Genomic DNA, 140,537 nt, shown 5'->3' with positions numbered 1-140,537 from the left:
GAACATGTCAGATTCAATGCCTTCATGCAACTTTGTTGATTGCTTTGTAACCTCGGGATATTGTATGTGTGGCGTATAGATTTGGGTAGGAATGAGTTTTGGGGATATGTTAGGATCAGCAGGTTCTATTTCCTCCATTGTGCATGAGTCAAACCTTAATGGCTCTTCAATCTCAATATATCTCAGCATGTTATTAGAGCTCTCCACGCATTCTAATGTACTAGTATCCCAACTGTCCTTTGAACTTTGTGGCATATTAGGTTGTTGAGTACCTGCCCATTTAAAACTAGGATGTTTTTTTTTTCAAATTTGGAGTGTAGAAATCAAAAGTGGGATCGTTCCAATGCCAATGCGAGTCATTCCTCATATTAATATACTCCTTCACATAGTCTGGAAAATATTTCCTCTCAGGGCATTGCAAAATTTCATGGGTATTTGAACAACAAAGAGCACAAATTGTAGGTTTAAATCTATAGAAACCCTGCTTTGCGAATGAGACCCATAAAAATGGTCTTTCTAGTGGTGGTAGGTCCCAGCCCACCATTGCCGCTGAAGAATCCCATAAAGGTTGTGGTCCTGCTGGTGATGGCAGTTCCTACACCATTGTTGCAGTCTTCTCAAAATTAACAAATTGTAACCTACAAAATAAAATTAGCAATTAAACAAAAAAAATATACAATAATAATCAACAAAAAATATGGTAAACACAAATTATTTAAAACAATCCCCGGCAACAGCGTCAATTTCTTGATAGAGATTTTTACTGCCTACAAAAGTAGGAATAAAAACACTTAAAAATACTTGCAAGGGTATAATGTTATCGTAGTATAGCAACTCAAGCAAAGTCATTCTTCATAGGGATTAAATGAATAATTTATGTAAATATCAAATCTTAATTAATTATTTGAAAACAAAGTTTGGAAGAGGTTGATCGTATGAACTAAAATATTAAAAATGAATTTTATTAAAAGCAATTAAATAAATTGACAAATTAAAGAAAGCAAAAGAAAATAGTTGTGAAAATAAATTTGAGCACTAGGTTCCTCCATCACCTTAACAATCGTACGAGTTCTTCCAATTATTTATCACTTACACATGCATATTTGAAGGTTAGGTTTTCCTAAAGTATGCCCTACTTGGAACCTCCAACATAGAACGTATATCTAACATCCAACCCGTTCGTGGTGTCCAGATCGAATGTGAACATGTAAGACTCATTAAGTTTTGTGAAATCCTTTTGAAAAAAACTATATAACTCTTAAGACGTGTCGTCCATCCTAAGAAGTTACACATATTAACCACAAGAAACCTTAGTCAATTCCAGGGATAGCCCTCCACCAAAATTGCATCAAATTACTTTTCTAAATATCCTAATGGTGGTCAATCATCAAGACAATTAGATAGTTTAAACTGGTGATTAATAATTCAAAACTTGCATGCATAATATCATAAGCAAATTGATAAAAAAAACAACATATTCTTGCTAAGGTTCATGGCCTCACCCTAGCAAACGAAACTAGTTATTAGCAATCATAAAAAAAAATATTATTAAGAACATAGATAGAAAATACCTTGAAAATAAACTTGAATCGTCAAAAGCTTCAAAGTTGTGTGTCCCTAAATTTTATGCGTTAGCCCCTTCTTTTTAACCCTAATGGCTAAAAACCCTTATTTATACTACTACAAAATAAAATCCTTACTAGAAAAGGTCTTTTAAAACCTAGGAAACATAATAGAATAATAAAACAGAAAATAAAAGGTTTCCTATTTAAATTGAAATTCGGACTTATCAGAAAATCAGACTTTTGACCAACCAAATCAACTCCGACTTGGTCCTAAAAGGTCTCATTTGAAAGCTGAAGACGTCCCCTACAAATCCTCAGAAGAAATCTTCCTCAAGATATACCATCTTGACCTTCAAAATACCCAAAACGTCCAAAAACATCAATCTGGGAAAGCTGCGTGCTGGACTTTTATTTGTTCACCACGGTCAAACGGCTTGGTAGAAAATCTGGAATTTTGATACAACTATCTTGAAACACTCACAACATCCTCCAATTGGAATCACTCCAAAATTCATCCGTTTAATCATTTTTTGCTCCAGAAGAAGTCGAATGTCCTACTTTGAAAATACATAACAAAATATCAAAATTCTACTAAAATAACTGATAAACTAATACTAAGAATGGGGTAAAATATATGATATAATATCAACTCATCACCTCGCTCAAGGAGAAAGGTGTCGAAACCAATTTTCTTGACCAGACTAAATCGATGGATATACCTAATCCAGTGTTAGATTTATCAGGGCAATTGAACACAACCCACCTAGGTGTCTCATACTTCATTTTGGAAAGAGGGAATAAAGTGTATCAGTACGATTGAATCATTTTTGTTTGATGTACTCCTATTGTTCTGAACTTGTAGTTTAAGGCTTGCATTTCAATTCAATAAAAGTGGCATTTTAACTGTGATTCCCTTACTCAAAGAGCATGGATAAAAACTATGGTTATTCTCAAAACAAGAGCAATGGCAGAGATATTTGTCTTGCAGACAACGTAACCACATATACAATAAGCTTGATGCTTACAAAAGTAAAGGTAACAACAATCTCATGGAAAGCCTAGATCATGTCACCAAATGGAACAATATTGTCCATACAAAATCTGTTGTGCACTACTCAATCTACTCGAAATTTGTTGAATTTTGAAGACATACGGTTAAATGGATACCACATTGAAACGAAAGGTGCAGAAAATGTGGAATATCTATGCATTACATCCAATGATTCCCAGAAGCGTACATTGGAGAAGTTGCGTGGTTTATCGAGTGGATTGTATTATACATATATAAAGACAATTGAAGCACATATTGTCATGAACCAGAAGTTCATTGATTCAAAAATTTACATGATTTGGCATGATAGTCTGGGTCATCCATGATCCACCATGATGCGTAGGATCATTACTAACTCTAATGGACATCCATTACTGAGCAGACATATTGCTATCTCAAATGATAACCCTTGCAAGACTTGTTCTCAAGGGAAGTTGGTAATTAGACCATTACAACTAAAGATTGATGTTGAATCCCCATCATTTTTGCAAAGAATTCAGAGGGACATTTGTGGGCCTATTCAACCACCTTGTGGACCATTTCGATATTTTATGGTTTTGGTTGATGCATCTACCTGATGGTCACATGTTTGCCTCTTGTCTACTCAAAATATAGCTTTTGCGAGACTTCTTTCTTAGATAATTAAGTTGCGAGCACAGCTCCCAGATTACCCTATCAAGTCAATCCGGCTTAATAACGCTAGTGAATTTATGTCTCAAACCTTTGATGATTACTGCATGACACTAGGCATTAATGTTGAACAGCCTATTCCTCATGTCATACCCAAAGTGGTTTAGCAGAAGCATTTATCAAAAGGCTTCAATTAATAGCTCGCACTCTGCTCATGAAAACAAAATTGCCAGTCTCTGCATGGGGACATACTATCTTACATGCTGCATCATTAGTTCGATTGAGACCTATAGCCAACCATCAATATTGATCAATACAACTCGTGTTTGGGCATCAGCTAAACATTTCACATTTACGAGTTTTTGGTTGTGCTATTTATATGCTTATTGCACCGCCACAACGCACTAAAATGGGACCTCAACACATACTGGGAATTTATGTGGGTTTTGATTCACCATCTATCAATAGATATTTGGAACCCTTGACAGGTGATATGTTTACAACTCATTTTGCGGATTGTGACTTTGATAAGATAGTTTTCCTATCTTTAGGGGGAGAAAAGACCGTTCCAAAAGAACGGCAAGAACTGACATGGGTTGTACCTACCTTATCTCATTTTGATCCATGAAGCACTCAATGTGAAAATGAAGTGAAAAGGATAAAGTATTGCTAATCAAATGCCAAATGCATTTAATGATGCTTCGAAAGTGACAAAATTACATATACTAGCGGCAAATGCACATGCAAGAATTGATGCTCTCGTTGGGCGTCCAAGAGGGAGTGTTGTAAAATTGTGAGGATGAATGAATGCCGATAGTGAAGGAGACTTGGGAATATTAGGGAATAGTAGGGAATAATTTTTGTGTGGTGCTTTCAAAAGTGTAATCATTTTGTCTGTTTGGTTAGTCACGAGTGTTGCTTTATATAAAGAGCATTCTATGTGATCAGAATACACACAACACTGCGAAAGAAAAGAACTGAAAGCAATAATATCAGTATCCATCCGTTCCTCTTTTTACCTGCAATTATTTTGTGTTACGAAACTAAATAGTATGATATTCTGCACCCATTTCCCTCCTGTCCTTAGCAAAAGTTATCTCTCTAAGTTTTGCCTATTTATAACATTGCAATCAATTTGGTAATTAATCAATTAATTTGGTGATTAATCCTAATTTGAAAAGAATAATTGGGAGTTACCTTATGGGTGAGGATTTGATGAGGAGGGATGAGAGGGTTTTGAATAAATATCATTTTGATCACCTTTGACCTTGATTGAGCCATTATTGTCCGTTGCATGTGCGTGGGAATTCCATTGTGCCTCAAGGGTATTTTGTCTTTTTAACCCAAAAGTCCATGTGTTGCCTCCATAATTTTTTTGATTATTTTTGGCTCTACAAATGCCCCCACAACTGTTGGGTTGCTCGCAGGAAGGGCAGTAGGTGTAGAGATCTTCTTTTGTTTTTGGAAACATAGGATAGTTTCCTATTTTGATGTAGATTCCCTCTTTAATTAGAAATTAGATCCTTCTAGGAAAGGGAAATAAATTACTTCTAAAGTCTATTTAAGTTTACCTTAAGTAGATGATTAAATCAACTTTAGAGAGCAATTCATTCTACCCTACAAAATAGAGAAAGCTAGAGGATATTTGTTCCCCCTCCCCTAGCAATCTACTACACTTGCATGTGCAAAGGACCGTCATTCGTTTCTTTATTCGTCTTCAAGCCGCACCAAGTAAGAAAAATTAATTTTTCCTTGTCTTCGTGATTTTTTGGGAGCCTTGAGGCTTGAAATTTGGCTCGACAGGGGTCAATAAGGTATGAAAAACGGCTTAGAGAGGACATGACACTATTGTTGTGGGTAGCATAGTGCGTCGGTGGCTCGGGTTGGGCCGAGGGCTAGCAACGCCAACCTAGGGCTTTGGTGTATGGCTGGCTTGGGCCAGGATGTTGGGCAATGGGGCGCTAGATTGGGCCTAATACGGGCCAAGTTGGTGATGTGCCGAGGAAGCGCAGACCTATTTTTAATTTTTTAAATTTTTTTGCAGGGCTCAGGCCCGTGTTGTTATAGGAGGAAGGGAGGCTCAAGCCTCATTCCTAGGTTGGATGGCTGGGCTTTAGCCTAGGCTCGGGTGCATGCGTAGGTGTTGGCCCAAGGCTTAGGCCAGTTCGCCTTGGCCTTGGGCTCGTGTGGTTTGAAGTGACACGACTTGGGCCATCTAGTTTTGGGCTAGGCCTTGGAATGTACTGGGCTCACGATGGCCTTGGGCCCGCGATGTCTGGGTTGCTGCTCTTACAGTAGCAACCTGATTCTAGGCTTGCTCAATTTAGGTTGCGCTAGGCTCCTTTGTGGTATGAGCATGGGCTCGTTGCTGCAAGATGGCATGAGCCTAAGCTTGCGGCTGCAAGGTGAGGCTTCCACTTTACGCTCGGATCTAGCCGTGAGCTACCACAGTGGCTGCTGCCATAGTGGCTGCCATCGACATAGCCATAGTGGTGCCCCATGGGGGTGGTACAACTCCACTCATCGCTGCGTTAAGCCTCGTAGATCGTCGTGGTCAAAATCCTTAAACGTAGGAAGTTCCGTTCGTCGTGGTTTCCGAATTTCTTGTCATTGTACTTTTCTTTTATGTTTATTCAAAGAATTTTTATATGAAAAGTTCTAGGAATAAGAACATACGAAAAATCTATGAATGAACAAAAAATGAGAAACCTTGAATGCAATTCTTTGAGCATGTGAATCAAACTCTCAATGAAAACACCAATTTATGGATGCAAATTTCCGCCTTCTTCTCCTTTGATGAAAATGCACCTACAAAAATAATAACACCTAAGATCAAGGCCAAGAGTCTCACGCGCCCATGATGAATAGGGGGCTTTGGCCAAAGATTCTCCAATGCCAAAGTTAGAATTTGAGAGAGAAAGTGTTTAGAGAATTTTAGGAAGAAAATGAACTTAGGTTTTTTGAGAAATGTGGGGCTATATATAGCGGTGTGGCCTACCCTATTTGGAGAAATAGGGACCGGCCACTTATGATGGAATTTTGGCTCTAATTGCAAGATATTATGTCAAATAATATCTTGCAATCAATTTGGTACTTAATCAATTAATTTGGTGATTAATCCCAATTTAAAAAGAATAATTGGGAGTTACCTTTTGGGTGAAGATTTGATAAGGAGGGATGAGAGGCTTTTGAATAAATACCATTTTGATCACCATTGACCTTGATTGAGCCGTTATTGTTCGTTGCATGAGCGTGGGAATCCCCGTGTGCCTTAAGGGTAATTTTGTCTTTTTAACTTAAAAGTTCACGTGTCACCTCTATAATTTTCTTAATTATTTTTGGCTCCACAGTAATGAAAACACTTTTACCACTATTTCACTCGCTATAAATAACGAGATAGGATTCATCGAATTCTCTTTGTGAGGATTTTGGGAATCCTTTAATTCTGTTCTTTCATCATACATCGTGCAGTCGGAAATCATTTTAAATTATATTATTTAAAATTGAACACAAACAGTACTTAACGAAAACTGATCGCACAATATACGATAAACAGACTATGATTAAAGGATTCCCAAAATCCTCACAAAAAAGATCCGATGAGGATCCAATCTCATAAATAACATAGCACACAACTTCTTCGACTCACGCTATACAATTAAAAAACTGGTTCACCTTCGTCAAATTAGGAATAAAATGTCATCATCTCTAGCTCATACCTCAAAAATAATTCCTAGTGATGTTAATTGACGTTCAGCTAAATTATCCTCCTAGCTTTTTGGGAGATTATTTTTATGGATGATTTTAAGAAAAGAGTTTGAACTAAGTTTATTTTAACAAAATATCATGGTATAACTTTGTTGAGTGAAAAAATTGAATATTAATGTAAAATCCTTAAATTTTAATAAAAATAACAAAAGAACTTAAATTTTAATGAAAATGACACAATTGTAATATAAAAATATTTAAAAAAAAAACAATCTACGCACAGGACCTGTGCGTCCATCATAGACACTATTTATGAAACTGAACAGTACTACACTATTTATGAAACTTAATGGTACTACACTATTTATGAAACTTAACGGTACTAGACTATTTATGAAATTGAATGATACTATACTATTTATTGGTTCAGTTTCATAAATAGTGCCTAATCCTTGGTCTACTTTCATAAATAGTGCATGACTCCAGTTTCATAAATAGTGTATAGTAATTGGTACATTTTCATAAATAGTTTCTTTTTCTTGGTCCAGTTTCATAAATAGTGCATAGTTGTTTGTCCACTTTCATAAATAGTGTATAGTCTAGTTTCATAAATAGTTTCTACCTATCGGTTTATTTTTAGAAATAATGCCTAATTCTTGGTTTCATTTCATAAATAGTGTTTACTTATTGGTCAAGTTTCATAAATAGTGTCTACTTATTTGTCTATATTCATAAATAGTGTCCACTTATAACCACTTTTGTTGGTGCCTCAACAAAACCCAAGTATGATCATGATTGAATTTTTTTTGGTAAGAGACGTGTATGTTTGAGTAACTGTTTTGTTGTCTACTTGTAGCGTGGTAAAGTAATAGATATGGAATGGAACAATACTTGGCTGTTGAACTTTTATCCAATTAAATTTGAATACATGTTCAAATAATTAAAATTGTAAACGCAAATTGAATACGTGATCAAATCTGATTGGATGAAAGCAGGAATGGCTGCTGAATTTTCAGCAGCCAAGTATTGTTCATAGATATGACGTGTTTAATGTGAATATTTTAATAGGATTGATTGCAATGGTCAAATCAATCAATAATCATTTGTAATAAATTTTTTAAAACAACAGAAAATTAATAAAAACCATTTAATAATTAATTAAATTTATTCGTAACTGCTGTTAAATTTAGTAGCAAGGGTGAGAAATGACAATCCAATCTATGTCATGCCATATCAGATATAATTTTTCTATTGGAAAACATTACTGAAGTACTTTTTTTTTTTTTTTTAAATTACAATATTTCATTCTTTGATAAAAGTGCATTACAAATACACATCATGAAGAGCTCAACCCCAAAAGGATCCTTGCAAACTAGATCTAAAAATATTACAATAAATCATCATTAATCGCAAAACAATAAATAGACTTCAAGCACTCATCTGAACACTTTGGAAACCACACAATTATACAGATTAATAAAAGTGTTAAACTTCGTGTTACATAGGGGTTATGTGAGAACAAAAACTCACACCATGAATTGAGATAAGGAGTATGATGCCATGAGTTGATCGCATCACCTAATCACCGCCACAATTTTAGAACATCAAATGGAGTAGATCCAGCAAGTCAAATAATACCACCCTTCACACATAGATCCAAAAGAGGTAGCACACCAAACCGAAAATTAAAATCAAGCACTCTTCTATAGAGAGCAATCCAACTAGCAAGCTCTCCTACAAAGAAAAAATAAACCAAATTCTAGGACCATTCCTTGAGAAATCAAATCAAATGAAGTGCCGCTTGTGGCTTTTATTCTTTTGTATGTGAGGAATAAGGAAAAGAAAGAGAAGAAGCATTTATAAGTCGCGGCATAAGGATTGAGAGACTCTCTCCCAGCACCGACACGCACATACAGAGAGGGAGAGAGAAGCCGAGAGCAAGGTGGAAGATTGGAGATTTAAGCTTTGCCATGGAAGTGAGCCGAGATTGGAATTTAGATTGTTTCTTTCTATGCTTTTGAATTCAATTATTTTGTATTTTAATATCATCTGAACTAAATTTCTATTGCTAGATCTAAAGATGTAGCTTAGCCACGTATACTTGAAGTTTACAGTTATATAAATCTTCTATTATGTATTTCATATTGAGTGTTCGAATCTATTCTTAATGCTTGCATTTAATTGGCTATTAGGTTGAGATCGAAAGAAATATTAACAACTTCGAGGCTTGCAGTAATTGCAATACCCCCTAAAAATTGAACTTCACCCATGCTTTTGTGTTTGGACTTTGGACTTTAGTCTACATTTGAGATACAACAATGGATTGTATGAAGTTGAAGCATTGAAATATTTAGAGTCTGGCCAACTATTTATATATGGGAAATTTTTTGAAATGTTATATGAACTTGTATACATATTTCAATTTATCATATAAACTAAAATTTTAAGCACTGTCATACCAACTTTGAGAAATCATCAATTTGTTATCTCACCCTAACTCCGTTAAGTTTTTCATCCAAAAGAATCATGTGCGAGACTTGTGTTCAATGTTATTTATGTCATTTTAAGATCTTGTCACTAATTCTTTACTTGTCTTTAGTAAAACTCTTAAATTTTGTGTTAAAGGGTATTCATGTGGATAGTTGTGTTCGAGCAGCGCATATTCATCTACAATTCTATTTATGGCACCAAATCTCAGCCCATTTCTCATATTACAGAGCCTATACAAAATTCGATTTCGTAACATGTTAAACTGAACACACCCACTTTTGTATCTTAGCATATTTTGAGCAAACATGAGAGAATGCAATGCCTAATCATTTCATTGTTACCATATCAAAAATATTGTTCCATTGTTTGGTTATGTTCAAAATCAAAAAACACCAAATGTACTTGAGGAAGGTTTGCTTAAAGTTCACGACATTATCTTCATCCAAAAAAAAAAAAAAAAATTGACTAACAAAAAGTCTAAATTTCCAAATAATTTCCTTCAAATTCTACGATTTTCAGGTGGCTTTCTTGAATTGTGCACTTGTGAAATCTCCGTTCCTAGATTTCACTGTTATGATCTACGTATTTGTATTATTGATAGTTTGTAATATTTTTTTAGAATTTATATTAATTTATTTGAATTTAGATTTCACTAACTAGTTACAAAGTTTGAAGTTTGGAAATTAATTATTTACTATCCGTAGACCTTTCAAGGTCACAATGTATATTTTTGAATAAAGCTCGATCTCACGAATGCGTAGGCACAGACCGTTCATGAAAACAGAGTTATAATGAAAGAGTTATTAACATTTAAAATAGGGACATTGTTGTAATTTTGGCCCTCATCTAGAAGGCTCCAGATTTTTTAGAGCAATCTGATTAAGCCACGTCGACGGTTGTGATGAAGAGTGGAGGAGAGAAAGGAGAGAGATGGACAGAAGAAAAGAGAAAAAAGAGGGAGTTTGGGCGAATGAGGAGGGGGAAAAGAGGAAATGATGAATGAGGGCAAATGAGAAAGGAGGGAAAGGAAGGAGAGGGGGAACCAGCCAAACCCCTGACCCATTTTTGACCCGCAAAGCATCAATTATGACCCGGCCATATCTCCTCCCGTTTTGGGTGATATTGGTGTCCATGGAAATGTCTCAACAAGCTCAACATCTTGGTGTTGTTAGAGTTCCCATTTTATCACCCATTTTCCAGGTTGAAGCCACAAAGAGCTGAGGGTTTTCCGGTGAATTTTCTCCTTTTCTGGTGACTTTGAATACTATTGCCTTCAATCCACACCATGAATAGACTTACATCAACCCCACGAACAAAGCCCAAGCAGTGGTGCAGGCGTTGGAGCTCGTTTGGAGGTCAAATCGAAGTGCACCCTTTTATAGGGTTTCCAGTGAATCGAGGAAGATTTGAGGTGTTTCTTTGCTGAATTGGACTTTGGACCAGGTATGAAAGTTGTTCCTCTCATTGAACTCTACTTGCTTGTAAAATTTGGTAAATTTTAGAGTTAGTCAAAAAATCTCGCGGCGGAACGTGCAGTGACGCATGGCTAAGGGGCCAACAACGCTATTTTATGCTAAATTGAGGTCCTAATTTCATATGTGATATTCACTTGAGGTAATTTGATTGTTTGAACCCATTTTCATTAGAGAAAGTCACTTGATTATTGTATGAATCGACGATTCGACCGTTGGATTGTTACCAAACTTTAATGCATTATAGAACGTAATATTTGAGTATGTTAGAAACTGACAGATTGGGAATCTGACATAAGGATCTTCCCTTATTAGATTTCTAAGTTTGTAAAACTAATTGTTCACCGAAATTTTAGCTTGTTGTTTTAGAAGCCAAATGTGGACCTTAGGAAGTTAACGGATCTGAAATCCAATGTACAAATCTTCCTGATCGAATTATGTAGGATTGTGGACCCTACCTTTGCCCGAGAGTTGACTTTGATTAATATGTCTCGAAACGTTCTAAATACTAAAATTAGTACTACGGGAGACTTAAGTAAAGTCTAGCGGGCCTACATTAGTTAGAGAGTGACTTGAATATATGTGATATGGATATTACCTTGATTTCTTATATTGGTATCATTTGTGAATATGACTTGGTTTTATAATGTGATTTCTATTGAAATGTGATTTTATATATTTAGCCGTAGACCTATGTTTATTAAACATGATTTGGCTTGTGTACTGATGATGATTATGATATGTGATTTGACGTGCATATTTGAAATGTGGTTGATTTGCATAGATGGTATGATATGATGAAATGTGAGGGCTAGTAGTGGGCCGTTAACCCATTGCCATGGGGTTTGTTGCTTCAAAACTTGTTTCATATCCCATTTTACTATTTCATTTCTCACTTCGTTGAACGTTCTAATTTTAGTACTTGTACTTTGTTTCATTTCGATAAGCCTTTTGTAAATTGAGCACTTGATTCATGTTTTGTTTCTTCGAGCTGTTGTTATGTTACTTGGCCCTCCGTTCGGTTCCGTTGACTGATCCGGAACTGGAGCTCCACTAGGGTTCTGTTGAGTGGTCTGGTTCCCTGCTCTGTTTGGATTTCATTGAGTGGTCCGGAACCCCTCGTGATCTGCGATTCCGTTGAGTGGTCTGGAATCGTATCTTGCCTTGGATTCCTTTGCGTGGTTTGGAACCCGATGTTGTTGGATTTGGTTGAGTGGTATGATATCCTATTTTTCAAAGATATAGGCTTTGGTTGAACTGTGTCGCTCTATCCCTGCATTTCAGTGTTTTGCATGTGTTATTGATGATGTGATTGTGGAATGATGTTGGTTGTGATTGTTGCCATTATGATTAGACTTGTTGATCAATATGGTTAGAGAATATGATTGTGCTTCGTTATTTATTCTTTGAAATATTGCATGATATGCATTGTGGTATATTGTTGAGACATAATGATTTATGTGATGAATGTTTGAATGTCGTGAAAGGTTAACTATGAATGGCTTGATTCCTGGTTAGGGTACGTAGGCAGTCTAATGGGACGTTAGATGTAGCCATAATTGTACAAAAAATTACTACGCAATTAGAGGCATGAGTTGTGCTTGGTACATATATCCCAAAGGCGGGGCATGTTAGATATACAGGTATTTGGTGACGCCACGTGTTGAACCTGGACGCATGTCGGGATCAGGGCGTGACAGCACTGACTAGCCTCTTGCATTTTGTTTCACTCTAACCCTTTTAGAAACCTACAAACAATATTAAAAAAAAAAAAAATTAACAAATAGCATTGGGTTATTAAAGCACACACAAGAAAGGGACAAAGACATAGGTCAAAAGAACTTACATAATTACATTAGAGGCAGATAGTTCTTGTCCCTGATTTGGTGAAGTTTCACTTCCCATATTTCCCCCCGTGGCATGCAACAAAATGACCAATAAAAGAGTTACACATACATCCGCCTATGAATACAAGATTAAAATTTCAAAATATCAAAGTTTTCAACGAGCACATCATTGCTTGTGTTTGCCCACTTTCAGTAGTTGGTGAGTTATGGCCAATTTCATTTGTCCCACAAGTTTGTCCCCTCCCAGCTTCTCCATAGCCTATCAGTTGATAATCCCCAATTTATAACAACCATATGTGACTAAAAATGAAACCATTAAGCTACTTTTACCTGCGAAGCTTGTTGTTGCATCTTGCCGCATGTTGTACGATTATGACCTTTCTTGCCGCACATTCCACAAGTGACCTTGCTGAAGCATTATTTAGGCAATTTGTTTAAGGTTGATGGTGGTTGTGGCTCATCTTGCTCTCTTGCCCTCACCTTTCTTGGCCTACCAGCTTGCTTATGATACTTTGGAGGTGCAATGGGTTGGTGATTCGTAGGTGGCCAAAATTCTTGACGAGGCATGGCATGGATATAATGAGTGTAGGCTCTCAAGTATGCTACTTTCTTGGAACAAGAATGAATATACTTGTATGGATCGTCTTCCCTTCTATAAATTTCAGCAATTCCATGAGCACAAGGAATTCCAGTGAGATCCCACCTCCTACATGTACATGTGTGTTTTACTAAATCAACCACATATTGAGCTCCGCTCATATGCTTCACTTGGTACTCCTTATCACCAGACAACCAAGCAATACATGAACCACTTTCTAATTTATTTTTTTTCAACCATTTTATATATTCTAGGGCCAACCTCATTTTTCCACTTAACTGCTGCTTCTCTCATTCTTGCCATTCTGACCATTAGACATGTCGTAATCCTCTACACCATAGTTAATATTGGTTTATCCCATGCTCCCAAAGGCTCACATAGATTATTCAACAAGATATCACACTTAGATGATGTCCTATATTCTTGAGCCATCTTCAAACACACAATGTTAGAACAATATTAGAAAATATGAAAATAATAAAAGAATTTCAATGAAAGTAATCATAGAGAAAATGACAATACCAATTATATATGAGATTAATAAAAACCAGTGAGAAAGTTAGAAATACTAACAAACTTGGAACATAATACCGAAGACATTGATTGACGAAGTGATGCATACTACATCTTTTAGATGGCGCCATTTAAAAGGTCCATACTCAATGTGGTGCCACTTTGTATAAGATGGCATCCACTTAATGACAAGACGGTTTAATACAAACGGTTAAAGCATTTTTCATTCAAATATTGAATTAAATATTATAACTAATAGTATTATAATATATAAATTCCAACAATTCCCTACATAAATGAAAAATTAGGAAGAATTTGAGAGTACAAGCGAACAAGAGATGCATCGGGAAAGATGTCTTTTGGACTTGAACCTTAGTGAATACTTATCGGATTTACTTGGTGACGCAGTTGATCTGGAAGATCTTGAATTGTTCACCGCACCAATAAACCGAGAGAATAAGTAACATACAGCTCTTATCCTAATATATTACGGTTCATACGGTTGTGTTCATTATGGTCCTGAACAAATCCCGAATTCATAAGAGTTTTAGAGAATTTAGCCATCTCATACTCATAGAAGCGACCCACTTCTACTCTCACATAGATGACCACTGATTAAGAATAGTTTGCTCTATTCCTCTTATTTATAAGATATCACTGTCATTAAATATAAATATACATCCTAAAACTTCTGCAGACAACACACTTCTTCCATCATAGGAATGAGGCATATAGTGTGTTAACTTCTTTGAATCATGCCCAACCAGTTTGCCTATTGAACTTAGACTATGGGATCTCCAATCAACTAAGTTAGGTTTCTGCCCAGCTGATTCATTAGTTGTGTTGGCTTTAGCTTCATTCCCCTCGATGATTGACTTACTCTCTAGTCAAACCTTTAATATTTGGTACCATTTAGGTTGACTATCTTTAACACAATCTATTTTATGAAATTATATTTCATACGAGAGTAGTTGTTTAGAATGTCAAGTCCTCAACTGTACATGTTGGGACTTTAGTAAGTAATTTGCTAACACTTGGGCATACTCCCCCACGTTTAAGGTATTTGTAAGAAGGTCTCTAACTCTTCATACCTTAAAGTTACTCATTATCAGAGATAACTCCTTTTTATTCTCTCTTTTTTTATAAACAAATTACTCTTTACAATTTGGATATTGTGTTTAGGCCTTACTCGGCTAAATTATCACAAAGTACATTTCTGTAGCCTTAAGGTTGTATTCAATTCCATTATAGATTATACCTTTGGATATCCACCTATATGTACTTTGACTTTAAATTATTAAAATTCAATTAGCCAGCATCATTGAATTCATAACATATCCGCTCATATTCCTTGCTTAATAAACAACATCATGTCTAATTTAATTTTGTGAAATGGCCCACACATTTTCAGTGTATCGTCTTTTCCTTTCCAAAATACCCCCACACTTTCAGTATATAATTTCTCTCAAAGGAATGTCCTTTGGTTTTATCAATGACTAACATGTCTTATGAGCAAAACTCTGTTCTTCTTTTTTTCTTTTCTTTTTTTCGTCACATTTAATTATTAATAGTTGAACAAGACATAAAGAAGACTAAATCTTCCTCCATCATCCTCGTGAAATCCAATTATCCCAAATGACTTGGTTGGTTAATTTCTTTCACCAAATCTTTTGCCCGAATGTAATAAAACCATGTACATGTGGTTTGTAAACAAGGCATAGAGCAATCTGCTTTACAGACAATCTGGTTAGACCTTCCAATTATATCTTTGGCCTTTGATCTCACCTATGGACATCGTCATGCCCATTTCATTCAAATGACCTTGAAATCAATGGTTCTCTTTGTCACAAACCAAAGTTCTTAGCCACATACGGACAAAAGGAGGGCTATCTTATTTATCAAGACATGATTTATCTGGATCATGAAGCCCCTCAATCTTTCATTTTAATTATGAAAATAATAAAAGAATTTCAATGAACGTAATCATAAAGAAAACGACAACACCAATTATGAATGAGATTAATAAAAACAACTAGTGACAAAGTTAGAAATACTGACAAACTTAGAGATTGAGGCTTGCATAAATGCAATGTTCTAAAGACAGAATTTCGCCCCTATTCTTATGCTTGTAGTTCTGTAGGCGTCCGTCTCCCAGGATTCAACAATCTATAATCCGAAGTCGAATGATTTAAATCTTCGGACTCTGGCGAACTTTATATATTCCGTACTCTTAAAACACGACTCTGAATTTGACAAAACAAAGAGTGAGAGAAATAGAGTGGGGAAACCCTATTTCTCAAGAGTAAAAATTTACTCTAATTTTATGTTCTTAATGCCATGGTTTCATGACGTTAAATAAAACCCAAGACATTGATTGACGAAGAGATGCATACATTCATCTTTTAGATGGCACCATTTAAAAGGTCCATACTCAATGTGGAGCCACTTTGTATAGGATAGCAGCCGCTTAATGACAAAGACGGTTTGATACAAACCGTTAAAGCATTTTTCATTCAAATGTTGAATTAAATATTATAACTATTAGTATTATAATATATAAATTCCAACACACACAAGCGTTGTTCTTTTTTCTGAACGAAAACTCTTAGACCACATATCGTATATCAGCCCCTTTTTGTGGTTTAGAAACCCTATAATTATCTTGAGATGACACTACTAGGATAGACTATGAAAGCACGTCTAATATGACAAGAGTGGCATGTGTGGTGGGTTTGAGAACTTTTTGGTCTATCCTAGTTGCCCATGTATAATTCCGGTTGGAATCATGGGATATTCATATGAATATGATTTCTTAAATTTTCATCCATTGGTTTTTGGGTTTTCTTGTTTAATTTCTAAAGACTTATTTTCATGGTAATAGATCCTTTAATTAGGATCGCACGATTTTTTATCAACGGTCTGTGTTTATTGATCCCTAAGATCCCCAGGAAGGAGATCTGGCAAAGATCCAAATCCATTATGTAGGCTCAATAAATTAGTCAACTAGAGTTTTTCAAATATAATAAGGGTAGTGAGCCCCCACCACATCTCGGGCTTGACTCTATCGTAGCACGATATTGTCCGCTTTGAACTCCGACCACGCTCTCACGGTTTTGTTTCTGGAAACTCAGACGAGAACTTCTCAGTGGGTCACCCATCATGAGAGTGCTCTCACGTGGTACTCGCTTAACTTTGGAGTTCTCATGGAACCCGAAGCTAGTGAGCTTCCAAAAGGCCTCGTGCTAGGTAGAGATGATAATGTACATATAAGTCTTATAGGATCCACTTCCCTAAGTGATGTGGTATGTTATAATGCATGTACCTATACGTTATTCTTATAAATTCATAATTAACTAGGTTCATCCTTGATTTGAACTATGATTTTCATTGTGGACCCAAAATTGTCTCCTGATGGGATGGACATGCTAAAAGCATCCTAAACATGTGAAACAAGTTAGTAATGAACACTTTTAAAAGCGTACGTGCTAGACATGTGAAACAAATTAGTGATGAAAACACTTTTAGCTCTTTTTTTTTTTACTTTTTTTGTTTTTCACTGTTTCACACACTATAAATAACATAGCGCACCACCTCTTCAACTCACGCAGCTAAAAAGCCTATTCACCTTCTCCAAATTAGGAATAAAATGTCATCACCATCTCAAGCTCATACCTCAAAAACAATTCCTAGTGATGTGAATCGACGTTCAGCTAATTTTCCCCCCAACTTTTGGGGAGATTATTTTTTATCATATGCGTCAGTGGTAGTAGGAAATTCACTGTGATTAATAGTTTGGAATTATATGCCCCATGCAGGAAAAGTATAATTCCCTTTTCAATTTGTGTTTGCAGGAAAAAAATATTGAAGCTGAGAGACTTGTCCAAGAATTAAAGGAAAATGTGAAGAGAATGATATTGGCTCCAACGCCTTGTAAGCATTCAGATAAGCTGGACTTGGTCGATACGATTCAGCGCTTAGGCGTCTCCTACCATTTTGAGGATGAGATTGATGAAGTTTTGCAGCAAATTCGCAAGGATTCTTATGACGGTAGTCACCAACACCAAGGGAGTGATGATGATCACAACCTTCATGCAGCTGCTCTATATTTTCGATTGCTTAGACAACAAGGTTATGATATATCATGTGGTAAGTCCCTCCCTTCTTGACACTCACACTTAATTATATATTTTTCGATTTAATTTTAATTTCTTTCTCCAATTACGTAATGCATGAATTTGGGAAGCAGAAATGTTCAACAAGTTCAAGGACGATGATGGCAAATTTAAGGACTCACTTGTCAATAATGTCATCGGACTATTAAGCTTGTACGAAGCAACACAGCTAAGTGTACACGGTGAGGATATACTAGACGAGGCATTAACCTTCACCACCACTCATCTTAAGTCGGTAGAGAATCGTCTGAGCTCCCCGCTTTCGAAACTCGTAACTCATGCATTGTACCAGCCGTTTTGGAAGGGCAACCCAAGGCTAGAAGCAAGGCGTTACTTGTCCATTTACCAGGAAGACGATTCACATAATGAAACTCTCTTAACTTTTGCAAAGTTGGATTTCAATCTCTTGCAGCAAGTCCATCTGAAAGAACTGAGTGAAATTTCAAGGTTAAACAAAACCAATTAACTACACTTAAATTTAAAGAATCTGATTACTTAGTCCTACTAGCTATTTAAACAAATTGTTGTCCACTTAATTAACTGATGCAGGTGGTCGAAGGACTTGGATTTTGTAAGCAAACTACCTTTTTCAAGAGACAGAGTTGTTGAGAGCTACCTTTGGGGGTTAGGGTGCTGCTTTGAACCTCAATATGAATTTGCTCGGATGACATTAAGCAAAGTAATTGTCCTTATTGTGGCTATTGATGACATCTATGATGTCTATGGCACATTTGAAGAACTAGAGCTCTTTACTGAAGTTGTTGAAAGGTTTGGAATTTGGCTCAATCTCCAATTTTAATTCCCTTTTTATATCATCAATCGCTAATAATTACTTATAAATGATGACACATATCACTTGACTCAAACACTAAAATAGGGAAATATCGATGGAAATATTCATATTGGTAAGAGCTCATCATAATTATAAATGATGAAAGTTGTGAAAAATAAAAGAAATTTTTTACGAAATTGTTATTATTACTCTAAAAATATCATTTTACACTATTTACATTGTATTTATTTTTTATAAATATAAAAAGTCCAGAATGTAAAATGAGAAGTGTCAAAAATAATTTTCTTTTTTTTAAATGAGACTTCAGAATATGTTCATTAATTTGTACTCGTATCTATTATTTGGAAAGAAAAAAAATTCAAAGAACTTTTGGTTTGACTGGACTAGTTAATGAACACGGAATAAAACGCACCATGACTTTTTATATATTTATAATGGTTTTCTACAATAATTTATGCTTATAAATTGAATATTACTGTAAAACTAAAGTGACCATTTAGTATTACAGTCTAGTGGTATTCCTCTTCATTTGTAAGTGAGAGGTCTTAGGTTCATTTCTCACCAAAGGCGAATTTGAAACATATTATTGCTAGCTCATTATGATGCTAAGTTCATCCTTGTTCCTTAATGTAGATAATATTGTTTGTTTAAAAAAAAATAAAAATTAAGAGTGGCTGAGAGAGAGAGGGAGGGTCAGGAGAGAGAGAACGGGTCATGTGTATGAGAATTATATATAAACCCTATGATCCTTTGCTTTTATATATTTAAATTACATATTAATAGAACTTTGTTTGTTAATCAAAACTTTAGGAAGTTACAATTTTAACACTTTAATTAAAATTGAATAGAAATAAAATTATGGGCAATTTAGTAGTTATAAGAACAAATTTAAAAAAAAAAAAAAAAAAAAAAACAATATTCTCTGCATTAAGGGGAGGGGGTGAGCTTAGTCTCACAACGGTTAGCAATAATGTGGCTCAAATTTACATTTGGCCAGAATCAAACTTAAGGCCTCTAACTTACAATTAACGAGGAATACCATTAAACCGTAGTACTAAGTGATAAATTTTGCTTCTTTTTTTTTTTTTTTTTTTTTAAAGTATCAACCACATATAATGTTAGATCTCACATTGCCCAGGGGAGTGGATCCTCTATGCCTTATATGTACATGTCCACCTCCATATAGCACGAGGCCTTTTGGGAGCTCATTAGCTTCGAGTTCTATCGGAACTCCGAAGTTAAGAAGTTCTCGTGCGAGTTCCCATAAACAAAACCGTGGGAGCGTGGTCGAGACCCAAAGCGAACAATATAATGCTACGGTGGAGTTGAGCCCGGGATGTGATGAAGCCCAGGTCGGGATGTGACTTATGATTTTAACGTCTCTAATTTAAAAAAATAAAAAATAAACCTCTCTCCCTTTCTTCCACTTTCATGTTTTCTTTCACTCTCTTCCTCTCTCCTTTTATCTTAAAAACAAAAATAAATCCTAATTATGATAAGTTTTATTATCTTAGCAGTAATACAAAGTCTATGAAAATTTAATTTTTAAATACTATTATGATTCTACTTCAAGTTTACACAATTACATGATTTCACGAACAGACAAATTACAACAAATATGTCTCCTTGATTAACCATATATCCACAATATTTCGTTGATATATTTTGATATTTTTAAACGGACCTTGGGCCACAAGTGAAGGAACTGTAGTATCCTACGTGAATGCAGAAGTCTTGCATTTGTAAATTTAAAAGGATTTCGGAGGAGGCTGTGGTTATTATATATGCTCTAATTTTGAATTTCTGATCACCATCAGGTGGGATATATCTGTCATGGATCGTCTGCAACAGTATATGAAAGTTTGCTATCAGGCAATGCTGGATTTATACACAGAAATGGAAGAAAAGCTTCGAAATGAGGGGAACTTATATCGCATCTACTATGCTAGAGAAGCAGTAAGTCTCACCAACATTTCCAAGCGGCTAGTTATTATCATATGATAAGTAATGTTAGGAAAATCATCATATTTTTAATTTTTAAACCATTCACATTAGTCAATATCCAACGGATGAATAATACTTGGATATTGACTAGTTGTAGACCGTATACATATATGTGCAATTTTGTATATAATTATAAACATGATGAAGGATTTACGACATGATCACCTTGTCTATCTCTCTCAGATGAAAGTTCTAGTTAGAGGGTACCTGAGGGAAGCCAAATGGTTCCATCGCAAATACACACCTACACTGGATGAATATTTGTCAGCAGCACTTGACACATCCTCCTTTTCCCTAGCAATCACGTCTTTTATTGGAATGGGAGATATTGTTACAAAAGACTCATTGGATTGGGCTTTCAGTGACCCCAAGATTTTAAAGGCTGCATCCTTAATTGGTAGACTCAAGAATGACATCAAGTCCCACCAGGTACTTACGACTTATATTTATAACTATAACCTTCATGAACCTTGAAATGCGTGGCCGTTGCTAGAGCAGCAAAATTCTTATCAACACAAAATAAATAAATAAATGGGTCACAAAAATTATAAAAAGGTCGCGCTTATAATATTAGTTATACTTTTCTAACAAATTTTTTGTCATCGTGTTTCTTATATCATGATTTGTATCGTTGTCATCTAACAACAATCTCGATTTTCTTGAAGTTATTGCTAATTTTTGTTATAGTGATCGTGTCCTTTTTTTTTTTGTAGTTTGAGCAGAAGAGAGGACACGTTGCCTCGGCCGTGGAATGCTACATGAAACAATATGATGTCACAGAAGAAGAAGCAACTCTTGAACTAAGTAAACAAGTGAATAATGCATGGAAGGACATAAACGAAGCGTTGCTCCACCAAACCACCCCAATCCCCATGCCTCTACTGTTGCGAATTCTCAATCTTACACGAGTGGTCGAAGTGTTATACAAGCACGGTGACGCATTTACTAATGCTGGAACTTTTCTTAAGGATATTGTAGTTTCTCTGTTTGTCGAACCGGTGCATCTATAAAGTCTCTCCAGACCTGAATACAACTAAATGAACTGAGGTCATGTTATCCAAAGGCATGAAGTATAAAATAAGGAGCCAGTGTCTTACTATACTGGTCGATAGTTTGAATTCATGTTTGAATCAAGTAGTTTGAATTGGGTGTTTAAATTCCACTGTTTTGCTATATAAGTTTTTTTCCTTCACTTTTCATGCATTGCATTCAGTGTGATGGGGTGGTAAATTTGTAATGGTCATCAGGGGAGCAATAAATGTACTCTAAGCATTTGTCTTTATAAATTTTGTGTTGATATATATTATTCAAAATTAAACGTGAACGATTGTATTAGCATCAGCGGCGAAAGTATTACGAAGTCCGAATTGATTCGAATTGCTTTTATAAGAAACTTTCATTCTCTCTAGCTAGTAGGCTAGTGGCAAAGGCAACAGCATGCGCAGCCTTGTTACATTGTCTTTTTGGACAGTGCCGGAGTTAAAATTTTATACGTGCTTGTGGAGTCGGAGATGTGATATACCACAGAATTCATATTCTATGAACAAAACATAGAATCTTTACTTAAGTCAAATAACTTCCAGCACAAGTCACCAACCTTCCCTGCAACACAAAATCCCAAATTATAACAAACCAAAAATATATTATATAAAGTGTGTAACTAACACATGTGCCCACCATGCTTATTTTTCAAATTTGAGTGTGTAACGCAATCATCATGTTGCTGTCTTATAGGTGGCCCTCACATTTTCCTCCAGTCCTCCTTTGAATTTTGATTACTGCTCTTCCACAACTCCATAAATTATTATCGATGATTGACACCTCCAAACAAATCACATATTAAAACGCCCATTCGGATGATTAATCACTTCAAACCTAAACCTTGACTCACGTATACTCTTCAAAATTCAAAAACAAATAAATATTAAAAGAAAAATAATTTAAATCAAAATTTCACAATAGTGTTTCAAATATATAAATTTAGAAATTGAAGTTGGCACAAAGATATTATCCTTCTAACTTATAAATAATTTAATTACGGCAAGTAGGTCAATGGAAATCCAGCAGAATTTCGAGTCTAGTTTGCTCTTTAATCTTGAACTAAGCTATAAAGGTGGTACAACATAGATGATTCTTTGATTGAAAACTTTAAGAAAATATGTACAATTGTAACTAATGATGAACTCAAATGCCTTCAGCCTTTCCGAGCCTTTCTAGGAATTAGTCCTATACTTCGGAGGGTAGGTATCTCAACCTAGGTACAAAAGACAAAACAAGGATTAAAATATGTAATAAACAATAATTTTAATGATTCGAAGTTCTAATGATAATGTAAGGACTAAAATGTTAGCTTCCTCATCTGTAACCAAATAATTAAAAGTTAGGAAGCCGCTCTCCCTCCACCTCTCTCTGTCTCTGTCTCTGCAACAGCATTGCCTGTATACCTCACTGTAGAAGCCTGAAAGCTTAAGTTCCCGAATCAGAGAGAACCCATTTTCCATTTTACATCCCATTTCAAAACCAAATCACGCCAACTTGAAACCATGAGTTTCGCCGGACCCAGAATCTCAAAACCCGCAAAACCCCCAAACCCTTCAGCCACAACGCCGCCGCAGCCGCAGCAACTTTCCTCTTCAAAGTCCTCTCCTTCTTCCGCAACTTCTTCCCTCTCGACCCACCTAGCCATGGTGGAGCTTAAGCAGAGAATCCTCACCTCCCTCTCGAAACTCTCCGATCGAGACACGTACCAAATTGCCGTCGAAGATCTCGAGAAAATCATCCAAACCCTCGCGCCGGAGAGCCTCCCTATGCTCCTCAACTGCCTCTACGATGCCTCCGCGGATCCGAAACCTGCTGTCAAGAAAGAGTCTTTGCGCCTGCTCTCATTGGTCTCTGCTTCGCACCCCGATTTCACATCCACCCATTTGACCAAAATCATTGCCCACGTTGTCAAGAGGCTCAAGGACGCCGATTCCGGCGTCAGGGACGCGTGCCGCGACTCCATTGGCTCGCTCTCGGCGCAGTACTTGAAGGCAGATAGTGTGAGCGACAATGGGTCTGTTGTCGGTTTATTTATGAAGCCTTTGTTTGAGGCTATGATGGAGCAGAACAAAGGGGTGCAATCTGGTGCGGCATTGTGTATGGCTAAGATTGTGGACTGCGCTTTAGAACCGCCTGTTTCGTCTTTTCAAAAGCTGTGTCCAAGGATCTGCAAGTTGCTCAACAATCCTAACTTCTTGGCTAAGTCATCGCTCTTGCCGGTTGTTTCGAGCCTGTCTCAGGTTTGCTTAGTAGATTATCTTCACATGCTTTTTCACATTCAAGTGATCTAGTAGTTATGTACATTGTGGTCTCGAACTCGATATGGTCATGTACATTGTTCTAGATTTTGTAGTAAAGTAGGTACTTATGTGGTTGTTTGATTGCTAAAAGGATGTAGGACACAGAAGATTAAAAAGAGTGGTAATTTGGAGTGTTGACTTGAAATCTGTCGTGTTTGATGTTGTGGGAACGTATACATAGTCTTATTGTCAATAGAATGTAGGTGAATAGAACGATAACTTTGATCTATACATTGGATCATTTAATTGGACTTTACTGATCTGGAGAGTTACCTACTTGTTGTAGGTTGGAGCGATTGCACCCCAAAGCTTGGATAATCTACAGCAAAGTATTCATGACTGCCTTGGAAGCCCAGATTGGGCAACACGTAAAGCAGCAGCTGATGTGCTGATTGCATTAGCATTGCATTCAAGCAACTTGATTACAGATAGAACTGCTTCCACCCTGAAAGTGCTCGAGTCTAGCCGTTTTGACAAGGTAGTCTTTTGTTGCATATTATCTCAAGTGCATTACCCTTTTATCTTACCGCTAGGTGATTGCCAGGATTCAAAATGTTTAGGGGATTACTTGATTATAGTATTGCATGTTTGAGTGAGTATTGTATAAAGATCAACATATTTTTTAACTTGGGATTTGTATTTGTAACCAGCACACCATTACATAGGAAATTCAATACTGAACAGTATGTCATTGGAAGGTGGCATTGTATTTGTAACCAGCACACCATTACACAGAGGAACGTAGCGTTGTATTTTCGCTTGCCTTAGTGTCCAAAGTTTGGTTTGGTTTGTTTTTACAGATTAAACCGGTTAGAGATAGCATGACAGAGGCATTGCAGTTTTGGAAAAAGATAGCTGGGAAAGGAGGAGATGAAGCTCCAAATGAAAAGAAAGTCCCGTCTTATGGTAAGCTTATCAATAATACTATCTTTCATAAAACGTTCGTTCAATTTTCTCATCCTTTTGTCCCTCACTGGATCATTTTGTTGTTACCACATTTTAATAAAGAAAATTCTGAATCAGCTGAGTTGTCAGAGAAGAATGAACCAAAAAATTCAAAGGCTGGTGAGAGAATAGAGCAAGGAGCAAAGGGTTTATCTAATGGTTCATCCCCTACTTCAGATTCTGTTTCTAAATCTAAAGCCAGTGGGGATAAAGTGGTTGTAGCTTTGAAGAAGAAACCACCTGTCTTAACTGATAAAGAGCTAAACCCAGAATTCTTCCAGAAACTTGAAAAAAGGGTTTCTGATGATTTGCCTGTTGAGGTAGTTGTTCCTCGTAGACACGTCAATTCTTCAAACTCAAATAATGAGGTGGAACCAGAGGCAAATAATACAGATTCCAAGGAAACTTTAAACCGGATTGCAAACAGCCAATTTGATGATATTCATGGATCTTTCAGTAGTAAATACCGTAACATAGAGAGAGGATTAGCTGGTCTCTATGCTAAACAACGAGATCATGATGACCTTGCGCGAGATAAATTGCCAGAAGAAAGGGTGAATGGAAAAGACTCCAGAACAAGGGCAGTTGATATTGATGAGAGGATTGATATAAATCAAAGGGAGTTGTCCACTAGTCGTGCAGGTTTCTCCAAAACTGATGGTCAACCTGAAGGATCCTTTGTCAATAACAAAGGAAATTGGCTGGCTATCCAAAGGCAATTGTTGCAGCTGGAGAGACAACAAGGTCATCTGATGAGCATGTTGCAGGATTTCATGGGCGGATCTCATGACAGTATGGTAACTTTGGAGAACAGAGTAAGGGGTCTTGAGAGAGTTGTTGAGGACTTGGCAAGAGATTTATCAATATCATCAGGTAGAAGAGGCGGTAATTTTTCAATGGGATATGAGGGGGCTTCTAATAGGCCTTTAGGTAAGTACAACGGTTTTCCTGATTACACTAGTAACAAGTTTGGAAGAGGTGGAGATGGACGAATTCTGTTTGGCGAAAGATTTGCCCAAAATGATGGACATGTTTCCGGCATGAGGGGGCGGGGCCCTACATGGAGATCTGACATATCTGAGGTGTGGGATTTTTCAACATATGGTGGTTCCAGAAATGGACAGACTAGTTCGAGGAAGGCCGTAGGAGGTGGTCCTGTGGATGGTAGGTCACCCAAATCAGAGAATGGGAGTGACCAGGGTAACAGCAGGCGAGCATGGGATAAGGGGGCTGGACCTGTAAGGTTTGGTGAGGGGCCTTCCGCAAGAAGTGTTTGGCAAGCTTCAAAAGATGAAGCTACCTTGGAAGCAATTCGTGTGGCTGGAGAGGACAATGGAACATCTAGAGCAGGAAGAGTAGCTATACCTGAAATGACTGCAGAGGCTATGGAAGATGATAATGTGGGCCAAGAGCGCAATCCAATCTGGAATTCTTGGACTAATGCAATGGATGCTCTTCAAGTGGGTGATGTGGATACGGCCTTTGTGGAAGTATTGTCTACAGGAGATGATCTCTTGCTTGTAAAGTTAATGGACAGATCAGGTCCTGTGATTGACCAACTTTCAAATGAGACAGCAACTGAGGTCTTGCATGCCGTTGGGCAATTTTTACCAGAGCCAAACTTGTTTGACGTCTGTTTGGCTTGGATTCAGCAGGTAGCATTTTTTCCCCTCTTAACGGACGTGTGAGTTAACTATTTTTAAGTATGTGTTTCACTAGTTTTCTTCTTGACGGTTAGACTTCACATAAAGTGTTTCATCTTGCAACTTGTGTTGATTAGAACATGACTACGAGCACCTTTTTATTTCATGTTCGTAACAAGATTTTCTTAAATCTATTTTCTCTGATAATTTCGGAATAGCAATGGGGTTAGCATACGTGTTTGCTTCATAGAATGCGATTGTATCAATAATGTTCCTATATTTTCAATTTTGTTGCTTTTGGTGTCCAGTTATGGCAATGCCTCAGTTTGACTTGGTTTGACCATTTAGTCCCCTATTTCCATTTTGCAGTTGGTTGAAATAGTGCTGGAAAATGGGTCTGATGTTTTCGGCCTTCCCGCTGACGTAAAGAAGGAACTCGTTTTGAATCTGCATGAAGCTTCTGTAACAATGGATCCACCCGAGGACTGGGAAGGTGCAACGCCGGATCAACTTTTGGTGCAGTTGGCATCATCCTGGGGAATAAATCCGCAGCATCATGACAAATAGTTTCTAGTTGTATGTATTGCCAACTTGTATTGAATTCAAACCTGCGTTTTGAGTGGAGTGGGTGATTTAGAAATCTTACAGTTAGCATGAAATGAATGTAATTGCCAAATGACATATATAAGTTTCCAACATCTGTGACTACCTGTGAACTTAAGTTAGAAACTAAGTGCATACTTTTATGCCATATAGCGTCCTTGTAGCCGATTGGTTTCTTATTAAAGTTGAAAATACACAAATTCGGCATTACCCCCGTTTGGCAGAAATAATCTTATTAGATGAAGTATGCTACGGTTAGTGACTACAAGTGTAGGTGATTTTTAACAAATAATGCATGTGGTGCTCACAAAGAAACAATGGTTATATTTCTTTAACGCGGTAAGCAGGCACTAGGAAAATTCTCCCCGACTAACCTTGGTGGCCATTTCCATGAGAAATTTGTTCCTTCCCGGCTCGCATCAACCCTACCCAACATGCGACCAAGCGAAACCAGTTGTATTGGACTTGGGCGAAAAATCAGTCCTACCCAACATGACATGAAATTATAGATTTGCATTTCATCAGCACGGCCATGATCATGAGCATTTTGGTAGTCTGCAGCTCTCAGTTCTTGGTATTTCTTCTTACATTTAATCTGGTTGAATTCAGTTCATGGTATTTCTTCTTAAATTTAATCTGGTTGAATTTTTTATTAGGAAAACTAATGAAAAAGCTTAAAAACTTTTTTAACGATAAGGAAAAAATAAAGGGTAAAGTGAATAGTACCAGGATTAACTTTTTAGTGTAAAAATGTGATTTTTCGTTAAAATGAACAGTACTGGACGCTTTTCGTTAAATTTCCCCATTTTATTTTATGGATTTGGAAATTCAAGTTATTTTATTTTATTTTACTTCTATTTTTTACATTTCCATTGAAGCTTTTGAACTGTTCTGTTTGGTCTCCAGTATGATTACTTATAGACTATTTTTCCATATGCATTTGCTACGAAGTGTAAACTTATTTTAAATGAAACATGTTGAAGTCTCTTTGCATTTGCATAAGCTATTGTGTGTTGTTAAAAGAGAGAGAGGGCATCTACCATACAACACACACGCCATGGGTGTACAACTAAGTTTGTCATGGAAGGATTTCTGGATTTCTTCGATGCCCTCTCCTTCAGCCAAACCTCTGCATTTACATGAATTTTTAGATTGCAGGGTCTGACAGCATGAAGAATATAGACTGTTAGCAGCTATAGATTTATTTTTCAAAGCATTTTGGATAGGACAATTAATGGATGGTAGAAGTAAAACTGAAAATCTTTTGCAGAATCATTTATATGGGGCACTTATACAATAGCTCTCTTGCACAAAAAAAATCTCTTAACAATATCAATGTATAAGGGGCACTTATACATGATATGTTGGCATCTTACAATTTAAGAGAACTACCATTCACATTCACATTCACGTTCACATACACCATATTGATCGTTTACATATCTGGCAATTTCATAGCATCTGGCGTTTTATCCTATCTACAACATCTCAAGCCTCATTACTTTATGTAGAAAATTACTTTATACACATGCAATTTACATGCCTTGAAGTTATTGCAGTATCCTTGGCTTCATAGACAATTTCTGAAATTTCTTATCTTTTTCTCTCTTAATTTCAGTCAACCATGCTGAGCGAAGATTACGGAGTTGAGTACCCAGATGAGGAGACTAAGGAATGAGTTTTGGCTCTTAATAATGGCTGCTCTGTTGCTTGGAATTGTCAGTGCTTTCAGTTCTTCATTTTCTTTTCTTTTTGGAAAGCATGAGTCTGAAGTTTGATCACTGACTTTGACAAACAAATATATTGAAGTTTTAAAATTGATTTACATCTGTCCCATAGATTTTTTTTCTTTTTCTTATTGGTGTTGGCATGCTGAGAAAAAAAAGTATAATAATGGCTGTTCGGTTGCCTCTGTAGTATTTCATAGTTATTCTGATCTCCACTGGTTCTTTAAATGGTTTGCTTTTTTACTCTTGCCATCTTCTCTGTATTTTGGCTGCTTCTCTCTCCCACACTCCCTTTTTTACTCTTGATTCTGTGGTTCTCTGGCCGCTGTTAGGTTTTTGTGGTCAGACAACGATGGAATCCAGGGACGATGACTACTAGAAATTTTTATTTTGAATTCGGAATTGGTTTGGTTGAAGCCCCCCTAATTGATTATAATTTCAATTTAGGTTTGATTTTTATGCATCAGGAATTTCAATTGAAGCCTCCTAATTGGATAGTGCTTTTCCCATGTTAGGCTTCTCTGACTGTGGTGATGCAGATACCAAATTGGAGCGGTGCTGTTAGTGGAGGAATCTGGTAGAAACGATGAGTTTGTAGATTGAATTTGTATATGATGATAATGAAACATAATATGCTGTTTTCGTAATTGCTTTTGCTTTCAAAGTTTAGTGCTCGGTTGTGTTCGTAACCTCTGGATTCTTACGGTTCTTCATCGCTCTTACTTCAGATTCTTTGCGTTTTTATCATTCATTTGTGAAGAAATGGGCCGTACGAAGTGGTAAGGCTCTGAGGAAGGCACTTGCCACCAAGGTGCGTTTCGTTTGGGTTTCTAATGTCGAAAATTAGAATTGATAATTGCAAGCGATTTTTTCCGAGAAACAATCAGATTATTGAATCTAAGTTGCTAATTGTTTTAATTTTGTATATGTTGCAATTAAATCAGCACCCGCAACTAGAGGTAGTCAAGAAGCCTGACTGCTACCTGCCCGGGAATCGTCACTCTTCGGTAAGTTTTCAACACAATATAGCTCAAATCCTCTGAATCATGTTCTTGAATTTCACTATATGTATTGTGTTCTTTGCATTTCGTTATCTAAACTCTGTTCTTTGAATTTGGTTACCGGAATCATGCCTATCATTTGTGTTTAATTAGTTGGTTGTTTCTTAATCAGATTGCTGAACAAATGTTGTGTGTCAAGTTGGCTGTCATAGTAAGATTACTTCATGGAACAGTGTAATTGTTGAGGCATGTGAAAGTTGAATTTTTTCTTAAGTAGTACTATGTGATGAAGTTAGCATCATTATGGGTTGGGAACTCAATTAGTGCACCATTAGTTGTGCAAATCTCTGAATATTGGTGCTTAAGATGCATGAGTTAATGACATTAGCACAGTACCTACAATTTCTCGACATGTCGTGAGCTGAAATGCTAGAAAGGAAAAAAATGTCCCTCTTCCTCTGGCCTCTCGAAGTGTTTCCATTCCAGTGTCACCATCTTTTGTTTCATTCATTTGTAGAATATATTATCTGTACTTGATGAGTATTATTAGACCCATTCTCAAAATTTTGCATCCCTACTTCTTTCTTATGGTCCTTATACTCAAACATGTGCGAGTTTGTATTTTTCTGATGGATTAGACTATTGGGAACTTAGTTACTTTTACTTTTTATATATTTTTGTTGGGTTTTTTGTTTTTCGGAAAATGAGTATTTGATTAATCGCTTGACTTTTGCTTTCAAAAGGACTGTTAGAAGTTTTGTGTCAATTTGGTTGTGATGGTAAGATTACTTCATGTAACATTGTGTTGTGGCATGTGAGTGTTGAATTCTTTTCTAAGTTTAATTTTGGAAAGAAATGCATTTAATGGTAGTCCTATATGATGAAGTTAGCATTCTTATAAGTTGGGAACCTAAAACAGGATTGGTGTACTCATAAATTCCTACTTTTCTCAGCCTCCTTCCCCTTTGCTTGCACCAGTTGTGACTTATTTTCATTTTTTGTTCTATCTTAGGAGTTTGTCAAGTAGAAAGTTCGTGAACGAAAGAAATCTAATCGAGAGGTATTTTCTTTTTGGCAGATATCATGAATTATGTTTGGGTGTCTAAACAATATTTGCCTAAAAGTATACTTTGTTTTTTAGTGGTATTTCAAATAAGGTAACTTCCCCAAACACTGATATTTTGGTTTTCTATTGGTATGTGCGAAACCAGCTTGATTCAGGTTACAAGGTTGAGGGTTGCGGATAGTTAATCATGTTCAATAACCTTAGTTGCAGGACTATTCACTTAAATTTTGGTTTCAAGTTGTAGAAAGACGGTTTTTCATTCTTTCTTAATATAAGCTTTCATTATAGCTTCAGTTTCACATAATTCGTCATTGGATTTGCTAATATAAGTTTTTAGTGAGATAATCTTACTGGTGAATTGTTAAAAGGTAGGAAGAGAGAAGGCAACCTGTAATTTTATAAACTAAAGTTCAAATGCATTTTCTGTGCTATGAGTTGTCCAAGAGAAGGGTTTCAGGGATTAGGTTTGGGTGGCATGTCAAGGATTATGTTTGGGGTTTTGTTTGTGCGATTTGTAGAGAGATGGGGTGTCCGAGATATTTGTTTTAGGAATTGCAGAGAGAGAGAGGGAGTGTCCGAGAGGTGTGGGAGGATTTAGATGTAATGGATGCCCTTATTACATTATGATTTATGTTTTTAGCTATAGTGTCGAAGATGTCCGGTCTCAAAAAAAGTGAACAGCCACGCCCTCCGTGATCGAATGCTGCACACCATGCTGCATATTTTTTTTTTGTTTGAACATCTGTGCTTGATGAATTACCTGCTCAAACACCGCATTTTCTGTGTTTTGCTAACTGCTAAGTGAGGTATGTAGGCTGCAGGGCATATATTTTGTCGTCTTAACTGCAGGGGCGAAATATGTGTAAACTGTAGCTTGCTTCTATTTCTTCAGTTTCGTATGAAACAGACCTTCTGCTTATTTTTGCCTTTGAACAGTCGTGGTTACAAAATTAGCTACTTGAACAAGTCCTCAACACTTTCTGTTTTTAATTACCTGTTGAAATGGCTATATGTGTGAATTACATGTTTCTTATTGAAACAAAAACTTTTTTGGAAACTATCTCTTTCTAATCAAAGACGTTCAATTTCTTCCCACTACATTGTACAATGTGTTTATATGCCAGCTCGCTTGAATGTATATAAAATCAAAACTGTTTATCTTATTGACCTCACTCACTCATGTATCCCTTTGTTTGTTTATAATTGTGTTGAATTTGTCCAACTTAAATGTGTTTTATTCATCTGATTACGACTAAAACAGCAGATTCCAGCAGCAACGCGTGAGCGTATTTTCTAGTTGTACCTAAACTTGTCATCTAATTCTCTAGTATGTACTAAAAGACTGCTTCTGTGTTAGCCCTTTGTTGTTTCATCTATTTGTTAACTACTCTTTAGGTTTGAAGACTGTTTAGTTATTCATATATTCAAACAAGAGTTTAAAGTTAAAAACGAATAAACACTGTAGAATTGCGAGGAAGACTACATATTTCGAAAAGACTAGTTACATCATGACAAACTTGTTTTTATAGTCACAAAGCATCCTATTTACAAAGAACGAATCCAAATCCTATAACAGGCAACGAATCCAAATACCAAAAGTACCTTTATTAAATAATAATAAACCAAAAAGCTAAGTAATTAACTTTTCCAACACCCTTGTCAAACTCTCGTTGTTTACCATGAATTGTCCAACAAGGCGACGGACGAGAAGATGCAAATGAAAAGCGATGAGCAATTCAAGCTAACAAACGAGCAACTAATCAATCAAACAATCAACCAATTCCAAAAGCCAGGCAGGCAGACAACGACATATCATGGATACAAACATAGGGCCTATACAAAATTGGATACATCGTCAGGCAGAGAGACCTTGCATGAGACATGCATGCGGATTTAGGATCAGGCAGGCAGGTAGGCAAACATGTAGATTTAGCAAGCTGATGCTGGGAATATGGAAAGAGAGCATATGAATGCTCCCCGCCACTATAAGAACGGAAGGAAAATGTCTTCTCTGGTTAAGGAGCTCAGCACTTTACTCTTTGGACATAGCTAATGTTTGGTTAGTTGCAGTTCCTTCAAGAACAATTTAAGCGCAGGGGAAAATGAACCGGGTGAAAATTTTCAAATCAAAATTAAAGAAAAACAAAGCAAAAAACTTGCTCTTATAATCATCTAAAAAATTTGGTACAGCTGACATGAAACTAACGAATTAATTCTGGTTTTGTTACGTTTCCATGCATTTCATCTCGGACCAGAGAGAACGGATGCTTGGGGTGCCACAGAAATAAGGTGATCCTGATGATTTAATTTAGAAGCAGAGGCCGTTGGATGACTCAACTTATAGATGATGTCTGGATCCACTTCCGTTAGTTCTTGCAAGGCCTGCACTACTGCTGACATGAGAGGCCTTCTAGTGTGATCACGCTGCAGACACCAAACTCCGATCCGGATAGTCCTCAACACTTCCTCCCTATGATTTTCCATGTCTTCATCCAAGTCTTCCACAATATCAATCAGTTGGTCCTGATCATCTACATCACCACCCTTCTTTTCCAACATTTGAAGACAGACGAAAATAGACTCCGACCTCGAGCTGTCTGAGATTTTCCTTCTGGCAACTATTTCAAGAAGAACAATCCCAAAGCTGTATACATCAGATTTAACGGTGACTGTTAAATCAGGAGCAACATAACCTGGAGTTCCTAGCATTCCAATAAGCAGTTGGCTCTGATCTCTTGCAACCTAGCTAGGTTAAAATGGTGTACACTCCCAATTGTTTCAACTTCTTCTTACAACTTCTTCTAAGAACCCTATCCCCCCTGGACCCATTCTACCCAACCTCTTCACAGCAACCTGTGTGGTGCCATCAGCTAGAGCTACAACCCCTTTGAACACTGATCCAAATCCTCCACTGCCAACGAGTGTCCTGAAATTATCCGTTGCAACTTGCAATTCATCATGTGAAAACCTCTTGAGTCCAGTAAGTTGCTCCTTCACTTTGTTTTTCCTTGACCTAGCTACGTAGAAAAATGCCAAAATATACAGCAACTGTTATGATTAGGCTAGGAAGACTATAAATAACAGTGATTAGTAATCCAAGCCATGCTCCCAATATGGCTGTCGATATGAATATAAGCAGTATTCGTTGTCTTATATTCAGGATACTAATAAAAGCCAGACTTACTAGTATAACAAGTGTTAGTATTATTATTAGTAAGTATTATGCTTATAATCAAGTTCATAGTTCACTTGAAACTTGAAACAGAAGGTTTGGCTTGGAATGAGAGAAGAGAGAACCAGACTTAAATAAAGGTCCCTATTAATATTAAAGCGTGAGCAAATAGGGACTCAGAGATTTGATACAGGGCTTGGTCAGATATATATGTCAATTATTCAATTTGTCTGCGAGCATTGTTTTTGCTATTTCGCAGCTCACAACTGGAGTCGGTAGAGTTTTCACATGCTCCAACCTCGATGCAAAGGAATGGCGCACTCAATGACTTCTTTTGTAAGTCGGAATGGAGGTAGTCATAGATGAGGTATGCTTTTCCCAAGTTATTATTTAATGTTCTTGCGAAGATGTAAATATTTCTATAAAAATTTAGTAAAAAGCTTTATGGTTAGACGGAATTTTTTTTTTCAATTGGTGGCAGGTTCCTATCACTGTTTTTTTTTTTTTTTTTTTGTTCAAATATCGATATTTAGCAGTAAATCTTTCTTTTATATTGTTTTTTTTTTTTTTGGGACAAATGATAGAATATCTATATTAAACTACGAGAAGAAAGATTTGAACACGAACCTTTTGGTGATGTGTTTAGGCTTTAGCAAAGCATATTGGTCGTATTTATACCAAGAAAAAAAAAGACACCTCTTTTTGGGGGCGTGAACTTCACTAACGTAACAATCCTTGTTTAATGTGTTATTGTATGTACTGTGGAGAAATCTCAGGCTATACAACAAATTTAACCATTTAAGTTCATTTTAAACCTTCTCCTTTATAAGAAAAACTCACACTCAACAGGATACAGCATTCCAAGCTACTTACGCTAAATAATCTAAAACATAAGATAAACAGGACTTGGTCAGATATATATGTTAAAGAGTGAGCAAAAAGAATACATCCATCAAATAATCCTCCCAAGCTTTGAAATTTTGCAGAAGGTGAAAACTCAGAAAAGGAAACGAGTGTTCATTTTTCAACAACCCATGGAAATTTACCATACAACCGGAGATTTATTATTTTCTTTCGTCTATCTCTTTCGTCATGCAATGTTACATCTTAGAATTTGTCAATTGTTACACCCTAAGAATTTGCCAATTGTCATGCAATAAACGGTCTTAGTTGCCTAACGCGAAAAAGAAAGAAAGAAAATTCTATTAGCAACAATTTTAAAAAATTCAGTTGACTAGAACAAAGGAAGATATTATTAGCAACTGCTATTTCCTCTCTTCACTTATTGCTAGCCCCTTGCTTTCGCAATCATTCAATTATTCAATTTGTGTGAGAGCATTGTTTTTGATATTTCACAGCTCACAACTGGAGTTAGTAGAGTTTTCACATGCTCCAACCTCGATGCAAAGCAATGGCGCACTCAATGACTTCTTTTGTAAGTCGGAATGGAAATAGTTAGATGAGGTATGCATTTCTCAAGTTATTATTTAATGTTCTTGCGGAAGATATAAATATTAATATAAAAATTTAGTAAAAACATCTATGGTTTGATGGGATTTTATTTTATTTTATTTTTTCAATTGGTAGCAGGTTCTAGATTTGGCAGTTTCTTACACGACACAAAAATAATCGGTTTTGGATTAACACGATAACTGATTGGGTCGTTATCGAGTCACACAATAAGAAACCGTTAATAACGGGTCTTTAACAAGTTTACATGAGAGTGACACGCGGATAACCTATTTCGACACGATAAGAAAAAAATGTTATTTTGATGATTTTAATTTTTTAAACTACTAAAAAAACTTACTATAAAATACAATAGATATAATGGATATGTATATATTGTTTATTAGTCATTATTGTATTTCTATATAAATTTAAAAAAAATTAAGTTTTATTTATTTATTTTTATAGTATATTATGGGTAAAGAGTGAGATTAAAAAAATTATAAAACACATTAAAAATAAAAATATCAAGTGATTTAAAAATACTAAACACACTAAAAAATTATAATAATTAATTTACGAAAGTGAAAAATGTGAAAAATATACGCTTTGAGGATGGGGACATCGTGGTTTGAATTTTTAAAACCATACAAACCCTCATGAATAGTATTTTTAAGGGAGTTCAAAATAAATAAAATACATAATTATTAATGTATAAGTCTGAAAAATGTGAAAGCATATATAAAGGCTCGTGATTACATCTTCTATGCTTAGGCGATGGTTACATGGTCATTTAGAATTTTTAAACCATCCAAATCTCATGAATAGTGTTTTTTATTTAAGTGCAAAATTAATAATTATTATTGTAGAAGTGTGAAAAATGTAAAAAATATATATACAATCACTCGTAATGACAAGTTTTACAACTTTTGTGAAGGAGTCAACTTAGAAATTTGACACCATAATCCATAAACCTTAGATTTAAATTGAACTATCCATTGTTGTTTAGACTTTATTCTACTCACCAAATTTCATTTTTAAGATTTTCTTTTTTTGAAAAGTGATCTTTTAGTGGATGTAAAAAAATGAACGGTTTAGATCGTTGATATGACATTTCGATATTTATGGTTAACTAAAAATATGAGTTGATGATATATAGTTTCTAGAGACTTTATAAACTTCGATCTATATTTTCACTAATGGTAACACTCTGAACGTAATATCAACGATATAAACCGTTCATCTTCCTACATCCTCTAAGATATCATGTTTTCAAAAAAGAAAATAAAAAAAATAAAAAAAATTGGTGAGAAGAATGAAATGTAAATATAAACGACAATCAACGGTTAAATTTAGATCTATAGTTTATGGATTATGGAAAACCATAGTGCATACATCATCAACATAACGCTTGAAGACAATATATCAAACCAAAGTTCCAATACCATTTCCCTTGGTGATTGATGAAAATTGAAGGGTTTTATTGTCAAAAACGTGCAAAGTTCCTTGAAACGCAACTCTTTTTATTTTGCATATTTTTGAATGTTTGTATTTTATAGTATGCACTAATATTTTTTCATTAGGCTCTTATTTTGGGGTATGTAAACTTGAAAGACAAATATATTTTTTTTAATTTTTTTTTTTTATGTTTTGAAGTAATATTTATGTAACAATGTGATATGTATATACTAATTTAGTATTATTTTTTACATTTTTTGGGGTCATATTATGTTTTTCATTTTCATTATTTATTGATTTAAATATATATATTTCTTAACGGGTAACAGGTTGGGTCATATTACTTGATAATATTAATGAGTCGATTTCGGATCGGGTCATATTACCCGTTTATTTTAATGGGTGTTACACGACATGACCCATTAAGCTATTGGGTATGATATGAAAACGACACGAACACGAATACCAGGTCTAGCAGGTTCCTATCACTAATTTTTTTTGTTCAAAGATCGATATTTTGCAGTAAATCTTTCTTCTATATTGTTTTTTTCTTTTTGGACAAACAATAGATTATTAAACTACGAGGAGAGGGATTTGAACACGAAACCTTTTGGTGACGTGTTTAAGCTTTAGCAAAGCATATTGGTCGTATTTATACGAAGAAAAAATGACACCTCTTTTTGGGGGCATAAACTTCTCTAACCTAAGAATCCTTGTTTCATGTGTTAATTGTATATACTGTGGAGAAATCTCAGGCTATACAACAAATTTAACCATTTAAGTTCATTTTAAACCTTTTCCTTTATAAGAAAAACTTTTACTAACGGGATACAACATTCCAAGCTAATACGCTAAATAATCTAAAATATAAGATATGTGATTGACTTAAGATATTGTCATATCAAATTCTCAGTATGGATAAGTTTCTCTCTCTCCTATACTCTTTTAATCCTTCATGCACACTACGAATCAAACACACCTAAATATTTATGTTTTATATTGAAGAGTAATGACAGCCGCAATTTGACATTGGTACAACAATTGGCATAAACTGAAAATGTTGTTGAAGCCAACTGAATAGTGTATACTATCATGCATCAGTCTGCACAAGATTTAAACACATATGTGAGTTAAATCAGTTGTTTAAGACAATATTTCCACTCCATGCACCCTAGTTCAAATCTTGCTCCCTTTTCAACTGGGGTAGGCTTGTTCTTTTTTTGGGCTATTTGGGCCTGCCTTGTTAAAGTGCCTTAACCTTCCCCAAATCTTATATGATCGAACTTACAATTCTTGTGTCACAAGTCCCAGCTTCTAAATCAACGTACAGAATGACCACAAAAAATATCACCAGCATGCTAACACCAAATATGGAGAGAAGTGATTTATTGGTAATGGCAAGGAGTTGGTATTTCACAGAGCAGCCTATCTAGCAACAACACAACATGATATGATCACATTTAGATTTCATGAAACGTTAAATTCCATAGGCTTCTTTTCTCATTATGTCTGTCGTTCAACACCAGCACCATCAGTAGTGTCGACATTTCCATCAGCATCCGTATCACCCTGCTTCACCATCTAAGGTTAAATACGTTAACGCCGTTACAACGTCACTGATCAGCGGTCGTGTAGCAGCTTCTTCTTGGAGACACATTGCTGCAACAGCAAGAGCTTGGTAAAGACCCTTGATAGGGTACTTCCCTTCTAGCAATGGATCTGCCATTAACGTAAACTTCCTTCTGTCTTTAAATAATGGTTGTGCCTGCAAAAAATCGTGTTATTAACTTTATGGAAATTAGCCATTATAGAAGGATTTCAAAGAGATTCTCCGAAATAGCTTGAGAGATTATAAATTATGAACATACCCAAGTAACTAAATTCTGCTCTTCAGTTGGTCTATTATTGTCTATGACTCTCCGTCCTGTGATAATCTCCAAAAACACAACTCCAAAGCTGTAAAGGTCGGATTTCGTTGTCAACTGCCCTGTTAGTGCATATTCAGGTGCACAGTAGCCGTAGGTCCCCATCACCCTGGTGGATACATGAGTCTTATCGCCAGTTGGACCTAACTTTGCAAGACCAAAATCGGAGAGTTTTGGATTGAAGTTCTCATCCAAGAGTATGTTGGAAGCTTTGAAATCCCGGTATATCACAGGAGGATTTGCTTGTTCGTGCAAGTATTCAAGTCCCTTTGCTGCCCCCGCTGCAATTTTCATCCTAGTATTCCAATCCAAGGCCTTTTTTCCTGGAGCTAAATCTGAGAGCCCAAGTTTTGTTGTTGAATGTTACCGATATGTACTTAAGTGTGGGCAACGTGCAAATGCAAATTAGTAAATTGGTGCTTACCAAGAAGATGGTCCTCTAGGGATCCATTGGCCATGTACTCATACGCCAAAATCCTCTGATCACCATCCGCGCAATATCCAACCAAATTGACGAGGTGGGCATGGTGAAGAAGACTTAATATCAAAACTTCTACAAGAAACTCTCTGTTTCCTTGGAATCCATTCCTGTCTAGTTGCTTAACAGCAACAACCTGAAATGAGCGAACAATGGGGGTTATGATCCAACTAAATTATTGTATGTTCAGGGGAAAGAGAAAAGGGATGAAATGAAGAGAGATGGATGGAAATACTACTTGTTCTGTGCCTTCAAATTTCCCTTTGTAAACCCTCCCAAAACCGCCTTCGCCAAGCAAATTGTCTGGATGGAAGTTGTTAGTTGCAACACAAAGTTCCCGGTAAGTAAAAATCTGAGCCGTAATGTTTCCTTTCCCAACCTTTGCGATCTCTTCAGCTATGTACTTCCTCCTGCTGCTATCTGCAGGTTAAAATTCTCAAACTTAAGAGGCCGACAGTTTGAATTGCTGTTCTACACTACTAAATATTACTAGTATACTAGAAGGTATATATCAGGGTCTGCAGCCAACTTTCAGAAGACAGGACAAGTTGTGGTTGCAAATTAGATCATTTTCAACAAATCTACGTCAAAATTTTGATAATTATTTGCCAAAATAACAAGGAGGGAAGGCCAATTTTCGTACGGTAAAACCAATCTCAGCCTTCAAAAGGACAGATCTCCATCAAACCAAAGGCAAATAAATTGGGTATTTTTCAAGTGAAATCTTCCACAGTACATAAAAGATAAATATATGTATGTGTACGTACATATGTAAAGTAAGAAAGCTGATAAATTGCAGCCCTTGAATATGAATACTTGATTGATAGACCAAAGTGTTAAAAGACATAATCTTTATATGCGAATGCATGCTATAATCCGTAACATATTATTTAACGATTGAAAAATAAGTCCTCGTCGTAGATGCATACCCTATTAGAGAGTAATCAGGTCTATTATATGTAGGTATGTCATTTAACGTACTGGTGTCATTTGATTTTCAGGGAAGATTTATGCCGAGAGAAGAATTTACCAGTTTTGAAGGAGATGTTAGCGAAAGAGGCTAAAGTTTTGGTGTCATGGTATTCCTTAATACTCTTTTTCAACGACTTCCTGGCGTTTTTCTCTTCTGAAATGCAACATTGGAAGCAATTCATCGTTTTCTTTCCCTCGTCAACTCTAATCCGATTGCAACCACCTTCAAATTGTCATCCAAATCTTGCATGGATTCCTGGAAAAAAACCAGTCACAACATACCAAAAAAATTCAAAACTTTGGTACGCTTCGATCCAAGAAACCAACAAGTGCAGACGAAACAAGCCTGAGAAATTGGTTAGACAAACGGGGGATATCGATTTGATACGTTATGAAAACAGCCTTGGCTCTGGAAAAACCAGAATGCTAGGTTCTGGTCCTTCAAGAACTTGATCCCTCACATTGTTTCTTTTGCTTGCTCCCTCTATCCAAACCATTGAGTTCGGACAGCCAAAACAGACTAGGTCAAGGTTGCTAAATATGGAGGGACATCCAGGCATTCTTCTTTCTTTTAACAACAGCAAAAATCGGTTTTTTTTTTTTTTTTTTTTTCTTTCAATATTAATTTGTACTTCTATTTGTGTTGGAGACAGGCCAGCTCAAAAATACAACCTCTTATTATTTCCATAACTAAAAGTTTACCTTTCCTTTAATTGGCAAAAATCTCAGTGAATTTCCAACCGTATCCACACTTATCTTCTCAGGAATTTGCTGGCAATGTAAAGAGATTATGTAATTTGTGGCTAGAAACGACTTTATTTTGCATATGTGGATTAGGTCAGTTTGTTTGCCCTCTTGCACCCAACTTTGAATTTCCCTCTTTCAACGTAAATTAGAGTAGTTTACAATGAAAATGTCTCGCTTGCTGACAGTAAATTTGATGTCCGAAACATGAATGAAATCTATCATATGTGCAATTCAAATGCCACTGTGTTTTGGTCTCATTTGACTCCACGTTGATACCACCGGTGTGAGAGCTTCCTACCGAAGTTTCTAGATACAATGAAGCTTCTATCTAAGAAAATGAATTAGTTAAACAACCCAAGGGTGACATCAAAGTGAGAGGATAAAAAAGGGCAAGTCAACACACCTTTCAGTTCTGTTATACCTAAAATCTATCTTAGACCGTAGAACAGTCTTTGCCAACCATTCATAGTTTGAGAAAAAACCAATTACACTACTATCATAATTTTAACAACTCATTAAAACAAGAGATTATAGAACAGTCTTCTTTCCCAACAAATTATATCAAATAACCCTGTTTCCACGATCATAATTTGAATTTTCCTACAATGATCTGTGATGGCTGCTGCTGTTCTCTGCGGAGAAAAGTTTGGACCTGCCATCCCACACTACTTTACCACCAATGACATGAACAAATGCGTAAAAGATATCATGCCGAAAACCACCATCATCAAAAGCTTAAGCAGTAGATTCGCCAACTGACAACAAATTAAACTAGCTGGAGTCTTTTCGCAACTACTTAACAATGTTGATCAAGTCCTTGAACCTACATATGCCAATAGGTTATATAGTTATAATCTTACTGAACAAACTAACAGTGTGGTTTGTTTATCAAAGAAGTAAAGCGTTTTTTTAAGGCTCTTGCCCGGAAAACATATCATGACGAGCGCGCTATGTTTAACCATACATTCTGACGGTGCAAAATCGAATTCAGGACTCCTCTGATCTTGAATGCAACTGATATCAGTTCAAGTTTATTTCTGTTTTTCAACATGATTTATCAACTGTCTTTTGAACTTGTGGGGTTATGTTTTTGGGGCTGTTTTCCGGATTTGTCGTGTATAATACCAGGTTCTAGGCAGTTTGAGTAGCCTCCAGCTACAAGATTTGTCAAATAACAATTCGACAGGCGAATACGGGTTTAGTGTGTTGTGGTTTTTTGTCTTTCCATGTAAGGATTTAAAAGTGGTAGAGTTCTATGTAATATACGTTTTGTTTTAGTCACTCCATACAAGGTTTCATATAAAAAACGTACAATTTAACAAATTATTGAAACGTGTCCAAATATAAAAATGTTTAAATTAATGAGTTTTTTTTTTCGATTCTCATCAAAACGGAATTTGAACCACGTTATTGTCAGCCCATTGCGAGGCTAAAGTCACCCCCTCCTCCTGATATAAATAATATCTTTTGTTCTAAAAAAAAAGAAAAAAATTGAACGTTTTTGTTTTTTTCAATTGTAAACTAGAGTGATAGTTTATAGGGTCAGATCCTAAATTTTACTCTAGTATTTAGTACCATATAATAAGGTATTTGCCTAACATAAGAATATTTTCAAGAATGCTAGGTACCTTTCCCTTTGTACCTTCACGTTTTGCCTTCTTTTTTTTACGATCCTACATAGTTGCTTGATAAAATCGTTTATTTTGTGACCATGACCTCTGCAAAAAATCAATCAGATAAAAAATTGTTGATCTTTCTATTAACATTATCATGATCTTTAGATATTGATTTAGAAATAACCGACTGTCATCGAAATTGGATAGCTATATTATACCTTAAATCTTTGATTGTATGTTGACGATGTTAACCTTATCAGTTTAACAATTAAGATTTAATTTTTCACGATTTTAACTTATTAGAGCATTTCCGATGGGGACTTTATCCTCCATGAGACTACTACATTTCAAGTGTAAGATCCCACTGTGAACACGAAAGTTCCTTGAAACAAGAAACAAGAATAACGTGTACAAAATAATATTTTGTGTTTAATGATTTTGGGGTTACGATCTCTCTCAAATTTGGTCCTCTGATTCTATCTTCGTAGGGTGTAGGTTTGTGGATGAGTTGTTGATCCAAAGGGCCGTCGGGGCTTGATCTAAGGATGAACAGTTGATGAACGGATGATGAATGATGAACACTTTCTTCAAGGGCCGTCGGGGCTTGATCTTGAATAATGGTTGTGTGGATTTCTTCAAGGGCTTTTGGGCTTGATCTTGAAGGTTGATGGATGAGCGGATCTTCAATGGCTTTTGGGCTTAATCTTGAAGAACGATTGGATGTGTGGATTTGTTGAGGTTGTTGATCCAAGGGGCCGTTGGGGCTTGATCTTAGGATGAACGATGAACAATTTCTTTAAGGGCCGTCGGGGCTTGATCTTGAATAAGGATTTAAAGAAGAACGAAGAGAGAGCTTTCTTGATTCTTCGGAATTCTTGGGAATTCGGATGGTTGGAAGCTTTGGAGTTTCAAAGCTTCAAGGATTTGGGGAATTCTCTTCTAATTTTAGAGTAGAGAAATGTATTTGTGGATTCCTTGATGCTTGATACCTTGATGGAGAAGCCTATTTATAGGCTTTGAGAATGAATCACCACCACAAAATATTTTTTTCCTTTCCAAGCACCATTGCCTAATTTTCCCACTTAATGCAATATTGAAATTGAAGTGGTGTAACTTATGGCCTAATTTCCCACTTAATACCATTTTAAACTTGAAGTGGTCTAACTTATGGCCTAATTTCCCACTTAACATCATTTTAAACTTGAAATGTGTATGCTTTGTCATTACCCAAATGAGAAAAACTTGCTTTGATCAGTAATGGATTGAAGTGTGCTTGCCTTGTCATTGCCCAACATGAGAAGAAAAACTTGTTTTGATCCTCAATGGATTGAAATGTACTTGCCTTGTCATTGCCCAAAATGAGAAGAAAAACTTGTTTAATCCTTCAAGGTTATTTCTTCCTATTTTGTTGAGTCACACGCCATGTGTACAATTTGTACAACACGTGGCGTATGCCATGTATGCCTTGACACGTCAAAACTTTAATGCATTGGTGAACATTTGTTTTACTGAAATTTCGATGTCTACAAATGCCCCCACTTCAAGGCGCGTCGTAGACATGTGCTTGACACGTGTAGAAGATGCGTTTTGAAGTCCCTTAATGTAGATGTCAACCCAAGGGCCGTCGAGGCTTGATCTTGAATTGGAATAGAAATTTCTTCAAGGGCCATTGAGGCTTGATCTTGAGTTCGACTGGAAGATTTTCTGGTTTCCTCCAATTGTTGATTTTCCACAGACTTAGTCTTGAATTGGGCTGGAGAATTCTTTTGGTCTCCCCCGAAGGCCTGAACTTACTCCTTTTATCTGGAGTTGAATTTGATTCAAGGGTGGTGAACACTTGATTTTGAATCAGGCTTGTGATTTCTTCAAGGGCCATCGAGGCTTGATCTTGAGTGAAAATAGGACCATGAGCGGTTTCAGGATTCAGACACATGGCAGGCAAGCACGAGGTGGAGGTGATGACCTGTTTCTTTGTTCAATCTTTCCAATTCGTATTGAAGAGGGTTAGAGGATGACTCAGCATATGCAGTTGTTGCGTTTGCTGACGATCCACAAGATTGATGTTTCATTGTCACTCATCTTAGCTGTTCTCCAAGTAGATGTGGTCCCTTCTCTGGAAGTGTATTAACCGTTGAAGATGACTACTCGAGAGCAACGCTAGGTAAGCAACCAGGGAATAGATTCCAGGTAGTCGGTTCCAGATCGGAAGACTGACTCCAAGTGCCGGCTGATTGCTCTCTTTCACTTTGTCATGCGAGTAAGAACAAGGACAAAGGAAAGGACATGGAGAAAGCATGATATGAGATACTTTTGCTTTTGAAGAAGCAGCGAACGAATCAACACATATATTTGTTGTGCTTGTCTCCATATGCTTCGATGTATCATTTTCACTTGCCTTACTTGCTCCCCTTGCAGAAGTGGTATTTCCTTATGCAGGTTTGGCATCTTCTCTTGTAGTATTTGTCCTCTGATACAGGAGTGGAATGCAAACCTTGCATTTGAATGGACCATCACTTCTTGGTGGCAGCGCAAGTTTGAGTAGAGATTCCGACATATTGCTTTCTCTGTCCTTGTCTTGGCAGGTGAGAACAAGGGCAAAGGAAAAGACAGGGAAAAAGCATGATATGAGATACCTTTGCTTTAGCCCTTGATGATATGAGATACTTTTGCTTTTGAAGAAGCAGCGAACGAATCAGCACATATATTTGTTGTGCTTGTCTCCACATGCTTCGATCTACCGTTTCCTCCTGCCTCATCTGTACTCCAGGCATCTGGTATCTTCTTTGGGGATACATCAATAGTTGAAGATGAGTACTTGAGAGCAGGGCTGGGAGTGCGCCCTCAGAGGTGAGGAAGAGTTGGGCATTTTTTTTTTTTTTTGCAGGTCTGCCTTGCGATAAAAGATGAAGGTTGACATATATAGGGATTTCCCAATAGCAAGTGGTGGTACTGTTCCTTTACCATTGTCGACAACTGTTGGGTAATTGAACAGTAAGATTCACGCGTTCTCAACTTTGTCAGAAATCTTTGACAAAGTTGCCCGTGATTTCTGCAAAGCTGGGGTTGCATATGAAGGGTGATGACAAATCTGGAAGAGCCCAGCTTTTGAAATTCAGAGAGTGATGACTCTTCGATCCTTGAATAAGCGGCCCAGCTTTTGAGGTTCGGAGGGTGTTACCTCTTTGATTTCTGAACAAACGCTTCTTCGATTTTTGAGCAAGCGTCTCTTCGATTTCTGAACAAATGCTTCTTCGATTTTTGAGCAAGCGCCTCTTTGATTTCTGAATGGAAAACAGTAGTGCGGATGCGGCTTTGTCAGAGATCTTTTGACAAAGTTGAACGCGTTTTCTGAAAAGCCGAAAAAGCGTCGCCTAACTTACGCCTTTTATCTGGCTTTTGAGATTTTGAAGAGTGGTGTCTCTTCCATTTTTGAATCGGTGGTCGTGTCGCCTCTCCTCTTTATAGAGGTATCGATTGCGTCCAACATGCACATCTTGAAGGTTGCTTATTCTTGAAAATCATCTCCGGTGTATTTTGTTTTAACAGCCCCTTGAGATTTTTCTCCATCCGACCCTTCTCTTTTAACACCTTTGAAAAATGGCCAACCCATCTAACATTTGCTTAGATTTGAGTCTCAGCAGTGCGCCGCGTCAGGGTAAGGTATGGTGCCCGTCTTTTTTATCTTCTAATGGCCCTCTTACAGGTGAAGACTCTGTGATGACGGATGCAACAACAGTTACGATAGCAGCTAGGAACCTCCTTACTCCCAAAGATAGTAGGCTGCTTTCAGGACGGTCCGATGAGTTGGCCGTTCAAGAGTCCCTCACTCTCAGTGTTCAGTGTGCGGGCTCTGTGTCCAACATAGGCCAACGCCTGCTCGCTCGATCCCGTCAAGTGGAATCATTGATGGCAGAGGTGGAAAATCTTAAGCAAGAGATCAAACAGCTTAAGTACGAGAATAGAAGTTTGCATGTGCTTGCAAATAACTATTCGACGGGCATGAAGAGGAAGCTTGATGAGCTGCAAAAATCTGAAGGTCGAATTCAAAGTGACCGTCAAAGGCTTGCGACTTATCTCCAGAGGCACCTTTTTCCTGGGTCATCTAGCGTTCCACCCAGTATTGAGGCCTCGAATGCTCTATCTTCAATGCCTCCCGCTCCGATGCCTTCTGCTCCGATGCCTTCCGCTTCTAGAGTTTTGCCACGTAGTGGATCTTCACGTGAACAACCTTTGTGAAAGCTCCATCTTTTTTTTTTTTTTTTTTTTTTTGATGATGTAATAAAATTGGCTTTCTTTAATGAAACATTTATTTATTTATTTTGATGTGACTGTACTTGAAGTTTTGAAGTTTCAAGTTGCCTACGTACTCTTCCAAAGAAGGGATCAAGTCATAACGTAGTTCAAATGAGTGATGGTTTTGATGATGATTTTGCCGTACACAGTTTATGCTCTTGCGGGCCAGGAGCGTGGTACATGGAAGACTTGTGCTGCTTGAACTTGTATTTGTCGCAAAGCTCGTCCACGAGTCGGTTGGAGAACTGCTTTCCGTTGTCAGTGATAATGTAGCGAGGCACCCCATATCGGTGGATGATATGCTCCTTGATGAAACGAACAACAGTTTCCTTTTTTACTTCCCTTAAAGGTATGGCTTCAGCCCACTTGGAGAAGTAATCTGTTGCAGCTAGGATGTAAGCTTCCCCTGCAGATGACTTTGGCGTAATTGGTCCTACAACATCCAATCCCCATGCGTCGAGCGGCCATGAAGCAACTGTAGGGTGTAATGGTTCAGGCGGTTGATGTATGAAGTTGGCGTGGAATTGGCTGGCTTGGCATCTTTTGGCGTGTTCCAGGCAGTCCTTCACCATGCTCGGCCAGTAGTAACCCATTCTTTTAAGCTGGAAGTGTAGCTTTTGGTCCAGACTGATGTGCCCCACACACACCTGAATGTGCTTCTTCCATGGCTTGATTAACTTCTTCCTCACCTAGGCATCTCAGGAGTACTCCTTCAAAAGAGCGTCGGTAGAGTGTTCCTTTGTAGTAAAGGAAGCGAGGTGCTCGTCGACGTATTTCGGAACGGTGTCTAAGATCATCTGGAAGCTTTCCGTGCTCTAAGTAGTCGATCAACGGCTGTCTCCACTCTTCAGCATCGACTGGAAGTACCGAGATGACATTTGTATCATCTAGTGACATTTCATTAACGAGCGGAATCACCCATCTTTTGCAAACTGGCACATCTGCAACTTCATCTTTTCCTAGTGTCATACTCGAGGTTAGATTGGCGAGAGCGTCTGCCATTTGATTTTCCTTTCTTGGCACATGTTCTAGTGTCACGGCTTCGAACTTTTGTAGCAGTTAAGTCGCTAGCCTCAAGAGCTGTGATTTCCATGTTGATCGCCATTTGGAGCCCGATGATCAATGATTGGTACTCAGCAACATTGTTGGAGCATGGCTCACTCAGTTGGAAGGAGTAAGGTAGTATTTGCCTTTGTGGTGACATGAATACTACTCTTGCCCCCGCTCCGTCTGCTCGTGCGGATCCGTCGAAGAACATCGTCCATGTCGGGAAGATGTCGATGTAGAACACCTCCTCGTCAGGCAAGTCGTCTGAGATTTTCCAATCAGCCGGGATTGGATGATCAGCAAGGAAGTCTGCTAGCGCTTGTCCCTTGACGGCTTTAGCTGGGACGTAGATGATCTCATATTGATTAAGAAGCAAAGCCCATTTAGCGAGTCGCCCTGTCAAGACTGGCTTAGACATAACGTATTTGACAGGGTTGGCTTTAGCAACCAAGTGGATGGTGTAAGCATGCATGTAATGTCTGAGTTTCTGAATGGCAAACACCAAAGCGAGACACATTTTTTCTATTGGGGAATAGTTCAACTCAGCGCCGGTGAGAGTTCGACTGAGGTAGTAAAGTGCTCCTTCTTTTTGGGATTCATTCTCTTGCGCCAAGAGTGCTCCGATTGAACTTTCCTGAGTAGCGATATACAATATGAGTGGTTTCCCGGGCACAGGTGCCTCCAGGACAGGTGGACTTGACAAATATTTCTTTATGCTTTCAAAAGCATTATGGCATGCTTTGTCCCATACGAATGGAACATCTTTCTTCATAAGGCGACTAAACGGTTGACAACGCCCTGCGAGGTTGGAGATGAAGCGTCTGATGAAGGCTAGCCGTCCTTGTAGACTTTTCAGCTCGTGCAGGTTTCTTGGCTCTGGCATGCTTTGAATGGCCTTGATCTTTGATTGGTCTACTTCAATACCACGGTGCTTAACGATGAAGCAAAGGAATTTTCCAGAGGTGACGCCAAACGCACACTTTAACGGGTTCATCTTGAGGTTGTATTTTCGCAACCTTTCGAACACTATTCGCAGATCCTTCAAGTGGTCTGATCTTTTCTTCGTCTTAACCACCACATCATCTACGTAACATTCTACGCTTTTGTGTAGCATGTCATTGAAGATTTTCTGCATTGCGCATTGATACGTAGCTCCAGCGTTCTTTAGACCAAAGGGCATCACCTTGTAACAGTAGATACCTTTTGGAGTACGAAAGGCTGTTAGTTCCTCGTCTTCGAGGGCCATGCGAATTTGATTGTACCCAGAAGAGCCATCCATGAATGATAATGCCTCATGGCCAGTGGTTGCATCCACCATGATTTCAATGATTGGTAAGGAGCGTTTGGTGCCGTTTGCAGTTTCAGCTCGTGCAGTCAAGGAGCGTTTGGTGCCGTTTGCAGTTTCAGCTCGTGCAGGCGAGGAGCGTTTGGTTGTCACCTTTTAGGCTCGTGCGAACGAGGAGCTTGTGGTGTCGTTTGCAGTTTCAGCTCGTGCAGACAAGGAGTTTGTGGACAAGATGGTTGCTGCTTGTCCAATTTCTTCAAAGCGATCTTCGAAAAGCATTCCTCACAATCTTCATAGCAAGGAGCCTTGATCGAGAAATTGAATAAGTCTTCGATGAAGAAGAGATCGCGCATGAACGATCTTTGTGTTGAAATTTTCTTATCTTCAACATTTTCACATTGCTTTGGAGGTTGGCGAAAGCTGCTTTCCCTCCTTTCTGATTGGTGCACTTGTGGAGAAGACATATGTTTCTCGTGCAGTTTCTTCGGAGTGACATGAGTCCATCCTTCAATTTCACTTGACTTGGAGCATGCCCCCAACAGTCGAGGTGAAGACTTTGAGTCGAAAGAGCCAGAAGTGACATCTTTCTTAGGGATTTCATCTTCAGTGCCGTCCTCTTGGGTTTGTTGGCATGAAGATTTGCCAGTGTGGACGATGATGCACCTCCTTACTTTCAGTGGTCCTTTTGTGTCGACCTCTAGGATTGCTTGGCGCTTCATCCTTGAAGGAATCAAGCTTCGAACGTCGCCTTTTTCTGCTAACCCATCGAACTTTTCTTCCTTTGGTGTTGTCTTCCTTTTTCCAAAAGGCTTCTCATTATCTTCAAATCTTTCCGAAGCTGATCGTCGCAGAGGAGAGATAGCTGTGTTGCTTTGTTTCTTAGGCTTTAACAACCTTTCAAAAACAGAGCTTTGGGATGTTGGCGCGCTAAGCCTCTTGAAGACAGAGGTTCGGCCTTGACTACCAATGTGATTAAGCGCTGAAATTCTTGAGCTTGAATGGCTCATCCTATCGAAGACCGACATCCGAGGTGCAGGTTTAGGCTCTTTTTGGTTTTGTTCAATGCTCACGCTGATGTGTTGAGCGCTAGCTTTCTTCACTTTGCTTGAAATCTTCACGGGTGCATTTGGTGTGAAGCCAAGTCCGGCTTTATTGTTGTCAACTCCGTAACCATGCTCCTTCAACTTCTTTTGAGTTTAGGTGAGGTTACGTTCTTTGTCATTGACGATGTTTGAAACCTTCTTTCCAAGATTTGAAGAGGAAGCAAAGTCATGTCTAGCCTTTGACATGGGTTCGTAGGCATTTGGGTTAAAGCCTTCTTCGGTCTTCTTAGTTGGAAGAGAGCTTGGTTTCATTTTGACGCCATGTTGTGCCTCCAGACGGTTGATGAGTCCGGCGGTTTGCAAGTTTTTCTCCTCTGCAGTCCGTGTAAGCTTTGCGATTGCTTCATTCATCTGAGCTAGCTGCTCCTCGATTGAAGTTACTCCAGTGGTCATGACTTGCATGGTTGTACTGCCGCTCGAATCAGCGTCGGAGAGTAGGGACTCTGAGTATTTCCTCAGGCTTTCCCCTCTTGATACCCTTAGCGAGGCTAGGGTGATCACAGGCTCGTGCCTCAGGTGTTCTTGTTCCTTTGACAGAGTTAATGCAGGGGCGGAAGCCGCGGCAAAAAGAGCTCTTGCCTTACTTCGGGTTATGGTGCTCGAAATATCACCACTTGCGGCGATGATGTTCTTGTTCTTTGCTTTGATTGCAGGAACAGCTTGATCCTTTCTTGATGCCATTTGCGTTTTTCGATGATTTGAGGATAGAGATGAGAGGTAGAGATGTCCCACTGGGCGTGCCAAATTTGTGAACACGAAAGATTCCTTGAAACAAGAAACAAGAATAACGTGTACAAAATAATATTTTGTGTTTAATGATTTTGGGGTTACGATCTCTCTCAAATTTGGTCCTCTGATTCTATCTTCGTAGGGTGTAGGTTTGTGGATGAGTTGTTGATCCAAAAGGCCGTCGGGGCTTGATCTAAGGATGAACAGTTGATGAACGGATGATGAATGATGAACACTTTCTTCAAGGGCCGTCGGGGCTTGATCTTGAATAATGGTTGTGTGGATTTCTTCAAGGGCTTTTGGGCTTGATCTTGAAGGTTGATGGATGAGCGGATCTTCAAGGGCTTTTGGGCTTAATCTTGAAGAACGATTGGATGTGTGGATTTGTTGAGGTTGTTGATCCAAGGGGCCGTTGGGGCTTGATCTTAGGATGAACGATGAACACTTTCTTCAAGGGCCGTCGGGGCTTGATCTTGAATAAGGATTTAAAGAAGAACGAAGAGAGAGCTTTCTTGATTCTTCGGAATTCTTGGGAATTCGGATGGTTGGAAGCTTTGGAGTTTCAAAGCTTCAAGGATTTGGGGAATTCTCTTCTAATTTTGGAGTAGAGAAATGTATTTGTGAATTCCTTGATGCTTGATACCTTGATGGAGAAGCCTATTTATAGGCTTTGAGAATGAATCACCACCACAAAATATTTTTTTCCTTTCCAAGCACCATTGCCTAATTTTCCCACTTAATGCAATATTGAAATTGAAGTGGTGTAACTTATGGCCTAATTTCCCACTTAATACCATTTTAAACTTGAAGTGGTCTAACTTATGGCCTAATTTCCCACTTAACACCATTTTAAACTTGAAATGTGTATGCTTTGTCATTGCCCAAATGAGAAAAACTTGCTTTGATCCGTAATGGATTGAAGTGTGCTTGCCTTGTCATTGCCCAACATGAGAAGAAAAACTTGTTTTGATCCTCAATGGATTGAAATGTACTTGCCTTGTCATTGCCCAAAATGAGAAGAAAAACTTGTTTAATCCTTCAAGGGTATTTCTTCCTATTTTGTTGAGTCACACGCCATGTGTACAATTTGTACAATACGTGGCGTATGCCATGTATGCCTTGACACGTCAAAACTTTAATGCATTGGTGAACATTTGTTTTACTGAAATTTCGATGTCTACACCCACATCGCCTAGGGGTGAGGATCTTGTAAGCCTTATATGTATATTCTCATCTCTCCCTAGCACGAAGCCTTTTGGGAGCTCACTGGCTTCGGAGTTCTGCGAGTAACGTGCGAGAGCAATCCCAAGATGGATGACCCACTGTGCTACAGTGGAGTCGGTCCCGAGTTGTGGTGGGGGCCCGAGCCGAGATGTGACATCAAGCCTGAGTGAGAAATTTCATCCCTAATGAACCAAAAAATGGGATTAGATCCACCACTTGAGCGCAACTTCCTTTCTTGGATAGCATAAAATTTTGCTCCATCTAGCCCCAAAAAACAGTGAGTCTCACAAAAAAAGTAGCAACCTATGTGAGCAAAATTTCATCACTCTCCCTCCACTTGTGAATACACTTATACTCTTTTTTTTTAATTTTTTTTTAATTTTTTTTCTTACATATTTTTCTAGAATTTGGCTAATTAATGATTGTTTTATATTCCATAAGAATTAAAATTTCAAAATTGATTTAAGGTTCATGAGCATTGGTGAGTGAAATTTTCAAATAATTTTTTTTCAAAATTGTATGATACTAATTTACCAATTGGTGCTAGGTAAATTGTTGTATTGTACATGAAAATCAAATTATTTCAAAGGGCAATGTAGTAAAATCCAATTTGCAACGGATGAGATTGAGAGAAGAGAATATAATCTAACGAACGGTTTATAAGTGATAAAATATAATTTTGTGAGAATTTGATCTTTTTGGGTTGAAAGGTTCATAAAAATTTAAAAAATTACAAAATTAAAAAAGAAAAAACTTAAAATAACACGTCAAAAAAATCAACTTAAGAAAAGTTAACCCACATATTGGGTTTTCGTTAAAATTCCCTTTTATTTAATTAGTGAAATATTTTTGGGTTTTTTTATTAGCATCCTACATATTGTTGAATACATCCTACATAAATATGTATTATTGAATCACTCATGTTTCTTAACATGAAATAACTATTTGGCCCCAAAAAATTTAAAATAAATTGAATACACAAATTATTTACTAATATGAACCCTAACTCTAAATTGGTTGTCTAAACCCGAACCCTAAAATCCTAAAACCCCTAATTGACAAAAACCCCCAAATTAATAGAAACCTAAACCCTAAAAATAAAAATAAAATGTTACGAATTCGTAACCGGACGTACTTCATTATGGATTTTGTAAGAACTACAACATTTTTTTGTTATCAAAATCTATAACTAGTCCAAAACAAATTTTCGATTTCTCAAAAAAAAAAAATAAATAAATCCATTATAATATAAACAAATTTTTATGTAAGTGATAAGCTTGGCAGTTGGCACTACTTTCTTTTAAGTTTTGTACAGTAAAAAGAATTGAACCCATTATAGTTTTGAAAAAAAATAAAAAAATTCACCCATGTCCTATCATTCTTCTTTAGGTCAAAATTTTGTGAGATTGACTCTAGAGGAATAACAGAGACGGATACAAATTTGGATTTATGTTTTACCAGTAAAATAAACCAACAATCGAATGTCATGTAATCGATCTTATAATTAGCATTTACATGTTTAGCATGAGCATTGAAATTTAGAGGTGTGGTGAGAATGAACAATGAGAGAATGTTGAATATATGTAAAGAATGTGAGTTGTATGTAGAAAGTTTGGGTGTGAGGGTAGTATAGAAAGTATGTGGGATGTACTAAAATAAATTTTGATTGAAAAAATAGATGTGGGATGTATTTAGTATGTGTGGTATATTCAACTAATATGTGTGGTGTTAATAAAATAAAGTAATATTTTTTTTGGTTTAAAAACAAAGGCAGAATGGCCGTAGAAGGTGGAGGAATGTGATTGGACATTCACCCTCCTAGAGCAACCCTCGAATCATATTTTCGGACCAACCAGAAGAACCTGCTTCTGACTCATAGCTGTTTTATTCCATCAATGGAAAATTAGACCTGTTATCGTCAAACGATTTTTGAGTTTGATTTTGAATGCTCATTTCACAGCAGCCGGAGAAGAAAACAACCGCATTCAATCCAAAACCCTCCAAAAAACAAAACTTTCTCAGGAAAAAGAGAGAAAATACTTCCGTTTTCTTCTTCTCGAGCTTGGAAGCCTTGGATGATGGAGGACCCAGAAGAATCCGTGGTGGAAGAGAGAGAGGAGTTGATGGTTCCACCATCTGGTGGAAACCCATTTCTCAGAAAAGCCTACTTTCTAAAACCCCCTTTGCAAAATTCCTCCACTGATGAACCCCTTTCCAAGCTCCCACCTTTTTCCTCTTCTTTCCCATCACATTTCGATCTGCAGAAATGGCCTTTGAAGGTTGAATTTCATGGATGGACTTATGGCCAAAAAGATTGGAAAACATGGATCGATCAAATGGCATCTGTGCACCGATCTACCTGGAAGAAGGCTGGCATTTACGAAGCAATCATTAATTCGACGTACAAAATACGAAGACAAACCGATTTGGTTTTTGGGTTTGTTGAGAAATGGTGTTCAGAAACCAATACTTTTTCTTTTCCATGGGGTGAAACAACAATCACGTTAGAAGATGTCATGGTTTTAGGAGGTTTTTCGGTTTTGGGTGACTCTGTTTTATGTCCTCTTGAGAGTTCACAACTGAAAGAAATCCATGAGAAACTACTTGCACAGAGAAGACAAATTGCTCGGAACAAGGGAAATGTTACCACACAAATTTGGCAGAAGAAGTTCATGAACAGTGGGAGTGAAATCGAGCACGAAGCATTTCTTGTCTTTTGGTTGTGCAGCTATGTTTTTGTTAGTGGTCGTTATAGGATCCACAACGATGTTTTCTCCGTAGCAATTCATTTAGCTAGGGGGACTCCAATCGCGCTTGCACCAGCTGTTCTTGCCAGCATTTATAGAGATTTGGGTGTGTTGAAAATCGCAATCGTAGATTCAAACAAATTGGAAATAAGTAGTAATGTTGTTTTAGAGCTCGTCATTCGGTCACCATTTCAGTTAGTTCAAGTTTGGGCATGGGAACGTTTCTCGGACCTTAGGCCGGAAAACCCCAATCGTCTCAATTGCGGTGAGCCAAGAATGGCTAGATGGGATACATTAAATGGTCAAAAAGTTGAGAACTTGGGAAGGGTTTTAGACTCAGCAGGAGAAGAGTTCCTGTGGAGGCCTTATGCATTGGATGTCATTGAGAACTGGCATTTGCCTGAATACTATCCACAAAAGGAAAAGTGGGTTTCGGTTGGACCTGCTTCGGATGATGAACTACAGTCATTTGTTAGATGCTTGAGGGTGAGTGAACTCGTTGGACTAAATGATACTACAGAGCAATACCTTCCGCATCGGGTAGCTATGCAATTTGGATACGATCAAGATCTTCCTTGTTCTCTTACTCAACTGAAGCACAATTCAAATACAGACTGGAAGCATTACATCGAGGAAACCAAGAAGGTAAAACTGTATCTTCCATCTAGGCTTTTCGAGGCAGATGTCAGCACAAATTACTTGAAGTGGTGGAACCAATCAGTGTCAGGTCACAAAGATGCATGTGGAGCAGCTGTGCCACAAAAAAAGAGATCAAAGACAACACAGAGTAGGAAATCGCTACTATTGAGGACTAACCACCCTTCTGTTCCCCTGGTTTTCCTCACAAGCATAAAGGAATGGAAGGTGAAGAACCGATGGATGAAGAAGATAAACTAACTATATCAGAAGTCCTGAAATATAGGAAGAAGCATGAAAGTGGTGGGATTAGACAAAGTAGTGACCGTGAGAAATTATCAGGTCAAGCTCATAATTCGGCATCTCCAGTTGCAGAAGAAAGTTCTGTTACTATGATGACATCGAATGAGGGAAATGTGAGCATCGTAGGCAATGGATGTGCTATCAGTAGCTCCTTATTTGACCAACAGCTGCGGGAGCTTAAAGCAAGGTGTACAAGGCTTGAAAGTATGGTCAGGGACTTAAAAGCAGATTCATTTGAGAGAAGTGACTTTTGGACAAGCTTTTGAAAGAAGCCTTTCTTTAGTTGGTATGTCCACAACCTGGCTTTTATTACTGTGCTTTTTGCTTAGTGATGAATACTCTTCTTTCTCTTCATTTGGCTTTATTTTTGCTTTGTTTGCTGTCTGAATGTGGATGCTATTGTTAGCCGAATGAGATGGTCGAACATATAAATTAATTTCATCTTTTTAACATGACGGCCATTTTTAAGTGGTAAAGCCTATAAATGTAAAAACATTTTTCTTTCTAGTACTAACTATGCCCGAAGAAGCTACGATACTGACGGAACAAGACTCACATTTAGACATAATCCATAAGCCAAGGTAGTTAGGTAGATTGTAACTGGTCTTATCCTAAAACTCTGTATGCCGTAAACATAGTATATGGAGACATCAGAATTTGTTAACTACATTGAAATATTTGAGAATTGAAGAGAAAATCAAGAAGAAAGATGAACAGAAGAAGATGAACACATAGAGTTTAGAGTGAGAAATATGACTTGTATTAACTGAAGTATAAAATCAGTATTACCACTTTTGTTCTTCCTATCAGTACTTACCTCTTATTACTTTTCATAAAACACTTTGCATTTTGTTTCTGTTATGCAACATGCGACCTCTTGAGATAGTGAGAAAAATTTTTCCTTTTGTTTTTTTTTTGGTGCAGGAAAATTTCAGGAAGAGAATAGAACTGTGGAAATATCAGAAACTGCTTTGCTAGGATATTGCAGCTAATATGTTTTGGTGAATACTTAACCTTTTGATCAAAGCCTGCAAATTTGTTAAGATCAAGGAAGTTAATTGCTTTTTTAACCATATATTCTGACCATGAAGAACAAAATTCGTGATTCCGTTTAATTTATCGATTCTCTGTTGAACTTGTGGAGTTAAATATTTACTCTTTATGTTTAATGGAATTTGTATGACAGTATCTTTAGGCTTGTACATGAAAATATTAAATTTTCCGGCCTATAGAAAGGGGTGTAAATTGAAGTCCCCACTTTCAACGGTTAAAATGTGGAATACCTTTTTGAATCCGGTTTGGGTGAACTTTTTCCAGCCTAGATAGTGTTTGAGTATCCCATATTGGAGGTCAAAGCCCCTTTTAGCTATTTGGCAATTTGGTTTGGGTCGGATATTCAGATTCTAATATGTTTTATTTTTCTGTGTTGTTGGCCTCCATGACATGAAATATTGAAGCTTTTCGGTTTGGGTTTATTCTATTTTAACTAACATAATTTGATTTGTAAAAAACACCTAATGTAATTTGGCACATTTCTCATGTTGTTGGCTGATTTGCATGCTCTAATATGTAATGATTATTTCGATTGCATAAGGTTTTTAAAACAATCTTTTTGTTTTTTTTTTTTTTCTAGACACACCCTAAAGGTCCTAATATTCTCTTTCTTCAAGCTATCAAACCCTTTCACAAACTCCATTTAGTACAAAATTCTAAATTAAAATTACAAACACATTAATAAAGTAAAGCTTATTTTTTACTTATGGAATATGAATTTGACCATTTAGAGGCTCGGATGACACATATATATTTTTTAAATTTTATATCAATTTTTAAATTATTTTCTCTTCCCTCCCACCTAACATTACTTGAATGAATTCAAATCTTCTTCGAATCTCGAACTAAGAAATCTAGATCATTCAAGAAAGTGAGAAAAGATTCAAACTCTTGATTTATGTGAGATGAGCCAGTAAAAAAGCTAAAGATTTAAAATTAATGATCCAAATTTCTCGATCCGTCGGCACTAGAATATGAGATCCGGAGAATATCTCGATTCTATTTGAAAGAAGAGTGAACCTGCATTTAAGTGTTTCATTGTATGGAAGGCAGAATTGTGCTGAAAGGTGGAGGATCATGATCGGACCTTCACCTCCTAGCTGAGCATTAATGTAGAAGGATAGAGCAGCCCTCGTACCATATTTTCAGACCAACCAGAACAGACTGTTTCTTACTCGCACTGTCACACACAAAGAGAGGACTGTTTTATTAATTCCATCAATGGAAATTGGAAATTAGAAATTAGACAAAACCATTTTCGATTCTCAAGTTAATCACAAAATTCAAAAAAAACCCCAATTCACAGCGGCCCAGAAAATCGCATTTCCGAAAACCCCCAAAAAGTTCAAAACTTTATTAGGAGAGAGAGTATCCCCATTTTCTTCTTAGCTCAGAAGCCTTGGATGGAAAAGGCAGAAGAATCCATGCTCATGGTGGAAGAGAGCGAAGAGGTGAGGGTACCAACATCTGGTGGCAACCCATTTCTCAAAAAAGCCTACCTTCGAAAACCCACTTCGCAGAATTCCTCCATTGATATACCCCTTTCCAAGCTTCCACCTTTTTTCTCCTCCCTTCCATCACATTTCAAGCCAAAGAAATGGCCTTTGAAGGTCAATTTCCGTGGATGGCTTCCACGAGAAAGTAATCATTGGAAAACTTGGGTTCATCAAATTCCTTCTGAGCACCAATCTACTTGGAAGAAGGCTGGCATATACAAAGCGATCTTCAGTTCGACATACCAAATCAAGTGACAAACTGATTTGGTTTTCGGGTTTGCTGAGAAATGGTGTTAATACTTTCATTTTTCCATGGGGTGAAGCAACAATCACGTTGGAAGATGTCATGGTTTTAGGCGGTTTTTCGGTTTTAGGGGACTCTATTTTATGCCCTCTGGAGAGTTCACAACTGAAAGAAATCTATGAGAAACTACGTGCAGAGAAAAGAGAAATTGGTGAATAAGGGAACAGTTACCGCACAACATTGGCAGAGAAAGTTCATGAACGGTGGGAATGAAATCGAGCATAAAGCATTTCTTGTTTTTTGGCTATGCATCTATGTTTTTGTTTGTAATCGTAGTATTATATATAACGATGTTATCCCCGTAGCAATTCATTTAGCTAGGGGGACTCGCATCGCCCTTATACCGGCTGTTCTTGCCAGCATTTATAGAGATTTGGGTGTGTTGAAAAAGGCAATCGTAGATTCTAACCAATTAGAAAGTAGTGGTGGTGCTGTTTCAGACCTCATCATTCGATTACCATTTCAGTTAGTTCAGGTTTGGGCATGGGAACGATTCTCGGACCTTAGGCCAGAAAACCCCAATCATCTCAATAATGGCGAGCCAAGAATGGCAACATGGGGCAAAGTAGACGGTCGGGGAGTTGAAAACTTGAGAAAGGTTTTAGACCCAGCCGGAGAAGAGTTCTTGTGGCGGCCTTATGCATTGGATGTCGTTGAGAACTGGCATTTGCCTGAATACTATCCACAAAAGGAAGAGTGGGCATCGGTTGGACCTGATTCGGGTGATGAACTACAGTCATTTGTTAGATGCTTGAGGTTCAGCAAGCTAGTCGGACTTTTTGGTACTATAGAGCATTACTTTCCGCATTGGGTAGCTATGCAATTTGGATACGATCAAGATCTTCCTTGTTCTGTTACTCAACTGAAGCACAAGAGGCATTACACCAAGGAAACCAAGAAGGTAATACTGTATCTTCCATCTTGGCCTTTCGAGGCCGATGTCAGCACAAATTACTTGAAGTGGTTCCAAAGATGCATGTGAAGCAGCTGTGCCACGGAAAAAGATATCAGAGAGATCAAAGAGTATGAAATTGCTACTATTGAGGGCGAACCACCCTTCTGTTCCTTCTGGATTTCCTTCCAAACATAAACGAACAGAAGCTGAAGAACCAATGGATGAAGAAGATAAACTAACTATATCAGAATTTCGGAAATGTAGAAAGAAGCATGAAAGTAGTGGATGAGACAAAGTAGTGACCGTGAGAATATTATCGGGTCAAGTTCATAAAATGGCATCTCCAGTTGCAGAAGTATGTTATGTTAATACCATGAAGTCCGATGAGGGCTTTGTAAGCATCACAGGCGATGGATGTGCTAGCAGTAGCTCTTTATTTGAGAAAAAGCTGTTGGAGCTTAAAGCTAGGTGTGCAACAGTACAAGGCTTGAAAGAATGGTAGGCAAGTTAGAGGGATGTACATTGTAGTAAAGCTTTAAAACGAAGGCCGTGTTTCAGTTGGTATGCCCAAAACCATGCTTTTATTACTGTGTTTTCGCTTCAATATCACAAGTGATGAACACATATCGTTGTCTGAATCTGGAATGCTTTTAGTTTGTAGCGGAATAAGGTTGAACATACAAAGTAACTTGATTTTTTTTAACAATACAGCAACTTTGTAAGCGATAACAACATTCTAAAAACTTGAATTACTGCGCACAAGCTAGCAGACCTGCAATTTTAGTTTCATTTTTCAAGAAGTCAACACTCTGTTACTTTATTACAAATACAAATTATGTGTAAAACACTTGCAGTTTGTTTCTGCTATTCAACATAGCATTGACTTCTTGAAATCGTGAGTTTTGAAGTTTTTGTCTTTCTGTTTTTTGTGTGCAGAAGAAAATGGAGTACGAGAGTCGAACTCTGGGAATATCAGAAACTCGTAGATGTTCCATGCATTGCTTATACATTGCGGCTGGAATGTATTGGTAACTACTCAGCCTGTTTGTCAAAGCCTACATATATCAATAGGTTCTGAAATTAGTTTCTTAGTGAACAAACTAACAATGTGGTTTGCCTAACATCATCGTCTTCTTCTTCTTCGTTTGCTTTCACTTGTTAGACCATTTTCATCCAACCAAACGCGCCGCCAACTCACGGTTAGTTACTATGCCAAAACATGTCCTCAACTTGAACAACTCGTCGGATTCATCACATCCAACAGCTCAAAGAATTGCGCACCTGTTTCCGGCCTGGCATCCATTCGCCATTTCGTCCGCAACTGCTGTGTAGAAGTAAAGCACTAATCACACCACACAACAATGCACATTGGCTTGGGAAGTATACCGCCATAAAATCACCTGAAGTGATTTTGTGGAGAGGATCATAAGAAATAAAATCAACACAACTCAAACCAACGTCTTTAACTAATGTGCAACTACCAAATATACCCTTTACAAAATCAAATCAAATCTCTAGCTAGTTAATTTCCTAAATAAACTGACAAATTTCAGCAGATTTGTCATGAATATGTTACTTAATATCTGTATCGGTGATTTGTTTCTTACATTTAAATGACTAAACCATTTCTGATTTGAATGATTTTTGTAACGATAATCTTTAAATGAAGATTAAGAATTTGAACGCTTTTTATATAAAATATATACGGTAAAAACACATTATTCACAAAAAGTGGAATATGTGCTTCCCCAACGAAGAGATACAATTATTATTATTACTTTCAAATTTGCTCAATGTAAAATCTCATTCATTGCAATTTCAGGATGTAAATATTATGCTAAATCTTGCAATCTCATTTCTTTTATGGGCCATTTGAAAACCATTTGTTTTCTGTTTTTAGAAATTGAAAATTGTTTTTAAAAAAAATGAAAATCATTTGATAATTACTCAAAGTTTTTAGTTTTCATACCAAAAGTGAAGTCACTTTCTTTATCTTTTCAGATTTATTTTATAATTTTTACTCTTTAATTTTCATTTTTTTTTTTTTTAAAATAAAAATAATTATTAAACGAATTTTGAACCAAAAAAAAAGTTTATATTCCGAAAAAAAAGGGTATTAAACGGACCCTTGATAAACAAACGAAGGAGAACAATATACTTTACCTTCAGTTCCAAACTCTACCGACACTAAAGCCAAACAAAGCAAAAGAAGCAGTAGGTCCCGCAACAACAGAGAAGTCGGGCCCAGTGGGACAGAGTCAAAGGTACTCGCACCTTTGCGTACGCATATTTCGAAGAAACAGTGAGTTGTGGGCGTTTCGAACCCGACAGAGCAGAGATAGCAGAGCCATGGAAGCGCAGACGATGAAGAAGGAGCTGGCGGTGGCGGTGGCGGTGGCACTTGTTCTCTTCACAGTCTTGATCTCCGGCGTCGGAGCCTGGACTGGTGAAATCCACGGCAGAGTTGTTTGCGATGTCTGTGGCGACTCCGCCGTCGGACCTGAAGATCATGTTCTAGAAGGTCAGCTTCTCTCTCTCTTTGCTCAACCCACCGATTACCCATTTATTTATTTTTATGATTATTTGTTATTGATGAAAATTCTGAGCTGGGTTTTTATCTTTGGCTTGTGATTTTTATGGGTTGGTAGTTTTTTTTTTTTTTTTATCATTTCTCGTTCATCTGTTTGAGTTATTGGGCGGTAATTTTGATGGGTTGTGGATGATCATTAAAATGGTTCATTTTTCCCATTGATGTTTTTCGGATGTGTTTTGCCAGCTTGTTTAAGAGCGTAATTAGATTACAGTGACATGATTTTTCGGAGAATTTTGAAAAAATTGAAATTTCTTGGTATTGTTGTTTGATTATTTTGCCAGTCTGATTTTTTGTAATTTTATTGTTCTGTTTGAGCTCTATGATTAACGGGTTTGGAATACTTTTCGCGTCCTAGATACGAAGATGTATAAGAATTTCAGGTTTTCGCCTAGTCCTTAGAACGATAGCAAATCTTTACAAGTAAACTTAGATCACACGAGTAGAACAACTGATTTATGTCATTTTACTGCACAAGGTCTTTTCATATTCCAATTTGAATTTGTCGCCTAACGGCATGTTTACTTGCTCGAAATGGGAATGAAAGGGATGGTATCATTCTCATTCCTGACATATCATGCATTTACTAACACACAAAGGATGAAAAAGGAGGTGGATCGCACGTTGAAAGTACGTATTCCATCACCAATTTCAACCAGGTCTTATGTCATTCCAAAAATCGCTCTCATACCATTCTTATACTTGAACAATTTGATTTCTATGCATTTGTACTTCATCAAGAATACCGTGTGATTATCAAGACGTGGTGATTCATGTACTTAAAAAAGACATAAAAATTGCCTAGAAATCCAAATTTGCATTTAACATTTGCTAAACAGGTAGGGCGACCATGATATTTGAATTTGTATTGGTTTGGCGAATTGCTATCAAGGTGTGGAACAGGTGCCCAATCATTTTGCTCAGTAGGAAACATGTTATAGTTTTGCTTATCTTTACAGAAAATATTGTGGTTGAATAATTTCAGTAGCAATCTGATAGAAAATGTATTGACATCCTGGTACATGGATTCTAGGTTCCATTTCCAATGGTCGAACATGAGATTTAAGTGATTTGGTCCAATTAGTAGAAAAAACTTGACATAACTGCTATTTCATTATGTTCACGCATGCATTTTACACTTGATCTTGAGGTTGATCTTGTTGGATGAAGTTCTACCCTTTAAAGCATTAGGACATCCTCACAAACACAACTTACAAGTCGGGTTTTTTCTTTTCATGACTTTGTAGATTTTAGAAAGCAACTTTTAATATATAAACCATGAAAACAAGATGCAGTTTATTCATCCCAATGTGCTTTTCTAAAACCTTTTTGTTGGGTGATTACGTCTACTAGTTTTTGTGTCCACCTGTTACATGAACTATGATAAGTCCACATCCACGCGGTCTTCTGGTGATTTTTATTATTTGAATCTGGAAATGAAGTTAAAATGGTATAGGGCGTTTAAGCTTTTAACCGCCATCTAGGGTGCATTTACTATGCAGAAGGGTGAAGTGAATAATTTTGAGCTTTGATTCATTATGGTGCAGGTGCTGAGGTAGCTGTACTGTGCATTACGAAATCAGGGGAAGTTCTAAATTACCAGGCATTCACGAATGATAAGGGGGTATATACGGTGGCAGAGACAATGCCCGAGAGTGACAGGTGGGATGCATGCCTGGCACGACCTATCAGCAGCTTCCATGAGCACTGCACTCATCTCGGGGGTGGTAGCTCAGGCGTAAAGTTCACTTACAGTCACCCATCCGGCTACTCTCACACCGTTAAAACTTTCGTCTATCAACCAGCAATTGTACCGGCATACTGCATTTGAGAATTCTAGGATCGATGTACATCTTTATTCCGTAGTTGCAGTATGAACTTTGCTTCAACTGAAAGGAAGGGGGAAAGAGATTATGTAATTATTACAGGGCTTGTGTGAGATTAATGGTGTCATGTAGTTTGTGCCGAACATCGTTCTTGTTAGTATTAAAACCCAATCCTTGATTGGAATAGCTTACAGATACACTTTGCTGTTGAAAACTAGCTTTCATCGATTCGAGTTAAGCGTCTTGCGAGTCATGACACTCTTGCAGGAACTCCGATCGATCGTAAATTGTAACAGGTTTCGTGTTCATCAAGTCATCGGCCGTATGCAAAATTCTAGAGATTTAGAAAAAGGAATACAAACGATGTATATCGAAAATGCAGTTTTCATCCTCCCATTGTTACAGTCATTTACATTTTATGATTGGCCCGGGCTAAAGCATGATGCGTTTCTTCATCCAAAGCATTCGATCATTAGGCTCAAGTCCACCCATGAAGGCCTGGTTATTCGGCGGGTCATATAGAGCAGATTTTATTCTCTAGACTCAAAACAATTTTATTTTTTTTTCATGCTCCCACGCTGTATATTTTACAAAGAATAATACTTGACTACTCAAGAATGAGCAGGAACGTTTTAAGAAATCATTCTTAATCGTTATTGGTTCTACTTCCTATTTTTTATGAAGAGAATGAATCTTTTTAAAGTAGAATCAGGAAAAAAAAAAAAAAAAGTTTGGATTTCCTGTTGGAATGATTCAAAATTCTCCGTATTCGAGTTAAAGAGCTTTGTGCTTATGATAAAAACCATTCATATTATGAGTCACTTTGTAAAAATCATCTCTACAAAAAAATGAATTAAAACTAAAGTCGTTTAGTCAATCTATTGTAGCAAATACACAAAGTCAGTAATGCTTTTACCAGTTCTGTTCATTTATTTTATACAATTCAGTGACTAACTTTAGTTTTAAGTGATTTTATGTATAGCCGATATTTGTAGAATGATTTATAATTTGAACGGTTCCGATCATATACACAAAGTTCTTTAAAACAACAACGAACTGTTTTGAGTATGAACTCCTACTCGTCTTTTGAGTAGCCAAGTATTGTTCTTCTACAAATATAACACTACTACTAGTCAGATAGCATTTTTAAATCACACGATATGATAAAGTGATGTATAATTTAATCAAGAATTCTGTTTCATTATATTTGATATCAATTAAGCACGTCACATCGTACGTTATTAAATGTAGTGCAAAAATATAGTAATGAATCCAAATAAATCGAATTCATTGATCGTATGAATCCAATTAAACCCTATAACTAAATAAACAAATTTGATTTCTCAATGTACAAAATAAAAATAACAACTGTAGCAGTCAATGCCCGTTTCTTAGATTCCAATTTTCGAAGCTCTGCCCTTAAATTGGCAGATAACCTACCACCTCCACCGTAGAAAAACTAACCGTTATCGGCAAACGTACACATCCAACGGTCAAAACACCAGCCCGATAAAACAAAGCGCGTTTCGGGTCTCAGTTTGCTAACACGTTTTCCAACCCGACCTTTCAATCATCACAGCCAGAAAATCTCCACCGTCCAACTGTATTCTTCAAGCCACGTGTCCTCCGCCTCCCTCTATATAAACCTCCAACCCTTCTACTTAAACCCATCATTCACTCAGTCGCCTCACAATTCTCAAAACCCTCACAGAATTCTTCTCTCTCTCTCTCTCTCTCTAAAAATCTTTGTTTGAGTTCTCTCCTTCTCTCTCCACAATGGCTCGATTCAGCGGCGTCGTTATGGTGCTAATGGCTTCTCTCCTGCTGGCCTCGACCGGGGCGCAATCCCCTGCATCATCACCAGCCAAGTCTCCTGCACTTTCTCCCAAAAAATCTCCCGCCGCCCCTTCTCCGTCGAGCACTCCACCTACGGCCGCTCCTTCTCCATCGACCACTTCACCAGCGGCTTCTCCTTCCACATCTCCCGTCGCCGACTCTCCACCTCCTCCCCCATCGTCGTCTCCTGCGGCGGCGACTGTTCCCTCTTCAGTTTCGGGATCTCCCTCCGAGGCTCCCGCTCCTGCTAACGGTGCCGTTTTGAATCGGTTCTCCGCCGCCGGGGCTCTAGCTGTTGGAGTTTTCGCTGCAGTCATTGTTATGTAGAGTGGCGGTGTTTATGCACTTTTGAATTTCCATTTATTATTGTACTAAATTCATTTATTTATTTATATTTCACTATTTATAAATTTGTAGCGCTGTTATGTGAGAATATATAGAGATACATTTTTCCGATTATTATTTCAGTGTGTTATCACCAAATTACCCCTACATTCATGATTCATCCAAGTACCTACGTAACTCGGCTCTTGCCCGGGATCCTGAAGGGCCGGCTTAAGAAGAAACTGAAATAATCACCTGACCGTTTTTAGCCCATAATCGATATTAGTATTTTTTTTATTTTATTTTAATGATAGGATATGTTGGAGTTCCGACCCTACTCGTCTATAACTTCTGTTTTTGGCCATATGAGACGACGAAATTGGTGTGTTCGAGGAGCTTCTTGAGCCTAATCGAACCTGCATGTTAATTTCAAATTGGAACCATGTACATAGTGAATCCAGGCCGACAAGGTTTTAATCCTTCGCACCAATCTCATGCCGCCCAGTTTGGTTGTGTTAGGGAGTTTTTGCCACTATCCTTGCCCCAAAAACCGCCTAGGTGCATTCTAAAACTAGCTTTTTTAAAAAAAATTGGTAAGAAATGACCGAATAAACGTAGTTCCTTTCTCTTAGAATTTATAAAAATAAAAATAAAATGCAACAAAAACAAGAAACGAACATAAAAAATACGATATAAACTAATGAAAATATGGAAAATAGGTCAACAAACATAAACGATGACATAGTCACACCCTAATTTAAACCCCTAAAGTGAAACATGTGAAGCACAGAGTCTTCTCACAATTGAATTACTGCCTGTGTTTTTTCTTTCTTTTCAAATCTCACTTGGGCTAAAGCATAAGACAAATCTCAACTGAAATGTCATGTAATCAAATTTGAAAGTATGAGCAAACTTCAACCGATATGTCAATCCTATGTAGATTGACATATGAGAAAAAAAGATATCAACTAATTTTTAATTATTTTATTGTATGGATCCCACTAATGCACCAATTATAAAAATTGAAAATTTATTTTTAAAATGGATCATACAAATATTATTTATAACAAAAAAAAATATATTGGCTAGAAATATTGGTTGAAAAAAATAATTTGACATTACCATATCAGTCATCAAATTAACATTTGACATTTATCTTTTGACATCTCATTTGGAGATACTCTTAGTTAGCTCACAGAGATATATTTGCTTAATTGTAAAAACCGTTCATTTTAATTTTACATAAATCAAACAAATTAAAAATTATTTAATTGTTTTTTTTTTGTATATACAATAAAATTACAATTTTGGTACGATAAAAAAAATTATTATCTTAGCCAACACGCCCTATCTCCAATTTTCCACTCTAGCACTTGAATTGAATTTTTTTTTTTTTTGGTTTAACAAAACAATTGGTAGCAAGTTACTGTTATTTACCTTTTTCCGTCCCGAAGAGGCTATATGAAATTTTACACTGTTCATAACCACAGTTAAGTAGACTCACCAACTTTGAGCATTGAATTCAAGACTTTCCATATTTTTTTGTTTTTTTAGAGAACTACAATCTACAGCTTTATTACTGGACCACTTGGTGTGGACCGTGTTGGCACTTGAAATTGAAAGAAAGGATCCGTTTGCTTTAATAAAACAATCTTGGAGTGCCAAAAAAGAAAAGAAAAGAAAAGAAAAAAATTTCAAAAGGAAAAGGAAAAGTCCGACAAAAATAAAGTAAAAAGAAAAAAAAGAAGCAAATCTGCCAGATAACCTACCATCTGCACCGTCGGAAAATTAACCGTTACACGCTGTAAAGCGTACATCCAACGGCCATTAAAAAAAAGCCAGCCCGGTCCACTAAACAAACCGTATTTCGCCTCTGAGTTGTTAACACGTTTTCTTTACCGACTTTCAATCATCACAGCGACAAAATCTCGACCGTCCAACGGTATTCAACACACCACGCGTCTCCTCCCCCTCCCTTTATATAAACCCCCGATCTCCTCTCCTTAAGTCCCATCAGCAACACGCCTCTCAATTCTCAAACCCTCACTAGATTCCTCTCTCTCTCTCTAAATCTCTGTCAAAGTTTCTCTCTCTACAAATGGCTCGATTCAGCGGCGTCATTTTGGTCCTAATGGCTTCCCTCTTGCTGGCCTCGACGGGGGCGCAATCTCCTGCATCGTCTCCGGCCAAGTCTCCTGCGCTTTCTCCCAAACAAGCTCCCGCCGCTCCTTCTCCGTCGAGCACTCCACCTACGGCCGCCGCTCCTTCTCCATCGAGCACTGCACCATCGTCTTCGCCTTCCTTATCTCCCGTCGCCGACTCCCCACCTTCTCCCCCATCGTCGTCTCCGGCGGCTGTTCCCTCTTCAGTTTCTGGATCTCCCTCCGAGGCTCCAGTTCCTACCAATGGTGCCGTTTTGAATCGGTTCTCCGCCGCCGGAGCTCTAGCCGTTGGGGTTTTCGCTGCAGTCATTGTTATGTAGAGTGGGGGTGTTTAAGACTTTTGGTTCTCAATTTACTATTTTGTGTGGATTCATTTATTCATTTATATTTCATAGTTTTAAATTTGTAACACTGTTATATGGAATACAAAGAGACATTTTTCTGTCAATTATCATTTGAATATATGGTTTTACCAAATTAGCCTAGAATTATTGGAGAATTTCAATTTGGTTTTGTTGGCTTCAAATCTAACTCGTTGGCAGTCGGCACCTGCTGTTGTCACCTCTGTGATTGGCTAATTGGACACTGGGTATGAGTGGCTGTTTGGGAGTGCTTTTCAAAAAAGTGCTTTCACAAAATAAAGAAAGAACCTTTATGAAAAGGAAGTTGGAGCAAAGGTCCTTCAATTTTAATTCAATTAGAGCAATGATTTCTTAACTTTAACTCAGTTGGAACAATGATCCATTAACTTCAACTTTAATCCAGTTGAAGCAATGATCGCTCAACTATAATCCAACTATAGTAATGATTCTTCCAATATAACTCATTTTGACGAAGTTTACAAGTAACTAAAGATTATAAATGCACGTTTTGATAAGTTAAGAGATCAATGATCATTGATTTTCAGTTGAATGATCATTGTTCCAATTAAATTAAAGTTGCTACAATTTTCTTGTTTATGAATTATGAAGACGTTCGAAACAAAAGTTTCTTAGGTTGTAAAAGCACGTAGAAGCATCTCTCTTTAGCTAAAGTGCTTTTTCGATGCCCTAGGTTATGAATTTGGATTCTCGCCCTTTATCGGCCGAAGCCAATTTAACTCTAAAACTAGCAATCCAAAAATACATCTTGCTATAAACTTATTATTATAGCACGTATATATCCATTTTTCAATGGGCCTATTATTTTTTGGCAACCGAAAATTGTAGAATCATTAGAACAGTCAAATTGCCAAATTTGAAACATCTTTTTACCATTAGAAGAAGAAAAATACCAATCAACTTAGAGCTCAAAGTATTATAAAAAGGATAGTGCTATTTTAATTATGTGGGGATGAGTTCATTCTGCCACTTGCAAATAATGTATTTTTATCATAAAAATTTAATGATCAGAACCGTTCAATCTTTTACCATCATTGCTGCAAAAAATCATTCAAATTGGATATCGTTTAGTCATTCAAATATATCAAATAAGTCAACGTTCATTATGAATATATTATTTGATACCTAAATTATTGATTTATTTGATATATTTTAATGATTAAACGATCTATTATTCGAATGATATTTTATATGTTTATTTTTAAATGAAGATTAAGAGTTGTACCGTTTCAATTATGAAATTTTTAACGAATTGTTATTGGCACTTCAAAAATCTCATTCTACACTCCAAACTTTCTATATTTGGAAAGAAAAATATACTTGTGAGGAGTGTAGAATGAGATTTTTAGAGTGTCAATAATACTTCCCAATTTTTATGATGAAGATACAGTAGTTGCAAGTAAAGGAATGAGCTTCTCCCCAAAGAGAGAATGCTAATATTTTCCTTATAAAGAGAGCTAAGAAGACTCAAAAGGAAGACTTTTCATGGACTCTCTTCTATCTCATATTTTTTGTACAATATTTCTTAATACTGACACAAAAATTAACGTTAAACTGTGAAGTGATATAAACTTATACAATATCACACTTTAAAAGAGTCTCCTTGTCATTTCACCCTTATAAAAATTAGAGACTTTCGAATTTGCCACAAAATTCGAATCTAAAACCACAAAAGTTGAATAATAATACTAAACCATTATCATTTAGCCAACTTCTAGTTTATAGTCCATTAATGTGGAGTTTGGATCCTTGTCGGGTTCTTTTTGTGATAGTTCCTTATATTCTTAAATCATGTACGTTAATCGTACATCGCGTACTCAGAAATCATTTTAAATATTTTTATTTAAAAATAAACCTAAATAGTACTTAACAAAAACTAACCGCACGATGTATGATGAACAGAAACGATTCACGGATCCCCGAATCCTTAATGGATGGATTTAGAGAGGATCTTGTCTGATTAATATGAGGACTCGTACGCTTACTGTGGACCCGGGCGCTGAGGTGTCAAGAAATGGGAGGACCTCTGGACGTGGCTAGCAGCCATGTAATCTATTAACTATATATGGGCCCCGGCGCTGAGGTGTCAAGATATGGGAGGACCTCTGGACGTGGCCAGCAGCCGTGTAATCTATTAACTATATGCACCGCAAAATGTCGAAAATCTACCCTCACTCCCCCGCCACGGCCCCCCAACATGAAAGGCAACTTTCCACTACAAGTCTACAAAGCGAGATGCGAAATGGGGGGTAAAATTGTCCATCGGACAAATTAACGCCCAATGGAAAAACCGTTGGAAGACTCCAAATAAGAAACTGAAAAAACATTGAGTTGTCTGCGTTCGATAGACAGACGCAGAATAAGCTCGAACTCAAAGCTCCCAGAGAAAAAATGATACAATGGCTGACGAGGTTGAGAGCTGCATTTGGCGCCTCGTTCATCTGGCTCGTTTGCTTGATTTACTTCACCCAGGTTCTCTCTCTCTCTCTCTCTCTAGAATTATATATTTTTTGTTGATCCTGGTGTACTTTGAATCTCGCTGTTTAATTAATTTCTTGATTTTTGAGGAAATTAATTTTCTGGGGCTTTGCGGAATGAGGTTTTTTGGGCTTCTAGGAGGTGGAGATTGGGGATTCTAAGGTTTTGGGTTTCTGGGTTTTGTGTTTTTATTGATTTGGGTGATTTTTGAGAGAGATCTGTATTTGAAAGTGTCCTTATTTAGAAGTTGGGAATGATATTAGGAGGCATGTGAAATTTTTGATCTTTCAAAGTATCAAAATTGAACACGATTGATGTGAAATTGTTTCTTGGATGTGGGTTTTAAGAAGAATCTGTATGGTGATTGATAAGTGGCTTACCAGCTGAAAGATCCTTTGTATGGTGATTGATAAGTGCCTGTTTGATGTATGGCAGGGTTTCAGATCCTTTGTATGGACGGCAGTGTCTTACCAGCTGAAAGATAGGCTTAAGTTGTCTCCATCGTCTTCCCAGTTCGCGTTTTCGATAGCTTTCTTTCCATGGAGCATTAAACCGCTATACGGGTACGGATCTTCTGTTACTCAGTACACACAAGGAACGTGCACGTTTTCGATATTTCAGATAATTTAGATGTGTTCTTAAGTATGTAAGCATTAAAAAGCTTTCTTCTTTGTAACAGCTTCCATAAAACTTATGTGCTGCTTGTTTGCATCCATTTTTATTTGAATTCAAAGCACAAATTAGTCCTCGTAGTGAAGCCATTTAGAAACAAATTTGGAGTAATTTAATGAAAAAGAAATCATCATGTAATGTGACAAAAGATGTGCTTGATTCTTTTGCTTATTCTCAGAAGGGTACTGTCGTCCTAAGCATTGAATTTATGTTATAGCTCAGAGAGTCAGAATGGGGGACATGCTTTTTTGTCTTTTGCAATGTACCCACATATTAATACATTTCATGCGAGTGCATGGGCAAATACAGACATAGAGTTAGCCATCTCAATGGCGATTAATTTGAGTGCCCAAAGGAAAAAAAAAGGCTAGCTTGCTGTTCCTGAGTTTGCAGTCCAAGCATTAAAGCTGCCTTTTTTGTGCTTGCATTTTCTTATTAGTTCTTTCGAACCTGATTTTGCGTGTCTTTTATGCAGAATTGTGTCTGATTGTATTCCAATAAAAGGAAGAAAAAGGGTTCCCTACTTAGTGATTGCAACTGTGCTCTCTCTTGTGCCATGGCTTGTTCTCGGCCTGAATGCGACATTGAGGAATTCCAGTTGGCAATTCATGACCTTCTTAACAGTCCAGAACCTGGGCTCAGCCATGGCAGATGTAGTAGTTGATGCAATGATTGCTGAGGCAGTAAGACATGAAAAGTACGTGCAAAACTGAGATTCTTTCAATTTCTTTGCAATGCAGTTTGAGTTGCATATCAAGTACCCTGCAAACTTACTTTGCCAACATAAAGATCTATTGGCATGCAATCAGATGAACTGCTTACTTTTCATGCCTTAATTTTGGGAATTAGCATGATTGTAACTGGCCCTATCATAGGCTTCCCTGTAAATGTCTTGTATTCCCCCAAATGAAGATTCGCATATTTCATTCCCCCTTATTTCTGCTGAAATTTTGTTGTCTAGTTCATCATGGATCTTTTTTCCCTTGTTAATATGTTAAAGGATACAACTTGATATCTTAAAATTACCTTTATCAGGGCCTCATTTGCTGGAGACCTCCAGTCGATATCATGGTTGGCAATGGCTTTTGGTGGCATATGCGGGAGTTTATTAGGAGGATATGCACTGACCAACTTACAGATACACACAATTTTTCTGCTTTTTTCTGTTCTACCGTCCATACAGTTGTTGTCATGTGGCTTGGTTGAGGAGAAATCTGTAGATAGTAAAGTTTTGCTTGAATCGTCTGATTCAAGAAGCTCCGATGGAGTGAATGGGAATAGTAGTTTTCTAGATGATGATAATTTCTCGGAGAAGAAATCCAATACCACCCTGTCAAGGAGAAAGAAGAGCAATAAGGGCAAGCAAAAGAAATCAGTTTCTGGTAAACTCGAGATTGCTGGAAAAGAAGACTCATTGGCTTCACAGTGGTTTCACTCTCTCAAAGCAGCCACTTATAGTTTGTGCCACGCATTTAAACAACCACTAATTTTAAGGTAATTCAATTTTTGTTTATTTACTTGAGTTTCTTTCCATGCCAGTTGAAAGCACACGTTGAGATTTTCCCTCTCTAGATCTGCATTGTTCCTGTAACACACAATGATCTGGTCTGTGAATAAAAAGTTCCAAGAGTCTGGAATTTATGGGGAAACTCTAGAGAGATCTAGGGAGTCTAAATTAAATGTTAAATGTTTCTTCCCATCGTTGCTACTTGGTCCTGATGTCAATCTAATTTTTTTTTTTTTTTTTTTTCTGGAAATATAATTCGCTACTTTTCTCAGGATGTGGATATATTTTGAATTTTAATCTTGCTTACATTTGATTTTACTTTCTCTGATCAGACCAATGGCTTGGTTTTTCCTAGCACATGTTTCCATTCCGAACCTCTCGACTGTTATGTTTTATTATCAGACGGAGTATTTGAGCTTGGATGCATCCTTTTTGGGCACTGCACGTGTTGTGGGATGGTTAGGCCTCATGCTCGGAACCTTTGTCTATAATCGTTACTTAAAGACGATGAAATTAAGAAGAATACTGATGTAAGTACAATGATCTTCTGTTAATTTTCTATTCCTTTCTGTTGAGATTATTTTGCTGATGGTGTATTGGTCGTGATCCATGCAGGTTGTCTCATGTTGGTTTGTCGATCTTGACACTCCTAGATATGGTTTTAGTCACTCGAGTAAATCTTACATACGGAATATCAGATAAAATTATGGTTCTTTTTGGCTCAGCTCTCAGTGACGCGATCAATCAATTCAAGTATGTGCATACTTTCTCATAGTAAATCGTTATTCATCACTTAAGCCGTCTTACTAACAAGAAGGATCCCGTGAACTGCAGGTTTATGCCGTTCCTGATCTATCTGGACAGCTATGCCCACCCGGGATCGAAGGGACTCTGTTTGCCCTCTTTATGTCAATAAACAACTTAGGATCTACATTGGGGTCATTTGTCGGCGCTGGCGTTGCATCAGTTCTGAACATCTCTTCAGGTTCTTTTGACAACCTTCCTTTGGGAATTGCCATTCAAGTTCTCTGCACTTTCATTCCGATTGGCTTTCTGTTTTTGATACCAAAGGAAGCTACAGGGTTATCGGCGTAGGTTCAATTTGTACATTTGTCTAATACAGTAGAGGATTTCATAGTTAGTATAAAATAAATCGAATATATATCTTCTACGAGATCTTCTCGAATTGAGAGTTATTTACAGATGCACACTGGATTTTGAAGTTGTAGATACTTGTGAATGACACAATTCCAATTTACTACTGCGGAATTTATATATACGTGAAAATATTAAGATAAGACGGTTAAAACATTCAAAGTACCGTGTACTCCAGATCACTCATGAATTTTTTATTGGGCTTTTGGTTTGGTTGCTCTCGAGCAAAGAACAATTAAGAATGAAGGCTCGATTTCCTCCACCAGGAGTTGGGTGCCGCAATGAGAATGGCTTAGTCTCCAATGGTTAAAATTTTAAGATAGATATAAGAACAAAAATAATTAGTTTCTTTCTTTGGTCGGAAAGCAAAATAATTGGTTAGATTTTCACTGTTACATTGCCTCCGTTTGTCGGCATGACAAATACGAATGACACTAATATTATAAAATGTCGTTTGGAATTGTTTTTAAAATGACTGAAAGTGTTTTTGGTAAAATTGATTTTGGGTTCCAATAGCACTTGAGTGATTTTTGGAAGAAGCACCAAATATTTGTTTCTTGCATGAATCACTTTTAGGATCTACTTGGATTTTTAGTAAGAGATTGGTTTCAAAAACTTGTTCATCAAAAGTGTTTTTAGTCATTTTAAAAGCACTTTCAAACGAGTCCTAAAACAGTGCAAACAATCTTTAGATGGACACCGATTTAAGCTGGTGTGCTCAGAATGGTGCCCTAAGAATGTTTCTAGTGTAAAGCAAAAAAAAATCCCTTAAAATAGGGAATTAGATCCACTCTGAACCTTAGTATCTAGAGCCTATGGATAAAAAGATCTGGACCACACACAAATTGAACCCGATGGTTCTCACTACCTCATTTCGCTGATCCATCTCACACAAACCAACAATTTTGATTTTTTTTTTTCTCTCACACAATCAAAGGCCCAGTTTTCTTGATTTCTAGGCTCTGGACACATGTCCGTACCTTTCTTTGCTTCTAATAACAATATACATTCATACAACAAGCTACATACTAGCTTTAAGAAAATTAGTCATACTAAGGTATGAAGGTAAAGTAAAAGGATTTTCTTATCTGTGAGATTTCAGCCGACAAAGGTGAGAGGTAAGTAGCGCTTCACCGGATTAATGGTGTTATGCTTTCCACTAACACGAGAGCTTCTTGTGCTGATAACGTGTTGTGAAATCGACGATATATGTGCAGTGGAACATAAAGTAAATGAGACATAATATTTACGAGGTTCGGAAAGTGTGCCTACATCCTCAGGATAGTAGAAGTGGTATCTCTCAATAATCATACTGAAATTACAAAATAATGGAAACAATACAATGTATTTATGCTTCTCTATCATATTTGTAAGTTGATAGGTCTTTATATAGAGAAACTATATCTTCTTTTTTAAAGTTAAAAAATATAAAAGTAAACAGCACAACTTCAATATTTGTTAGCTGTTGTGATTTTTTCTTCAAGTGGGTCATCCAACTTTGTAATAACTCGTGTATTAACGTACTTTGATTCTCATTTTATTTGCAAGAGTGTGCAGTGGAGAAGGGGTCTCTGCGAACCACTGCCCTTTCTTCAAAGTGTCAACATTTTGGAACTTTTGAGTTCTCTAAATTTGCGGTTTCGCTCAGCATGAAAAAAAAAAAAAAAAAAAAGTTTATATATCAGAGCCAGGTTTCGATCCTGGGACCTGTGGGTTATGGGCCCACCACGCTTCCGCTGCGCCACTCTGATTGTTGAAAACTCACCTCCCACAAATATATTTATTGAAAATTAAGATTTTGCTAAGTTAATGTTTGGGAGTTGGCTTCCCCGTCCTCAACTCCACTGAAGCGGGTCGCAGAAGAAGAGCAACGATGAGGAGGAGACCTGGAATCGGCGGCTTGCAGAACGCCGCCGCCTCTAGGGTTTGTGATTTTTCTTCTTCTCCGCCCTGATTTCGGCTGCCAATTCCTGGAATCCGATTACCCAGATCTGTCCTTTATTTGCAGGACCAATATCGTCTGCTGGGCGAGAATGTTGCCAAGATCAGAACCGATCTCATGAAGGAGCAGCTCACCACTTTCCGAACCCAGTTGGAAGATTTCGCTCGAAAGCATAAGGTCCCATTTTTCTTCTCAATCAATCAATTTCAGTACCAAATTATGTCAAAAATGTTTACTGTTTGGCAAGTGGTAGATTGTCCTGGCGGATAGATTCTTCCTCTTAATCCATTGCGTTTCGGGTTCAAACCCTCCCCTTCCTTCCGTAAGACTAGGATATCGCTTCGTGGTACAAAGTTTATATCGACTGTTTGATATGGATGATGCAGAATGACATTCGAAAGAACCCAGCTTTCAGATCACAATTTCACAACATGTGCACGAAGGTCGGAGTAGATCCCTTGGCATCCAATAAGGGTTTCTGGGCAGAGCTTTTGGGGATTGGTGATTTCTACTATGAACTTGGTTGGTACCCATCTTCTTAATATCATTGCATATCCTTTAATTGGCTGTGAATTCATTTGGTTGTTGCCAAGATTGTTCGGATATATATGTGTGATCTAAAAGGGAGCGAATTTGGTTAGGACAGGGGTGCAAATTGTTGACATTTGCTTGGCAACAAGACCCCACAATGGGGGTTTGATCAACCTGCAGGAACTCTGCAGTCTGCTTCGTCAGAGGCGGAAGAGTGACCGTGAAGCTGTTTCCGAGGATGATTGCCTGCGTGCTATAAGCAAGCTCAAGGTAATTTGTTTTAGCTTTTCCATACATTACATGTACAAGTTTCCTTCAGAGTTGATGCGAACAAGGCACTTTGTTTAGAAGACCTTAGTCAAGTGATTTCCACCCAGACTGAGAGTAAGAGTAGTGGATTGTTTGCTCCTACGGTTTTACTAGAAGAGTTTCACCATGAATTCATGCCACATTTTTTGTCATGGGACAGACAACACTGCCTGGTGATTGCTGGAAGGGATATTAAGTTTTGTCATCATTGTCGATGATGGTAATAATTGTTAGAGTATATTCTCATCTTGAGGAAGAGTTGACTCTAAGTGAGTTTGTTACTGCGGCTGTATGAATAGCAAACAGTATAACTTTCTCTACTGACTTCATGCCACATTATGCAATTCATTTAGTACACGTCAAAGCTTACAATTCCTTCTTATTTTGACCTCATGTCAACTTCTGTATTTCATGATCTGGAATTGCATTATCACGTTATTGACTCTTAAGCATTTCATATACTCTCTCTTAAGCAATGCATCATATCGTATCCTTGCAGTACGATGTACCATACTAGCATGATTTTTTACTAAGTGACGCATTGTACTTACATGTATTACTTGATTCCAGGTATTAGGTAATGGTTATGAAGTTATTTCTGTTGGAAAGAGAAAGCTTGTTCGTTCTGTTCCAACTGAGTTGAACAAAGACCATAACGAAATTTTAGAGCTAGCCCAGGTTCCAATCTTTTGTTTTACCTTCCTCCTAACTACATGACATTTTATCATAGATTGATTATTTATCGTTATGCTCCGCTTCTGTTCTATTAGGCTCAAGGCTTTGTAACTGTCCCTGAGGTGGAGAGACGGCTATCTTGGACCACTGGTCGTGCAATCGATGCCTTTGACACTTTATTAGATGTAAGTTGATGACATTTACTAATCTACTCATATTAGTATCCTCTCTTGCCCTTTAGTCTATTTTAATTGTATAGTAGGATTCCCGGGGCTCAATAAACCATTGATTTTCTCAGGAGGGTCTTGCAATGATTGATGATGGTCACAAAGATGGTGTACGCCGATATTGGTTCCCCTGTGTATCTTCCATCTCCGCTCCACAAGGAGCCGACAGTTAACAAACACGAAATTTCTCAACATAATGGAGTTCAAAAGGGTTATAGGTGCATACCCAAACATTTGTGATTTATTTGTATTTTCCTTTTGTAATACTAGTTGGTTCAACAGACTGCTGCTGGATAATGTATTTCATCGTATAAAGAAGACGTTTACATTTGAAAGTTGCGTGTTTTCTTGATACATGAATCTTGAACTAGATGAAGCTGATACAATAACTGGTGATCCCATACATAGACATCAACTAATCTTTTGAAAGAAATACTGCATTATACATAAGCAGTGAGTAAATAATTCTGTGAACTGAAGAAATGGTGGGTAATCAATTATGGGAAGTGATTTCCGCACTTTCCGCCCTTCCCTATTCACCTATGACACCCCTCTCTTTATTTCCGTCGTTGATTCTCCTATAAATTATTCAATATAGAATTGAGGACTGTTGGACGTGAAAATGTAAGTGCGGAAATCACCTACTTTAATTAAAATCCCCAAAAGAACAAACATGTAAGGGGATAAAAAATGTTCATTGGGCTGGAAGTTGTGAAGCGGTTTCAATTTCTTCAGTCCATTCAGAGCTAGGCTCACTCCAAGACCTGGGTCTTAACCCAAGGTTAAAATACAAAACCATCTCCAATGCCTCGAAAACCTTGTGCTGATCCAAAAGCTCATTCCAAATCCCACTTACAATGCAGTAATTGTTGTTATAAGGCTGCCGATGGTGTGCTGCATGTTGCGACCGGGATACCAAGACTCCTAAATCTTGCAACGCCACCACGAGCGGTGGCAGGCGGCTTTTGGTGCCGTGAGCCCAAGCATGAAACTGTTGGCTAAACATAATGGAGCCGGAGCACACTGCAACAAACCCATTAACAACTGGATCATCACACACAAGGTCTATAGGAAGCACAATGAAAGTCACCACACGAGCTAAGGCATGTAAATTGTTGGCAAATTGGCGCTTAGTGATTGTCCAAGGCCACTTATGATGGCCTTGGAATGCTTCAATCTGGGCGCCAAAAATTGGAGTCGAGGCATCGCCATAATTGTCAATGCCCCAGTGGTACACTCCGGATCCGAGGTCTGCCAGCACATACCCAACCAAGGCTGCCAAAATGGGCTCGAGCCATATGTGTGAATTGGCTGCACAAGTTATGGACTTGGCTAGAGAAACAAGGACTGTGGTGCACCCACTTGCCACCCATGTACGGTGAAACCATGTGGATTGCAAACTTGGGTCATTGGGTTGAGGAGGACGGATGGTGGTGTGAGTGTCTGTCGGTAGGGCGGGTGAGGGTGAGGACGAGGGCTCGAGTCGCTGCAGTTGCGGTTTGATGACTAGCTTTTCGGGGGTGGGGTTCGCTTTTGTGGTGGTGGAGCAATGCACGCTAGCGCGGAGGATTGGAGAGTGGGAAGTCGGGACTTGGTTTTTGGGACTTGGGAGGAACTTGGTTTGGGTTAAGATAGCCATTGGAGGGTGCTAATGAGAAAAGAATACAAGAGGCTAACTCGAGGCAACATATATATATATATATATATATATATATTTGTTTGTGGTGATGAGAAGCCAAGCTGAGAAAATGTTGTGGCAGGCATAGGGTAGCGTGGGGTTATATACTCCTCAATCTCCTTCTTGTTACTTTGTCACAGATAATGTTCTTTTGGACTTAAAATGTCACCCTCCCCTCCCCCATACATAATACTCAAATATTACTATGATGATTTTTCTTTGTCGTTTAATTGTCAGATATTCAAACATATTAATTTGTATTTCTGTAGATATAAAATAGTTATTGATGTAAAACGTGTATTTGAACACGAATTTAAATAACTTATAGCTCAGGTAATTACAAATGCAAGTTATTATCAACTCGGCAACGTCTCATTAACAAGAGAACATTCATTGCATGCTTCTGACACAGCTCGAGCTTTGGACAATGCTAGTGGACACGTTTTTGTATTCAACTAGACCACGCAAAAAACTCAGTTGAACAGTCAATGGCCTTTCATATGGCAAATTACAAACGTGGAAACATGTCAGCTGTTTAATTGTGTGGTCATTAGCAAGGTTTGAGATGGGGTGGTGGAATTCTTCGTTTCTCCTTGAGAATGCTTCTTGTAAATTACAGGACTAAAAGTACTCGGCTGCGAATATTAGTCCTCCAGCATCATTCAAATTATGGGTGAGAATAAAAAACCCGTGAATTGAGAACCGAAACAAACCGAATCAATTAGCCGAAAATAACCCAGTTGAACAAAACCAAAACCGGAACAAAGCGGCCTAAAACAGTTCAGTTTCTAGTTTTTGCTTTCAAAAATCTGGTTCAAACCGAACCGGGAGTGAATGTGTGTGTGTGTGTTTTTTTTTTAACAAACAATATTATCTACATTGAGGGGGTGGGGAAGTGGGATGAGCCTCATAATAAGCTAGCAATAATATAGTTAAAATCCATCTTTAGCGAGAATCGAACCTAAGATATCTCATTTACTAGTGAAAAGGAATACCACTAAACCGTAATACTAAGTAGCAGATTTGCATAACCCACTTGTTTCTCGAGAAGAGATGGGAAACATGCTCAATTTCATTTGATTGAATAGTTGACCCAGCTCCTTGTTGTTTGAAGAAACCCTCCGCTTCAATTGGTTAATTTTTTATATTTATTCTTTATTTTCTTTATTCCTTTTATTCTAGTAAAGTAAATAAATAACAAAAAGGGAGCTGTGGATTCTTGCACAATACATTTTCATGTATGTTATGGCTTAAGTAATTAGGCTTCATTCTATAAGCTCAACCGACCATTCCTCTATCCCAACTCAAAACCCAAGGTCCCGTTTGATGGGCTAAATAGGATAGACTGTGATCAATTAAAATGAACTTAAGTCCAATCCGTTGTTTGTTGTCGCAAAATTTAAGATGGATATAACTGGACATAATGTGTTATGAATATATAATAGAGTGAGTTATCTAACCTATTCTTAGAGCATTCCCAATGAAGGGCTCTATATATTTATGGCTGAAAAAGTGGTGGGTGGTGGATATAACCAATTTTAGAGCTCTGAGGAATCTTTAGGGCTTTATAAAAGAACCTCTCTCAATAGGGGGCTATTTCTTTCGGGCTTTATATAGAGTTGTATATATTTATTTATGTGATAATTTGATTATGTGATATATATATATATATATATTTTTTGTGTTAACTTTTCTTAAGTTGATTTTTGGACGTATTATCTTCTTCTTCTTCTTCTTCTTTTTTTATTTTTTTTATTTTTTAATGAATTTTTAAACCTAAAAAGGTTCAAAATTTTGACATAGTTATATTTCATCACTTATGAACCGTTCATTGGATTAGATTTACTTATCTCAATCTCATCCGTTGAAAGATACAAACCCTCACTTCATCCTCTGAAATAATTTGATTTTCACGTGCAACACAACCATGTACCTAGCACCAAATGGTAAATTAGAATTATGCAATTTTGAAAAAAATTATTTGAAAATTTTCACCCACCAATGCCCATAAACGTTAAATCAATTTGAAGTTTTAATTCTTATGGAATTTAAAACAATCATTAATTAGCCGAATTGCAATAAATTACAAATAAACACAACCAAATGTTTCATCACATAAGAAGGGGCATTTTGGGACTATAGAACTTTGTAATCTGAGTCATTTAGCAAATTTAATGAATTTTTTTTTTTTTTTTTGTTAAAACTCAATACACAGGTTTAAGTCAGGAAAAAATCTATATGATGTGTTAAAGTTTTAAAGGGGAATCCAAATTTTTAGATAAATAAAAGTGAGCCTTTTTACTATAATAGCTTATATCATTTTATGTCTTAAACATTAAACATACAAACAAAATGTAGGAGGATCTTTGGAACAAAAATATGTAAGAAAAAAGAATTAAAAAAAAAAAAGAATAAAAGGAGAGTATAAGTGTATTAGCAAATGAAAGGAGAGTGAAAGAATTTGGCTGACATGGGTTGCTACTTTTCTCGTGGGAGCCCACTGTTTTTTGAAGCTAGATGCATCCCAATTTTATGTTACCCAATAAAGAAAGTTGCTAGCCAAAGTGGTGGATCTAGTCCCATTTTTCAGCTTATTGGGGATGAAAAATTTCTCACTAAGACTTTAAATGTAGTAACCTCATGGAGGATAAAGCCTCTATTGAGGAAGCTCTTATACATGGGTTAAAACTCTTATCTTACAAATGCCAATCCAATCATATCTCTAAAATCCAATCTCATCCAGCTCACCAAACGAGCCCTAAATATTTTTCAAAGCCAAATACCAACTTACTAACCAGTTTAGAGGTGAACTGGCTAAATCGAACTGTATATTCCCTTATTCCAAACTAAAGAACAATACTTGACTTCACAAAAATATGAAGGAAATTTTCGACAAAACCACTTCATGACCGATTGTGCTAAAAAACAATTGGGTCACTAAAGGGGATAGGGCCCATAGGCATAAGCCCGACCCTATATGGGACTGTTTTCGGCTCTCTTTTTTTTTTAAATAATTTTTTTTTAGCACATGATATTACCTTTTTGGATTTCGTCAATTTAAAATATAAGTCAGATAGGCAGAGTAATGTATATTTATTCATGCATGTAAGTTTAAATCTTTCTTGTAAAATAAAGTAGATTAGCTTATACGGATTTCAAGCAATGATAATGACACACTCGTCAAGTAGTTGATGATGTCATTCAAGTCCTCAGAAGCATCTAGCAAGATTCTCTAATAAGATCAACATATACGGCATCCTTCAAATGAATTTCTTGTCAATATTACAATAATTGCTCATCAATTTTAAAATTATAAAAGATTAGAGCATTATTGGTCCTAAATTTTGGCTCAATTGGAGTTCTGATCCTAAAACTCAAAATTCATTATTCTTGATTCTTAAACTTACCATTGTGTAGAGCAACACGAATTCTTACAAAGTTACCCGAGAACAATTGCTGTGATAAACTTTGTAGATCCATGCAGATCTACCATTAATATTATCGATATTGTCTCAACTTAACCACTTATTATTAGGTGTTGAGTTTTATGCATCAGTGATATTATTATTAAGGATGAAAACTCTCATACATTAATTATATATTATTTTGTCATATGATGGAATCATATTCTCTGACATACTACACCTTGTATTAGTTCATGGACTAATATTTTGAATTTTTTGTTCAGAGACCATTGTTTTTATTAAGTTTTATAATTGAATTAAATTTGGATAAGAATAATGGAGTTTTCCTCAGCAAAGCAATATAATTTGATGTTCCAAAGTATGACGTGAAACTTTGAAAGCGATCAGTTGAGGTGAAGCTGAATGCAAAAAGTAGAAACTTTTGTGCGTGTATGTCGTCGGATTGGCTTTATTCCTATTAACTTTTTCACTGTTCTGGTTTTATATCTTTATCTAGCCGACTTGGATTGGCTTGGAAACTCATAATATTTCGAAATTCTAAATATTTGGAGAATATATATCGAAGGTTCGAGATTCTTTTTCGTACATGTGATAGCTGATTAGGTGTTTTATTATTGTTATCTTGCTTTAACAAATTCATCTCTAGATCATTATCTTGATTACTAGAGTATTGTACCTAATTGACACCTCTATATTGTTTAATATAATAAATAAAATACCAATATATCGTTGCTTTTTGCTTGTCAAAAAAAATATGTATTTGATAAAATTTTGAAACTATTAAGTCTTTGTTGGTCAACGCATGATCAATTTGTTTTATAATCTTCATACTTTATGTGCATGTTTGAAAAATGTTTTTAAAATAACTTAAAAACTAATTTTGAATTACAAAAATAAATTATTTTCTTGAAAAATACTTGAAATGAACTTTTTTTTTTTGGAACAAATGATATTATCTATACTAAGGGATGGAGAGTGAGCTAAGACTCACAATGGGCTAACAATAATGTGGTTCAAATTCGCCTTTGATGATAATTGAACCTAAGGTCTCTTACTTATAAATGAAGAGAAATATTATTAGACTGTATATTACTAAGTGGCTACTTGAAATGTTTTTTGGAAACATATTTCTCATGAACTTGAAACTTCAATGCAAAGACGATAAACACACTAATGCAGACTAGCCAACTAGTCTATGTCTTTTTTTTCCTGCAAGTATTTAACATCTCAAATTTGAAAAACAAAATAAAATCATAGCATTATTTTTCTTGGTGAATAAATCGGAGCGATTTTTCAAAGTATTTGAAACGAGGTTTTGTGCATTGTGTGTCATGACATGATATGAAAGAAGAGATTACATACATCTTCATTTTCTCTTCAATTGTAATATAACATGTAGTATACCGGACCATATAATAAGTAAAGTGATAAAATCACTTAATGAATCTCCATCCTACAACCACCATCCATCAAAGCCAATGTGTCTCACTTGTTTTGGCCCTCAAATTTATATCCCTTCACAGCTTTGCACCAGACCTGCATGCCGGAAAACTAAAACGATGGTGTTTTAGCTGTCCCCTTAGCCTCATCCCTTTTCTTTTTGTGTTGGTTTTTTGTTCTACTTGCAAGGACGTGTTGGTGGTTCAGATTTGATGGCGCTTCTCTGGTGCGTCGGTTTTAATGATGAAGTTTGGTTGGGAATACTTTCTTGTTGCGGGTTGAAAAGTTTTGTGATGCGATAGCTTCATCGAATACAACGCGAAGTTGGTTTTCTTAGGGGGTTACACTTTTAATTGTTGGCGAAGTGGTTGCAGTGGTGATGGTACACTGCTTGACAGAGATTAGGGTTATAGTTTTTCTTTTATGGTATTGTCTTAATGTTAAATGAACTATTTGGCTATCCCGAGCTTTTTTTTTTTATTTGGCTGTTTATCATATAGCTTATATTGGGCCGTTTTCCATTTAATAAAATTCTATGCAATCGAAGAAAATAAATTAAACATGGTAGAAATCATTCCAAAAACGAGGGAAAAGGGAAAAAATAAAAATAAATACAAACTCGTCGATGGAAATGGTGATACGAAATTAATTAGAAAACGTTTCTACCTCTAACGAAACGGGTTGAAGACTTGAAGTTCAACTACCTGAGGGATCTCCCTCTCCTCTGGCTCTGACAGACTCACACACAGAGACAGCCATGGCTTCCTCTCCCTCCCTACTCTTCGCAGCCGCCATAACGGCCCTCACTTTGCTCTCCGCACAGTCCGTCAAACTACCATTTCACCCCCGCGACGTCCTCCCTCTCCTGCCCAGACAGATTTCATGGCCAATCCTCAACTCTCTGCACAGCGCGGTCGACCTCCTGCCCACTTTCGTCGGCTCGGCGTCGTCCCCCAACCACATCGTGGAGTGGAAAGGCGCGTGCTTTTACCAAAACACAGCGTGGATGGAGTTCCACAACAAGACTGGCAGCGAATTCGGCGGCGGAACTCTTCATCTCAAGGTCTCGAATCAAGCTCTGGGCGTTTTTTTTAAAATTTCGTTTTCGAGTTTGGTTTTTGGAAATTTGGAGTTTTTGAGTATGTGGATTGTTGGGTATTGAGATTCTTTAGCTGGGTTTGTGGAAATTCGAAGTTTTGGTTATCAGGACACAAAATTTGAAAATTTTAAGGCGGTTTCTAGTCGAATAAGAAGTAATTTATGGTTTACTTTCAGGGATTTTAGTTTGCTATCAGGTGAATTAGTAGAAATTTGGACAGTTGGTTTTGTGGTTATTGAAGTTGTTGACTATATAGTGGGAGCTTAGGCTTGTGCGTTTACTGCTTTTGGTTTTTTCTCAGGTTCAGTGAACCAATTGGTAAATTTATTGGACACATCAGAGTTGGGGAAGTTGGATAGTAAGGGCCGTTGATGACCATTTTGATTTCAGTTTTCGGTTTTCATTTTCACTTCAGAAATGAAAACTGAAAGTAGAAATAAAAGTAAAAAATAAAAAAATTGAAAACCGAAACTGAAATAGTTATCAAACCGACCTAAGATAATTACTTTCGAGTTGAGCTTCTGGTACCAGGTGTGTGGATATAGGTGTATGATCTTACGTTTTAGTTTGATAGTGGGTTTTTCATACTTGTATTTTAACTATTAAAAACTGAATCTGTGTTTGTGTGCAGGTTAGTAAGGCTCACAGTTGGACATGTATGGATATTTATGTCTTTGCAACTCCATATACTGTCACATGGGATTACTATTTCCTATCTCGGGAGCATACACTTGAGTTTAAAGAGTGGCAAGGAAAAGATGAGTTTGAATATGTGAGTTGCCACTTTCTAATTCGGATATTATTTGATGTTTAGATTTGCTTTGAAAGGAAAAGTTGGGTTTAATGTGGTCATTAATCTTACCTTTACAGGTGAAAAACAGGGGAGTTTCTATTTTCCTTATGCAAGCAGGGATGATAGGCACCCTTGAAGCGTTGTGGGATGTCTTCCCACTGTTTACAAATACTGGATGGGGTGAGAATTCCAATATTGGGTTTCTCGAGAAGCACATGGGTGCTTCCTTTCATCAGCGTCCTCAACCTTGGGTAACAAATATTAGCATTGATGATATTCACTCTGGAGATTTCCTAGCAATATCCAAGATTCGTGGGCGGTGGGGTGGATTTGAGACTCTAGAGAAGTGGGTGAGTGGAGCTTATGCTGGTCATTCTGCTGTTTGTTTAAAGGATTCTGAAGGAAAGCTATGGGTTGGAGAATCAGGACACGAAAATGAGAAGGTGAGCTGCAAAGTTTATAAAATATTATATTTTGTTATACATCTGTTTACCCATAATTCAATCTGTTAATGTTAAACGGGTTGCTTTTGGTAAAATTATTGTTCAAGTCACGCCTTTTCTTTTCATGTTGTAGGGAGAAGATATTATTGCTGTGCTGCCATGGGATGAGTGGTGGGAATTTGAGCTAAATAAAGATGATTCCAATCCTCATATTGCATTGCTTCCCTTGCATCCTGATATACGAGCAAAGTTTAATGAGACTGCTGCCTGGGAGTATGCAAGGAGCATGGAAGGCCAGCCTTATGGTTATCATAACATGATATTCAGCTGGATAGATACTATAGAAGACAACTATCCACCCCCTTTGGATGCTCACCTGGTACCATATTTTAACTGCATTTAAGATTTCATTATCAAGCTACGTTACGGTATTAGTAAATGCTAGAATCGCAACTAATCTCCTAGTATTTCTTTTGGCATGATTATTTATTTCTTATTTAGTGATTATATTGAACTTGGTGGTTTCCATTACCCGTCTGGGTTGAGTCCTGGGATTCCATAGAGGAAGTGAAAAGGCAACTGTTAGATGCTTTACCCCAATCTTCTCTTTATGATTAATAACTTACTGGCTTTCACACAACCACTTTCATAAACATGATGGGTACGGATGTATTTATATCAAAGTGCTGATGCAGAAGTATTATGATTGTTTCGTAGCTGACTAGAAGGGGTCTGTGATGGGGATAAAGGTAGAAAGAAATACCTTTTTAGGCTCATAATTAGGCTCTCTCTCTCTCTCTCTTTGCTTGTGGATGCTTCTGTGAGCTTCAAGATGTTTTCTTAAACATTTTTCCTGATCATTAGCTCTATGATTATGCAGGTGGCTTCCGTTATGACTGTTTGGAATCGAATACAGCCTGCATATGCTGCAAACATGTGGAATGAAGCATTGAACAAGAGACTTGGAACACAGGTGTTTTAAACTTTTTCCTGGCATTGCAATATCAATTGGTCAAGATTTTTATTTTTGGTTTGAAGTTAAGCAATTAGTCAATATTGTTGAGTCGCTATATCCATTTGAGTTTCTGATGTACCCCTTGCATTTCGTGCAGAACCTTAGTTTTCCCGATATTCTAGTTGAAGTTGAAAAGAGTGGATCTTCTTTTGATCGACTGCTGACAATTCCCGAACAGGATGATTGGGTATACAGTGATGGGAAGTCAACATCGTGTGTGGCCTTCATTCTTGAAATGTATAAGGAGGCAGGACTGTTTGATCCAATTGCAAGTTCTATCCAGGTCACTGAATTTACGGTGAGTTTATCGTGAACAAAATTTAATCTGTTTGCCTTGAATAACGAGGCCACCTTTTTGCAAGGAGGAGAATTGATATAATAGTAATGTTTTTACTTGCTAATAGGTTAATGTAGCTCTCAATTGAGAAAGTCATTAGATTGTGGTACTTTGTAACGAAGTTGTTTCATAAGGAGTTTACATGTTGGTTTGTATTAATTTAACTTTTTTCTGTCATTAATGCAGATAAAAGATGCTTACATGCTCAATTTCTTTGAAAACAATTCAAGCCGCCTGCCAAAGTGGTGCAATGATGGGGACACTGTGAAGCTTCCCTTCTGTCAAATTAAAGGGAAGTATCGAATGGAATTACCCTTATACAACACTATGGAACCGTACCCCCATATGAACGAAAGGTGCCCATCACTGCCCCCTAAGTACTCCCGGCCGCGGAATTGCTAAGTCTTCAATTTGTTGCGTTTACAAATTTGTTACGCCTGTGGTCAAAGTCATTCTCGTTTCTTGTAAGTATGTTCATCTGTCGGGGTACAAATGGAGGCAGTGTTAGTTTTCCAATTGCTATACAATGTAGATGATAAATGGACTACGAATCTGAATGTGAAGGGGTGTTGCATTTCTTCATTTTCCAGAACGTGTTTGTTCGTTTTCTTCGTATTGTCATTCCGAACAGCTCTGTAATTGGGTGCCACAACATTATTGATGAGAACAGATGACTTTGTGCAAGATCTCTCTCGGTCGCTAATTCGTTGCAACAGGGGTTGATGCTGTGCATGCAGGGGTCTTGCAGTTATGCTCTCGTTCCGCATATAATTTCCCAATGCTCCGAATCCATGTTACAGTGGTGGTGCTCTTGTTTTTCTTTGCCTTTCTGTGCTACATACACACCATCTAGGATTTAAAAAGTTTACTGTCACTTCTTGCATGCCATGGCACTGATGGCATGCAATGCGACTGATGGCAGTATGGCATGAAGCATCTCAACAGTCGCATTGCATCAGTGCCTTTTATGAAAGAAAATTTCAAAATCTTGGCTTGATAAAAAATTATAAAAACGATTGTTTGGATATGCGAGCCAAAGTTGCAAAGAGCGTTGAGTGGCACACTACTAATCAACAGCAACGTGTGGGTGGGGTCTTATACAAAAAACCTCGATGTGATTAATAGTGGAAATTCAGGTTTTTTCGATGTGGGACTTCTACATTCTTCAGCAAATGTAAATATACCTTGAGGAAGGGCTGCATAAACAGCAGGTTCATGAGCTAGAGCCCGCAGAAGAAAAGTTATCACAACAGATGGGAGTGTCATGCGCTGCGAACATGACTCGAATGAAATTGTGCAAGTTCTCATTTCTGTTAAAGCTTCTTCATTGTCATCATTTCAGATTTTAAGCCAGCGTGCGACAAGGGCTTGTAAAGGAGAAGCGTTTTTTGGCTCGAGTTCTGCGCTTTTTCAGATATGAATTCCTTAATCATGTGTTGAACCTTCTTGCTTTCCTTGATGCTACGATTGTAAGGTGTGAAGGGCAAGTTAACTGGGGGGACTGACCACTTTCCTGCTATCATTTTTTCGAAACACTCCATGAGTTCATCTCTGCGAGTTCCTTGTTCAAGCCTGAAAAGCAGAGAGCACGTTATGTTGAACGTGAGGTTCTTCATCAGGGGCAATACCTATCAAACAACGGAAAACCTTGTTTAGTTCGAATTGATTTTCGTTTGTTTGAGTTCAGCTTCATCAATATATATATATATATATATATATATATATATATTTAAACTTTCATTGTATATTGAGAATTAGACTCTTGAGAAAGTTGTTAATAGGACTAAATTTAATGTTATTTGTTGCTTGCCATGCGCATGCATCTCAAGGTGCTTCCTGATGTCTTGGTCCATCTTCAAACATACTGTTTCACTGACTCAGGCTTCAACAACAATGTAAGAGCGTTTCTAATGCACTTGTGATCGTGGCCACTCAGCTTGGATATATCCGGTGACCCAAAATCGTATGAATGGACTCGTCGTTTTGTTGATTGGAAAGGTGCTCCACCAGTGGTGAATAGAAACTTGTTTGCAGCTAGCCTGTGCATGGATGAAAACGGTTGGTCTGTCAAAGAGACTCATCTTCGAAACTGGACCGTACTTTGCGATTCTTTGTTGAAGCCATGTTTCTGCGGTGTTGGCACGCATTGCTCGGAGGAGAGCGAGGCCTTGGCTGGTTACGGGAGTCCAAATGAGCTCGGAGGAACCTTTTTTGTTGTTTTTTTTGTTCTTGTTGCAAGGAGAAGCAAGATGGGAATGAGGAAGAGGAAAACTGTGAGAAGGGTGGCATCCATGATTTGTGAAAGGCTTATGTCTTGTTCTTGAGACAATTCAAGTGCATTACGGGGTTTCTTGCACACTACGCTCTTACCAGCTCCACTGAGGTTTCTTGGTTTGAAGAACCTCCAAACATTTTAATTGATGCTTTGTCTACAGATTGTAACCCTTAAAGTGGCTGGTTCTTTTCCTGGCGAGCTGCCTACTGCTCCTCTTGACTTATGAATGTATCGTTGCTTTCAAAAAAAAAAAAAAAAAAAAAAGTGCATTATGGGGTGCTAAAATGTCTTATTCTTCTTCATTTTTAATTATAAGAGAAGAAAAATACAAAATTAGGAAAATAAAATAAATTTGATCCCTAAATAAGTGATGAGTCCATATTATATTACACGATATATTTTACCCTTATCTTGGTATTAATAAATTAGTTATTTTGGTAGAATTTTGATACTTTGATATATGGTTCCAATGTAGGACATTCGACTTCCTTTGGAGCAAAACGTAATCAAACGGATGGAGTGATTCTAATTGGAGGATGTTTGTGAGTCTTTCAAGATGATTGTATCAAAAATTCAGATTTTTCTACTTAGCCATTTGACCGTAACAATGAAATAAAGGCATAGCACGCAGCTTTCCTAGATTTACGTTTCTGGATGTTTTGGGTATGTTGAAGGTCAATGTGACATATTTTGAGGAAGATTCCTTATGAGTATTTGTTAGGGGCGTCTCAAGCTTTAACAAGAGACTTTTTGGGAACAAATCAGAGATTTGGTGGGTCAAAAGTCTGATTTTCTGAGAAGTCCAAATTTCAATTTAAATAGGAAACCTTTTATTTTTTGTTTATTATTTTATTATGTTTCCTAGTTTTATTCTAAGACTTTTTAGGGTTTTATTTTGTAGTGGTATAAATAAGACTTTTTAGCCGTCAGGGTTAGAGGGGAATAAATAGGGGGAGAAGGCACACATTATTTTGGAGAATTTCAGACTTTTTACATACAAGTTGTTTTCAATCTTTTTTCTAGTTAATATATTTTCTTTAGTTTTTATAGTTGTTTGTAACTAATTTCCGTTTACTAGGGTAAAGCCATGAGCCTTAGCATGAATATGTGATTTTATTAATTTGCTTATGAATGGATGCACGCTTGCTTTGAATTATTAATCACCGTGATTAAACTATCTAATTGTCTTAGTGATTCGTGACCATTAGAGTTTTTAGACAAGTAATTTGATTCAATTTCTGTTGGAACATCACCTTGAAATTGAGGAGGGCTTCTTGTGATTAGTAATTGTAAGTTCACTTAAGGCAAACATCACGCTCTTAAGGGTTGCATGGTTTTTTTAAAGGGTTTTCACAAAGTTTAATGAGTCTTGCATGTTTATATTTGATCTAAACATCACATATGGGTTGCATGTTAGATATACGTTTTCGCTTAAACATCACAAGGAAAATATGCATTAGGAAAACCTAACCTTCAAAGCATGTGTATGAAAATTCATAAGTAATTGGTAAAATTATGTAGGATTGTTAAGGGGACGGCGGAACCGTAGGGCTTTGACAAATTCATTTTCCTTAAATTGTTTTTTAGTTGATTTCTTTAATTGTTTTATTTTGAAAATTGTTTTTATTATATTAAATTCTAAAATCAACATTTTCCGAACTTTGTTTTGAATAATTAACTAAGAGTTGGTTTTAAACACAAATTATTCATTCAATCCCTGTGGAAAATGACATTGCTTGAGATGCTATACTACCGTGTACTCTTGCAAGCATTTTTAAATGTTTTTATCCTTACTTTTATAGGTGGTAAAAGTCCTATTAAGAAATTGGCGCCGTTGCTAGGGATTGTTTCAAATAATTTGTGTTTATCATTTTCTTAGTTAATTATTTGTATATATCTTTTTATTTATTTGTTGATTTTATTTTTTTATTTGGTTCGCAGGTTATAGTTTGTTGAGTTTGAGAGCAAGTCCATGATGGAACCACCAACATGAGGATTACCGTTATGGGTTTCTTTAGTAGAAAAAGGTTTTTATGGATTTAAACCTACAGTTTGTGCCCTTTGCTGTTTGAAGACACATGATCTTTTGGAGTGCCCCGACAGAGAATATTTTCTTGAGTTTGTCCAAAAACATATCAATATGAGAATCGACTCAAAAAGGCCTTGGAACAATCCCTATTCAGAGTTCTACACTACAAGTTTGAAAAAACATCTTGAGCAATATTTTGAGGAACCTAATGTGCCACAAGAGCTCTCAGTGGAGGACAAACTTTCTATATTGTTGTAATCAACTGAGTTGTACATTGAAAGAACCCATCAAGGATTTCAAATTCAAGCATCAAACCGTGGGAACATCTTTAATGATCAGGAGGAGATTGTCTCAGGAATTGAGGAGCACTCTGCCAGCTATTCACGCCCATGGGAGGAAGCAACACATATGAATCTCTTCCCAGAACCAAGAGCCACCGATGTTTATGTACCACTAAAACCCTTCCCACAAAGGTTGCACGAATGCACAAAAATTGATGTGTTAGAAGCTATTTATACAAAATCAGAATTTGGTACATCACAAGATCAGCTTTTGGACAACTAACAAATCCGGATACAGGACAGCTACCTATTGATAAGAAAATCTTATTGGCTGTAATAGACAGTGGACCTGCACAGTCCATCAAACTCGAAGAAATGCCAGATGAGTCCTACGAACATGCAAAGATCTATATGGGAAAGAAGAAGCTTATTGACAGCCAAGTTCCACATAGAGAAATCCAGCCATTGCAAAAATTGTGGGTGTTAAATACAAGGTGGAAGCCAATTCAATAAATACCAAAACCTTACTGGAAGGGAGTCCAGGGACCTTATATAACATCCCACATCACCCAGGGGAGTGGATCCTGTAAGCCTTATATGTATATTCCCATCTCTACTTAGCACGAGGCCTTTTGGGAGCTCACTGGCTTCGGGTTTCATCGGAACTCCGAAGTTAAGCGCTAGGAAGTTCTCATGTGAGTTCCCAGAAACAAAACCGTGAGGGCATGGTCAGGGCCCAAAGCGGACAATATCTTGCTATGGTGGAGTCGAGCCCGGGATATGGTGGGGGCCCGGGCCAGGATGCGACAATTTGATATCAAAGCTAATCCCTGGTTGGAAGTGTGTCGACAAGGACGTTGAGCCCCTAAGGGGGGTGGATTATAACATTCCACATTGCCTAGGGGAGTGGATCATGTAAGCCTTATATGTATATTCCCATCTCTACCTAGCATGATGCCTTTTGGAAGCTCACTGGCTTCAGGTTCCATCGGAATTCCAAAGTTAAGCGAGATCGCAAGAGAGTAAATCCTAGGATGGGTGACCTACTAGGAAGTTCTCGTGTGAGTTCCCAGAAACAAAACTGTGAGGGCATGGTCATGGCTAGGGCTAGAGCTGGGCATTGGCCGGGCCGGGTGGGTATAACAAATTTTAATATAGGAACCGGACCTAACCCAACCGGTTTCAAACGGGCCGGTTCATGCCGGGTCAATGATCCTTTTTTTTTCTCTTCTTCTTTAACTTTCTCAATCGTTCCAGACTTCCAGTTCTCTATCTCTCTCTTCTCTGTCTCTTACAACTGCGTTTTTTGAGTTTTGTTCTTTCTGCAAATTGGATACATTTAACAATAGATACAGTTGGTATGTGTGAGTACCGCTGCTGATAATTCCAACCTCAACACTCAAGCAAACAATAGTGTCTTCAACCCAAAACTCTCCCTGTGATTCAGTCCGACTCTCTCCCTTTCTCTCTAAACTGAGTGCTCTCTCTCTCTCTCTCTCTCTCTATATATATATATATATATATATCTGATGCTCTTTATTCAGGCAAACCTCTCAGTCATTCTTCTTCTTTAAAAGAAAATTGTTGGAACTTTGTTTTATTTTCTGAGGAAAGACATTCATGCATTTGGGAATGAAATTGGGTCAGTGGATAATGTTGTGAAATTTTGTTCCTTTTTGGAGAATGATGTAATTTCATTTTTCATGCTTCATTGTGGTACTCGTTGATTTTATGGGAAAATTGGATTTTGGAGTTTTTCTTTTGTGAGAATTAACTCTCTCGATCGTTCCAGGAACCGGACCACCACCTTCTCCACGGAGGGTATTTGACAAAAAGGTCATCCCCTTTACTCTCATCTTTAAGCTCAGATCTTCCATGTCGCCAACGAGATCGAGACCTGCTGGATTTGAAGAATGGGTTTTTTCAATTTGCTGAGGTTTTTTCAATTTGTCTAATTTTTGAGATTTGATGGGAGAACTGGATCTATTTGGGTTTTATTTTCAATTGGGTTTTTTGGATTTGAAGAATGGTGGTAAAGATCGGTGTTTTTATTTTTCATTTTTTGTTTTTTGGTTTTTTCGTTTTTTGCTTTTCTGGATTTGAAGTCTAGGATGTCGTCGAGGACTCGAGAGAGGAAATGAGATTCAAGGAGGAGAGATCCAGGGAGGAGTAGGAAGTTCGACCCTAGACTGATATCATACATCTGTGTGCATGAGACTTGAACGACATAGATGTAATGATTGTAATCTCCACCAAAAGACACTAGGCACGGTTCGGGCCAGGGGCCCGTGTCTCTAGGAATTAGGAACCGCCCCGCCAATTGAAGGATGTTATATTTTTAAAGCTTGAGACGTCTTGAAAGACCTTTTGAGACGTCCCTATTTTTAAAGCTTGAGACGTCCCTATTTTTAAAGCTTGAGACCTTTTGGAGTGATTCTAATTGAAGGATGTTCATATTTTTCTACTTAGCCGTTTGACCATGGCAATGAAATACAGGGCTAGCGTGCAGCTTTCCCAGATTTACGTTTTTGGATGTTTTGGGTATTTTGAAGGTCAAGAAGACATATTTTGAGGAAGATTCCTTCTGAGTATTTGTTAGGGACGTCTCAAGCTTTAAAATGAGACCTTTTGGGACCAAATTGGAGATTTGGTCAGTCAAAAGTTTGATTTTCTAAGAAGTCTGAATTTCAGTTTAAATAGGAAACCTTTTATTTTATGTTTTATTAGTTTATTATGTTTCCTAGTTTTATTCTAAGACTTTTTAGGGTTTTATTTTGTAGTAGTATAAATAAGACTTTTTAGCCGTTAGGGTTAAAGGGGAAGAAATAGGGGGAGAAGGCACGCATTATTTTGGAGAACTTCAGACTTCTTACTTACAAGGTGTTTTCAATCTTTTTTCTAGTTAATATTTTTCTTTAGTTTTTATAGTTGTTCGTAACTAATTTCCATTTGCTAGGGCGAAACCATGAGCCTTAGCATGAATATGTGATTTTATTAATTTGCTTATGAATGGATGCATGCTTGTTTTGAATTATTAATTATCGTGATTAAACTATCTAATTGTCTTAGTGATTCGCGACCATTAGGGTTTTTAGACAAGTAATTTGATGCAATTTCTGTTGGAACATCACCTTGAAATTGAGGAGGGCTTCTTGTGACTAGTAATTGTAAGTTCACTTAAGGTGAACATCGCGCTCTTAAGGGTTGCATGGTTTTTCAAAGGGTTTTCACAAAACTTAATGAGTCTTGTATGTTTATATTTGATTTGAACATCACAGACGGGTTGCATGTCAGATATACGTTTTCGCTTGAACATCATGAGGAAAATATGCATTAGGAAAACCTAACCTTCATAGCATGTATGTGGAAATTAATAAGTAATTAGTAGAATTACATAGGATTGTAACAGTGACGGCGGAACCCTAGGCTTTTACAAATTGATTTTCTTTAAATTGTTCTCTAGTTAATTTCTTTAACTGATTTATTTTAAAATTTGTTGTCATTATATTAAATTCTAAAATAAACAATTTCCAACCTTTGTTTTAAATAATTAATTAAGAGTTGATTTTAAACACAAATTATCCATTCAATCCATATGGAAAACGATCTTGCTTGAGCTGCTATACTACGACAACCTTGTTCTCTTGCAAGTATTTTTAAGTGTTTTTATTTCTATTTTTACAGGTGGTAAAAATCTTATCAATAAGGAACCTAGACTTCAAGAAAATTGAACTAAATTCCATAATTAATTATTAAGTCAATCGAAAAGTACGCTTTTTATTTTGCAACATCGGTAGTCATGAGTTTGCCGAGAAGAAACTGAAACTAAATTCAAATATAGCAAATTTAATCAATAATTCTCAACAAAAAATATAGTAAATTTGATCAACATCCATATAAAGATCAAACAATATCGATCTATATCAAGCATTTATTACACTGATCTCAAGATACGCCTAGAATCAATAAATACATGAAGTTAACCACGATTGATTCAACACATGCTCAGATTTATATGATATGTGAAATATACAGATTCAACGTATGCTGAGATTTCTGAAGTGAAATGCAAAACAACTGTTTTGAAAAACAAAAAATTTATTCAAGAAGCAACAACCATGTGAAAAATGATTTTGAATCAAACGGTGTACTAAAAATTTGATTTCAGTAGCCTTAAAAAGAGAGACGATAAAATTGAAATCAAATCAAGAAACTACAGAGCAAAGGGATCCGAAAATCAAAAAATGTGTTCGACCGAAAACATGTGTTGGGCTTGTTCAGGCCCCAACCCACTGGATTCTAAGGAAACAAGTCTGACGGATTCCTCATCCTAAGTGGGGTTTGTTCTGTTTGTTTAATCAGAAACTAATTACAGCTTATGTTTTTTAAGATTATTAGCTTCATGTCAGGTATCCGCATCGTAGGTGTCAAATATATGAAGACAAATGATCTTTTCACTGTGTAAACTTAATTAGAACCTAAAATGTGTGAAGACAAAATTATATTGATGTTAATTAGTACATATACAAAGTCATGGCAAGAGTGCACATGCCAGTTAATTTATTCTTGAAATAAAACTTATCCCTCTTGATTCTACCCTTTTTTTACTGCACTGCATCTTGAACTCCTACCAACCTCAAATGTTTTTAACATGTACTTCCTACTCCCTAGATCGTTAGTGACAAGCAAAGATGGTTTGCCCTTCTCAACCAAAGCCAAAATTTTTTATTCTCTTGGGTGATTGCTCGAGTTAAGCCTTCTTGACTAGTTTTGAATCTTTCAGTCCTTGGATGATTGATTTCCATGGCCGATTGCATCCTGATGACTTTCTTGGTCCCCAGACATTGAATGAGTTTAGGAGTGAATAAGCTAATCCCGATCCTTTGCGCAAACAAAGAAGACCTAATAAATCGTGAGTCAAATCAAGCATGGCAAAGGTGTCTCTCCTTGCTTATGTTGAATCAAGATTTTCTTTGTCTTCTTTTACCTAAGAACATTATTTGCTGCAGAACCGATAATTTTTGTTCCAGCAGTCGCTTAAGTTAACATACAATTTCTCAATGTATATTAAGTGGTAGAATTTACTTATTTTAAATGTTCATTCACGGCTAATAGAGTTGTACTACTAAGACATGATATATGTCCTTTATTTTTGCAATATTCTAGACACGCATTATAAATATTTAAGTTTGATAACACCATCGGATAACCACCAGGTTCAAAATCTTAACCTGTAAGAAATGGGCCGACCACACATATTAAACTTACAAAAACAGCTTAATAGTTAACAAGCTTTTCTTGGGGTGATTTTTATGGGCAGTCCCTGAGTAGGTACTGGCATGGGATCTCTACTGAAGTTGTTGTCTGCACATAGCTTCCATGTGAACTGAGTTACCATATAATGAATTGCAACAAGGATTTCGATCCGGGCAAACTCATATCCTGGACATTTTCGAGGTCCTCCTCCAAATGGAACAAAGCTGTAAGGTGGAGTTGATGCTTGGTTCTCAAACCTATGCGGATCAAACTTGGATGGCTCCGGAAATATGTTGTCGTCCATATGAGTCATCGGCATAGCCCAGAATATCTGAAAATATTGTATGTAAGGATTTTCATCTAGTCTATATTTTTGGAAGACAGTGAGAGAATGAAAATGCAATAACTAATTAATTTATGCGGGTGAACTGAACTTACTTGCCACCCTTTGGGGATGAGAAATCCATCAAACTCGATGTCTTTCAATGCACTCCGGAAGCCACCAAAGATAGGAGGAGTTATTCTCATCGTTTCCATTACAACTCTCCATGTGTACCTCATCTTGGCAAGGTCTTTCCATGTCAACTCTTCCGAGGATTTGCTTCTAGCTATTTCTTCTTGCTCTATTACTCAAAAATTCAAGGAAAGTTTAAGATCTTGCCTCTAATAATTAATCTAATTAATGCTAGCAGCCAAAAACCCTAAACCTGTTTGGCACTATGCATACCTTGAAGAAGGGTTGCGTGTACAACGGGGTCATTAGCGAGAAGCCGCAATAGAAAAGTAAGTACAACAGATGAAGTGTCATGACCTGCGACCATCACTAACATAATATTGTGCAGGATCTCCTTTTCAGTCATAACCTTTCCATTGTTGTCACTTCGACTGCTAAGCAAGCAAGTGATAAGGTCTTGGAGCGGAGAAGCAATTTTTCGCTCAAGTTCTACCCTCTTTTCCGATATGAGATCCTTGATTATGTCTTGGACCCTCTTGCTTCCCTTGAGGCTCTGGCTGTAACGCGTGAAGGGCAATTTAACCGGGACTGACCACATTCCTTCTATCATTTTTTGGAAACACTCCAAGAGTTCATCTCTGCGAGTTCTGTTGAGATTTAAGCTGTCTTCTAGCTTCTGAGTAATCCTGCAGAAGGTAATCCTGCAGATGAAGTCAAAAGGAAGCCGAAAGGTGTGAAGAAATGAAGACCTTACTAAAATTGGAAGGAGCTTTTTGAATTCAACGGCTAGTTTGTTTCTCTAGTTTTAGAAAGCTTACAGCTGGTTGTTTTTGTTTTAATTGTACTGAGTTTTCTCATCCTCTTCCAAGTGGATGGATGATATCCTTCCAGAACCATTTATGGTCGGAGAGAAGTACTAGGTCCCTAGAAGTAGGATCTGGTTTTAGACCGGCTGAGGACAATGATATAGTCTTTGTAATTGGTCTTTTGAGATTAAGAAAAAATACAGAAAGACTTTTGGCTCTTCAAGTTTTCTCTCTAGCAAAACAAACATAAAAAATTTCCTTCAAACGATTTATTCAAAGTTTGAATCTTTATCAACTAAATAGCAACATGCCTGGTACCATTTCAAACATGGTATCAGAGCCCTTGGTCTGATTTCGAAGAAGGGACGTGATTCTGTGAAGATACAAATCCAGAAAGGGTTAAAGGTGGTACCTTTATAACCATTTGTGCTGTGCTACCTGAGAAGATGGCCGGATCAAGCTCCTCTGGTGGTGATTTACGAACACCACAATTTAATGGATCAAACTACGATTTTTGGTCCGTAAAAATGGAAACCATTCTCATAGCATACGATCTATGGGATGTGGTTGAAGTTGGTCTTGCTGGACAACAAACAACCAGAGAGGAAACCTCTGAGGAAGAAGAAGAAAGCGAGTCAGAGCATATTCCAGTTGAAAGACCAGTTGTTTCAAAGGAGGAAAAGATCAAGAATGCCAAGGCTCTAAGCCTTATTCAAGGAGCAATCACTGATGAACTTTTTCCCAGAATCCGAAATGAGAAAACTGCAAAGGGTGCCTGGGAAATCCTAAGAAGAGAGTTCAGAGGAGATAAAAAGGTAAGAGCTGTGAAATTACAAGCCATTAGAGCTGATTTTGAATATTTAAGGATGAATGATGTTGAATCTCTGGATGACTATTTGGCTCGGTTTTTTGAGATAGTAAACAACTTGAAATCTCTAGGAGAAGATGTAACAGAAAAAAGAATTGTTCAAAAGCTGTTGATGAGTCTAAATAGGAGATACAAGTCCATAGTGTCAATTATTGAAGAAACCAGAGATCTAGACATTATTAGAGTGGAAGAAGTTTTAGCTTCAGTGAAAGTCTATGATAAAAGAGAAGACTTGCACGATGAAAGAGATAAATACACTGGTACTGAGAGGGCCTTCAGTAGTCTCAAAGTTGGAGGAAATGGAAGTAGCACTGGAAATTTCAAAGGGTCTCAGTATAAGGCAAATTCAAAATGGAGTCAATATAAAAAGGGGAAGAACTGGTCTCAGAATGGGAACTGGAACAATACAAATGGTTCGAACTGGAACAACAACTCTGGAGGAACTTGGAACAATAAGTTCAATCCACAGAACAGGCAAGGGAGTAATAGTCAAAGTGGTGTGAAACCTCAGTGTCAAGTCTGTGAGAAATACCATTTTGGTGTGTGCAGATACAAAGGAAAAGCCAAGTGTGGAAGGTGCAATCGATTTGGGCACTTAACTAAAGATTGTGACAGTGGTAAACAAGTTGCAAACTGTGCAAAGGAAGAAGATGCAGTCACAGGAACAATGTTCTATGCATGTCATGCAAGCTCAATTGCAGCAAGCAAGTCTGTGTGGTTTGTTGACAGTGCTTGCAGCAACCATATGACCTCTCAAGAGTCTGCTTTAATAAACATAGACAGATCTGTAACATGCAAAGTGAAAATGGGCACAGGTGACCTTGTACAAGCTACTGCGAAAGGCACTATAGTTGTTGAAACTCAAAATGGGAAAAGATATATAAATGAAGTGTTGTTGGTTCCAGGCTTGGATGAAAACTTACTGAGCGTAGGCCAGATGATGGAGCATGGCTATTATGTCCTGTTTGGAGGCAATATGGCAGTGATCTTTGATGATAGCAAGCTTGATAATGTTGTTGCTAAAGTTGTAATGACTGGAAATAGATGTTTTCCATTGTCTTTGGAATCTGTCAAAACAGTAGCAAGAAGAGCTGCAGTACAAGAAGATTCATGGGTTTGGCATAGAAGATTGGGGCATTTGAACTTTACCAGCCTAAAGAAAATGCAACAAAAACAAATTGTGTTAGGCTTGCCTGATTTCTCAGAGAATGAAGGAGTGTGTGAAAGCTGTGTGTATGGCAAAAGTCACAGAGAACCATTTGAAAATGAGAAATCTTGGAGGGCAAACTATCCACTTGAGTTGGTACATACGGATGTATGTGGTCCAATGCAAAATGAGTCTATTGGAGGGAACAAATATTTCATCACATTCATTGATGACCATTCAAGAATGTGTTGGGTATATTTCCTCAGAAACAAGTCAGATGTGATAAATGTGTTCAAAAAATTCAAAGTTTTTGTTGAACTTCAAAGTGGTTTCAAATTGAAGAAACTAAGAAGTGACAGAGGTGGTGAATACACCTCACATGAATTTCTTGACTACTGCAGTGATCATGGCATGGAGAGACAATTGACTACACCCTACTCACCTCAGCAAAATGGGGTTGCTGAGAGAAGGAATAGAACCATTGGAGAAATGGCAAGATCAATGATGTCTGAGAAGAAAATTCCTGTTAAGTTCTGGGCTGAAGCAGTTGGCACTGCTGTGTATTTGCAAAATAGGTGTTATACCACTACAGTCACAGACAAAACACCATTTGAAGCTTACACAGGAAGAAAACCAGGTGTAAAACATCTGAGAGTGTTTGGAAGCATTTGTTACAGTCACATTCCATCAAATCTTAGACAGAAATTTGATGATAAAGCTAGCAAAGGAATCTTCATGGGTTATGGGAGCTGTGAGAAAGGTTACAGGATTTATAATCTTCAAACAGAGAAGATTATCCTCTCAAGAAGTGTAGTGTTTGATGAGAATAAGACCTGGAATTGGGAAAGCAAGCAAGATGAAACTGTCTTCATGCCTCTCACCATTGGAAAAGAAAACACTGAGATAACAGAAACAGAAGAACCTTCTCATGAAACTCACAGCATTGACTCTCCAAATCCTACTCAATTAATCTCAGATGATGAACATGTCCCTGGAAGCAACATTGCCAGTACAAGTCAAGGCTCAACACCAAGCAATACACCAGTAAAGCTGAGAAGCTTGGAGGACATTTATGCAAGATGTCATATGACCATTATTGAGCCTGAAACCTATCATGAAGCTATTGAAGACAATGCATGGAAGGAAGCCATGAATGCAGAGATTGAAACTATTGAGAAAAATGGAACTTGGGAGCTAGTTGAAAGACCTGCAGACAAGCCTGTCATAGGAGTAAAATGGGTGTACAAAACCAAACTGAATCTAGATGGATCAGTTCAAAAACACAAGGCTAGGCTTGTGGCAAAAGGGTATGCTCAAAAACCTGGTATTGACTACAATGAAACCTTTGCTCCAGTGGCAAGATTAGATACAATTCGAACTTTAATTGCACTTGCAGCTCAGAAGGGTTGGAAGCTGTTCCAATTGGATGTTAAGTCAGCTTTCTTGAATGGAGTACTTGAAGAGGAGGTTTACACTGAACAACCCGAGGGTTTTGAAGTCAAAAATGCTAGTCACAAGGTTTATAAGTTAAAGAAGGCTCTCTATGGTTTGAAGCAGGCCCCTAGAGCCTGGTACAGTGAGATTGACACTTATCTCACAAGCTGCAATTTCAAAAGAAGCATTAGTGAGGCTACCTTATATACTAGAACTGATGATGAAGGAAATATGATCATAGTCTCTATATATGTTGATGATATTGTATACACTGGAGGTAGCAATACATTGCTCAGGGAGTTTAAGAGAGACATGATGCAGAGGTATGAGATGACAGATTTAGGACTCTTACATCATTTCTTGGGAATGGGAGTTCTACAAACTGAAAAAGGGGTGTTCATCCATCAAAGCAAGTATGCAAAGTCTTTGCTTGTAAAGTTTGGCCTAGAGGATTGTAAGTCAGTGACAATTCCTCTACCCACAGGTGAGAAACTGAAGAAGGTTGATGGAAGTGAGTTAACTGATGAAGATTTGTTCAGGAAAATAGTTGGCAGTTTGCTATATTTAACTGCAACTAGGCCTGATATAATGTATGCAGCCAGTTTGCTATCAAGGTTCATGCATGGTCCCACGAAAAAACATATGGGGATAGCTAAAAGAGTTCTCAGATACATTCAAGGTACTCTCAGCTATGGTATTGAATTCACAAGGGACAAGGAGGCTGTTTTGATTGGATTTTGTGACTCAGATTGGGCTGGAAGTGAAGATGACAGTAGGAGCACATCTGGATATGCATTTAGCTTTGGAAGTGGTGTTTTTTCATGGGCCTCAGTCAAGCAAAACACAGTTGCATTGTCAACTGCAGAAGCTGAATATGTCTCAGCAGCTGGAGCAACAGCTCAAGCCATCTGGCTAAGATTTGTGTTGGATGATTTTGGTGAATTGCAAGCTGATGCAACACCATTGTTCTGTGATAACATGTCAGCAATATCAATGGTCAAAAATCCAGTCTTTCATCAGAGAACCAGACACATAAACAGAAAATATCATTTTATTCGAGAAGCATTACAGCAAGGATCCATTGATGTGAAGTATTGCAGAAGTGAAGAGCAGTTGGCAGACATATTTACTAAAGCCTTGCCTAAAGATCGATTCAATTACTTGAGGATGAAGTTAGGAGTGAAGCCAGTAAGCAGCTTAGGAGAGGCTGTTGAGATTTAAGCTGTCTTCTAGCTTCTGAGTAATCCTGCAGAAGGTAATCCTGCAGATGAAGTCAAAAGGAAGCCGAAAGGTGTGAAGAAATGAAGACCTTACTAAAATTGGAAGGAGCTTTTTGAATTCAACGGCTAGTTTGTTTCTCTAGTTTTAGAAAGCTTACAGCTGGTTGTTTTTGTTTTAATTGTACTGAGTTTTCTCATCCTCTTCCAAGTGGATGGATGATATCCTTCCAGAACCATTTATGGTCGGAGAGAAGTACTAGGTCCCTAGAAGTAGGATCTGGTTTTAGACCGGCTGAGGACAATGATATAGTCTTTGTAATTGGTCTTTTGAGATTAAGAAAAAATACAGAAAGACTTTTGGCTCTTCAAGTTTTCTCTCTAGCAAAACAAACATAAAAAATTTCCTTCAAACGATTTATTCAAAGTTTGAATCTTTATCAACTAAATAGCAACATGCCTGGTACCATTTCAAACAAGTTCCCTGTTCAAGCCTAAAAAGTAGGGAGCATATTATGTTGAATGTGAGGTTTTTCATCAGGGGCAAGACCTATCAAACAGAAGAACTTTGTTAGTTAACATTGATCTTCGTTTGCTACCAAATTCGAGTTCATTTTTTATTTTATTCATAATATGACGAGAAAACGGTGCCTAATGCAATAATATTGAAGAAGTTCTAGAGGAAGCAGAGAAAATGGATCAATAAAGTGTGTATTGCCCTCTTTTTTTCTGTCACTGGAATGAAGAAATTATTGGAGAATAAAGGGACATAATTCAACAGGGGAATGCAGAAGTTGAAAAGTAGAGTGCAGAAATCATTTTCCTTCACCGAAAGTTGGTCTTTTGAAATAGTTTTGTTTCAAACACCACTTGGGCTTACAGTTATTTGTTGCTTGCCATGCCAATGCATCTCAAGGTGTCTCCTGATTTCTTGGTCCATCTTTCCCACATACTGCTTGAGTGACTCGGGCTTCAAGAACAACATAAGAGCACTTCTAACGCGCTTGTGATCGTCGCCGCTCAGCTCCAGTATATTCCGGTCACCCAAAAGTAGACGAATAGACTCAACTTGTTGACTGGAAATGGTGCTGTCATCACTGGCGAATATGAACTTGTTCGCAGCAGGTCCATGAATGAAGACCGTTGGTTTGCCAAAGAGACTTAGCTTTGAAACTGGGCCGTACTTTTCGATTCTTTGTTGTAGCCATTTTTCGGCGGTGTTGGCACGCATGGCTCGGAGAAGACCGAGGCTTTGGCCGATTATGGGTAGTCCTAATGAGCCTGGAGGAACCCTTTTTGGTTATCTTTTTCTCCTTGCAAAGAGAAGCAAGATGGGGATGAGGAGAAGGAAAACTGTGAAGAAAAGGGTATTCATGATTTGTGAAATGATTTGTTTGTGGAGTGATGAGGAGGAGGAGTTTAATCGAAGCTAAAACGTGTTTTTGTTGCCCGATCTGGGAGGTAGGATCGATCCACCGGTCGCGTGCCAAATGTTGACCCCTAAGCTGGATTATCTCATACACGCCTATAATTAAGTAAACTATTCCATTAACAACTTGGTAAACAAAATCTCCATGGATTTTTGTTGCTTGCAAAGTATGACTTGTAGTTGTAATATTACCTATATACTAAAACCCGCTGGAGAAATACTGTTCACGAACAGTGTAATGGCTTAAATGCCCATTGATTGATGTCTTCTTTGTTTCCCGTTGTCTTACATGCTTGGTATAATGAACTGACTGAAATACTCCTCATTTTAGCCTTTGCACTGTGCTTTTTGCCCTTTCGTACAGTGATTCATCGGGTTTGCCCATTCTATCCAACTGTCCATCATTTGTGGATTTTTGTAATTTTTTATATTTTTTTTCCGCCACAAACCATGTGCTTAACTATGACAACTTTACTGTTCATTAACAGTAAAATGTCAGATTTTGTTTACTTTCCTTTTTGTTGCCACATCTATGCAGTGAAAAGATGGAAATGTCCCTGCTTTTTGCCTGGTATCTTCTTTATCCTTTTCAGTATTTTTCACCTAGTCCACGTGTGGGTCGTGAGGTTTGGTTTTTAGTTTATACCCACTTTGCTTTTTGTTCAGTTTCCCATACCAAATTCTGCATCTCTATTGTTTTGCAAGTTGTGCGTTTTGCTTTTCTTCTTTCCATTGTCGCATTCGGTCGTCCCCTTTCAAATCTCACTTTGTGTCTTTTTCAGCTCTTCGTTTATTCACTCAACACCGAATCAGTGTAAGGGTTTCAACTTTTGATTTTTCTTTTGTTTTAAACTGAAAAGTTTGATTTTGATAGATTCGAAAGTATACAAAAGTTGAATCTTTATTTGGGTAAATTTTTAAACCCAGTTTCGCTTATGGATTTTCATGGGTGGTTAAATTGAATTTGGAGGTTTTTATGTGGTCTCAGATGGAAACAGTTATAGTCTTATAGAAGAGATGCAGGATATGAACAGGGTGGAATGTTTTCTATTATTATTATTTTTTTAAAATCAATTTGGGGTTTTGTTTGGTTTTGCTAATTATGGGCTGTTGAACCCAGGGTTTTGTCTACATATTGAACAAGAGACAATGAAACTGATATGTTGTTTTTTTTTTGTTTAAAATTGAAGAGCCTTTGCCTTCCATCTGTTTTCTCTTTCTGGAATTTCCTTTCTCAGCGTTTTTCAGGCATATGGTGTATAATTTGTTTTTTATTTATATTTTTGGTTCATGATTGGTTTTGCAGGTTTTGTTTGTATAGAGGAGACGGCAACTTGGCTGGTGCACCGTCTGTTTTCAGTCGAGGGTGAGGTTTAGCTTGTTACGTGGTTAATCTTAAAGTTGTCATCAGTTGTTCGGTCTTTTGGGAGCATCTTTATCTGTTCATTTGTCATGTTTTATTTGGATTAAATTTCTGTGTCTTTTTGAACTTTCATAAGTCATTTAATTTTTCTTAATCAATATTTTGTTTAAGTCTTTACTCCTGCATAGTTATCAAATTTTGATTTAAGTTAGCTTATCTTTCCTTATTTATCTGCATTACTTACACAAGATAGTATTGTTATATAACTGATGTATGAGAAATTAATATTTTTACTTATTTAATCATTTATTTTAAGACTTGGTGAGAACAATTTTTTAACTCATACAAGTTATGTTTGGTTTAAGCAGAGATTTAATGGAAGACACAGAGATAACTCCCATCTCTGAGTTACGGCCGTATATAAAGGCTGAGAAAATCAAATCTCGCGTTTGTAGAATATGGAAATCAACAATTCCCGGAACTACTAAAAAATGCACATCTCTACACTGCATTTTGCTTGATGAGACGGTGAGAAAATATTGGTTTATTATTTTGATGAAGAATTATAACAAGAATGATTGACTAGCCAATTAATATTTTTGTTTATCATTCTTTGTAATATATTCAATAATGAATCTTAACTGTATACAGATAATCATAACACATTGATATATATTGTCATTAATTTTACATCATTATTTAATTGCATATCCTGTAATTTATTTAGATTGCAAGTAAACATACGAATTAAATATTTTTAGGTGAACTTCACACTTGGTTAAACTTTTTTACATTTTTTCTGTTTCTTAATTTTTTAAGTGTTGGTTCAGCTGACTTAATTATTTTCATTCATTGTATGTCTTTATCTCTTGATGTGATTGCATCTCTCCATGTTAACAATTTAATATATGCATATTGAAGAATAATATCTATTTTTTTCCATTTATTATTCTCCTTTTTAACTCTGTTCATTTCCCCCCCCACCACCCCCCCTCCTCTTTTTAACTTTTTTTGTTTTTTGGGTTCATTTTATTTGCATAACCAATTGTAAAGAAACATGCCGGACATTGACTACAAGACTATAGCTTCAAAAATTGAACCTGGGGGTTGCTATGAAATCACAAATTTTCGGACCACTAGAATGAAGAGCCAGTACAACGTAGTGCCGTATGAGACTCAGCTTATATTCAGTGGTAAAACAAATTTCAAAAAGCTCTCAAGTGTGTTTCCGCCTATTCCTCAACACCGGTTTTTCCTACAGGATTACAACACTCTTTATCCCCGCTTGAACAAAGTTGACATTCTTACAGGTGATATTATTATATATGTATCTATATATAGAGATTAAAAACACTGAAGTTTATTTTTGCCAAATTATTTTTCACAACATGCTTATATTTACCTTTTAAATTGCAAGATGTCATTGGTCATCTCACTTCAATACAACATTTAGAGCCAAAACAGATTAATCAAAAGGTAGCATACAAGTGGGATATACACATTCAAAATGTCAGGTTATTCCTTTTTTCTTATCGCTCTCATTATAGATTATCTTCATAATTTGCTTTATATTGAAAAACATCTATATATTTGTTTCTGATATGGTATATCTACCGAAGAGAACAACTCACTGTTACACTATGGGGAGACGTTGCTGAAGAATTTTGTTCTTCATCTGTCCAAGCACTGCCCCTCCCAGTTGTTGTCGTTTTTACAAGCTTAAAAGTGAAGCTTTATATAGGCACCTTAATTACAAGCAATCTTTCGTATCTTTATTTATTATTATTTTTTGACACACAGCTTTGTGTAAATTGTTCAAATTTTTTCTGATGACATGATTTTATCATTTTCACTTCCTGTGACATATCATATATCTTTGTTTTATACTTGATTAATTAATTTTCAAATATCTTAATAAATTAATTGTCAATCACTGTTATTAATTAACTTTCTCTTTTATTTTCAGCTTTTAAAAACTTTGTCCATTTTGATTAAAATCATGGTGCAGTAAGTGATTGTATCATATCATTCTGATACTTGGCATGTGCCCGTAAAACCATTTATCAATATTTTCTTTCAACTTTCTTATCATTTTTTTCAATGCACAGATAAAATTGTGATGAACAGTACTGGTTGCTCACTTTTCTTTTTTGATCCGGACATCCCAGAAGTTAATGCATCCAAGTCGGTGTAAGTATTTCTATAGCTTTTAACAAAATTAAACTGTTTTAACTTTTGTAAAAGCAAAAAAAGTATTAGTTTCATAAAATTATTCAAACAGTTATACATTTTCAATCATACAGGTTTGCAAATTGTAACGAGCCTGTGAAAATATTGGCCCCCTACTCCAGACAAGTAAATGAGGCCGAAATTTTACGCACAGCCAAGATGTTCACAATTGATGAAGTGGCTTTTCTAGATCCTGATTTACACAAGGTATAAAATCTAATTACATGTTTTTAACTCATCTTAAAAACATATGACTGCATTTTTACATTTTTAATAAACATTGTATACGTAATTAGTATTCCTTATACAAAACTATTACAAACTGTTTCGCAGAATGATACGTTTTTCTGTAAAGCGTGTGTCAAGGGTTTTGACACACGTTATCAATGGTGGTATATTGCGTATCCCAACTGTGTAAAACAAATGCATAAAGACTTAACGACTGGACAACTCATCTGCCAAAGCATCCAAACCAAATTCCAACTCCTTGGTAATGTTTAACATGCATTCCTCAAACTTTGTCATAAATTGCTTTGAATATTTGTTATCCTTGTATTTTTTTTTCATTCTTTATATAATCTAACATTTACCAAATCTGTGTTTTTCACATTTTTTCTCATGCACATGGTTTGAATACATTTATCTAGAATGAAATTAGGTCAGATATCCTCACCCTCATTGATTATTTTTCTCGCTGTTTTTTTGCAGCTGTTATCCAAAACTTTGTTAGAGTTATACTTTGCTTAAATTTTGTGATCTTAAACAAAAAATTCTAACCTTTCCTGCTTTCACATTATTTAAACAACTTTCAAATACTATGTGTTAAACAATTAAATCATTGTTCAAAACATACTCATTGCAGCACAGATTTACCCTTTTTGTACAAAATTGGTATACCTTTTGCACTTTTGACCATGTTATCTTCATTACTTAAAGACTAAAATATGCTTCTTTTCGTTTACACTTGGTCAAATCGTTCCAGTATTGGTTATGATTGGTCTTCACGTATACTCTGCTTTTCTCACACTTTAATATGGCTATCATGAATCCAAACTATTAATAAACTTGATAACCATGCATTTCGTTGTAGATTTAAGTTTAAAAACAAACACTGCTCTTTCTGGTTTTAACAATGTTTTCTTCTATTTTGTTTTTATTTGTATAAGTTGAATTCGAGATTATTTTCCCTCATGCAGTTTCGTTTTTTCAATCTAGGTATAAAGTCAATTTGGTTCTTGAGGATCACACCAATGAAATCAATGCTCTCATAACTGGAAAATCTGGTGAAAAGCTTTTTGGTGTGCCATGTAAAGACTTAGTACTGAATCAAAGATTAGTTGAGCAACAACAGTTACCAAATGAGTTTCTAAGGCTGATCGGGCAAAAAAGAAATTTTCATCTGCGAGGATACCTCCATTGAGCCAATCACTCCACGACCGTTGTCCAGAGAAATTAGTCTCTTCAACCACCATGTCATCCTCTGCTTCAATGCCTGAAACAAGTGGATCATCATATAAACGAAAGCGAGAATCCATCAGGAAAGCTCTTTTACCGCTGGTGAACACAGGTTTCTTTCGTATATCTCTTTCTAATTACCAATTTTAAATCATTATGTAACCATCTATTCTAACACTCAATTCCTATTTAAAACAGTGAACTAGAAGAAATATCAGAGGTTGATCCAGAAGAATTTGATGAGGTTCCTATCAAATCATTGGAAAAAAAAAATCGTCTCCGACTGATACAAAAACTGCCACCACCCGCCAAAAAAATACTAGGTAAATATACTCTTTAACTTTCTCCTTTCTCTCAGTCTAAATTTATTGAAAACCAAATTGAACAGTTATTTAAATATATTTGGTTTTCTTTTCTGCCACTAGGTTGTTTTGACAGTGTAGAACCAAAACATCATCTGCTGCCCTCAAAAATATACAGCATGGTTCATCAGCATATGTAAAAATCTATTCCGGATGTTTTATGGCATGTAAATAACACTTTTTACTCAAGCTTATCAATATTTTTGCATGTTCATACACCAGCACTTCTTAATATTTTGTACATCATTGCTGGTTCTGGTTAAAAACAACTACCAGTCTATGCTAGATGACTGTAATATTTTTGCATGTAATATTTTTGTACATCATTGCTGGTTAAAAACAGCATTTTGTAATTTTTTGTATCGAAGTGCTGGTTTCAGTAGAATGATAGCCATAACTACTAAACTATGAAAAATGGATGTAATGGAGTTTTCCATATTTAACTGTATCTCTATAGTGTTTCTAATATTTCTGTTTTAAAACCCGCTGCAACGCGCGGGCATAATATCTAGTGATATACTATTAAGTAGTAGTTAAATCGGTGTGGACATGTTCGGTTTGAAAATTCATCACACGTGAGGGGATGTGTTGAGAGTTGAATCACACTTCAGGGAAATGAGGAACTTGTATGTGTTATAAGTAATTGGCTACTCTTCATATTACCAATTAATTTTTAGGTGGAACCACAACTTTCTTTATGGTATCAGAGCAAGTTGTCTCACGTGTGAACTGTGAAGTCAATGGTCACTTGCGCGCGCTCCACATTATCCCCTTCTATTGTCTACATGTTAGGCTTGAAAATTCGTCTTACGTGAGGGACGTGTTAAGAATGATTTTCACGTTGATGGGAGAATGGACCTTACACAAATTTGTAAGTAAATTAAGCTATTTCTCTTATTTTCAATCAATTTTATGTGAAATATCAACTTTTTTCAATGCATTATATGCGAGGCTTTGTTTGTGTAGGTGAGTATAGAGACTAGAGAGTACTGAAGAGTGGGAGTTTTGTTGGCTTCTGAGAGGGCATCTCATATGCCCGCAAGTCAAATATTCCGAAACCACATCTGGGGAACCAAAAACCTACCTAACAAACGTTGCTTGAAAGAATCATTAGTTTAAAAAATTATGCAATTATTAATCACTTAATCTTATATTGCAATAATATTTCTGTGAAAGATTGCCAATATCTATATCTATATTTTATTATTATAAAAACTCTCTTTGTCAACCTTTTGAGAAAATGACAGTCATATCATTATTTTTTCTATTTTACCTTCATTTTGTATACACAATGTTTGCATAAGGAGGACAAAACAGTAATTATATACCTTTTGAGAAAATAACAATCATATTCCTATTTTTCCTATTTTACCCTATATTAAGAAAAAAATATGCCCTTATTAAGAGAAACCATCTCATCATCATTGTCCCATACTTATTTTTTAAAAAATTTTTACAAACTAATCACACTCCTTGATAAAAAAACAAAAATAAAATGAAATTGTTCACACATACAGAGTGTGTCATCTTCTAGTTATTTATAATATAAAAGATAGGAATGAGGATCTTTCTGGATTATCTTTGTGAGGATCTCGGTGATCCTTTAATCATGTCCATTCATCATACATCGTATCGTTAGAAATCAATTTAATTTTTTTTATTTAAAATTGAACACAAAATGTACCTGACGAAAATTGGTCGCACGATGTACGATGTACGGATATGATTAAGGGATCCCGTGAATCCTTTAATTGTGTTTGTACATTGTGTGATCAGAAATCATTTTAAAATTTTTATTTAAAATTGAACACAAAAAGTACTTGACGAAAATTAGCAGCATGATGTACTATGAAAGGACACGATTAAAGAATTCCTAAGATCCTCGCAAAAAGGATCTGGAGAGGATCCACATTCAAAAGATAAGGCACTGCGTGTGTTGTGAGAATCTGTACTTTTAGAATTATTTATGGGAAATTTTATTTAAACCCATATAATCTCTCTTTACACCCAACTTAAATTTTAAATGTGAATTGTCTTTTTTACCTTATTGCATAATTACCATCAAGTACATGATTAAATTAACAATAAAACTAAAATTTATCAATAAACCCACACCCATCACCTAGGCACATGGGTTTGATTCACACTCTATGTTCTGAGAAATATTTACCACCCAAAAAGAGTAAAAAACATAGTTTTGTCTACAGAAGGTCCTTGAGAAGGGGTGGATGTATCGAACTCTAAGATGCTAAGGGTATTCATGATGGCTAAACCCTAAGACGCTCTCATAGATAAGGGTATTGTCCGCACCGCTCTTCCACCAACACACCCAACAAACCTGGAATTGTCGTGGGCCCATGTATCAAGACCAAAAGAACATTTGAAGAACTGAAGGAGACCTTTTTTTTTATGTTATTCAATGCAAGCTGGTTACCAGCAACATGCAGATAACTTTAGTTCGATCTCAACAGCCTAGCTGTTACGAACTCTACCCTCATTACCCATAAAACTTTTTTTTTTTTTTGGGTGGTGAAACGATAACAAATTCAATGCAGTTAAGAATTAACTTAAACCAATATCTCTCTTCCGAAGCTCAGATTCATAGGAGCGTTGGACAAACTTGTGATACATTTGGTCAATCCAGTTAATGCTAGTTTATCTGCAAAAGCACTATATTTTTTAGTTGGAAAGCCACAACACATGATGCAAGATTTAAAGCCCTCATGGCAGCTGTGGTGGCACCACGGCAAAGATCTTCTCGATCAATCTTATGATTACACAAAGTTCTTGATGTTTACTTAAGAATCATATTTGACATGCACCAACCCCGATATCTCCGCATACCAGGTAGGCACGCGCTGGCAGACACCTGAGGGTGACGAAGCCATTTTAAACATGCATAGAAATAGAATATATGCAATTAGAACGATTATACCAAAGCAGGAACGTGTTCAGAGCATACATCTAAATAAGAATAATATCAAAGAATGACTATAGAAAGATACAAACTAGGAAAAGATACTTATACTGAGAATACTCGAGGATAACTATGCCAAAATGCCTTGACGCCAGGATCATATGCCTCGATCCTAACCCCTAAGGGGGCACAAAAAAAACCAAAGTGTGAGTGGATCAAAGTTTATAATAATAATACTAATAATAGGAAAACATTTTATTTTTGAACATAATAACCCCTGTTTTGAAAACACATATATAATACTATGTATAGGTTTTATGAAAAACCCTAGCATGCCATGTAGAACATTCGTGAAACATGTATGTAAAACTAGTGCTCAGAAATGGTAATAACGCCCGAAGGCCAATCCATAAACCTCATCAGTGAGGTTCTCAATATCATAGTCGCCTGAAGGCAAATTCGTAAATCTCATCAGTGAGGTACTCAACTAGGGGTATCATAGTCGCCTGAGAGCAACTCCACCCCTAAAGACTTTGCGCCAGCACCCAGCCCATTTATTCACTTCAGTGAACAGTAATATACCCTAATGAACAGTAATAGGCCAAAGCATCTCCATCCCTAAAAAAATGTGCTGGCACAAACTATCTCCACCCCTACAAAATGCGCTGGCACCCAGTCCATTTAAAATATTAATAATTTTTTTATAAAATAATAAATTAAAAAATAGTTTTAATTTCGGATAGAATTTTTAACCAATCTCGTCACGCCACGTGTCATTATCCGAACGTACTATTTTGTGAATAAATTTCCGCTAAGATTTTCAACCAATCCCGACAAGCCACGTGTCACTTCCTGTTTACAATAATTTAGGCAAGATTTCGATAAGATTTTCAACTAATTTTGTCACGCCACGTGTCATTATCCGAACGTACTATTTTGTAGATAGATTTATGATAAGATTTTCAACCAATCCCGACACGCTACGTGTCACTTCCTGTTTACAATAATTTAGCCAAGATTTCGATAAGATTTTCAACCAATCACGTAGTGCCACGTGGCATTGTCCAAACCTCATCTTTTTTTTTTTTTTTTGGTCCATAAAAACCCTACATCCTTACATCCATCCTTACACTAAACTCAATCTTTTTTTTTAGCTCAGAATCCTTCTTTATCGTTTTCAAATCTTGAGTTCTTACAATGTCTTCTTCAAGGAGAATGTATAAACAGTTGCAAGAGCAGCAAAAAAGGTTGTTAGCATAACAGGAAGAATTGGTCAATCTTGACGAAGGTGGAGGTGGAGATGAGGCCTTCGCAATGGAGGAGGATGAGGATGATCACCATAGAAGGCGGAGAGCCTCACATTTCCGCCGTATCATGAAAGCTATGGGTCAGATAACCAAACCCAGATGTGTGGCAAACATTAATAGAAGAAGGGAAAGACGAGGTAAAGATCTCTTGGAAGATCCCAACAGCGTTTTCCCTGATCATGTTTTTAGACGTCGTTTTAGAATGCAACGAAGTTTGTTCAATAGAATCATGAGTGCTGTTTGCAACCATGATCCATACTTTGTGCAAAAAGAGGATGCTTTTCACGTTCTAGGTCTTTTTCCTGAGCAAAAAATTACGGTTGTCTTGCGAATACTTGCATATAGAGTATTTGCATATCAAGTGGATGAGATTGCAAGGATGGGAAAAACAACTGTTCTGGAGTCCCTGATGCGGTTTTGCTCTGCAATTGAAGCCCTCTTCACTAATGAGTATATTCAGAAACCCACGCTAAGGGACATACGAAGGCTTCTGAGGAAGGGTGAGATGCGAGGCTTCCCTGGCATGATTGGAAGCATCGACTGCAAGCACTGGACTTGGAAAAACTATCCAAGTGCGTGGCAAGGAGCTTATGGCAACAGAAAAGGAGCCAAAAATATCATTTTGGAAGTGGTTGCTTCATTTGATACATGGATTTGGCATGCTTTTTTTGGTGTTCGAGGAGCTCAGAATGACCTCAATGTCTTTGCCCAATCTCCAGTGTTTGACGAACTGTTACAAGGAAATGGGCTGAGATGCACATATTGGGTTAATGGTAATAAATACGAGGGACCATACTACCTTGCAGATGGTATTTACCCAAAGTGGTCAACATTTGTCAAAACAGTGCCACATCCACAGAGTGAAAAAGAAAAACACTTCGCAAAGTGTCAAGAGGGGTGTAGGAAGGATGTCGAGCGTTGTTTTGGTATCCTGTAAACTCGTTGGGCGATTGTCAGGGCTGCAACTAGAATGTTTGATGTCGAGGCTCTTCGATCCATCATGATGACGTGTATTATTCTCCACAATATGATTGTTGAAGACGAGTATGATTATGATGTCGTCGATGAATACGAGCCAGATTCGATGAACAACTCAAGAACACAAATCTACTATGCTCATGCCCGGATCGAAGATCCCGTGCAACACGAGCCGTTGGAACGAGATGGATGTTACAATGAATTGATCATTCAGCGGTACACTTCATTGCAAGAGCCATACTGGCACGTAACCCGCAAGAATGACTTGATTGGCCACCAGTGGGGATTGCACAAAGGCGAAGATAATTAAAATAAGGCTTGTGGTTGAAGAATAAAGTGTATTGTTTTTTAAGTAATCTTATTTAGTGTGTTTTTTTTTAAGTTTATATGGTGAGGTTATGTAATTTTATTTGGTGTTTTTTTTTAAAAGTTTATTTGGTGAGTTTATGTAATCTTATTTGATGTGTTTAAATAAAGTACAAAAAATAAATAAGAAATTAAATAAAGTTCTAAAAATAATAACAAATTACATAACAAATTAAATAAAGTACTACAAATAAATATGAAATTATACAAAGTCTATGGAGTTAGGATATGTGGTGCTAGGATCTTCTTTGCTAGGATTTCTGTAGCTAGAACCCCCTCGACTTGTTTTGGCATCTATTGCACGCTTTCTTCGCACGACATCTCTTTTTCCGATGTCTAAAAATATTTTGAATTCGGAGACAGTCCTATTAGGGACTTGTTCATAATGTCACGATCTGCTAGAGCCATCCTTTCTTGTCTAAGCATCTCATTCTCTCGATGAAGTGCTTCTCTAATTATCTCATTCTCTCGATTAACTATTTCTCTTTGTCCCTCAGCTGCCGCATCATGAGCCTCAGTAGCTGCTATTATTGCTACCATAGCAGTAGCTTTTTCCTCATCTCTAGCCTTTTCCCACGCCATGTTCAATTCACCTTGGTGAGCAAGTTCCTTCATATATTTAGTGTAGTCATTTTTGGAAGAACTACCTTTTTACCTTGAGGCTTGAGGGACTGACGAGTTGATTGGGTCTTCAACACTTCTTCAGGCGTCCCTTCCGTGTCTTCAAATGTGTTGGCTTCTTGTTCGGTCGTGTCTGCTTCTGGTGAACTGTGTAGACCCATACCGTGCATGACAACTTATGGACCGGTTGCCACAATTTTGTATCTAGGGCAATCTTTGACAATTTGCCAACATTCCCATTTGTTGAATGATTTGTTATGGTTCTTTGCATTGTAGAATGCTTGTGCTTGTAGTGTCTATAAAAATGTGGGATAAGATAGTATTAAAAAATACGGGTGTAACACAAATAAATAAATTAAAATATTGATGCGCGTGGAATGCATATAAATTACATAAATACATAAAATTGCATAAGAAATTACATAAGAAATTAAATAAATTAAAATATTGATGTGGGTGGAATGCATATAAATAAATAAAAATATTGTTACCTGATTCGCTAAACTTGTCCCACTACGCAAATTACCGGAAGCATGAAAGATGACATTTTTCCAAGTAAAGTATGCGTTGAGTTTTTTCCAACGACCTTGAAGACCTTGACTAGATCTGGCATCTTTTCCATGTACATCGCAAAACGCTTTTGTAATTTTACTCCACATTTCTCGCTTATCCATCTCATTAACCGTAATCGGGTCATGAGTAGTGTGAACCTAACATTCACACAACGTAACACCTTCAATGAGCTTTGACGAAGTCATTTTTTCTCTCAAAGTGTACAAAATATTCAAATGTTGAAACTGTAGAAAATATTGAAATGTGGTGTAAGGTGGAAGATGAGGGTTAGGTATTTATAGAAAAACAAAATTAATTTTTTAAAATTTTTCTGTATTTAAAAAAAAATTCATAATTTTTAATAAATTTTAATGTTGTTAATTAATCTGGACCGTTGGATTTGAAAAATATTCAAATCCAACAGCCAACGAGCTGCCACGTGGCCAACGGTCAAAATTCTGACCGTTGGGCCTTTTTTTTGTTTTATTTTTATTTTTGGTGAAAAAAACGTGGACCGTTGATCTATGATCAGACGGTCCATTTTAAAAGTCAAATTTAAATTTTTTTTACCGTTGCAAATCCAACGGTCTACAAAAACTAGCCGTTGGAAATCCAACGACACTGAGGAGGGCCACGTAGCCCTAATTCGAGTGAACACAAGTGGGTTGACAAGCAGGCCCCACCGCCTGCACCCTTGTCTTCTACTCGCGCCCAGTTGCAAGTGTGTTGTACGCGCCAGCCAAATAAGCCGGCCTCTGAGTCTGTCCGAAATGGGCTGGTCTGTTGCCTGGCTTGGGCTGGGTGCCAGGCTGTTTTGCGGGCTGGAGCACTTTGACAGGGTGTTGGCCTCACTTTTGGACAGGGTGCTAGGCTATTCCACTTCCGGTGGAACTGTTCTAAAGGCAGCACCTGTCTATCACTTGAAGGTGAAGCTAAATAACCTGTCCATCACCTGATGGTAAAGCTATATAAAATAACACAACGACACTAGCTGTGGCTAGTGGAGCTATCCGACACTGCTTTCGGCAGTGAAGCTGGGGGTATATCATATATCTATCTCAATCCTCCACATCAATTGCGTCCTATGGCCATAGACATCTATACCCGTGGTGTGCGGATATGCCGTATGATAACCCACTAGATAAGTACCAAAAACATATCTCAAAACTTGTAACAAACATCGAAGCTCAAAAGTTCAAACCTCGTCTCATAAATCTATGACAAATCATATTCATAAATCCATAATAAACATATACGTGAATCCATAGAACTTCATAAATGAAATCCAAAGATTCATAACCTTTAGCAAAAATGTAATCTTGATAAATCATGAATATTTCATAAATCATTGTTATAGAAATCTGTAAAGCATATTATAAAACATATAATCATGAAATATGAATGCTTGCTAGGCTAATATTTTATAAAAATATATAAGTTAAGAAGGGGTCCACTCACAAGTTTTCCATTGCCCGAAAGCCACTTGAACTATCGAGATGTGTTCACTTCCACCGATGCACCTAAACAAAATTAAAAGCAGTTTAATAAAACTCTACGAAAACGTTGGAATTTAGAAAAATGGATGGTGGATTTGGATTCAACATGTTAAGAAACCTAAGGAGGGACCTCGGGTTTTACCCCCACACGTCGCCGTACGTGGCGGTCGGCCACCCAAACTCACCAGCAAATCAAACAACTCCAAAAATTCCCAAATTTTATAGGAATGAAGATATCAATGAGAGGAACAACTTTCATACTTGGGCAGAAGTCCAATTCGGCTGGGAAATACCCCAAATCATCCTTGAACATCTGGAAACCCTTGAATTGTGTGTTCTTGATTTGTCGAATCCCAAGCTTTGCCGCTTCCAAACTTGTTTGGGGTTTGTTCCTAGGTTCAAGGGAAGGCTAATGGTGGTGGTGGTCAAAGGAATCGCCTTCAGAAATGGAGGATTGCTGCTGTGCACCCATTAACACCAACGAGTTCCGTTCTTAGTGAAACTATGACCACACTTCTTCAAATTTGGGTCGAAATGGAAGATGGGAAGTCGCTGAATAGGTTGCAGGTGATGGCGACGATCAATTCGCCGAGAAAACTCCGGAATCGGCATCAGGGTGTGTAGAAATCGAGTCAGGTCGACAGGGATGAACCGGGTTAAGGGTGATCCGGTGCTCATCCACTATATTCTTTCCCCTCCTTTCTCTCCTCTCTAGTTGGTCACTCTCTCTTTCTCTTCTTTCTAATTGGGCATCCACCATCATTTCTCTCTTTTCTCCTTTCTCTCCTCTGCCCATCTCTCTCATTTCTATTCTTTCTTTTCCATAACAGCCACAAACGTGGCACAGACTGATGCTCCAACAAAATCCGGAGCCTTCCAGATTTATGGTCAATTGATCATTTTGCCTTCGACTTTGTTCGTTAATAACTCATTCGCTATAACTCCAAATTATGTTTTGTTTGTGCCCACGCGTTCGTAGTGACGAGTATTATGAGTATACGCCAAGAAAATAGATCTTATGTGACACGACAAGGTGGTCAACAAAAGTCAACACCTTTGCCTCGAAGGGCATTTTCATAATTTCACATTTTAAAATTATAAAAGCTGTAATTTTTTGGGACGAGTCGTTACAATATTGACCATTCCAGAGTGATGGACAAAGAATTATTCAAAGTTTGTGGCTGACATAATCAATTTTTTTTTTGTTTTTTTAAGTTTTGTCTTTATTTTAATGAAATGGTTCACTCTTGACACGAAATTTAACATATTTTCTGGTTTTGTTCTTTTAATCTATTGGGTCTAAAGATAAATGTAAACATATTGAACTAGGCTTGTGAGGGTGGTTTAGGTAATAAATTTGGGTTTAAAGAGATATTGATAGTTTCTTTAAAAATAACATGGATATGAAAAGTCAGTTGGGTGTGAAAATAGGTTATATGGGTTCAAATAAAATTATTCATTATTTATTAGTTATTTTTTCAGTTTCAGGGAGTCACACGAGAACTTATTTCAGATTGTTCAATCTTTTAATTTAGTTAGACACTAACTACAATCTTAAGCCTAACCAATTTTACTTGCATGGCCAACCCAAATATGATTAAATAACCTACAAGTCATATCCCTTCTCCATTGCTACTGACTTCTTTCACCTCTTATCACCTCCAAAATATCTTCAATAGATATGCCTTGTGAGCAAGGTTGAGTATTGGATGCTAGCATTTAGTCGTGGTTTGTTTGGAGCAATTCATGTATAGAGTTTGATATGTCAACCCTACATTGCATGGAGCTGTAAACTTTAGCAGGACATACATTGTTGCTTTATGTTGGACCAACCAAATTACATAGTCTACAAGTTAAGCAGCAGCTACGAACTTGTTTGGAAGTGTTTTGAAAATCGTTGAAATATTTTTGGTGAAAATGTTTTTTGAACCAATTCTTAGTAAAAATGCAAGTAAATCCTAAAAACACACTTAAAGTACTTTTGAAATCTAAAAATATTTTTCTAAAGTATTTTTAGTCATTTTAAAAGCACTTTCAAACAAGCTCTACATCTCCACCAATTAATCTTATCCACTCAAACTAGCCGACTTATCTAGTATTGCCGCCATCATTTCCCTATGAGTAGTTCCTACTGTTACCAAGTAAGAGTGAACCAGTATGCAATACATGAAATGTAAGAGTGCTTACGCAGAGAGTGAGGGGAGGGAAAAGAAGGAACAGAAAGTAATTGGTTGTCTTGGTGGGATTCGGCAGAAAGCTTGTCTTGCTGAGGTTTCAGCTACCGATCGAGGCGAGTGGTTTATGTACTTGTTACAAATTTTTTTTATTTTATATTTTAATAAATGAAAATCATGAATTATTGTGGGTTTCTTTATTTATTTAACAAACTGCGAGCTCTTACTACAGTGCACATTTGTCTCAAATCGCAATCATAATATCAAATCGACCTCTACTTAATTCATTGGTTTCCGTGGCATGATTTCAATAGGCAGTCCTTGTGTAGGTACCGGCATGGGAACCCTGCTGAATTTGTTGTCTGCGCATAGCTTCCACGTGAACTGAGTTACCATATAATGGATTGAAACAAGGATTTCAATCCTGGCAAACTCGTATCCTGGACATATTCGAGATCCTCCTCCAAATGCAACGAAGCTGTAAGGCGGAACTGATGCTTGGTTCTCGAACCTACTCGGATCAAAATTTGATGGCTCCGGGAATATACTACCGTCATTGTGTGTCATAGGAATAGCCCAGAATACCTAACAATATCGGATAAATAGTTAAAATTTCATCACTAGTTCTGTAATTTAAAAAAAAAAGAAATGGGGAATGTGAAATCTGTAGATGTGTATACTGCATGATATATTAAATCTTAACTTACTTGCCACCCTTTCGGGATGAGGAATCCTCCATACTCGGTATCTTTGATAGCTGTCCTCATGCCGCCAAAGACGGGCGGAGTTGTCCTCAGAATTTCCATTGTCACTCTCCATGTGTACTTCATCTTGGAAAGGTCTTCCCATGTTAGAAATTCTCCTGAGGACTTGCTCCTAGCTATTTCTTCTTGTTCTGCAAAAGCACAAATTAAAACATTGCATCAGTCTTTTTGTTGTTTTTGGATATTGTTGACAATTCTATTAATATGCCCTATCACGAACATGCCAACTTGTTAGTGATCAGACCGAATAAGGTAAATTGAACACTTCAATTTCCATGCTAGATTTGCGTTAAATGGTTGTGTGTGAGGTTGTTGGCACGGGATGCGTTATGCTTACCTTGAAGAACGGCTGCATGGATAGCAGGTTCATTCGCTAGAAGCCGCAAAAGAAAAGTAATCACAACAGATGAAGTGTCATATCCTGCGACCATAACTACCATGATATTGTGCAGGATCTCATTTTCCGTTAATTCTTCTTCGTTGTTAATGTTTCGAATGTTAAGCAAACAAGTTACAAGATCTTGGAGTGGAGAAGTAGTTTTTTGCTCAAGTTGTACCCTCTTTTCACATACGAGTTCCTTGAGCATTTTTTGAACCTTCTTGCTCGCCTTGAGGCTTTGGTTGTAACGCGTGAAGGGCAAATTAACAGGGACTGACCAGAGTCCTTCTATCATTTGTCGGAAACACTCAATGAGTTCGTCTCTGCGAGGTCCTCGTTCGACCCCAAAAAGTAGAGAGCATATTATGTTGAATGTGAGGTTCTTCATCAGTGGCAAAACCTATCAAAAATTTAAAAACCTAGTAAATTTGAGACCGCATGACAGAAATCTGCAAAAAACACGAACAACACACAACAGAAATCTGCAAAAACATGACCTGTTTCCCAAAAGTTGCTGAGGACGCTAACTTACTGTTATTTTTTGCTTGCCATGCCAGTGCATCTCAAGATGGTTCCTGATTTCTTCATCCATTTTTCCGACATATCGCTTCAGTGACTCGGGCTTCAAGAAAAACATAAGAGCACTTCTGACACGCTTGTGATCCTCGCCGCTCAGTTCCAGTATATTCCGGTCGCCCAAAATCATACGTGTAGACTCAGGTTGTTGACTGGTAAATGATGTGCCATCACTGTTGAATACAAACTTGTTGGCAGCCTGTCCATGAATGAAGACTGTTGGCTTGCCAAAGAGACTCATCTTTGAAACTGGACCATACCTTGTGATTCTTCGTTCAAGCCACTTTTCGGCAGTGTTGGCACGCATGGCTCTAAGCAAACCAAGGCTTTGACCTATAATGGGTAGTCCCAATGAGCCGGGAGGAAGCCGTTCTGGTGATTTTTTTCTTCTTGTAAGGAGAAAGAAGACGGGGATGAGGAAGAGGAAAACTGTGAGGAGAAGGGCATCCATGATTCGGGTGGCTTTTGTTGTGCAACAGAGAGAGACGGATCAAAGGCAATTGAATTCGATAGAAATAGGAGTCGAGTAAGGGGAGGTCTGGAGATAACAAGGCAAAAATCAAGATGGTAGGTTTGGCTTGAAAGATAAGTTTTAGCTGTTCGTAGTGCAGTGATATATAAAAGCATAATGCTTTGTTGTTTTGCATCTGTTGGTACACATTTGATTAGTAAGCACTGGTGTCTAGTGTTCAATTGGGATCTTTAGCCGCCCTTGGTTTTTGGAGTCTTTGCGGCAAACAGTGGCGGATTTAGATTTTGATCTCGAGGGTCCTATAATGTAAAAGGTTCTAAAAAAAATATTGGATAAAACAACATTGAGAAATTAAAAAATAACTCTTCATTCATAAATTATGGTAACAATAGCATTATAAATTACAAAGTCTACCTAAACGTCATTTTTAGCTAGGTCATTAAATATAAAAGGTCAACTTATAGGGCTTCATCACTCTTTCAGTCTATTTGGAATGCTATCCCTAGGTGTAGGTCAGTTTCCTTGTCGAAACATTTGGAGAGTTCCTGAAAGACCTTCATAGGTATTTTTCCGGCCTCCGAAGAGTCCTAGGACCACCGTGGTCTCTCCATGGATCCACCTCTAGCCGCAGATCCATCATTTCATTCATCTGGTGTATGTCATACAATAGAGAACATTTTAATTTTCGAAGGATTTGGAGTTTTCGAACCATAAGTTTGTCTAAGTTCTCTAGACATTGATTTGATGATCTACAACAAATGCAAGACGGCAAAAACATCAGTTCATGGCAATGTCCGTTCGGCTAGTCAAGAGACTGGTTTGATGAATCATAAACCCCAAATGCATGAAGACAATCTTTGCCATCACACTAAAAGACATAGTATGAGACAAATTAAATTTTCTTGGTCATTGGATATTTGGTCACCATCACATTGATGCCCTTAATGATTTCATGTTTTATTAGGTATAAAGTCTGGAGCTGAGAAAAGAGATGGAGTACTTAGAACTAAAAGAAGACTTGGTTCAAAAACAATTGCACTTGCGTTCTATGATTCATATAACCGACTCTACTTAATGGAATAAGGCTTTATTGTTGTTGTTGACAAAGTCCGGACGTAACTGGAAGTTAGCACATGGTGGCAAAGGCTACGTCCGATGAAACTTTGGAGATTCCAACTATTAATGCTACAGAACAATCTACATCGGACGGTAACTGAAAAAGTCAATTGGCAAGCACGAGGCGAAGGACGAGTTTAGTTTAATGTAAAATTATAGTTTTTAGAATATAGGATTAACCGAGATGGTTGATTCCCTAGAGAGTATGGCCAAAAGGACTGCTTCCAATCCTACTGAGGTGGAAAAGAAGTTTCCTTCGCGGCTAATCCATACACTGCATACGGTGAATTATACACTCCAATTCAATCCTGGCCACCAAACGAGTTTCCCACAGAAATAAAACCTCACATGCATCTATATACTCCTGTTTTCAAACAAGCAGAGTGCAGAATTCATGAGAATCTGCTTAAGAGAGCATATATCACATCTGCTAATCTTTGACGGAGCCAGTTTCTACGTTTAAATGTATGAGATAATGAAGCTGGTATCCCTAAACCACTGACCACATCAACACAAGTTCCGCATGCCTCCGGTGTACAAACTTACTCACACCAGTAAGTATAAAGGTTACACAGAGTTTTGCAGAGAGTTAGAGAGTTTTCGATGCAGTTCAGATTTGTCTCAGGTTCGAAGTGAAGAGGTTTTCTCTCTGGTGTGTTTAGAAGGGTAACTGTTTCCTACGACTCACCGATTCAAATCGGAGTAAAAACTGGCTACAGTTGGTGCACGCATGAGGATGGTTTATAAGTTTTCATTTGAATCCCCCATTTTAATAGAACTTTTCCAGTCCATCCCACTAGTTCCTGCTTCCAAAACAAGCAATTATACTTCATGGATGAGAAAGTTGGGTTATTTCTCATCCTCTGAAGGCATTCCCCTCGCCTGCAGTAACATGAGTTTAACTAAGCAAAGAAAATAATACAAAAAAATGCCAGTCTATCTCATTGATTTGATTAAAAGTACGAGGAATGCAAGGTATGAAACAAGATTTTGTATAGATTAACGTAGTATCTTGTGACAGCATAGTATAGTATCTCATGATATTATATCCATTAACGATTTAGTGAAATGAAATATGGGCATCTGGATGAGTGTAAGTTAGAGTCAGCTTATACGTTGTGGAAAGAAGTCCTCAAATACCATCACTTGGTTTTGGCCGGAATATGGTTTCCACCAGTTGCAATTTTGTACAAATAAAATCCGGTCATGACAGCGCTGCAACAAAATGAAGAGGTTTTAGCTTTAGAAACTTCAAATATAAGTCATATAACTGTTAGGAGCTCCAATCGAAAGGTTTTAATCATACGTAAATTGTGGTCTTCAGTTTGGATTCATGACAATGACAGAAAGGCTACGCGGTTACTACAATACGATAACCAAAGATGACTTTATAAGTTTATAATCTGATAAAGACACATCGCCTTCCCTTCGTTATGCACAACCAAACAAGAAATAGAAGGCCCCTTTCCCATACTGTTTAACCTATAACAGGAGCAGGAATTAGATGACATTCCAACTCTCTGTTGGCACTGATCGTGCTGCAACATATACGGGATCTGGAACTCTCTTGAACTAAATTTCTTACAAAGGTTTCAACGGAGCAGATCAACCTTGTTCTGACAATTCGATATCCAAATGTGTATTCGGATGAACAATCAATAGAGCCAAGTTTTAACTAGAATTATAAAATTTGAAGGGCTGTAAACAGGCTGTTCTCGAGACAAAAATTATGACATCTGCCAATCATGGACAGAACTACTTTATACTTTTACATGTCTCTGGGAACAAGAACCTACGATCCCCAAACCACTAACTGCAAGGAAACATGTTCCGCATACCTCAGGTACTCAAACCTACTCAGACCAACGAGTAATAGTTAAATTTTTCTTTCAAATTAATTATTTAACAATGCCAGCTAGGAAGGGGAAGGAAGATATTCTAAACAACCAAATCGAAGGTAGTTAACTGGAAATAAAATACAGGGGCAGCAATGTACGAAACAAGTCATATGCAGCAATAAAATTCAAATCACATGCATAAGGTACTGACCGTACATCTCATGTTTAACAATCAACAGACTGATGGCACACCAAATTTTAGATTAGCAAATATATATCCAACGAATTGGAGAGCAAGAACACATAAAACAGCGGATTAATCTGAACTCACCTGATACCTGCAACAACACCAGCTGGCATGATCTTAGAAGTTTGCATATAGCGCTGTCCCATGACCCATGTAAGGAGAGCAGCACAAACTGTTAAATGCACACCAATCAATTCCAAAACAACGTTTCAAGTGAGTGAGCATCAAGGTAACAGGAGCAGAACATGAAAATAGAAAAAAATACAAGGAAAACCAAAGAATGTGACCTTATAAAAATATAATCTTTCTCAATCTCTTCAATTCTTACAATTCTTAAAATTTGATAGGCAATGCTGAACACATAACACCTAAATGCACTTCTTTCAAATCGCCCTACCAAATCGAAACTTACTGCATTGACTAATGCATAACTCTTTAGTTCTGTGACATAAATAAACCTTAGAACGAGCTGAGACATAAACAAATAAAGTAAGCGGAGAACCATAACTATGGGATTTACTTTGGTGCGTCTAGCATTACTCTACACAAAAAGTGCCTCTCTCTTAACATACAACGGGGATGCTAAGGTGGCGATATCCAAGCCTATACGCACTGCCGTGTTTTTAACTTACTCACATGGCCTTCCGTGATTAATTTGGGATATCCCCACCTTCGCCCGAGTTACATGTAAGTTTTTCTCCATAACGACATACAAAAAACAGAGATTAAACGACAAACCTAAAAACAGTTTTAACAAGTAAAGTCTTCCACTTTTGCAGAAGCACAAGGCTTCCGGATCATTAGAGGAAACAAAATAACAGCCTCAACAAAACAAAACAAAAGTCAAATTTCCAACATAACTATCAGCAAAGTTGATGCTACCAAGTACATCAAACAACGAAAGTTACCTAATATGTGATCCAGATTATGTTTGGTTTGTTTGTTTTTATTTATTTCCCCTTTTAACGTCTTATGATCTTACTAAAGTATCGTTACAAATCTGGGATCCAGACCCACCAAAATTCCAAAATCCAAATAAATAAATCGTACCCGTTTCAAGAATGAAAGCAGGATACGAGTTCTTCTTCCCCTCGAAGGATTTGAGACTGATATATCCAGCAAGAGTAAGGAGCAATCCGATACCTGCTCCTCCAGCCAAAGAAGCCGTGCTCCCCTTCCTGAAATACCCAAAAACTCCTCCGCCGATCAGCACCAGGCCGTAGGGGATCGTCAAGCAGAAATCGTGCATTTTCTCCAACTGGGTTTCCGGGAAAACTCTCAGATTCTTGGGAAAATTACACTAGTTTATCTTATCCCTCACAAATCAAAGAAACAAAAATTTTAAAGGCAAAGACTTTCGTGTTCGATTGGCGCGTGGAATCAGTCGGTCCAAAAACTCATCTAGCCAATCATTACCAACTCCTGTGTTTTGATTTTTATTTTTCAACCACTGAGCTTGATTTGATTGTTTCAAGATTAGCTGTTATGATATCATAGGAGATAGATTCTCTACCCTCCTATTTTCGGTGTCTTTCGTGTTCTTCTATTTTATATGGTCACGGTTAAGTCACGTAAATATTTTATATTACTATTTATTTTTGTCTTATTATCTCTATAAAAAAAAATAATATAAAATGTTAACGTGGTTTAACCTTGACTACACAAAACAGGAGGACATGGGAGGGCAGAGAATCTACCTCTGATATTATAATGAGGATCCATTTCAACAAATCCACCAATTCGAATCTTTGAAATTTGATTGAATGGCTAAATTTATTATAATTTTTAAAGGCAATCCCTGTTTTTAGCCTTTCGATCAAATTTCAAGAACTGGATTGGTGGATTTGGTGGAAATGATAAGGAGATGATCTCTTTCCTTATTATGGGAATATTAATGAAACACTCTTGATATTATTCACTTTTAATGAAAATGACATTTTAACCTTGAAAAGTCACTCTGGGTAATATTCACTTAAACATTTATTTTATCCTTTGATTAAAACTATAGTGTTTTAGGACATTTCATTAGTTTTCCTTATTGTAAAAAGGAAATTATGTTACACCTAAAATTAATTGATAAAATGGACTACCTCTTCATATACTACAAAGAGAGTTGCTCGAGCCATGACATTTCACATTTTTAGGAGTCGAGAAGACTTACAGAGATATTTTAACCTCATTTTAATCATTATTGTGTGATTCATCAGCGTGAAGAATCGAATTCAGAACATGTTGTATGGTATACGAGTTAGAAATTCGTTACCTAGCACAACCATCCTTTGATGGTTGTGGACTATTTTTTCAAAATTGCTTAACTTGTGGCTACTCTTTGGTGAGCTAGCTTACTATAAAAGTATAATATTTATTTAGTCATTATAATTAAATTGAAATGAATAATTCACTATATTCATGATATATTAAAGTATGATATTTGTTCGACAACATGAAGGATACTTATTTGTTATTAAAAAGGAAATTTATGTTACACCCAAATTAATTTATAAAATGAGGAGAGTGATTTACCTCATTATGAATTTTTATAAGATTTATGTACATATCACGCATGGCAGCCAAACTTTTTTGGGTTAAAAAGACTCATCGAAGCATTTTGGCTTCTTTGTAGTCATCATCGTGTGATTCACAAGCATGAGAAATCAAACTTATGACGTGTCATGTGAAATATAATCAGAAATTCGTCCCCAACCATTGAGGCACTCCATAATGGTTGTAGCTCAACTATTTTTTTTCAAAATTGCTTAACTTGTTGCGGCTACTCTTGGAAGAACTAACTTATTATGAAAATATGATATTTATTCGGTATATGATTGAATTGGATTGAATAATTCATCATATTCAAAATATATTAAATGCTGAAAGGAATGATTTTTCATATCGAAAAAAAACTTAAACCATTCTTATAATTCCATTTTGGAAAAGTTCATAAATTTCTTTAGTGAGTAAAACATGGCTATTTGTAATTATCCAATCTAATTCTACATATTCATTAATGACTTTATATACTCTTTTATAAAACGACACGTCATCTTGTAAAACGTTAAGCCACCCGTCTTCTTATGACTGACTGACTCAACTTTTTCATTTTCTATCATGGCCACTCGAACCAATTGATGCTTGTTCGGTTCTCGGACCCGAAAGAACAATTTCTGCTCACTTCTCCAAAACCCTTCCTTTCTCCCTCAAATCCTAAAAATGGTGACTACTCAGCCCGCTTCCAAACGACCCATATGCCCATTGTGCTCCAAACCGGTCCGGGTCTGCCTCTGCACTCGGATTCAGAACCCGGGGCTCCATAACTCTGTAAGCGTCACCATTCTTCAACACAGCCTAGAGAAGAACCACCCACTTAATTCCACTAGGATTGCTAGATTAGGACTCAAAAATATCAGTGTAGTGAAGAATTCACTGATGGCAGGAACGTAGATGGGCAATGCAATGTCGATGAGGGTTCACCTACTACCGCGTTGCCTGCAGTATCAAGGGTTTTTGATGTAGTTCATGGCTCGGGTGAAAGTGTCGAAATGGATAATGGTGCACCTGTTATAGGCTATAGCTGCTACCATTGGCAAGCATGGTGTCATTAGCTCTCTATCCCACATTTGGTTGCCTCGACCGTGTGAGGATAAAAAGTTTGATACGATTTTAGACATCGCAGAAGCGCGTAATGCTCTGGCAAAGGGGTTCGCTGCACAGTCAGTGCGGACAACCCTGAGGCGATGAATGTTAAGGTGAACAATCTGATAGTGCGGGACGGAACATGGGCAAAGGCAAAGAGAATGCATGGGGAAAACCTCTGGTTGAAACTCTTGCCGCACTTCAAGTTGAATTTGGACAAGATGAGCTTGCACAGTGAAGTGAGGCTGCAGTCGAAGCCGGGATTTCTGTCCACCATTGAGAGCATTGTTTATGCCCTGAAGGCAGTAGAGGACAGCCCTGAGGGGCTGGACAACCTCTTGGATGTTTTCGACTCAATGGTCGAGGACCAAATTCAATGTAAAGAAGAGAGATTAAGCAATGTCTCGCCGGGGCGGGACTGAGTTTTGTCACCGATTCTGCTTTTGCACAGTTTTGCATCATCCCGAAACCCAGTGATGATGAAAGCGATATTGAGATGTGTATTTTTCTTTTTTGTGCTAGAGATAAAAGTGAAAGTATAAGGGAAAAATGAAGGACAAGGAAGGGAGTGGAGGAAGAAAAGTACTTCTTTTTTTTTTTTTTTTTTTTTTCCCCCTAACTAAAAGTACTTTTAAAATATTTGTTAAATGATAATTTTTATAAAAGAAAAAAAAAACTAATGAAAATGGTTTGAAAACTTTGAGTTTAATGATAAGGACAAAATAAAGAGTAAAGTGAATAGTACTAGAATTGACTTTTTAATGTAAAAATGTGATTTTTTTTGTTAAAGTGAACAGTACCATGAGTTTTTCGTTAAAACTCTATTTTTATAAACTAAAGCGCTTTTATTACAATTACTAATTATATGCCCTAATTTAAATTAAAATACAAATTTAATTGGGAAGTGTTATTGGCATTCCAAAAATCTCATTCTATACTCTTCACAAGTGTATTTTTCTTTCCAAATATAGAAAGTTTGGATATAGAATGAGATTTTTGGAGTGCCAATAACAATTCTCATTTAATTAGCGACACATTATTTGAGCAAATAAATTGGTGCACAACTTTAATTTGTCTAACATTATTTTCTCCTTAATCATAGTAAATGGTTCAGTGATAAGGGCATGAAGTGCGACTCCTTAATAAACAAAAAAGTGTGGTAGGTTTTGGGTTCTATGCTTCAAACTGATGAGTCTATTTGACTATAATCACAAACAGAGTAAAATTTTAGATAGCCTCTCTTAGCCTAAAAGAAATAAATAAATATAATTTACCACCAGTTATTATTATTATTTTTTGTGTCCCACATACTTTTTCTTTATCTATGGTACAAGAATAATAATTAAAATAAAATACGCATCAAACGAACCTTCAAATTTACGGTCCATTATATGAAAACACATCAAATTATCTCTATCTTGTCAAAAGTTTATCAACAACATATGTTACGTTTTGTTTTGGGACTAATTTTCATTGCACGAGGAAATATAGACGACATGCGTATTGTACTGTGGCAACGAAATTACGATATTATTCCTTAATTTGCAACGCTAAATGACAATTCTGCCCATTTCTTCAACACTCTCAATGCCGAGTATCTGTTTAGCAACCAAACCAAACTCCACTCTCTGCTGCAATGCTGAAGCTACTTTCATGGCGTCCCTCACCTCACAAAACCCTAACCCTAGACCTGACCAAACCATTCCTCTCCCTCTCCCGCCTTCTCAGTCAATCCCTATCCGAGGACCCATATGAATACGACCCTCCGTTCTCTCCGGTTTCCAAAACCCCAAAGCCCAAGAAAACCAAAACCCAGGATAAAGCTCCAGACCCGAAGAACGACCCGAACCGTCCTCTCAAATCGGACCTGCCCTTCGACTTCAGCTACTCGTATTCGGAGACCAATCCGGCGGTCGAACCTATTGCGTTCCGGGAGTCGCCCAAGTTCTCTCCTTTCGGACCTGGTCGGCTTGATCGGAAATGGACCGGGACTGTTGCCGCGGTACAACAAGAAGTGGACTTGGACCGGGTTGCGGAGGAGAGAAAACGGGTTATCGGAGACCCGCTAGCGGAGGAGGAAGTGGCGGAGCTGGTGGAACGGTACCGTCATAGTGATTGCGCCCGGCAAATTAATATGGGTAAGGGATTTGGGGTTTAGGGTTTAGCATTCGGAAATTGATCAGGCATTGCATTGTATATGTGTAACTGTTTATATATGCTCAATGCTGGTTTGATGTTGTAATTGAATTAGATGAGAGGGGACTGAAGGATTAAATTGTTTGTATCAGGAAAGGGAGGAGTTACACATAACATGTTGGATGATATCCACAACCACTGGAAGCGAGCGGAAGCGGTGAGGATCAAGTGTTTGGGAGTGCCAACTCTTGATATGGACAATGTTTGCTTCCACCTTGAGGTTTGAACGTAACTCAGGCTCTTCATATATCCGTAATAGGTTGAATTTCGGTGTTAGGAGATATTAGCTGATGGGGATAGTAGTGTATGTGCAGGACAAGTCTGGTGGGAAGATTGTTTACCGGCATATTAATGTCCTCATTTTATACCGGGGTCGAAACTATGATCCGAAGAATCGACCGGTAATACCTGTAATGCTCTGGAAGCCGTATCCTCCGATATATCCAAAGCTTGTGAAGAATGTTGCTGACGGCTTGACATTTGAAGGAACGAAGGAGTTAAGAAACATAGGACTAAACTCTTTACCTCTGATGAAACTTAGTAAGTGTCGCATTTTAAAATAAGTGAACTTAGTAAGTGAAATTAAGTTTTGGATGTTTCAGATGATGCTCTGCTTTCCTTTGTTGTTTATAACGGTAAATGTGATATGGCCGAATTCCATGGTTCTTTTCTCTTATCCTGATTTTTTTGTCCGCAGCGAGAAATGGTGTGTATGTGAATGTTGTGGATAGAGTTAGGGAGGCCTTCAATACTGAAGAGGTAGTGAGACTAGACTGCACCCATGTTGGTACTAGCGATTGCAAAAGGATAGGTGTAAAATTAAGGGTATGGTTTGTTTGGTTAAGTTAGATTGTTTAGTGGTAGTTGTGGGCTTCTAATTCATCCCTAAATTTATCTTTTTTCTGTGCTTTATATGTTCAGGATCTAGTACCTTGCATCCCCCTTTTGTTCAAGGACGAGCAGATTATCCTCTGGAGGGGGAAGAGGGATCAAAAGCAAGACCCCGAGTGCACGGATAGAAGTAAAATGTCCGCAGATGCTTAAGTGCTGCCAGGTTTGGTACTCAATTCTTGAAAAAAACCTCCAATGCAAATTGCAATGCTCTATTCAGCAAGTTATAATCTCAGAACTTTTACACATTGTGCTTGAATATTGCATGCCAAAGACGAAAAATTAAATGACATCTGACTACCATTCCCTTGTCAACCTTTATTCTTCCAGCATTTAGTTACCAGTCTTCCCGTACTAGTTATCCTTTTGTGTTTTGGCCCTTTTGGGGCCTTCAAAGCTTGTTATAGCTTTGGGGTGCGCAGGTTTGGAACTCTGTACTGGGGTGGGGCCTAGTGCGCGGTGGGTTTTCAACCCAACTAATCGAGTTGTATAGAAATTTCTAACAGTTTAGTTTAGCATCATCCAAGATCCAACGGTCATTTACTGAAATTTGGTATACAAGAATCGCATAACCAGTGAAGGGATCAAGAGTTTATTATTCATCGTCATAGGGTATAATTATGACTTGCAAGGCCTGGAATAATAGGCAACAATGCGAAACAACTGAATTAGAAGATCTAACTTTCTGGTTTATTCGTAAGTTCCTTTTTGTTTTAATATCTAAACTTTAGTTCATCTCCAACCTCTTCAAACAGTAGAGTAACAAAGCCCGAAAAGGAGTGATCTGCGGATTATGGTTGGTTGGATAATAGAGGAACAAAGTAGTTCGGAGGAGAATGGTGTTGAAAGCAGTAGTAGTAGTCAAACCTCAAATAATTTCTACTGTAATCACTTTCCTTTTTGAGCCTACAGCTGCATATGTATACGATACAATTTATTTTTTTGGGTTCATTTATAAGATATAAGTTTACCAATAAAGGAATTGTGCTAATTTGGCTATACGCTATGAACTAGAACCTTGTTCCACTTTCGCTTCTAGATCTTTATATTATAAGATCAAATGTTTAACTTTATGAGGCAACAACCACTTAGTACTACTAATATTCTTCTTTGTAAGTGAGAAGTCTTAGGTTCGACTCTCGTAGTTGTAGATAATAGGGCTGTCAAAACTAGTTATTATGACTAGGTCTTTAGTGCAATTCCCTCATCCTTTAATATAAATGTCATTGTTTTCAAAATAACTTATTAAACAGACACATTCGTTACAAAACTAGGCGCTCACATAGAGGCAGTCTCTCTCTTCCTAAGTAGACTTAAAAATCTCCTTCTCTAACTCATATTCCTTTTTCGATGGATCATGTTGTGTTACTTGGGTTGTCCTGCAGGGGCTGGCAATGATGTCTGTGATGAAAGGGTTGCTCCGTTCCAGAGCAACTTGAATGCTCTTGCCAAGGAATGGGACCCTATCACGAACATGGCACCTGAAGAAGACAGGTGCTATTTTCTAAGCATTTTCCAACTGATACCTTCTCTGGGAGGGTCGGATTATAGGCATTTTGAAATCTTCCCATGCTAATACTCTTAATAGAGATAATCTCTGCTTGAGTCTGTGTGGGCATACGGATGACGTGGTCCTCTGGATGGACATAAAAGTTTCTCCTCTTAGAGTAGTTATAAACACATGCTCTGCAGGATACAAGTGTCTGCTCCTCCTTGCACTTCTGAGGGATATCTTCCGCACCGCCCCCATCTCAGGGCTCCGCTCTCTTCACCTCTCCACCAGCGTTGTCATCACCATATTAACACTAGTTTCCTTGATCTCCACCTCCGGTTCCTGTGGTTGAAGAAACTTAAAAGAATGAAAAGAAAATCTAGTAAGGGTCTCAATGCTCTGCCATTTTGGATTACTCATTGCTATGAACTCAATTTCATTTGTAATGGTTTCACCACTTAGAGTATCCAAGTTCATTTATAGTGAAATGTGACGGGTTTTTCGGTGAAATGATGGAAGTTACATAATCGTATCTACCGTTGAGATATAGTTCACCTTATTTCATATATCGTATCCACCATTAAAAGAGATCCTTATCTTTTAATTGAGTTGCCTAGTAACTATCCTACTATTAAATATTTACCCTACAAATGCGTCATAATCTTCCTATTTAAAGGGCTCCAAATGTAATCAAGTGGGAAATTTGATCGTTTCGAGTGAATCCACGATTAGCAATGTGAGTGATTCTGTTGACCCTAGTTGAGTGATTCCTGAGTTCTATCCCTCGTTCAGAATGTCTAAGGAAACAACTTGGAAACGCCCATTTAACCTGAGTTTTGTATAACCGAAGCCTCGGTTTTAATGTATAACCAGAAATACATAATATATGCTACCAAGAACAACATAAAGGGAGAATCTTACTGTATATATGTTACATTTTACAAAACTAAAAGGAAAGTTCTACCATATATGTGGTATAAAGTTTGACACCTACACAGAAGTGCGTGCACATTCAAACTGCAGAAAGCCAATTTTACGAACACGCCAACCAGAAGAGAGACAAACTTCATGTGATTACAAGCTCTACGGTTCCGTAAGTATTGTCCTTAGTTCATGTGTCTTCTCTGCAACACATCCTGAACTAACCAACGAGGTTATCCAGACCTGATCGGACCTAATAGGCTCGTCGTCATCATTCCTATGCCAGGTCCAAAAAGCATGGGTTGAATTCACTATATTCAGCTCACCATGACCAAAACTTGCTTCCCGGAAAACTGACCACTCGGGTGGTGGGTTTTTATACCTGCCAATTTGTGAGGGATTGGAACAAGCAGTTAGTAACCAATGCCAATGAGATTCGTATTTGCTGAATATTAGCTACATAGGGACAATATAAAATTCAAATGTCCAGAACTCATCCCATGCAAACCGATCAGATGATTGTTTTTTCCAAGCACATGAGAGTTGAACAAACATTCTATTTTCCTAAATTGCAAATTTGAATATCTTTTGAGCACAGAGACATACTTGCGAGCCAAGCCTTCTTTGTTTCCGCCATCACCAATGGTTATGTGGACAGCACCGCATCTATCTGATTTTCCATTGTTCACGCGTTTCTGTCAAACAAGACATCATGGATTAAAATTGAGTGACCTATATTTACAACAGAAATACGTGCCAATTTAGTATAGCTTTACCGTTCGTTCATAAGCATGAACATGACCAGCAAATACTATATCCGCACTGGCAGCATAAAGCAATGGCTCCATTGCTGCCATCATGCTGTCCCCTTCACCTTGATGAGCCTTGTTACTATTGTACCAGGGAACATGAAAGAGCACGAGCAGCCAAGGTGTCTTCTGTCGGTCAACCTTTGCAAGATCAGCCTGTTTCAGAAGAATGACATCAAATTATTCAAATATGGACCCCTCATTGTTCAAGGCCTGCTTTAAGATTGAGGTGCCACAGGCTACACTGGGAACAACACCCCAACGAGATTTATGTTAATGAATTTCCTTTTTATATGATTCTAATTCCTCAGATGAGGCTCCAAAGATTTTCTGACCCTCCCTAACTTGTGCACCAACTTATTTTGTGATGGATTGTTAGAATAGGTTCACTTACTTATTGTGCATATACACGTATATTACTGCTCACTAGGGACCAACACCACCAACACCACCACCACATCCGTGACACCCAATGGGTGCCCAATGCCCATCCCTTCTACCCAGGATTGAAATTTCCAAGTTTCTGACGAGGAAATACATGAAGACATATGGAAGGCATGTCATGTTCACCCATTATCTAGAAAATCAGACAAAACTCTTAGCCTCCAACAGCGTAGTAGGACATATGTGAATATGTCACATAAACTATGAACTATAACAGATGGCACATACCGTAAACGTTTACAAGATCCAAGAAGCTACTGATAAAGAGTAAGAATGAATATTACTAATATACTGTGCATTATTTAATGTAGAAGAAAAAATCTGTTCCTTCTGATAGGAGAAGAGAAATTTGACTAACCTTCAGCCACCTGTATTGATCTGAATACTCATCATTATCAGTATATGAACCGAGCATGATAGCATGGACACCTGCAACTTCGAAGGAATAGTAAAGATTTGAACTTGATCCACTTTCTTCATACGGCATTTTCCACCTGGAATTATAGGATTGAAACCCATCCTTTAAAAATGGTATATTTTCCTTTTCATGGTTCCCTTGGGTTACCATCCATGGCCTTGCACTTGCAAGTGGCTGCACCAGCTCACCAAATGTATCCCACCGAGACTGAATGTAATCAGCGTATGAAAGGTCTCCAGGAAGCAGATGCACATCATATTTGCACTGGTCAATGTGGTCTAGCGTTGACTTCGTCCATCCAGTTTGTCCAAGATCTCCAGCCACAGCAAAAGTAATTGGAAATTGAGCTGGAGGGGTCTTGAACTGAAACTCAGGAGCTTGGCCTCCGCATTGGTAGAAATAAACGGTGTCATGTTCAAGAGGCCCAATGACAGTATGGTGTATCTTTCCTGAGCTATAGAGAATATACTTATAAGAGGTGCTTTCTCCTTGAGCTACAGAACTGTATTTCCCAGATGATGTTCCATATTCAACAACGGAAGGAGCAGATTTATCATTAGTGACCCATGTCACCCGCATGTGCTTGTCTCCTGCAAAAGAGATGTGCACCTGCAATAGGCATTTTTGCAGAAAATGATATATTTAGGGTATGCTTAACGTTAATAAACCCTAAAGAACGTTATGGAATTGGGAGTCATTAAAGATAAAATATCAGACAAAGACCTAATTCATACAAATTACTTGGCCCAAATGCGAATTAGCATAGGTTATGTCACTATCAATGATAATAATGTCACCAACCAATCATAACATCCAAGAACTCCAAATTTAATATAGTGAGTATAAATTAACATGCCAATTATACTTTAGCGATAAACTGCACTTGATTTCGGTTTAGCACAGAATGCATGCATCCAATTAATTGACCAGTAATCTTTTCATATGAAGTATGTTTGTTTCTCCCATACCCAGCCATGAGGGCTCATGAATTAAGATCATAAATGGCCAGATCCTTGGTATGAAATCACGAGGCTTAATTGACTAGAGGCATTAGCAAGCGTGGCCCTAGGCAAAGGCATCGAAATTGGCTGCATATGGGGATGTAGAGGTTATATGGTGCTGGTTAAAGTAGCCATAGGAACAAAATGTGCTGTGCAGCTCAGGGCGCAACACAAAATGATTCGGTCGTAGGTTCAGTACCTAGTGTTTGAATGAAAAAGAACAGAAAAATCGAGTGGACAACGGTCAGTCGAATGACTGATCAGATGGAGATAGGTTGCTTTGGTCAGAATGAATTTGATTCTTATTGGGACTCGATTTCGCCTACGATTGAAAACGACAGTTTGGAACAAGACCTGTTAATCTTACACTACCACAAAACTCACAACAACAAACAAAAACTAGCATTACACTCAGCAAACCAACACAATGACCCCTCTCGATTTCGATAAATTTCCAACCATGCTATGTTAATCTGAGACTAACGGGCTCTACACATCGTTTAAATAGCAACAAAATTTCAGAACTTTTTCTTTTTCTGCAATTCAATCAATTAACTAAGCATAAACCAGTAATAATCAAGTTACTAAACAAACCAACAAAAATACAGTAAATAAAAAACAAAGCTTAGACAGAAAGGAAAGTATTTTCTGGCAAAACAAACAGAACCCAAGTTAAAACGGAGAAAAATTTTCTGGCTTTCGATAGAAAATCTAGTTGGGATCCAATTTTTTATCCCCAGAACTCTTGACATTCCCAGAAAGTGAAAGAGACGGAGCAGCGAGAAGATGAGAAGGTGATGATTAAGTCACCTGCTGGGGAAGAGAAGAGGGTTTTCGACTCCATGGGAAATGGAGGGCCTTGCGAGGCAGCGGTCGGACGTATTCTTGGTCGGCGATGACGGTGGCGGAGATTAAGAAAAGGACCGTGATGATCGGCTTTGGGTCCATTGATTCCTGCTTTGCCTGCAATCATTTTTTGTGGGAGTTGGTGTTGGATATCTAGTACCCAGGTTTCCGCCGTGTGTTACTGTGTTCTTTTTGGATTGTCGTTGTGGAATGACCAAACTACCCATGTCCTTTTCGTTAACTTCTATTTCTAATTTTCTACGGAAACTTTGTAGTTTGTATATTTTATTTTTCACATTTGATTAGAGCATATAAAATTGGTGAAGACTTTACGCGGTGATTAGGCTGTCGCTTAGTCAGGTTTAAAGGAAACTAATAAAAGAAAGCTTCAAAACTTTAGATTTTATAGAGTTTTAATGAAACATTCTCGGTATTATTCACTTTTAATGAAAATGACACTGTTACTCTAAAAAGTCATTTTGATACTATTTACTTATAACATATTTTTATCATTTTGATTAAAACTTAAAATT

At 37.3% G+C, this 140,537-nt stretch overlaps 16 protein-coding genes, 2 long non-coding RNA genes, 1 other non-coding gene and 2 pseudogenes across 26 annotated transcripts; 13 read left to right on the top strand and 8 right to left on the bottom strand.

The window, feature by feature from the left end:
* Positions 1-17,218: 17,218 nt before the first annotated feature.
* Positions 17,219-22,109, top strand: LOC103941383 ((-)-germacrene D synthase-like). Its single transcript, XM_009351574.3, has 7 exons — positions 17,219-17,637; positions 17,726-18,020; positions 18,121-18,493; positions 18,596-18,814; positions 20,657-20,795; positions 21,027-21,272; positions 21,557-22,109. The coding sequence occupies exons 1-7, from the start codon at positions 17,521-17,523 to the stop codon at positions 21,851-21,853; spliced, it is 1,686 nt and encodes a 561-aa protein (XP_009349849.2). The 5' UTR covers positions 17,219-17,520; the 3' UTR covers positions 21,854-22,109.
* A 1,077-nt stretch (positions 22,110-23,186) lies between these two features.
* LOC103941384 (microtubule-associated protein TORTIFOLIA1) lies at positions 23,187-27,585 on the top strand. Of its 2 annotated transcripts, none has more exons than XM_009351575.3 (5): positions 23,187-24,124; positions 24,471-24,662; positions 24,985-25,090; positions 25,193-26,784; positions 27,142-27,585. In XM_009351575.3, exons 1-5 carry the CDS (start codon positions 23,387-23,389, stop codon positions 27,337-27,339), a joined length of 2,826 nt encoding a protein of 941 aa, XP_009349850.2. In that variant the 5' UTR covers positions 23,187-23,386; the 3' UTR covers positions 27,340-27,585. The 2 variants fall into 2 exon arrangements, with proteins under 2 accessions (XP_009349850.2, XP_009349851.2); XM_009351576.3 differs by having other exon boundaries at positions 23,189-24,124; positions 25,208-26,784.
* An 834-nt stretch (positions 27,586-28,419) lies between these two features.
* LOC103927602 lies at positions 28,420-31,454 on the top strand. Its single transcript, XR_007259614.1, has 6 exons — positions 28,420-28,882; positions 28,994-29,093; positions 29,618-29,679; positions 29,831-29,913; positions 30,047-30,109; positions 31,116-31,454. It is a non-coding gene; the product is annotated as an uncharacterized LOC103927602 (long non-coding RNA).
* Positions 31,455-38,428: 6,974 nt separating this feature from the next.
* LOC103941392 (probable serine/threonine-protein kinase PBL23) lies at positions 38,429-41,702 on the bottom strand. Its single transcript, XM_018646034.2, has 5 exons — positions 40,682-41,702; positions 39,890-40,071; positions 39,598-39,787; positions 39,117-39,508; positions 38,429-39,013 (listed from the first exon to the last, which is right to left on the bottom strand). Exons 1-5 carry the CDS (start codon positions 40,803-40,805, stop codon positions 38,813-38,815), a joined length of 1,089 nt encoding a protein of 362 aa, XP_018501550.2. The 5' UTR covers positions 40,806-41,702; the 3' UTR covers positions 38,429-38,812.
* Positions 41,703-54,745: 13,043 nt separating this feature from the next.
* On the top strand, positions 54,746-56,311 carry LOC103927655 (protein MAINTENANCE OF MERISTEMS-like). Its single transcript, XM_009336596.2, has one exon. It carries the CDS (start codon positions 54,746-54,748, stop codon positions 56,309-56,311), a length of 1,566 nt encoding a protein of 521 aa, XP_009334871.2.
* A 2,271-nt stretch (positions 56,312-58,582) lies between these two features.
* On the top strand, positions 58,583-60,188 carry LOC103927641 (annotated as a pseudogene).
* A 2,174-nt stretch (positions 60,189-62,362) lies between these two features.
* Positions 62,363-64,714, top strand: LOC103941387. Its single transcript, XM_009351577.2, has 2 exons — positions 62,363-62,622; positions 64,239-64,714. Exons 1-2 carry the CDS (start codon positions 62,451-62,453, stop codon positions 64,520-64,522), a joined length of 456 nt encoding a protein of 151 aa, XP_009349852.2. The 5' UTR covers positions 62,363-62,450; the 3' UTR covers positions 64,523-64,714.
* Positions 64,715-66,293: 1,579 nt separating this feature from the next.
* LOC103941389 (classical arabinogalactan protein 1-like) lies at positions 66,294-66,680 on the top strand. The gene has a single exon (XM_009351579.3). It carries the CDS (start codon positions 66,294-66,296, stop codon positions 66,678-66,680), a length of 387 nt encoding a protein of 128 aa, XP_009349854.1.
* Positions 66,681-68,688: 2,008 nt separating this feature from the next.
* On the top strand, positions 68,689-69,287 carry LOC103941388 (classical arabinogalactan protein 1-like). The gene has a single exon (XM_018646033.2). It carries the CDS (start codon positions 68,776-68,778, stop codon positions 69,157-69,159), a length of 384 nt encoding a protein of 127 aa, XP_018501549.2. The 5' UTR covers positions 68,689-68,775; the 3' UTR covers positions 69,160-69,287.
* Positions 69,288-71,405: 2,118 nt separating this feature from the next.
* On the top strand, positions 71,406-75,187 carry LOC103927607 (probable folate-biopterin transporter 4). The gene is given in 8 exon segments (XM_009336544.3): positions 71,406-71,691; positions 72,133-72,260; positions 72,845-73,066; positions 73,405-73,863; positions 74,209-74,406; positions 74,492-74,629; positions 74,711-74,724; positions 74,727-75,187. Coding segments are annotated over 8 exon segments (1,485 nt in total). The 5' UTR covers positions 71,406-71,610; the 3' UTR covers positions 74,972-75,187.
* A 1,521-nt stretch (positions 75,188-76,708) lies between these two features.
* On the top strand, positions 76,709-79,050 carry LOC103927609 (vacuolar protein sorting-associated protein 22 homolog 1). Its single transcript, XM_009336545.3, has 7 exons — positions 76,709-76,955; positions 77,040-77,150; positions 77,360-77,495; positions 77,620-77,774; positions 78,384-78,491; positions 78,584-78,673; positions 78,787-79,050. The coding sequence occupies exons 1-7, from the start codon at positions 76,905-76,907 to the stop codon at positions 78,886-78,888; spliced, it is 753 nt and encodes a 250-aa protein (XP_009334820.2). The 5' UTR covers positions 76,709-76,904; the 3' UTR covers positions 78,889-79,050.
* Positions 76,711-76,782, bottom strand: TRNAM-CAU. The gene has a single exon. It is a non-coding gene; the product is annotated as a tRNA-Met (tRNA).
* LOC103927630 (fatty acid desaturase 4, chloroplastic-like) lies at positions 78,985-80,395 on the bottom strand. Its single transcript, XM_009336573.3, has one exon. The coding sequence runs from the start codon at positions 80,352-80,354 to the stop codon at positions 79,410-79,412; it is 945 nt and encodes a 314-aa protein (XP_009334848.2). The 5' UTR covers positions 80,355-80,395; the 3' UTR covers positions 78,985-79,409.
* A 5,515-nt stretch (positions 80,396-85,910) lies between these two features.
* Positions 85,911-89,629, top strand: LOC103927629. The gene is made up of 7 exons (XM_009336572.2): positions 85,911-86,321; positions 86,989-87,129; positions 87,228-87,593; positions 87,727-87,972; positions 88,474-88,566; positions 88,706-88,906; positions 89,132-89,629. Exons 1-7 carry the CDS (start codon positions 86,016-86,018, stop codon positions 89,345-89,347), a joined length of 1,569 nt encoding a protein of 522 aa, XP_009334847.2. The 5' UTR covers positions 85,911-86,015; the 3' UTR covers positions 89,348-89,629.
* Positions 89,630-90,673: 1,044 nt separating this feature from the next.
* Positions 90,674-91,459, bottom strand: LOC125478815 (annotated as a pseudogene).
* Positions 91,460-98,597: 7,138 nt separating this feature from the next.
* LOC103927628 (beta-amyrin 28-monooxygenase-like) lies at positions 98,598-106,291 on the bottom strand. Its single transcript, XM_048587426.1, has 5 exons — positions 105,593-106,291; positions 105,196-105,262; positions 99,514-99,888; positions 99,225-99,409; positions 98,598-99,117 (listed from the first exon to the last, which is right to left on the bottom strand). Exons 1-5 carry the CDS (start codon positions 105,941-105,943, stop codon positions 98,815-98,817), a joined length of 1,281 nt encoding a protein of 426 aa, XP_048443383.1. The 5' UTR covers positions 105,944-106,291; the 3' UTR covers positions 98,598-98,814.
* A 528-nt stretch (positions 106,292-106,819) lies between these two features.
* Positions 106,820-111,998, top strand: LOC103927619. Of its 4 annotated transcripts, XR_007259603.1 has the most exons (11): positions 106,820-106,955; positions 107,448-107,507; positions 107,873-108,032; positions 108,558-108,814; positions 108,922-109,018; positions 109,471-109,511; positions 109,613-109,694; positions 109,808-109,940; positions 110,949-111,300; positions 111,387-111,511; positions 111,614-111,998. It is a non-coding gene; the product is annotated as an uncharacterized LOC103927619 (long non-coding RNA). The 4 variants fall into 4 exon arrangements; XR_007259602.1 differs by lacking the exon at positions 109,471-109,511 and having other exon boundaries at positions 108,922-109,013; XR_001951369.2 differs by lacking the exon at positions 109,471-109,511.
* A 9,961-nt stretch (positions 111,999-121,959) lies between these two features.
* Positions 121,960-126,109, bottom strand: LOC103927621 (cytochrome P450 716B1-like). Its single transcript, XM_009336561.2, has 4 exons — positions 123,637-126,109; positions 123,063-123,504; positions 122,669-122,856; positions 121,960-122,546 (listed from the first exon to the last, which is right to left on the bottom strand). Exons 1-4 carry the CDS (start codon positions 124,129-124,131, stop codon positions 122,241-122,243), a joined length of 1,431 nt encoding a protein of 476 aa, XP_009334836.2. The 5' UTR covers positions 124,132-126,109; the 3' UTR covers positions 121,960-122,240.
* A 135-nt stretch (positions 126,110-126,244) lies between these two features.
* Positions 126,245-128,812, bottom strand: LOC103943811 (protein FATTY ACID EXPORT 5). The gene is made up of 3 exons (XM_009354173.3): positions 128,404-128,812; positions 127,438-127,525; positions 126,245-126,483 (listed from the first exon to the last, which is right to left on the bottom strand). The coding sequence occupies exons 1-3, from the start codon at positions 128,600-128,602 to the stop codon at positions 126,411-126,413; spliced, it is 360 nt and encodes a 119-aa protein (XP_009352448.2). The 5' UTR covers positions 128,603-128,812; the 3' UTR covers positions 126,245-126,410.
* A 3,745-nt stretch (positions 128,813-132,557) lies between these two features.
* On the top strand, positions 132,558-136,112 carry LOC103927615 (CRS2-associated factor 2, mitochondrial-like). Of its 4 annotated transcripts, XR_007259613.1 has the most exons (7): positions 132,559-133,124; positions 133,275-133,402; positions 133,497-133,722; positions 133,880-134,007; positions 134,104-134,236; positions 135,459-135,567; positions 135,766-136,112. XR_007259613.1 is itself a non-coding variant. In XM_048587431.1 (6 exons), the coding sequence occupies exons 1-5, from the start codon at positions 132,623-132,625 to the stop codon at positions 134,224-134,226; spliced, it is 1,107 nt and encodes a 368-aa protein (XP_048443388.1). In that variant the 5' UTR covers positions 132,558-132,622; the 3' UTR covers positions 134,227-134,236; positions 135,766-136,112. The 4 variants fall into 4 exon arrangements, 3 of the variants coding, with proteins under 3 accessions (XP_048443388.1, XP_009334832.2, XP_009334831.2); XM_048587431.1 differs by lacking the exon at positions 135,459-135,567 and having other exon boundaries at positions 132,558-133,124; XM_009336557.3 differs by lacking the exons at positions 135,459-135,567; positions 135,766-136,112 and adding an exon at positions 134,829-135,452 and having other exon boundaries at positions 132,558-133,124.
* Positions 136,113-136,465: 353 nt separating this feature from the next.
* LOC103927614 (purple acid phosphatase 18-like) lies at positions 136,466-140,136 on the bottom strand. Its single transcript, XM_009336553.3, has 5 exons — positions 139,969-140,136; positions 138,098-138,766; positions 137,263-137,451; positions 137,093-137,181; positions 136,466-136,868 (listed from the first exon to the last, which is right to left on the bottom strand). The coding sequence occupies exons 1-5, from the start codon at positions 140,104-140,106 to the stop codon at positions 136,649-136,651; spliced, it is 1,305 nt and encodes a 434-aa protein (XP_009334828.2). The 5' UTR covers positions 140,107-140,136; the 3' UTR covers positions 136,466-136,648.
* Positions 140,137-140,537: the final 401 nt, after the last annotated feature.

Source organism: the organism of the source record quoted next, unplaced genomic scaffold, assembly GCF_019419815.1.
Source record: "Pyrus x bretschneideri cultivar Hongxiangsu unplaced genomic scaffold, Pyrus_bretschneideri_v1 Contig267, whole genome shotgun sequence".
Lineage (NCBI taxonomy): Eukaryota > Viridiplantae > Streptophyta > Magnoliopsida > Rosales > Rosaceae > Pyrus > Pyrus x bretschneideri.
Note: the sequence above shows the minus strand (reverse complement) of the source record. Positions and strands in the feature narration are given on the sequence as shown.

Bases quoted from the DNA above. Each gene is read 5' to 3' on its own strand.
- LOC103941383 (XM_009351574.3), top strand. From the start codon at position 17,521: ATGTCATCACCATCTCAAGCTCATACCTCAAAAACAATTCCTAGTGAT. The intron at 18,021-18,120 runs GTAAGTCCCTCC...TTTGGGAAGCAG, and splicing joins AGGTTATGATATATCATGTG to AAATGTTCAACAAGTTCAAG. The intron at 21,273-21,556 runs GTACTTACGACT...TTTTTTTTGTAG, and splicing joins ATGACATCAAGTCCCACCAG to TTTGAGCAGAAGAGAGGACA.
- LOC103941384 (XM_009351575.3), top strand. From the start codon at position 23,387: ATGAGTTTCGCCGGACCCAGAATCTCAAAACCCGCAAAACCCCCAAAC. The intron at 24,663-24,984 runs GTAGTCTTTTGT...TTGTTTTTACAG, and splicing joins AGTCTAGCCGTTTTGACAAG to ATTAAACCGGTTAGAGATAG. The intron at 25,091-25,192 runs GTAAGCTTATCA...ATTTTAATAAAG, and splicing joins AAAGAAAGTCCCGTCTTATG to AAAATTCTGAATCAGCTGAG.
- LOC103941388 (XM_018646033.2), top strand. From the start codon at position 68,776: ATGGCTCGATTCAGCGGCGTCATTTTGGTCCTAATGGCTTCCCTCTTG.
- LOC103927629 (XM_009336572.2), top strand. From the start codon at position 86,016: ATGGCTTCCTCTCCCTCCCTACTCTTCGCAGCCGCCATAACGGCCCTC. The intron at 87,973-88,473 runs GTACCATATTTT...ATGATTATGCAG, and splicing joins CCCCTTTGGATGCTCACCTG to GTGGCTTCCGTTATGACTGT. The intron at 88,567-88,705 runs GTGTTTTAAACT...CATTTCGTGCAG, and splicing joins ACAAGAGACTTGGAACACAG to AACCTTAGTTTTCCCGATAT.
- LOC103941389 (XM_009351579.3), top strand. From the start codon at position 66,294: ATGGCTCGATTCAGCGGCGTCGTTATGGTGCTAATGGCTTCTCTCCTG.
- LOC103941387 (XM_009351577.2), top strand. From the start codon at position 62,451: ATGGAAGCGCAGACGATGAAGAAGGAGCTGGCGGTGGCGGTGGCGGTG. The intron at 62,623-64,238 runs GTCAGCTTCTCT...ATTATGGTGCAG, and splicing joins TGAAGATCATGTTCTAGAAG to GTGCTGAGGTAGCTGTACTG.
- LOC103927628 (XM_048587426.1), bottom strand. From the start codon at position 105,943: ATGCGTGCCAACACCGCCGAAAAATGGCTACAACAAAGAATCGAAAAG. The intron at 99,410-99,513 runs GTATGCATAGTG...TTTGAGTAATAG, and splicing joins ACACGCAACCCTTCTTCAAG to AGCAAGAAGAAATAGCTAGA. The intron at 99,118-99,224 runs GTAAGTTCAGTT...CAATATTTTCAG, and splicing joins TCATCCCCAAAGGGTGGCAA to ATATTCTGGGCTATGCCGAT.
- LOC103927621 (XM_009336561.2), bottom strand. From the start codon at position 124,131: ATGGATGCCCTTCTCCTCACAGTTTTCCTCTTCCTCATCCCCGTCTTC. The intron at 122,857-123,062 runs GTAAGCATAACG...GTGCTTTTGCAG, and splicing joins CCATGCAGCCGTTCTTCAAG to AACAAGAAGAAATAGCTAGG. The intron at 122,547-122,668 runs GTAAGTTAAGAT...CGATATTGTTAG, and splicing joins TCATCCCGAAAGGGTGGCAA to GTATTCTGGGCTATTCCTAT.
- LOC103927630 (XM_009336573.3), bottom strand. From the start codon at position 80,354: ATGGCTATCTTAACCCAAACCAAGTTCCTCCCAAGTCCCAAAAACCAA.
- LOC103927655 (XM_009336596.2), top strand. From the start codon at position 54,746: ATGGAGGACCCAGAAGAATCCGTGGTGGAAGAGAGAGAGGAGTTGATG.
- LOC103941392 (XM_018646034.2), bottom strand. From the start codon at position 40,805: ATGAATTGCTTCCAATGTTGCATTTCAGAAGAGAAAAACGCCAGGAAG. The intron at 40,072-40,681 runs GTAAATTCTTCT...TTTAACCTGCAG, and splicing joins TAACATCTCCTTCAAAACTG to ATAGCAGCAGGAGGAAGTAC. The intron at 39,788-39,889 runs GTAGTATTTCCA...CGCTCATTTCAG, and splicing joins AATTTGAAGGCACAGAACAA to GTTGTTGCTGTTAAGCAACT.
- LOC103943811 (XM_009354173.3), bottom strand. From the start codon at position 128,602: ATGCACGATTTCTGCTTGACGATCCCCTACGGCCTGGTGCTGATCGGC. The intron at 127,526-128,403 runs GTACGATTTATT...TGCATTTAACAG, and splicing joins TGCTTTCATTCTTGAAACGG to TTTGTGCTGCTCTCCTTACA. The intron at 126,484-127,437 runs GTGAGTTCAGAT...ATTTTGTTGCAG, and splicing joins GGTGTTGTTGCAGGTATCAG to CGCTGTCATGACCGGATTTT.
- LOC103927615 (XM_048587431.1), top strand. From the start codon at position 132,623: ATGCTGAAGCTACTTTCATGGCGTCCCTCACCTCACAAAACCCTAACC. The intron at 133,125-133,274 runs GTAAGGGATTTG...TGTTTGTATCAG, and splicing joins CGCCCGGCAAATTAATATGG to GAAAGGGAGGAGTTACACAT. The intron at 133,403-133,496 runs GTTTGAACGTAA...GTGTATGTGCAG, and splicing joins ATGTTTGCTTCCACCTTGAG to GACAAGTCTGGTGGGAAGAT.
- LOC103927609 (XM_009336545.3), top strand. From the start codon at position 76,905: ATGAGGAGGAGACCTGGAATCGGCGGCTTGCAGAACGCCGCCGCCTCT. The intron at 76,956-77,039 runs GTTTGTGATTTT...CTTTATTTGCAG, and splicing joins AGAACGCCGCCGCCTCTAGG to GACCAATATCGTCTGCTGGG. The intron at 77,496-77,619 runs GTTGGTACCCAT...TGGTTAGGACAG, and splicing joins TGATTTCTACTATGAACTTG to GGGTGCAAATTGTTGACATT.
- LOC103927614 (XM_009336553.3), bottom strand. From the start codon at position 140,106: ATGGACCCAAAGCCGATCATCACGGTCCTTTTCTTAATCTCCGCCACC. The intron at 138,767-139,968 runs GTGACTTAATCA...TGCCTATTGCAG, and splicing joins CCTCTTCTCTTCCCCAGCAG to GTGCACATCTCTTTTGCAGG. The intron at 137,182-137,262 runs GTAAAGCTATAC...CTTGTTTGACAG, and splicing joins TTCATGCTTATGAACGAACG to AAACGCGTGAACAATGGAAA.